The sequence below is a fragment of the Dromiciops gliroides genome, chromosome 4 (genome assembly GCF_019393635.1).
Source record: "Dromiciops gliroides isolate mDroGli1 chromosome 4, mDroGli1.pri, whole genome shotgun sequence".
In the NCBI taxonomy this organism is placed as follows: domain Eukaryota; kingdom Metazoa; phylum Chordata; class Mammalia; order Microbiotheria; family Microbiotheriidae; genus Dromiciops; species Dromiciops gliroides.
Genome location: NC_057864.1, coordinates 133,420,944 through 133,565,122, shown reverse-complemented (window position 1 = coordinate 133,565,122; position 144,179 = coordinate 133,420,944). Strand labels below are relative to the sequence as shown.

The following is a 144,179-nucleotide window of genomic DNA, read 5'->3' as shown; positions in this document are numbered from 1 at the left end:
AGTAAAGAGGGAGTGCATTTCAATCATTGGTGACAACTTGTGCTGAAGATAGAATGGTATAAACAGGAAACCAAATTTAGGACATTTAAAAAATTTATTAATATATTTCTTATTGGGGGGCAGCTAGGTGATGCAGTGGATAAAGCACTGGCCCTGGATTCAGGAGGACCTGAGTTCAAATCCGGTCTCAGACACTTGACACTTACTAGCTGTGTGACCCTGGGCAAGTCACTTAGCCCATATATATATATATATATATATATATATATATATATATATTCCTTATTGAATAGACTGCTTTTCTAACCACTTTTCCCTTTTATTCCTCTTCACAAAACTTTTTCATCTTGATCATAAATCAGATATAAAAAATAGGTTCCCTCTCTTCTCTCTTGTTTGTAGCAAAAAGGAAATTTCAGAAGGTACTACATGTGTACATGATGTCATGATACTGGGGGGAAGAGCAAAGGTTATTCCAGATTCCTAAAGTCTTTTCATGGGGGAAATGCTGAGTGGAGGATTTTTCTAAAGACCTACACTGAGTGGGCCACCTCTAAAACAACCACCCAATCACAAGCTTGTTTTAACTGATAAAGATTTCTAATAATTAAAAGGATTTGAACTATAGGATATTTTGTTTTCTATATCAATATTTGTCACAGAATACCTGGGGGTTTGAAATTTATTGATGAAACCAATAAATGTTGTTCAGTAATTTTCAGTTATGACCAACTCTTTGTAACCCCATTTGGGGTTTTCTTGGCAGAGATACTGGAAGGGTTTGCCATTTCATTCTCCAGCTCATTTTACAGATGAAGAACTGAGGCAAACAGGGTTAGGTGACTTACTCGGAGTCACATAGCTAGTAACTGTCTAAGGCTGGATTTAAGTTCACACCTTCCTGACTCCATGCCCAGCACTCTATCCATTATTAAATACCTACTATATGCCAGACATTGGGCTAAGTGGTGAGGATACAAAAAAAGGCAAGAGATAACCCCTGCCTTCAAGGAAGTTTTGTAAGAAAACAGAAGTCAATATTAAGTCAATTTGCATACCAAAAATTGACTAGAGTTCTGGGGGGCTGGATGAATTACTACTTCAATGAGTCAACAGTGTGCCATGACACCCCAAAAGGTAAGGATAATCTGCATTAAGGAAGGCTTGGTTTCTAGAAATTAAAAGGTTCAAGTACTACTATGTGGTCAGACCACATCTGCAATACTGTCAGTCAGTCAACAAGTATTTATTAAGCACCTACTAGGTGCCATGCACTGTGAGAAGTACTTGGGGAAACAAAGAAAGGTAAAAGACAGCCCCTGCCCTCAAGGAGCTTACAACCTAAGGGGGAGGGGGAGAAGACAACATGCAAACAACTATGTACAAACAAGAGAAGTTGAAGATAATCAAAAGAGGGAAGGTACATTTCTAGTCCCCATAGTTCATGAATAGCTTTGGTAAGTTGGAGAACATCCAAAGAAGGACATCCACTATCCTGTTTGGTGAAGGCTCTTGAGTTCATTTCATATGAGAATCAGTTGAAGGGACTAAGGATATAAAAGTCCAAAGAAAAATCTCAGGGAATACAGGCCTTCAGACATTTAAAAGGTCTGTGGTATGGAAGGATTCATTTTGTCATTTTGTCCTTTTGTTACCAGAGGGCAGAACTAGGAATAATGAGTAGAATTTAGAAAGAGGCCAGTTGATATCAGATTAGATAGCTAGATATTTGGACAATTAGATATGTCCAAAAGTGGAATGGACTGCCTTAAGAGGGAATAGGAAGGGCTTCCCGCTTTGGTATTGGACAGGGGCAATTTATTGCTCTCTCTCTCTCTCTCTCTCTCTCTTTGGTCTGGTTAGAAGAAAAATGAATAACATGCGTAAAGGGTTGCCTCATCCGGCAGTAGATCTCACAGTCCCTCTGGATGAAGGACTGGGCAAACACGTACTAAGGTACTAAGGCTAACCGCATGTCTGCCTTCAAGATACAAGTCCATACACTACTTGAATGCCACACTTTTCTCTCTCTTTCTTCCCAGAATTTTCCATCACCCAATCTAATCATTATACACAATCACAACCTCCAGAGTTTTCCCCCAATAGCCATTGCTGTACATTCTGAGATTTTTGTGTCTCACAAAATGAGTTGCATAGAACTGATGAGAGTTTGAGAAACCCAACTACCCCAAAGCTGACATTACTAAGTATTAAATTCTTGTGATTATTATTTCTTTCAGATATGATGGGGACAAACTCATTGAAGAAATTAAAGAAAATTTTATCATCTGGGAGATAAATGGAAGAAAAGATTTTACCTATAGCATGTCCATGTATCAAGTAAGCATTTTTTTTCATTTGCATGGCATTTAATTATATAGTTTGAGTAGGTCTTTCCCTTTCAACATTTCTGAACAGGGGTGATGTCATCCCTCCTAAACAAAAGCTTGAGGTTAGTAGATCACTTGAGCTCAAGAGTTTTGAGGTCTGGTGAGCAAATCCAATTGGCTGCCTGCACCAAGTTTGGCATCATTGTAGAGAGCCCCTCAGAGCAAGGAGCCATCAGGTTGCATGAGGGGCAAACCAGTCAAATTGAACATAGAGCAGGTCAAAAGTGCTTTGCTAATCAGCACTGGGATAGGGCCTCTGAGTAGCCCTTTTACTTCCATCCTGGATAAGATAGACCCAGTCTTTAAAAAAAAAAATTCTTCTAAGAAAAGTAGAACTAAGCAATTTGAGGGTGAGGAAGGGAACCAGATTTCCCTAAAGCAAAGTTTCTGCTATCAGAAAAAAGCAAAGTTTTTATTAAATTCATCAGTCTGTTAATTAAATCTCCCAGTTCAGAAACAATAGTGAAATCTCTACTCTGCTGTCAGAAACTTTGGGTTCTAGAGTTTTTATTGGAAAAGATTGTTGTGGCCTTTATTTTGACAAACAAGCAAGTGATATGATTCTCTTATGTTAAGTTCCATCTAAATTCTCACCTAAAATGACAGACTTCTAGACTTTCTGTTAAGTTCCACATTGGGTTTTGTGTTTGTTTTGGCACAATATATGACAAATTGTTTCTGCTACCACATTGTCAACATGTCGAGTAGACAGTATCTACTGGATCATGTTTCAAATTTACTCAGATAACAACTGCCAGATTTTGGAAAAGAAGGGATTCAGGCTAGACTATATGAGCTGCTAATGATAAACAAACCCATTGACACTTAATATCTAACAGACTCAGACTATGGAAATAGGATTATCAAGAATACCTATATAATAGAGGTGATACCATAGGAAAATTAGGAGAGAAAGGAATAGTCTACCTCTCAGATCTTTGGAAAGGAAAACAGTTTATGACCAAACAAGAGATAGAGAATATTATAAAATGCAAAATGGATGGTTTTGATTACATTAAATTAAAAAGGTTTTGTACAAACAGAAGCAATGCATCCAAAATTAGAAGGGAGGCAGAAAGCTGGGAAACAATTTTTATGGCCAGTACTTCTTATAAAGGCCTCATTTCTTTTTCTTTTCCTTTTTTTTTTTTTGCAAGGCAATTGGGGTTAAGTGACTTGCCCAGGGTCACACAGCTAGTAAGCGTTAAGTGTTTGAGGCCGGATTTGAACTCAGGTCCTCCTGAATCCAGGGCCATTGCTCTATCCACTGTGCCACCTACCTGCCCCAAAGTCTCATTTCTAAAATATATAGGGAACTAAATCAAATTTCTAAGAATCCAAGTCATTCCCCAATTGAGAAATGGTCAAAGGATATGAACAGGCAGTTTTCTGATGAAGAAATCAAAGCTATCTATTCCCATATGAAAAAATGCTCTAAATCACTAATAATTATAGAGATACAAATTAAAACAACTCTTAGGTACCACCTGACACCTATTATATTGGCTAAAATGACAAAAAAAAAAAGGAAAATAATAAATGTTGGAGAATTTGTGGAAAAATTGGAACACTAATGCATTGTTGGTGGAGCTGTGAACTGATCTAACCATTCTGAAGTGCAATTTGGAATTATGCCCAAAGGGCCATGAAGCTGTGCATACCCTTTGGCCCAGCAATACCACTTTTGGGTCTTTTTCCCAAAGAGATCATGGAAAGGGGAGAAGTACCCACATGTACAAAGATATTTATAGCTGTTCTTTATGTTGTGGCAAGGAATTGGAAGTTGAGGGGATGCCCATCAACTGGGGAATGGCTGGACAAGTTGTGGTATATGAATGTAATGAAATACTATTGTGCTGTAAGAAACGATGAACAGGAGGAGTTCAGAGAAACCTGGAGGGTCTTGCGTGGGCTGATGATGAGTGAGATGAGATGAGCAGAACCAGAAGAACATTGTACACAGTACCATCAACATTGTGTGTTGAACTACTGTGATGGACTATATTCTTCTCACCAATGCAAATGGTACAGAAGGGTTCCAGGGAACTCATGATGGAGGAGGATCTCCAAATCCGGGGGGGGGGGGGGGGGGGAAGAATTGTGGAGTATAGATGCTGAATGAACCATACTATTTCTTTTGTTTTTGGTGCTGTTGTTTTTCTATTTTGAGGTTTTTTCCTCATTGCTCTGATTTTTCTCTTATAACATGACTAATGCAGAAATATGTTTAATGTTATTATATATATAAATATACATATATATATGTGTGGGCGTGTGTGTGTATATATATATCAGATTACCTGCTGTCTAGGGGAGGGGGCAGGGAAGGGAGGGAGGGAGAAAAATCTGAAATTGGAAAGCTTGTATAAACAAAAGTTGAGAACTATCTTTACATGTAATGGAAAAAATAATAAAATACAAAAAAAAGAGAATACCTTATGTTCTTCATATCAATTTTTTCTGATAAGGATTTGGCATCTAAGACATGTAAACAATTAACAGAAATTTATAAGTTCAAAAGCTATTCCCAATAATAGATAAATGATCAAAGGATAGGAACAAACAATTTTCTAAAAAATTTCTGAACATCAACAACCACAAATCACTAATAATAAGAGAAATACACATCAAAACAAGCTTCACATTTTACCTTACAACCTGCAAACCAACAAAGATGACGAAAGAGAGAAAAAGTTAATGTAGGAGGAATTGTGGGAAGATAGGCACACTAATTCATTGTTAGCAAAGCTGTGAATCAGTGTAGCCATTTTGGAAATAAATTTGGAATTATGCAAATAAAATGTCCATACTTTTTGACCTGAAATACCATTTCTGTGTTTATATCCCAAGGAGGTCTTTGAATAGAAGGAAGTCTCTATATGCACCAAAATTTTTATAACAACACTTTTTGTGATTATAAAAAAGAATTAGGTCATTTCTGGGGCAGAGCCAAGATGGTGGAGGAAAGGCAATAAGCTCTCGGAACTCACAACACAATCACTCCAAAAAAATCTCCAAATAATGCCATGGGACAATTCCTGGAGCAGCAGAACTCAAAAAACAATTGGCTGAGATAATTTTCCAGCCAAAGGCAGTTTAGAAGGTTGGCAGGAGGGGGCTACTGTGCCAGGGCAGGAGTAGAACCCAACCCCAAGGTCACACTGACACAGATCCAGTCCCAGGCAGGCCTCACCAGAGAAAGGGACCCCAGAGCCTCTAAATCAGCTGCAGCACCGGTATCTTCTGGAACTAAGCTCACAGTCTGGTGAGAGGGCTGAGCAGTTGGTAGGGGGGAAATTACAGGGGTCTCTGCTGGTACTGAGGTGGAACTTGGGTGTTTTGCTCCTTCTGGGAACCAGGAAGTAAGCTTGAATGTCAGTGACCCAGGTGGGGGAGGGTTGCAGGCTTCTTGGAGCTAACAACCACAGCACACAAAGTTTTGCTGCCTGGTTAATTAGTAAGTTGTCCTGGGGTTATCTACAGACCAGAGAACAGGCTAGGCAAGGGAAGAACCTGCCTCTCCTTAAATCATACAACTTGGGACCCCCCTGAAGCTTAGGACATTATAGCCTGGAAACAGTGCCCCACTTTAAGGAGTTAAAAGTCAAGTAAAGGGGGCAGCTATGTGGTGAAGTGAATAAATCACCGGGCCTGAATTCAGGAGTACCTGAGTTCAAATCTGGCCTCAGACAATTGACACTTACTAGCTGTATGACCCTGAGCAAGTAACTTAATCCTCATTGCCCCCCCCAAAAAAAAAGTGAAGTAAAAGACAAGCAAGATGAGAAGAGAAAGGTGAGGACCATAGAAAGTTTCTTTAGTGACAAGGAAGATTAAGGTACACCCTCAGAAGAGGATAACAACATCAGGGCTCCTACATCCAAAGCTTCCAAGAAAAATATAAATTAGTTTCAGACCATAGAGGTGCTCAGAAAAGACTTTGAATATAAAGTAAGAGAGGTAGAGGAAAAAATGGAAAGAGAAATGAGAATGATACAGGAGGGTCATGAAAAAAAAGTCAACAGCTTGAAAAGCCAAATTGGCCAAATGGAAAATGAGGTACAAAAGTTCTCTGAAGAAAATCATTGCTTAAAAATTAGGATCAAGCAAATAGAAGCTAATAATTTTAATGAGAAAAAATAATTAGAAGTAAATGCCCATCAACTGTAAAATGACTAAACAAATTATGGTAAATAAATATAATGGAATATTACTGTGCTGTAAGAAATTATGACAATGAATACAGAGAAACATGGAAGATCTATATGAACTGATACAAAATAAAGTCAACAGAACTCCAAGAAAACAATACATGCAATGATTACAGCAATGGAAATGGAAATCATGATCACAACAAACATGTAAAAATGAATTTTGCAAGATGATAAAGAGCAAGCATAGCTCAAAAGAAGAGATGTGAAGCAGCTAGTGGCATGGTGGAGAGAATGCTCAACCTAGATCCAGGAAGACCTGAATTCATATCTGGCCTTAGACACTTACTGGTTGTATGACACTGGGTAAACCACTTAAACCTTTGTTTCCTCAAGTGTAAAATGGGTATAATAATAGCATCTACCTCATACATAGGCTCACTGCAAAGATAAAATGAAATAGTCTCTGATCCAACCACTCTGCAGAGCAATTTAGAACTATGTACTAAAAGGGCTATAAAACAGCATAGCCTTTAATCCAGCAATACCACTGCTAAATCTATATCCCAAAGTGATTTTTTTTTTTAATGGAAAAGACCATTTCTCAATTTGGGAAGATTGAAGTATTTTTTAACTTTCTTATTCTGTTTTGTCTGTATAGTCTTTTGCAATGTGGCTAATATAGAAATGTTTTGCATGATTGCGCATGTATAAACTATATTAAATTGCCTTCTCAAGAGAGGGAGAGGAGAGGGAGAAAATATGAAATTCAATTTTTTTATAAAAGCAAATGTTGGGCAGGAGGAAGATGACGAAGGGAACATCTTTGTTTGGTAAGCACCGGAATAAGATGCACACTTTGTGCCATCGCTGTGGCTCTAAGGCATAACATCTTCAGAAGTCAACCTCTGGAAAATGCGGGTATCCTGCCAAACACAAGAGAAAGCATAATTGGAGTGCAAAGGCTAAGTGACGCAACACTACTGGTACTGGTCGAATGAGGGACCTAAAAATTGTCTACCGCCAATTCAGGACTCCGTGAAGGAACAACACCTAAACCCAAGAGAGCAGCTGTTGGAACATCTAGTTCATCTTGAGGAGTCAACTGTTTGTTAAAATAAATGCCCTGAATCAAAAAAAAAAAAAAAAAGCAAATGTTAAAAAATTGTTTACATGTAATCAAGAAAAAAATAAAATGAAAATTAAACATTAAAAAAAATTTCCCCAAAGCTATCTATTCCCATATGAAAAAATGCTCTAAATCTCTAATGATTAGAGAGATGCAAATTAAAACAACTCTGAGGTACCACCTGACACCTATCAGATTGGCTAAAATGACAAAAAAGGAAGATAATAAATGTTGGAGAGGCTGTGGGAAAATTGGAACACTAATGCATTGTTGGTGGAGCTGTGAGCTGATCCAACCATTTGGAATTACAATTTGGAATTATGCCCAAAGGGCAATAAAGCTGTGCATACCCTTTGACCCAGCAATTCCACTTTTAGGTCTTTTGCCCAAAGAAATCATGGAAGGGGGAAAGGGACCCACATGTACAAAAATATTTATAGCTGCTCTTTACGTGGTAGCAAGGAATTGGAAGTTGAGGGGGTGCCCATCAATTGGGGAATGGCTGGACAAGTTGTGGTATATGAATACAATGGAATACTATTGTGCTGTAAGAAATGATGAGCAGGAAGAGTTCAGAGAAACCTGGAGGGTCTTACGTGAGCTGATGATGAGTGAGATGAGCAGAACCAGAAGAACATTGTACACAGTATCATCAACATTGAGTGTTGATCTACTGTGAAGGACTATATTCTTCTCACCAATACAATGGTACAGAAGAGTTCCAGGGAACTCATGATAGAAGAGGATCTCCAAATCCAAGAAAAAAAAAGAAAGAAAGAACTGTGGAGTATAGATGCTGATTGAACCATATTATTTCTTTTGTTTTGGGTGCTGTTGGTTTTTTTTTTCTTTCTATTTTGAGGTTTTGCATCACTGCTCTGATTCTTTCTCTTGTAACAGGATTAATGCAGAAATAGGATTAATGTTATTATGTGTATATATATGTGTGTGTGTGTGTATATATATATATATATGCATATGTATAGAGATATATAGATATAACCTATATCAGATTACCTGCTGTCTAGGGGAGGGGGGAGGGAGGGGTGGGAGGGAGAAAAATCTGAAATTGTAAATCATGTATAAACAAAAGTTGAGAACTATCTTTACATGTAATGGAAAAAATAAAATACCTCATACATAAAAAAAAAAATTCCTCGTCTCAAATATTACCTGGCCATAGATTAAATTCCTTTTGGGGACCCTCTTCCTAAAATAAGCTCAGTTTGGGAACCTTGTGATCTCTTTTTCAAGTTTCCTCAGATCTCAATGTCTCACTTTCCAACAAATCATGTATATTTTCACTACCTTTTATCTCCCTTGTGATACTGCTTCCTTCCCACAAGGACCCATTGCAGCGTCCTTGTTCGGGGGGAGTGGTGGGGGAGCTATCCAGGACTGCTTGTGTTCTAGACACTTTCTCCCTATCAAAGCCAACTAGACCATGAAGTCCTTAAGAGTGAAGGTCATGTCTTTACTTCATTTTATCTTCCATAGCAACTATGGAAGGAGTAATACTTAAACCATTCCTCCCTCCCATGCAGATTCGTCTGTTTTTTTCTTAAAAATGTCTCAGTTTGGGGGCAGCTAGATGGTGCAGTGGATAGAGCATTGGCCCTGGATTCAGGAGTACCTGAGTTCAAATCCAGCCTTAGACACCTAACACTTACTAGCTGTGTGACCCTGGGCAAGTCACTTAACCCCAATTGCCTCACCAAAAAAAAAAGTCTCACTCTGTTCCAATATCAAACCTTAAAATACCAAGGGAATAGCCCAGAAGATCATCTTGAAAGTTCTCAATTAATATTGCTTTATTTATAAACTTATCTGCACGCTATCTCAATACCACTAGGCCTTATTTTCCAAAGTTATAACTAAAAGCAATCTGGTAGCCTAGTACATACTAAAATGTTAAAATAGTAATAGCATCTGGCTCAAAGAGGGACTAACATACATACTCAAGTAGGTATAGTAATATATTTTTGCCCTGAGGCAAGGAAGTGAGATGGGGGGGAGGGGGGGAGAAGAGGGGAAGGAGGGAAGGGCAGATTAGGGAGAGAGCAGTAAAAAGTAAAACACTTTCGAGGAGGGTAAAGATGTTCTGCATAACTGCACATGTATGACATATTGAATTGCTTGATTTCATAGGGAGGGTTGAGGAGGGAGGGAGGAAGAAAAATTTAGAACACAGAATTAGCTCAAAGACCTTAATCTCATCAGAGTGGGCTCAAGGAGGGAATAACATTCACACCCAATTGGGAGGAGTAATCTATTTAACTCTACAGGAAAGTAGGAAGGGAAGAGGATAAGGAGGGAAGGGTGAAAAAAGGGAGTGCAGAGCAGGGGAGGGGACAGGCAGAAGTAAAACACTTTTGAGGAGGAATAGGTTAAAAGAAGATAGAAAATAAGAATAAATATCATGGGAAGGGAATACGATGGAGGGAAATAGTTATGATGATTGATTATAATGGCAAAATGTATGGTACCTACTTTGCTGGGCTATTATGAAGAAAATTCTTTGTCAAGTTTAAGGTACTATATACAGGTTATGATGAAAAGGATACTATCAGAAAAATCTGGAAAGACCTATAAGAACTGAAGTAGAGTGAAATGTACTGTATACAAAATAACAGCAATAGTGTAAGATGATCTGCTGGGAAGCATGTGGTTATTTTCAGCAAGGCAATGATCCAATATAACCCTGAAGGACTTATGAAAATTGCAATCCATCTACAGAGAAGGAACTGATGGTGTCTGAAAACAGATGGAAACACATTTTTTTTAATTTTTTTTTGACAATTCCTTAATTTGAGTTTTGTTTTTTAACTGTTTTCTCTCACAACCTAGCTAAAGTGGGAATGTTTTCCATGACTACTCATGTATAACTTATTTTGAATTGCTTGAGTTCTGGTGGGTGGGGGGTGGGAAGGGAGGGAGGAAGAGAAGTTGGAACGCAAAGTTTTTTAAAAATTGATGTTGGGGCAGCTAGGTGGCACAGTGGATAGAGCACCAGCCCTGGAGTCAGAAGTACCTGAATTCAAATCTGGCCTCAGACACTTAACACTTACTAGCTATGTGACCCTGGGCAAGTCACTTTAAAAAATTGATGTCAAATTTGTTTTTACATATATTTTGGAAAATAAAATTATATTCAACTAAAAAAATAGTTATAGCATCTAGCATTTACATGGTGCTTTGTAACAAAAATTTCTAAGTCCCGATGTTCAACAAAGAAAAAAACAGTCTCAGAGCCAAAGAAAATAGATGTATTAAGAGAGGGATCCTAAGGGGGAAAAGTCCAGGTCCAGTGCTCTAACCACTGTGCCACTAGCTTCTCTAGAATTGGTTACAAGTCTGTCCAAATGTGAGCCTTGATATGCCAAGTGAACCCTCTTCTCTCCACAAAGCTAAATTATAGCTGAAGAATCAAGTCAACCAGCTGTTTGTTTTGTTCACACTATACCAAGCAGCTAGTTTGCTTTTTTTTTCACTGAATTGGCTTTTTTAAATTGGACTGATAAAACTTTCCCCGGTGTTCATCTAAACACAGCTAAAGTCAGAGAATGGCTTTTCCTAGCAATTCGGTCTGTTGGTCAAATTATTTAATATTATTCCTCTTTCCCACTTAATTTTTGGAGGGACAAGTAGAGGAAAATAGCTTCTTTTTTTTTTTTCAAATTTGTGAGTAGAATTAACTCTTGGTGATGATTCTGAAGGCTTTCCTTCCTTCCTCCAGAAATACAGACCACTGTTTAACATTAGCTTGAGAGCAATAATGGAAACATTCTTCCTTACAAATTGTGCAAGTACCATTATTGTGTGGGCTAAGATAATCTTTGATAATCTTTCAGGGAAAATAAATCTTGAATTTTCAAATACTCTTTTTTTAACAGGCTGGTTGTATAAATGAAGCACAGTCATGGGATTCAATGAAGAAAATAAATAAAGACCTCCCGAAAGAGAAAGTCTGGGGCCCTGAAGTAAGAAATATTAGACTTGTGCATTGCTTATTAAGACTGCATTACTTTGGGGGCAGCTAGGTGGCGCAGTGGATAGAGCACCAGCCCTGGAGTCAGGAGTACCTGAGTTCAAATCCAGCCTCAGACACTTAACACTTACTAGCTGTGTGACCCTGGGCAAGTCACTTAACCCCAATTGCCTCACCAAAAAAAAAAAAAAGACTGCATTACTTTGAATTAGAAGATGATAAAATTTCTATGAGCTATAAGTTTGCTAGATAACTAGAAGCATAAATATTTTTAAAGCTAAATATTCTTTAGAATGCTTTGCCATTCCACAGGTTACAGGGACATATTATTATTATTATCATGTTCAGAGACAACATGGCATCATAGATAGAGAGGCAAACTTGGAATAAGGAAGACTCTATGGTCTAGTTATATTGGCCTACACGCTGCTGCCTCACAACCCATCTCCCATCTCTATTCTTTTGTAATAGCTGTCCACCAGGTCTGGAAGGCCTCCTCACTTCCACATCTTAAAATCTTTGTCTTCCTTTAAGAGTCCTTTCCCAGTCTTTTTCCCCTGTCAGGTGCTTGTGCCCTGCTTTCTCAGGCTACCTTCCATCTACTCTGTATGTACCTGTTTCTGTATATGTTCTCTCCCCCATTAGAATGTAAATTCCTTGATGGCAGGACTATATCTACCTGTGGGAGCAGGTAGGTGGCACAATAGATAGAGCACTGGCCCTGAAGTTGGGAGGATCTGAGTTCAAATCTCACCTCAGACACTTACTAGCTGTGTGACCCTGGGCAAGTCACTTAACCCCAATTGCCTTAAACACCTGAGGCCATCTGCAGTTTTCCTGATATATATCTTACCACTGGACAACAATGTGATGGAGAAAATGTTAATAATGCAAATGATACTTTAAAGTTTTTCATCTATGCTTTTCTCCCCCAGAGATATGGTTCTTAAGCATTTACCAGAACACCCCCTGAATGTAGTAAAAGTTTGTTTACCAAAATCAGCAAGTGACCTTGATATTTTTTTTATCTATTTAGAATTATAGACACTGCTTTTCATTTTCCATTGGAAAACCCGGAGACCTATCACAACCATATGAGATTATCAACTTGTCCAATAAAAATGAAATAATCTGGACAAATCACCATGTTGGCTTTTATGTGTTCCGTGTTAAGATCATTGATCCAAACTACAGGTATATGGAAATTTTTGTTACAATAATTTGATATTTAAAAGCCTTATAGCAATAATAATAATGATGGGTTTTAAAAAGCAAACCAAGAAAAGAGTGATTATTTTTCTTTAGTATCAATCAGTTGTCCAAACTGAGAAAGAAAATAGGATCAACAGGGTCAAGCAAATATTTTTTAAGATGAGCAAAACTGTGAATATTTGAAGGCAGAAGAGGAAACTTTGAAAAAAGAAACTAGGTAATAGATGAAACAGGAAAAAAAAATGGGATCCATAGTACAAGTGGAGGGGATTGCTTCAAAGTGGAGAAGGAATAACTCTTTGAGTTCAGAAGTATGAAAAGAAAACTGGGAGTCAGGATAGGGGGAAAAAACCAGTAAAGTGTTCAAATTTTCCATTTAATTGCTATACTTTATTCTACCCTTGAATTTACAGCTATTTTTCCTATTATTACTCATTCCTTACTGAAGTCAGGGACTGTTTTGCATTTTTTTTTTATCTGAATCCCTTCAGGGATTCAGCACATGGTAGGAACCAAATTAATGCTTGTTGGATTGAATTGAAGGTGATGAAATGTAGTTTTGTGGTGGCCCTTAGGTATTCCTCAATAAAGAATTATGCTCTCACACCCAGTCCAATTAGAATTAAAGTGGTCTTTTATTTGGTGCTAGGAAAGTGACCAAGTGGGAAGTCAAAGACTTCAGCCCTTGAGGAGAAGGGCTTAGAAACATTCTCCTCCTGAACAGCTGGAAGGCAAAAGCTTTTATAGAGGATAGATGGAGTGACCACTTGAAAACTGGAAAGTTCCCTTTTGGGGTGGGGAAAGCTTGGATGTTTGTCATATTCCTGACCGTTGAAGGGGATTTTTTTTTAATGAAGGTCCTGACCTTTGGGATTATCTCTGTCTCCTAACTCCATTCAGGTAGTAACCACACCTAATTGATTTACCTGCTATTGTAAGAAACAATTGTCTTACTAAGAACTCCAGAAGCCATTGGTGAAACAAAGAGTATTTATTAAAACCTTCTTTCAAGAGCAGGTGACCTGAATACACATACATTTGACTTGTACATAGCCCTTTATTGCCTACTGCTGGTTGGCAGTTTCCTCTCATTTCCCCATTGGCTGGGTACCACAGGGTTTACAGCCTACCTAAAGCACCTAAGTGACCCATGTAAATCTCTGCCTCTCCCATCCCCCACATTTTAGAATCCCTTGCCCCTTATTTTTGGGGGGAACAGGGCAATGAGAGTTAAGTGACTTGCCCAGGGTCACATAGCTAGTAAGTGTCAAGTGTCTGAGGTCATATTTGAACTCAGGTCTTCCTGAACCCAGGGCCAGTGCTTTATCCACTGTGCCACCTAGCTACCCCCACTTATTTTCTTTATACCTTATTTAGTCTTGGTTCCCCTCTGTAGTAACTTATATGCTGACAATCAAGCCACAAGACCAATTTCAATGGGTCTTAGCTAGTTTAGCCCTAAAAACAGATTGTAAGTGGAACTTCACCCACTATCATGTGGACAGCTAAGAAATGAACTTTTATTCAGATGCAGCATTTCTCTATGGTAGTTTTCCACATTATAGAATTTTTATCTCCCCTTACTTCTTAGGTATGTCTGTCCTGATATCTAGTTAGTCAATACAAATTTTAATAGTCCCTAAATTCCTTGATAAGTCTGTCTTGTTATCTGGTCATCTTTAGTTTTGCTTTTCACAGGAGAAACTTCTGATTTCTCCAAAGCCCCATGTCAATAAGAATACATAAGGGATAATCATACATGTATAACCCATATCTGATTTCTTGCCACCCGAGGGGGGGAGGAGAGGGAGGGAAAGAGGGATAAAAATTAGAAACCAAAACTATAAATAAAAACATTTATTATTTTAAAAAAAGAATATATGAAGGAACATCTATCCCTTCCCGAAATGGCCTCAAATCTTCCCCATGAAGTAGGAGATAAAGTATGAAAATAATGTCCAAATGAGTACAGAAGAAGTGTATGTAATTAAAATATTTAGTCAAGGGGCAGCTAGGTGGCGCAGTGGATAGAGCACCGGCCCTGGAGTCAGGAGGACCTGAGTTCAAATCCGGCCTCAGACACTTAACACTTACTAGCTGTGTGACTCTGGGCAAGTCACTTAATCCCAATTGACCCACCAAAAAAAAAAAATTTAGTCAATCGAATTCACTTTAGATTGGCTCTGGTCTACAATTCTAAAATATGATTATACAAATTGCAGCACTACCACCCCCAAGGCAAAATTCCTTGCCTTATTTTCCTTAAAATGCCTTCTTCAACATAGGGGTCAAACAGTCCTAAGTGGGCTTAACCAGATGAAAAAATAATTGGGAAATATTTAACAAAATAAAGATACAATAGAATATAGATGTCAACGTGTGGTTTTCTAAGTCAATATGCAGCTTACAAGGATCCTGTTGTACAGTTTGGTGGCCCTTATTTCTATTTGAGTTTGATACCACTGTTCCACAGTATGAGAAAATAAATCCCAAAAAAGGAACGCCTCAGTAAGCTCTGAAATCTTGTTGTTGTTGTTGTTCTTAAGAATAACCACCTGAAATTTAGAGAGATGCTCATTTTTTTTAAATTATGCCATAGAATCTTCTTTAATTAAATTCCAAATGACAACATTCAGTTGTTTAGTTGAACAATATTCAACCAAATAATTATTGGTCTCCAACTATGACTCAGATAATTCAATTCAACAAGTATTGCTGAGTTCCTGCTATGTGCTGAATGTTGTAAAATGTCCTTCCTCCTCTCAAGAGGTTTATATTCTTTTTGAAGAAACAAGATATACGGATACAAAATGATTCAATGACCACAAAGATGACATACAAGTAAGATACAAAGTAATAAATGGCACCCACTTTAAATGCAATAGGAATTCAAAGAAAAGAAGAAACCACTGTAGCCTCCTAAATCTCTTTCTCCAACTCTAATCTCTCTTCTGATTTTCCTTCATTCCACATATTTTATGCCCCTAACAATCTAGACTACAGTGATCTCTTTGACATCATGGAAGGTTAGGGGCAGTGTGCCCCCTGCGATCTGGAAAATCTGTGTCAAAATTTTTTGGCCCTCCCTTCATACCAGAGAAGAAGTCTGAATTATTATGGTACTAAAAGATAAGATATCTTGGGGCAGCTAGGTGGTGCAGTAGATAAAGCACCGGCCCCAGATTCAGGAGAACCTGAGTTCAAATCCGGCCTCGGACACTTGATACTTACTAGCTGTGTGACCCTGGGCAAGTCGCTTAACCCTCATTGCCTCGCCAAAAAAAAAAAAAAGATAAGATATGTTGATATTATAAAATGCTATATATTTTTATGCATTTCTGAGTTTCTAAGCTTTTTCTGTGTTATCTGCTGGCCTTCACATGTTGTCTGCAGCTTCCACAAAACTTCCCCAAAATTCCCATTTAATTTTTTATACCAACCAGCAATATATCAAAACTGCCATGAGGAAAGTCATGATGTGGAAGGGACTCTGTCCCTTGAACAGATCCAATACTTTTCTGCTTCTATCTCTTTGCTCATTTTCTTTGCTATCCTTACAATGTCTTCCTACCCTCTCTTCCCCTGTTGAAATTTTACCCATCCTTTAAAGCCTAGTTCAAATGCTGCCTACTTCTTGAAACCTTCTCTGATCCCCACCAGAAGTAATGATCTTCCCCTCACAAGCAAGGGCTCAAGTTTATAGATATAGATAGACATAAACATATATAATAAATACATATATAATATACATATGCATATAATCGTATATGTTTATACATGTGTATGCTGGAGTTGCTTTGTAAGTAGCTACTACATTTATCTCTCATTAATTCTTTCTCCTGTATCTTTAATCTTCTACAAACTCATATTCAGACTTCTCTATCCTAAAAACAAAAAACCCTAAACCGTCCTTCCCTTGAACTGTCATCCTAATTCTCCTCTCCCCTTCATTGTCAAAGTTCTAGAAAGAACAATCAACCCTGAGACCTCCACTGCCTCACCATCCAATAATTCTCCAAATCCTTCTAATACGACTTCCATCTCTACCACTCTACTGAAACATTTTTCTCCAAGCTCCTTAGCAATAAATCCAATTGTCTTATTTCTGTTCTTATCCTCCTTGACATTCCTGCAGCATTTGACAAAGTGGACCATTACTTCCACTTACTATTTTCATGATAGTAGTCTCTCATGGTTTTCTTTTTTTTTTTTCCACCTTTTTTTTTTTTTGCAGGGCAATGAGGGTTAAGTGACTTGCCCAGGGTCACACAGCTAGTAAGTGTCAAGTGTCTGAGGCCGGATTTGAACTCAGGTACTCCTGAATCCAGGGCCAGTGCTGTGCCATCTAGCTGCCCCCTCTCATGGTTTTCTAACTGTTCCTTCTCTTGTTCTTTAATGAATTCTCCATCCTTATCCCTTATATAAGGGGCCCTCCCAAAGTTTTGTCTTTGTCCCTCTTCTCTTTCTATACATTTCCTTGGTGATCTCAAAAGCGTTCATGGTTTTAATTATCAGTTGTGCAGAAAACTTCTAAATTTCTTTCTTCATCCTTAATCTTTCCCCAAAGTTGCATCTGTTCATCTGAGACTAATTACACATAGAACTGCATCTGTCCTAATGTGTCCAAAATGAAATTCATCATCTTAGCAGAAACTCTGATATTTCTCCTAACCCTATCTCCCAGTAACCTAGATGCATTACCTCATAATCATCTTTAACCCTTGCCATATAGCCAATTAGCTGCCAAATCCTACCAATCACTCTCCTGTAATATCTCTTGTGTCTATGCCTTTCTCTCTAAACGTTCTTAATTGCAACCACCTTAGTCCAAGTCCTAATCTCTCCTCACCTTTGAAACCAGAAATTTAATTTCTTACTATGACATTATTAATAATTCTACTATTAATAATGTCTCTGGGCATCTACTATAATAAACTCTACCAGGCAACTTAGATACGATATAGGGAAATTAGGTCATTCTCTGTGCCTTTCTTCCCATAGACAGCTTTTTAAGTGAATTAAACCTCACATTAAATAATTTGGTTGTATTCATAGAGATTACATATAGAAACTAAATTTTAGGGGGCAGCTAGGTGGTATAGTAGATAAAGCACTGGCCCTGGATTCAGGAGGACCTGAGTTCAAATATGACCTCAGACACTTGATACTTACTAGCTGTGTGGCCCTGGGCAAGTCACTTAACCCTCATTGCCCTGCAAAACAAAACAAAAAAAGAAACTGAATTTTAGGCATGTTTTTTCATATTAATTTTAATTTTTTTATTTGTAGTTTCTGTGATCTAACAACCAATTTTGCAATTGAGACATTCGGCGTGATTCCCAGGTAAGAAATCAATGGGAATTAACTGGGGAAATTATTAAAACATACTAGATCTCCTTACTGAATACCAAAAAGGGAAGGATATCTATTTGTGAAAATTCTGCCTTCTCTAATCCCTATTATGAAGAATTTAATTTACTGTATTGCATAATGAAAACTGAACTTAAAAATTAGTATCTATTGAGAAAAAATAAATAATTGTGATTTTTAGGTCTCAGTTAACACATTCTTTTTCTGAATCACAAATGGCTTATTTGGAGGACCAGGTTGGACTAGGAAATGAACTTTACCTTTTTTCCCACTGCCAAGCACTGAAACCCAATGTTTCTCTTCTCTACTTTGGATTCTTCATACTTTTTCCACATGCAGCAGTCTCCCCCTGTACCATGCTGGCATTGCCTGCTGGTAAAATCAAGGAAACACATAGTTCAGGACCTTCCCATGATGCTTTAGCCCAAATTCAAGATCACAGGGTCACAAGAGTCCTAATACCTAAAGTTGTGGTAACTTTGCCTCTTCCTCCCCAGGGCAGGTATTCTTTTAAAAAATAAAAAAATTATATATATATATATATATATATATATATATATATATATATACACACACATACACACACACACACACATATATGTATATATATAAAACCAGACTACTCAGAGCTATGGATTTCACTACAGTTAGCTCTCCTACATCCATACTAATGTTACAGCCCTTCTACACTCAGAAAGTTTGTGAATGTGGAGACAGCATTACATTTCCATGGTCCCAAGAGGGTGCCCTGGATTCATTTTAAGACCTTGTCTGTTAAGGAAGGGTCAGTGACAATGTTACTGCCCAACTGAAGGGAATATTCAAAAATTGGTGTCACAAAAATATCCTTCTACCATAATGTGCAACTGAATAAGATGGGAAATTAATAAGATGGGAAATACTGAGGGATCATTTAGCCATGAAACTATTCGGATGAAATATTTATAATCTTCAAATCAAAGAATTCTTAAATGGTAAAGGACTTTTGAGATCATCTATTTTATATAAACCTCTCACTTTACAAATGAGAAACTGAGGCAAAGAGATGTTCAGTGAATTTTCAAAGGTCATACAGCCATTAACTCATTTAACTGATACTATAATCCCCTTACAGATTACTATGACTTAATGTTGTCATTTTTTGTAGTTTTAAATTTGACATTCCATTAAATTTGGCAGAAACCATGTGCCTGAATTTTAAAGAAGCCACCACAAGATGGGGGTGTTGTTGATTTTGGTAGCCCAAACTAAAGTCCCCTTTGCCCAAGGCAGGTTTTGAATTCAGAGGAATCTACTTTTTTCTAAAGTCAATCCCTAATGAGATAATACAAACTCATTATCAAGATGCAATAACTGAACTTTGAGAGTCATCCTTTTATTAAAAAAAAAAGAAATAAGATTTATATGCAACAGGCACCCTCTTTTGTCTTTTTTCAATGATTCCTTTCAACAACTATTTACTAAATACTGGAAATACAAAGAAGAAAGTTAAACAGTCCCTCTCCTCAAAGAATTTACATTCTGGGGAATGAGGGAATATGGAACAATACCCAACATGGAAATAGAAAAGGAAATAGAAAATGCATAGGGAGAGAGCACTAGCAATTGAAGAGATGGAGATGGACTTTCTATAGGAGGTGGCCCCAGGGAGCAGATCTTTGAGGGAAATGAGGGATCCAGTGAAGTGAAGATGAGGAGAAAGTGTAGACCAGGCATGGATGACATCCTATGCAATCTCATAGAGGGGAGTACAGCAAGAAGAATCTGGCTAAAACAAAGAGCTATGTGCAATTTACCCTGAGAGCTGAGCAGTGTAACTAGTTCCCTTGATGATGGGGTCAGAATCCTTCCTGCCCCCCCCCAAAAAAACTCAACTAGTTAGAATTTTAAGTTGAATATAACAAAATGGAATTTTAAAAAACCTAATGTTGAGTCCTATACAAAATCCACTGTGGATAAGGGAAATATGCCTAGACGGTCATTCAGTGGAAGAAAATTTATGAGGTTTAAATATGCTCAACATCAGTCTTATGGTATAATGTAGCTACCCAATCATTGCAGCATAAAATTGCCCAATGTTATTTTAGGCTAAATTGATAGAAGTACAAAATTCAGAAGAAGGAAGATAATCATCCCTGCACTGAATAAACCATACTTGGATTACTGGGTACAATTCTAGATGCCATATTTTTAGAGGAAAAAGCTAAAGGGCATCTGGGGGAGGACTCAATATAATGGCAAATGATAATGCATATAAGGGACTAGAAAGTGTTAACCTGAAAAAGAGAAGGTATGAAAGTGACTTCCATATAGCTAAAGAACTATGGGAGAGGGAATCAACTCATTCTGATAATTCCAGAATGCAGAACTAGAACCAGTGGGTAGAAGGTTACAAAGGGACATATAAAAAATGAACTTGCTAACAATTAGAGCTAACCAAAAATGGAATGATTGACTTGTGAAGTAGTAAGCTCATCATTGGAATGGTTCAAGCAGAGGCCAGATAACCATTCATGAGGGATGTTATGGAGTAAATTCATGTTTTCAGACCCTATGCAGCTACTCTGATGAAGTGCTTTTTATATCCCAGCTGCATTTAGCCCATGCTGCCAATTTTTAAGGGTAGAGACAGTTCAAAACTCATTGAAACCATTTTCCACAACCATTTGCCCTGCTCCATATGCTCTAAGTGGATGCTCATTACTTAACTATTTGAACCTTGGTAAAGGATAAGACCTTATCTCTAGCTGTCTGAATTTCCTCTTTCTTTTTTTTTCTTCCTTTCTTTCCTTCTTTCTTCCTTCCTTTCTTTACGTCCTTTTCTTTTCTCACTAAGTTTGAAACTGCAGTATCTACTCACAGGTTCAATCCCACTAGTTACTGACATGGGAACATTGACCTGTTCTGTTGCCAACCTGAGCTTGTTTAACCCTGTAAAGAATTAATTGTTATTTGAGGTTTTTATGCCTCAGTGCGCTCTGGCCTGGGGCTCCGAAAACCGCACGGTGCTCCACCCACTGGTTGTAGCCATTGCCAGGGCTCTGGCACCTCACGTCATCACCACTCGAGGACACCTACCTGGGCTTGGCAAAATTATAATGATTAGAAGCCTAGTGAGGGCAGTCATGTGACTGTCAGAGCGGCCATCCCATTGGCTGGGGCTGTGTGGGGTGTTTCTGAGTTTGGGGGAGGAGAATTGGGCATTCTAGGTGGAAGCTGGAAAGCGACAGGCATTCTGCTGCGTATTTTCAGCTGATTCCTGGGCGGTGATATTTTTTCAGGTATTATAATTTCCCTTTCCCCATTTTATTTCCTTTCCCTTGATCCTACTGATCCTGTTTGTGTTTTGTTTTTTTTAAGTTCATTCTTGTTAAAATAAATCTTGTTCTGTTTTGAGAGAGGCTGCCGGTCTCCTTCCTTGCCCCAATATTATGGCAAACCGCTTAGCTAACACTCCCCAATTAAAAATTGGTCCCCACAACCCTCCTTAGACAGCCTGGTTCCTTCCCCATCCCACCCCCATTCCTAGGAGCGTACCATTTTGGTGTTGGACTTAGCGATTACACGCAATTGACTTTAGCCCTACTACTGCATCTCAGAATTCCAGAGCTCACGTGATCCACCAACCTCAGAACCTGATACAAGGGATCAATTTGGTGCTGACTTTTACCTCCTGGCCTGTGTTTGAAACCCCTGGATTAGTGACTCAAGTTCTTCCCACATGATCCAACTTTCCTTTTTCCTGGACTTAGTCATTTCAAGACCAGTCTTCTTGGTGTTATATTATGCTCCTATGGTTTATTTCACTGAATAATGTCCTATTCGATCGTTCAGCTTATAGAAATTTTGTTTAGGCTGGATCTTGATCATGCAAATGGGAGAGGATCTTATACCTTCCACAACTCCTCTCCCCATTACCCTGATGATTAACATGATTGTAACCACATCTAAAGATATTCTCATAAAACTCCAAGTGCCCCCAACACTACAGCACCATATTTGTGATTATAGATCAATAAGCTAAGGCAGCCCACATGTTCCCCTGTTGTCAGGAGATTGGGACATACTGGGACAAAAATACAGAAAGACTCTCCAGTGCTGCTATTCACAACGTAAAAGGAAAGCTCCTTATCTAGCCCTCACTGCTGTGGGAGCAGTTGATAAAGCGAGTAGAACAAGTGCCAAGAATACAAGGTAAACTTCATATACCCAGTGGGTTAAATGCTAGATACAGAAACTACAGACTATAGCAGATGAGCTAGAGCCAACCAGAAGATTCACACCACAGGGGCAGAAGTAGTTCCAAACTTGACCCCTGTCCCACTTCATTACCTATAATATGACTCTCCTATTCCAGTTATTTGAACCTTGATTCTGGACATGGATGGATCTCATCCCTACCTATTCCTGGCCCTGGGTTTCTATACCCCAAAATTATGGTCTACCTCTGGCTTGACCTTCCATCCCAAAGGCTGATGAACCATGAGCATTCTCAGATGACTCTCTCTGCTTCCTTTATGAAGGAAGTTCATTTTATTTAGTGTCTCAAGTCTCTCCTACTTAGTGTTTTCAAGTAATGTGTTGCCTAAATTGGTCCCTCTGGATTCTATCCCTGTTCTATCTTTTGATTTGGAAGAGCAGAATTCCATGACCTATATTCTCTCTAGCTACATAAGAGGGAAAAAAAACCCAAAATACTGGATTTGTACTAAAAAAAAAAGTGCAGTGAATAAAGCACTGGCCCAGGTTCAGGAGGACCTCAGACACTTGACACATACTAGCTGTGTGACCCTGGGCAAGTCACTTAACCTTCATTGCCCCTCAAAAAAAAGTGCATTTAAGTCCCAGATCTCCTACTTAGTACTTTTTTCTAATAAATTAATAAAATATTTATTAAGTGATGGAGATAAAAATAGAAAAGCAAGACTCACTTCTCTCAAAGAGTTCATGATCTAATGTGGGAGATCACAATGGGAGATTTCAGTAGCAAATCATATAGAAAGGTCCTGTGATCCTTAGGTAACAGTGGCAAAGCAGATGGTGAGGTCCCTTCTTTAATGTGGCTTCCACTGATAAAGATCTTTTTTTTTTTCTGATTTTGAATACTCTGACACTTCCAAGGACTTTCTTTCCTCAGCCTCTAGTGGCTGTGGGTGTTGAGAAGGCCAAAGCTGGCTGCATGTCTACATGGATGGTTCCCCTTCCGCCATGATAACTGTGAAAACTGGACTGACAGAGCTGTGGCCTGGGGGGAAGGGGCATGGGGAAAGGGGAAACTACTATTCCCAAGGACCTCAGCTTCAGAGTCCTGAGTTCCCTCCCCTAGATTCTGAGGGTAGGTGGCAAATCCGGCCTCAGACACTTAACACTTACTAGCTGTGTGACCCTGGGCAAGTCACTTAACCCCAATTGCCTCACCAAAAAAAAAAAGTAATCAAGGTGGTAGCAGCTATCTAACTTGTATGGCATAACCCTTGCTTGCTTTAGGCACATAGTAGATGCTTAATAAAGTTTTCTTTAATTAAACTGCCTGAACTGAATTCCATGAATAAAAATACCACATAATTATATTTGGAAGTTTAGCAGACCTTTAGAAATCATCAAGTCCAACCTCCATACCTGAAGTAAGTCCTAGATAGCCCAATGACTCATTCAATAACTAGTTTAAATTTTTTATTATTTATTTTTAACATGCATTTTTTTTTGTTCTGACCTCTGTCCCATCCCCCTTGTAAGCCTTCCCCCAACCCACCCATTATAAAGGCAAGAAAGGTGATATCAAATATACATGTGAAATCACACAAAATATACTTCCATATTAAAAATGTTGTGACAAAAAAAGCAAGAAAAATAAATTTTTAAAATAAATAATGCTTCAACTTGCATTTAGACTCTATCAGCTCTTTCTCTGGAAGTGGATAGCATTTTTCATCATGAATCCTTTGGGATTGTCTTGGACCATTGTATTGCTGAGAATAACTAAGTCATTCACAATTGTTCATTGTGCAATATTGCTGTTACTGTGTATAATGTTCTCCTGCTTCTGCTCAGTTCACTTTGCATCAGGTCAAATAAGTCTTCCCATGTTTTTCTGAAACTGCCCTGTTCACCATTTCTCATAGCAGAGTTGTATTTCATCAAATCATCTACCACAACTTGTTCAGTCAATCCCCAATTGATGGGCATACTCTCAGTTTCCAATTCTTTGCCACCACAAAAAGAACTCCTATAAGTATTTTCATACATATAGGTCCTTTTCCTTTTTCTTTGATCATTTTGGGCTATAGACCTAGTAGTGAAATTACTGGATCAAAGGATATGAACAGTTTTATTTGTTTTTTGTTTGTTTGTTTGTTTTTGTTTTTTTTTTTAGTGAGGCAATTGGGGTTAAGTGACTTGCCCAGGGTCACACAGCTAGTGTTAAGTGTCTGAGGCCGGATTTGAACTCAGGTACTCCTGACTCCAGGGCCGGTGCTCTATCCACTGCGCCACCTAGCTGCCCCTATGAACAGTTTTATAGCCCTTTGTGCATAGTTCCAAAGTGCTCTCCAGAATGGTTGGATCAGTTCACAACTTCACCAACAGTTCATTAGTGTCCCAATTTCCCCACATACCCTCCAACAATTGTCATTTTCCTTTTCTGTCATATTAGCCTTGTTAGTATTTAAAGTTTTTTGCTCCTCCTGCTTTAGGTATCAGCACCATATTTGTGTCATAAAAGGAGGTCTCCTTCTTTGCCTGCTTTTCCAAATAATTTATAGTTTTTGGAATAAATTTTTTTAAATTCTTGGTAGAATTCACATCTGCTTCTGAGTGGGTTTTTGAGGGGAGCCTTATTTATGGCTCATTTAATTTCTTTTTGTAAGATAGGATTATTTAAGTATTCTATTTCCTCTTCTCTCTTTTTTTTTTTTCTGGGTGAGGCAATTGGGGTTAAGTGACTTGCCCAGGGTCACACAGCTAGTAAGTGTCAAATGTCTAAGGCCAGATTAAAACTCGGGTCCTCCTGACTCCAGGGCCAGTGTTATGTTAAGGGCTAAAATTCTAGCTAGTCTGTCTAAAATATCTAATGAGTGGTCGCCAATAAATTATAAGCTTTAGCAAGAGTTAGACTTTTAAGCATTTATTAAGGAGAATAAGAATTTGGTAAAGAGAGAAAGGCCTAGATTCCTATCTATTAAAGGGAGAGCACATTTCTAGCTCCGCTCTCCACCAGAGTCCAAAGGAAAGAGCCCCAGAGTCAGCGCCAGTCTCCTCCTTCCTCCTCCCACTAGTCCACGTCACTTCCTCCCGCCAAAGAAAAGGCTCCTGGTCTTGCCCTCAAAGACCTTCGCTTCATGGGCAGAACTCTTCTACAGTAAGTATCCAGCAGGTGGCATCATTCCAATCGTTACAGTTATATCCACTGCGGCACCTAATATTTCCTCTTCTCTTAACCTCGGCAATTTATAGTTTCATAAATATTTATCCATTTCATTTAGATTTGCCATCTATAGCACTCAAATAGAAATCTTCCAAAATAACATTATTACTGTATTTCTTTAAACATTGATTGTATTGGTTCATTAAATTATAGAATCTTAAGAGTGCCAAGGAACCTCTGCACTACTTAATACTTTTGTAACCCAGAATGAGTCATTTAATCTCTCTGGACCTCAGTTTCCTCATCTATAAAACAAAAAGATTGAACTAGATGATCTATATTTCAGCTCTAAATAGCTTCTGCAGGCAACCAACCTGTCTATCATTTAGTTCCTGGCCTGTTCCTATCTCTCTGCTGCCCTCCAGTGATAGCATGTAGACATAGCCTGCTATATAATTCTGGTGCTGGAAGCAATGGTCCAGGACAAATACCTCCATTGTCTATAGAGTTGGACTAGAGAACCTCTAAGATTTCTTGACACTCTCAACATTCTATAATTTAATGAACCCATACAATCAGTATTTAAAGAAATACAGTAAGGACGGCTAGATGGCGCAGTGGATAGAGCACCGGCCCTGGAGTCAGGGGTACCTGAGTTCAAATCCGGCCTCAGACACTTAACACTTACTAGCTGTGTGACCCTGGGCAAGTCACTTAACCCCAATTGCCTCACTAAAAATAATAATAATAATAATAAAAATAATAATCTTCATAACTGTGAATTATAACTTAATTCTTTCATTTGTTTTCCTCTGATGAAAGCCCACATTTTGTCATATATTTCTCCATTTTAGTAGTCCTGGCCTGGGATTCCATCATTGTGTCTAAGGCCAAACTTGAACTCAGGAAGATGAGCCTTCCTGACTTCTGGCACAGCACCCTATCTACTGCATCACCCGCCTGCCTATTAGCTCCTGTAGCAGTGGCTATTGCCTGATGATTACTCAAGACCAAGTCTATCTTTCCCTTCCTTGTATATTTTAGAATTACCTGTTCCAAAGAGTAATCACCAGCCTTATCTAAACACCTTACCTACACTTCTCTTCCCAGAGAAATCTGTGTTTAAAGCCCCCAACATAGAACAAAAGCTACTTGAGGGAAGGACTGTTTTTGTTTTTTACACACACACACACACACACACACACACACACACACACACACACACACACACACGCACAGCCCTCTACCACAATAGTACTCTGCACAACTCTAATCATTTATAAATGCTAATTAGATTAGTTTAGATCAGAGTGCTACCAGACTTTATCTGACCATTTCCTCCACTCATTTTCTTGCATCAGTAACATTTTAACACATCACAAACAAGATAATCACAATGGGTTTCACATCAGAGAGCTAAGATTCTGAAATTTAAAACAAACAAAACCCTGAGTTAAGATTTACAGAAATAAAGAACCAGCAGAAATAAACTCAGGCATAGTAAGTAATTCGTTGTCATTTTGCTTTTCTATTTCAGTACAGATCCCCTTCTGGTTTTTATCTTCTTGTTGCTTCTGGTATTGTTGATCATTGTTTGCCTGATTGGGAGCTACTTCCGTTATCTAAAGATTTTTCGAAAATTTATTTATGAACCAAGTCTACGATCGAAAAGTAAAAAGAAAGAAAAAAATTAGCAAGACCCCAGAACCATGTAAAGATTGCTTATGTATGTATTTTTAATAAGGGAAGATAAAGGAAAAATATTATCTTGCTCATAGTAAATAAGTGCATTTCAGGACCAAATGTAGCATGTGAAAGATGTTTTCTGAGTTACTCCTAGACTTAAAGTTCTTCCTATTTTTGTGTGATATGTTTCCTTAAATAGCACCTAATTTTAAAAGATTCTGAATATTCACATGCTATATTTCAAATAGAACTGGGCTTGACTAGCATGGTTACTTCTGTGAAACAAATATAGTAAGTTATAAGCAGTTTCATATTCCCTATAGGAATGTGCTGTAAAAAACTGACTAGTCAGATATACCAGTTTGAAGCTTACTTGATAGCGTGTACATTGAGGAAACCTGAAATCTGAACTAGTAGAAATCTGTGAAACTGCTAGGACAAATTCACATTCAAAACGTTTTCTGGAGTAAATTTTGGGGTTGGTCTTGTTTGTTTTTTGTTTGTTTTACATTGAAAGCAGCAGCTATTTCTTTTGTTGATAGTTATGAAGTTTACAATTTTCAAAAACAATTTAAGGAATAGCTGATTATATTAAAAATAAGTCCATTTTAAAACTTGAAATAAAAATTCTGCTTCCTCATTGACTTGAACATTGGATGATAATAAACCCATCTCAGCTGCTGCAAACAATTAGTATTTTCTAGGAGTTTTGGCAAAACTCAAATATTGTTATTTCTTCTGCTTGCATTACTCAGAGAACTACTCGTCTATGTTTGCATTTGACAAGTGATATTTAGAAATATGGAGGAAATTTGTATGAAGCAATTATCTTTCTAATCTTCTTGTTAAATAATTTATGGAAGGTTTTAATGAATTAATAAAATTTCATTTAGTTTAGTTTATGGCCTTCATGGACCTCCTTCTACAAACAGAACCTGCCTGAGCCTTTAATGGGAATACCTTCTACCCCCTGAGTCAACCCTCCATAACCCTTGGATCGCTTTCCTGGCCTCCTTCCTTATGAGGTCACCTTGTGGATCAGACTCCTGAATGATTTCTCTGGGTGTCTTTCTGTCATCTCATTTGATCAATTTGGTCTTTTATTGATAAGCCGTGACCCATGTCTTACTGTTTTTTCCATGGGGGGGGGGGGGGAAAGGAGGGAATTCAAGCCACAAAGGCTCTTGCCACACCAGTGAAATTTTAGTAAAAATGTTCTGCCTCCAACCTTCACTTTGGTTGTACAGCACATGGAGCAGAATCTTTGTTAGCATAGCTTGCCCAGTAATCCCAAAATTCTAGTATGGCTATCTTAATAGAATGAAAGAAACAAAAATTGTGCACACAAAGTCAAGGTATGACTAGAAGTACAAAATGTCTAAAGCTACAAAATGGCTGGGCTATAGCTGACCAGATTGCCTAAGCATGGAGAGCCATCCACCTCCTGCTTTTATTCTCTAGAGATTCATTAGGTCATATAGCCCCTATAGGGACTGGAGTCCTTCTCCAAACTCCTACTCTCAAAAATAAGTCAGATCCCTGAACAAGGTTACTTTTTCCCCCTCAGGATTCTAGAAGTACTGGGGCAGCTAGGTGGCGCAGTGGATAAAGCACTGGCCTTGAAGCCAGGAGGACCTGAGTTCAAATCCAGCCTCGGACACTTGACACTTACTAGCTGTGTGACCCTGCGCAAGTCACTTCACCCTCATTGCCTCACCAAAAAAAGAAAAAAGAAAAGGATTCTAGAAGTACCACGTCGGGATCAGGGTGCTCCTTCTCTAATGCTAGTAGCTTAAGCCCCTCCCTTTTGTAGTATTCTTTCCCCAATATCCATTTCCACAAATTAGCATCCCAGTTCCATTTAACCAGCTAATAACAATTAACTTTAACAAATGGAAGTTTTGGGGGATAATATAGCAAGGACAGAAGTTACAAAGCATTGCCCCCCAATACCTAGGGACATATTCTCTCCTAGACCACTTCAATGTACAGGAAAAGTGGGTTCAAATTTAACTGAGGCGCCATGATGCATTTGGCCCACCAAGTTCCCATCTGAATTCAGCATAACCTGTGGACAGAGTCTTTCCCTTACTTAAAGGGTAAGGCTTTTTGGAGGCAGCAATTAAATCCCCAGATCCCAAAGCTGTGCTGGCATACTGAACTTGGCTGGCCTCCAGGGCTGGGAGTTGACCAGGACTTTGGCTCCCCAACTTCTGTCACTGAGTACTCCAACCTTTCCAAGTTCTTAAGTTCATAGCAATCTCTAATACTCCTTCACCTAAAAGCAGGAATAGAACAGAAACCTATATTATTATTATTATTATATTATTCATAGGCCACCTATCAGCCCTAGGTAGGAGAGGCCTGGGGCTTCTCAGCATATCTCTCACTTGAATGAAACCATGGAGAAAAGTGTAAATGTCCTGGCCAGTTAGCATTCTCAGTTCCAACTCCTCAGTCATTCCCCCCAAAAAGTCTCCTTTTTTCACATAGTTCAGAAACAGAATTACTGCAAATATTCTGATATGGGGAGCAGAGTCCTTCCATTATAAGTCATCATATCTTTCTGGAAGCAAGCATTCTCTCTAGAAGTGAGAATGTGCCCCTAGGTGTTGGGGTAATACTTCGTAATTTCTGTTATTGATCTATCTTCCCAGTAAGTATCCATTTGTTAAAGCTAATTGTTAATTTGTTAAAGCTAACTGTTTAATTGGTTAAACAGAACTGGGACACAAATCACTTGTGATAGATATTGGGGAAAACAAACTATTGTTACAATGGAAATAAAGGTAGACTGAGGCACCAAAGATCCAAGTATGATCAATTTATTATCAATGCTACTAATAGACAATAAATGGAGTCAATGACTCCTCAGTTGTCAAAGACACCTTCCCCCTCCCTCCTCCCCCCCTCCCCCGCCCCTGCCCCAGCCCCCAGTGAGGGAAGGTATAGTGGTTAACCAGATGGCAAAGCAAAATCTTGATCAACATAGGTGTGTCTTCTTCTAATTGGCCAAAAAGTGTTGGGTTTTTTTATTTTAATTTTTTTAAAAACTCTAGGGGGCAGCTAGGTGGCGCAGTAGATAAAGCACCGGCTCTGGATTCAGGAGGACCCGAGTTCAAATCTGGACTCAGACATTCAACACTTACTAGCTGTGTGACCCTGGGCAAGTCACTTAAGCCTCATTGCCCCTCAAAAACAAAAACAGAAGACAAAAAAACTCTGACATCAGTTTGATATTATGATTGTTTAGACCTCCCTTTCTGAAACCTCCTTAATCATAAATAAGATGTGTGATTCAGGTAAGAAGACAAAGGTAAGACAATCCCAATTGGTAGACATTTCAATGAGGAAGTAAGTTAAGTGTCATCTCAGCTCTTCCTTATGATGATATCCTTGGGAAGTGAAATCAGTTCTCAGGTCATGAAAGTAGTCTGCTGGCAATGAGATTTTATTGGTCTAAAGGTAATGGCAGTTGCTACAACAGTTTAGATTGATGAGAATGGCATTTAGGCAAGTTTCTCCAGAACTGAGGGTGGGGGTGGTGGGTGGTGGGTAGAGCAAGAATTGACTTGAGGTTACCTGAATACACTTGGGATTTAGACTCACCAGGGAAGGAAAATTAAGTGTTAACAAATAGAATTTTTAAATCAATTTTAAATTTCACAATGACCTTCCTTTGATTCTTTTTTTTTTTTTTTTTGGTGGGGCAATGGGGGTTAAGTGACTTGCCCAGGGTCACACAGCCAGTAAAGTGTCAAGTGTCTGAGGCCGGATTTGAACTCAGGAACTCCTGAATCCAGGGCCAGTGCTTTATCCACTGCGCCACCTAGCCGCCCTCCTTTGATTCTTAAGAAGCCATGACTGCCATAAATCACTTAACCTTATTAAAATTACAAATCAAAGTATAGTTGTTTTTTTTAATCGCCTATGTCTATCACTCCATGTTGTTGTTGTTCAGTCATTCAGTTATATGCAACTCTTTGTAACCCCACTTGGAGTTTTCTTGGCAAAGACATTTCCTTCTCCAGTTCATTTTACAGATGAAGAACTGAGCTCAGTTTGTCTTTTAGTCCAGCTTTTTTTTTCTTTTATAACTATTGCTTCAACTTTACTAATCATTATAGAGTGAGAGAGGGAAGCTGGGTGGTATAGTGGTTATATAGAGAAAGTCATGGCAGATGAAATGTTAAACTTCACTGAGACTTGTAAATTCTTGAGATGTCGGGATGTTACTGACACTGGTTGTGCCCAATTAGATGGATTCAAATTGGTACTAGTAATTCACAGATGATGAAAAGAAAGGGGGCAAATGACTCATTAGATGACCTGTAACCCCTCTCATTTGCAAGTGGTAGCATCATTTAATTTGCCTGGACAGAAATAGGCATCCACAACACTGTAGCGCTCTGACACATCAGATGACACACCCAGCAGGTATGGGGCCCAGTGGTTTTGGCTTGGTGTAAAATATATCCTAATTGACCATGAAGTCAAATGACAGCATTATTCATTGCCCAATCATAAAAGGATGGTGCTGGGGGTGGCTAGGTGGCACAGTGGATAAAGCACCAGCCCTGGATTCAGGAGTACCTGAGTTAAAATCTGGCCTCAGACACTTGACACTTACTAGCTGTGTGACCCTGGGAAAGTCACTTAACCCCTGTTTCCCTGCAAAAAAAAAAAAATGATGCAGCAGAACTCTGAGTGGTCACCAGTCACTGGGATGAACCTTCCAAGGCAGATTCACTGGAAATTCTTGGTGTAGACTTTGTCACCAGGATGGAAGTCATGTAGCAAAAAGTCTAAAGAACTGGTCTCATCTGCAGTTCCTGCTTTGTGGCATTTTTTTCAGTCTATATGTAGCTCCCAGATGTAAAAGGCAGCAGATGTGTCTCCTCTTAGCAAAGATGTGCTTACTAGGGTTTTGCTTTAAGGAGACGGTAACCAAGCAGCATTTCATAAGGAAAGATATGCAGTTCCCCCCTTGGTCTGTTTTGCTGAGGGAACAAATCAAGGGGAAGGACTTCTGTCCACTTCTGGTGGGTGTCAGAGTATAAACTGGCCAACAAGAGTTTTGGGTTCTTTGTTCATACATTCAATTTGCCAAGAACTTTGAGGTTTACAAGAGATTTGAAACTTGGGAGTTATCCCAAGACACAACTTGAGAAAGTTTAGCAACAAATGCTGGAAATCCTCAATCCACAGAGAAAGTTGATCAGCAATAGCAAGATAAACCTTATAGTGGCTACATGATATGGATGATGTTATGGAAGCAATAAACATGAACTTGTACAGACTTTGAGAGATAGTGGAAGATAGAAGGGTTTGGTGTGCCCTTGAGTGTCCATGAGGTCACAAAGAGTTGGACACAACTGAACAACAGCAAAAGTATCTGAGGGTAAAGTGGTCTATAGAGAATTAGGAATATCAGATGGAATGGCTGAGCTTCCCTCTGAGAGCTTTGGGGCAAGTTGAATCGATATAGGGAGGAGATCCTCTTTGTTAATGGTGGGAATCAATTCTTCAAAATTGTCCTGAAAGGTAGGAAAATCATACCTAAAACTATTATGAACATCTATCAGCAAATGAAATGCTACAGCCTAGGAAATAGGGAGAGAGAGAGAGCCCCCCGGGGAAATATAATGACAAAGGCCATTGGGAAGACAGGAATTGATGGCTTTCAGTTAACATAAGATATCTCAACCTAGCAAATTAACAGGGGCATCAGGCAAAAAATTTTTTTAAAGTGTTCAACAGAGAGTGAGCCAATGTTAACCATCTGAGGGGACAATTTAGGAACAGTCTGCTTTCCCCCAGAGATTCCTACTATCAAGGGAAACCCAGTAGGATTGCAAGATGAATCTGACTTTTTATTTCATTGGGAAAGGGAAGCTCCAGTAGCTGTCAAACAAATGTATCACTAACTTTAAAAGTAACCATTGGTTCCTGGGTGCAGGGAAAGGCAAAGACTGGAATGGGTGGGGCAAGTACTTCAGTACTGGGGCAAACAGAAGAATTTTCTGATGAGTTTTGGTCCCTACCCCTCCCCTACACCTTTATTTCATAGCCTTTCCCTTAGCTTCTCTCTTAGAGTTGAAAAGTTTCATTTTTCTACACTTTGCAATTATATGGCCCTTCTTCTAATAGTAAAAGAATACTAAGGGCAGCTAGGTGACATAGTAGATAGAGCACTGGCCCTGAAGTTGGGAGGACCTGAGTTCAAACCTCACCTCAGACACTTACTAGCTTTGTGACTCTGAGCAAGTCACTTAACCCCAATTATCTTAAACATCCAGGGCCATCTTCAGTCATCCTGATGTATATCCTGTCACTGGACCCAGATGGCTCTGGAGGAAAGAGTGAAGTTGGTGACCTTGCACAGCCCTCACTTAAATCTAATTCACTGCAAGACATGACATCACCCCAATATCATGGTCCTCTTCAAGAATGAAGGACAGGAGGGGCAGCTAGATGGCACAGTGGTTAAAGCACCGGCCCTGGATTCAGGAGTACCTGAGTTCAAATCCGGCCTCAGACACTTGACACTTACTAGCTGTGTGACCCTGGGCAAGTCACTTAACTCCCATTGCCTGCAAAAAAATAAAAAATATTAAAAAGAATGAAGGACAGGGGCAGCTAGGTGGTGCAGTGGATAAAGCACCAGCCCTGGATTCAGGAGGACCTGAGTTCAAATCCGAGCTCAGACACTTGACATTCACTAGCTGTGTGGCCCTGGGCAAGTCACTTAACCCTCATTGCCCCACCAAAAAAAAAAGAATGAAGGACAAACAACAAAAGCATATACTGCCTTGGCTCGTGGTTCCCTGATTGGTTTAAAGGAGCAGGAAATGGAGTTGTTTGAGCCACAGCCAAGAGTACCTGAGGTTCCAGCTATGATTCTTCTTTTCTCTCCCATCATAAATACACTGAGATATTCTTCTAATGCCAAGCCAGGCAACTCTTTTGGAAATAAACCCATATTTCAGGAATAGATTGGCTAACAAAGGCTTAATTAAGGATACTAGCATTCCTTGGAATAACCAGATCCAACCTTGCATACCACTTAGCGCCTTTGCACAGCCTATCATAAAGGGGGTATGGGGTTTCACTCTCTTCTTGAAAGACCTCTTGAAACATTCCAATTATTGGGGCAGGTGGTACAAGCTGCCTTTCCCACAAGTATCACATCTCTCCCCTCCTGTAGCAGAGTATAATGGGCAGAGTTATTAGGATCCCAGTGTGGGCAGCCACACCTGTTGGGACTAGTCTATTTGTCACTTCTGTGATGGAGGGCATAAGGTTTCCATTAGATCCATCACATCTCCTGAAATTGGGCTATAACAGCCACAGGGGCTTCATCAAATTTAGGGATGTCTCTTCTCCATATGGAAAGAGGAACTGAAAGACCAACACTGTCTAATGAAGATTAGATTTCCAATAGTCACATCACAAGTTAGCCTTTTCTGGAGAGGGAAAATGCCTGTGGGCTTTCCCTCAGTTTTTGAGGAGACTAAGTCTCTTTGTATAACAGGAGGAGAAGTCAGGAAAAGGAGTTGTGACAGAAGAGGCAGAAGACAGATCAAGATAAAGAGGGCCCTTTCAGGGTCCATGGGCAGAGTCTCCCAACTGGACAAAGAGTTCATTTGATTTAGGTGAGGTTCTTCAATAGCTACTCTTAATTTCTGTAATATACAAATATCAAAATCACCACATTGGGATGAAAATAAGTTACTGGCCAAATTTCTGGCAGTTTTAGACCAGATTACACATAGTTTAATTGTACGTTTCCTAATCATACCCAGCCATACCAGGAGCTTTTCCTGGTCCCTGAATTTGAGACAAAGTCTGACATCAGTTTGATATTACAGTTGTTTGGTCCTCTTCCCCTGAAACCCCCTTAACTGGAAACAAGATTCTTTGAAATACTTTTAGCCCAACTCATAAGATTTATAATGTGTGTATATTTTTTCATATATAATATGTAAATAACCATCATATATGTGTGTATACATATATGTATATATGTATATACACACACTCATAATATCTTAGAGCTAAAAAGACCATAGAGGTTATGTGGTCTAACCACTCACTTCATGATGAAGAAAGACATGAGGGTAATTAATTTTCCCAAGGAGAACAAGTAGTAAGTGGCATAGCAGAGCTTTTTGACTCAGGTCCTGGGAGTCGAACTTGCTTATTCTTTCCATTGATTGAGTGCCACATTTCCACACTTACTATGCCTTTCTAATCTTGGCTTTTCTGTTCTCAAATGAACCTTGACAGCCAAACTCTTTTGGAAAAGAGAGACCAAATTGGAACAAGGACTCTGCTCTTACTCCTCCTCTTTCATGGCACAAGGCTATAAAGTCTTTCTCCAATCGCAAAAGTCACACTATGCCTCAACTCCTTGCTGCTCTTTTCTCATCAATTTACAAAAAATTTTGTTTCTGCAGCATGAGAAACCGTATTCCATGGAGTACTGCTACATTTATTTCTATATTAGATAGGAATTATATTTTCAAAGATTGCAAGGTAAGGGCTCCTTCCCTTTCTCTTCCATTGCCCTCCCCTATTCTCCCTCAACCCCTAGATAATGTCTACATGATGCGTAGGCAGAGTGCTGGGCTTAGAATCAGACCAAAGTTCTCAATCCTAGCTCAGATATTCTACTAGCTGTGTGACCTTGGGCAAGTTACTTACTCTCTATCTTAGTTTCCACAGCTGTAAAAAGAGAATAGGGGCAGCTAGGTGATTCAGTGGATAAAGCACCTGCCCTGGATTCAGGAGGACCTGAGTTCAAATGTGGCCTCAAATATTTGACACTTACTAGCTGTGTGACCCAAGGCAACTCACTTAACCCTCATTGCCCAGCAAAAAAAATTAAATTAAATTTTTAAAAGAGAGAATAATAATGACACATACTTCCTAGGGTTCTTGTAAGGATCAAAGGAGATAATATTTGTGAAGTATCTGGTAATTGATATATGAATGCTATTATTTTTATTAATCTGGTCTTTTCAATAGCAAGTTAATGCCTTCCTTCTATGGATTCCCACTTACTTTTGTACCATGTGCTTGGCTGAAATGGCATTTGGGCATTGATCCATAGTCTAAATTGCTCACCCCTCCTGCTCTTCTTAAAGAACCACTGTGGGAGAAATGAGTTGAGTTTTGTCTCTTAATTACAACAGGGGAGAAACACACACCCTCACCCAAGGGAGTAAGGAAGCTGTAGTGGTGAATCTGCAGAACAGCTGCTAAGCAATTTAGGGGCTAATGACTTCCTAGGACTCTTAACAGCTGCTAAAGGAGCTTTGCAGGATTTATCAACTAGTTTCATCATTACTTTGCCTTGATTCACCAAGAGAATAAATAATCTCCAGACTACCATTTCTATGTTAGAAGACTGAAGTGGGGTGAAAAATTCTTATTTCTCTCTGAAATTACCATTAAACTCAGGGAATTAATAGGCCCTCACCTATTTCTGTCCCGTTGAACACCACCCACCTGCCCAAAAAAGTACATACAGTTTAGCAACCTCAAGGGAAAAGATACATTTTAATAATATCCTCCTGAAGAACAATATTATAACATAATTATTAATAATGTAGCTCTCTAAAAATACATGCAAGGAATACACACTCAAACATTATTCTGCATTCTTGTTATCACGGATGACGACTTTGTTCTAACACTGAAGATATCTCCCTTTGGAAGGTGAAAATACTTCCATTAACAATACATTTGAATTTATGGGGAATAGCCAAAACAGTTCTTAGGGGGAAAATTTATATCTCTAAATGCTTATATCAGTAAAATAGAGAAAGAGCAGATCAATGATTTGGGGATACAAGTTAAAAAAAAATAGAAAAAATAACAAATTTGAAATCCCCAATTAAATACCAAATTTAAAATCCTAAAAATCAAAAAAGAGATTAATGAAACTGAAAGTAAGAAAACCATTGAACTAATAAATAAAACTAGGAACTGGTTTTATTGGGGGAAAACAATAAACTAGATAAACTATTGGTTAATTCAATACAAAGAGAAAACAAATTACCAGAATCAAAAATGAAAAGGGTGAATTCACCACCAATGAAGATGAAATTAAAGTAATTATTAGGAACTATTTTGCCCAATTATATGCCATTAAATGTGTCTAAGTGAAATGGCTGGATTTTTTTTTTCGGGGCAATGGGGGTTAAGTGACTTGCCCAGGGTCACACAGCTAGTAACTATCAAGTGACTGAGGCCGGATTTGAACTCAGGTATTCCTGAATCAATCCAGGGCCAGTGCTTTATCCATTGTACCACCTAGCTGCCCCATGGATTTTTTTTTTTTTTAACAAAACTATAAATTACCCTAACAGAAGAGGAAATAGTATACTTAACCCTATCTTAGAAAAAGGAATCAAACAAGCCATCAATGAGCTCCCTAAGAAAAATACCCCAGGGCCAGTTGGATTCACACGTGAATTCTATCAAAATAGACAAAAAAGGAGTCCTGTCATATTACTTTTATGACAAAATATGGCTCCGATACCTAAACCAGGAGGAACAAAAAGATAAAAAGGAAACTCTAGATCAATTTCCCTAATGAATATTGATGCAAAAATTTTGAATAAAATACTAACAAGGAAATTACAGCAATATATCACAAAGATCATATATTATTATTTTTTTTTTTTTTTTAGTGAGGCAATTGGGGTTGTGACTTGCCCAGGGTCACACGGCTAGTAAGTGTTAAGTGTCTGAGGCCGGATTTGAACTCAGGTACTCCTGACTCCAGGGCCGGTGCTCTATCCATTGTGCCACCTAGCTGCCCCAAGATCATATATTATGATCAGGTGGGATTCTAGGAATGCAGAGCTGGTTCACTATTAGGAAAATGATCAGCATAATTGACGATATCCATAACAAAAATGACAAAAATCAAATGATTATCTCAATAGATACAGAAAAAGCTTCTGACAAAATACAACACCCATTCCTATTTTTAAGAAACACTAGAAAGCATAGGAATAAATGGAGTTTTCTTTAAAATAATAAGTAGTCAGGGCAGCTAGGTGGCACAGTGGATAAAGCACAAGGCCCTGGATTCAGGAAGACCTGAGTTCAAATTCTGCCTCAGACACTTGACACTTACTAGCTGTGTGACCCTGGGCAAGTCACTTAACCCCAATTGCCTCACCAAAAAAAAATAATAATAATAATAAGTAGTCTACGGGGCAGCTAGGTGGCACAGTGGATAGAGCACCGGCCCTGAAGTCAGGAGTACCTGAGTTCAAATTCGGCCTCAGACACTTAACACTTACTAGCTGTGTGACCATGGGCAAGTCACTTAACCCCAATTGCCTCACTAAAAAAAAAAAAAAAAAAAAAAAAGTAGTCTATATTTAAAACCATCAGTAAGCATTATCTGTAATGGTGATAATCTGGAAGCCTTCCCAATTAAAAAAGAAGGATACCCATTATCACCACTATTATTCAATATTGTACTAGAAATGCCAGCTATAGCAATAAGAGAAGAAAAGGATATTGAAGGAAGTAGAATAGGCAAGGAGGAAACAAAACTATCACTCTTTGCAGATGATATGACAGTATACTTAGAGAATCCTAGAGAATCAACCATAATACTGGTTCTAACATTTAATGATTTTAGCAAAGTTGCAGAATATAAAATAAACTCACATAAATCATCCACATTCTTATACACTCTCAACAAAGTCTAGCAACAAGAGATAGAAAGAGAAATTCCATTTCAAGTAACTAGAGAAAATATCAAATACTTGAGAATCTATCTGCCAAGACAAACCCAGAAACGATATGAACAGAATTCTAGAACACTTTTCATACAAATAAAATCAGATCTAAATGATTGAAAAAATATTAGTTGTTCATGAGTAAGCCATGACAATATAATAAAAATGACAATTCTACCTAAATTAATGTACTTATTCAGTGACATGCCAATCAAACTACCAAAAATTATTTTACAGAGCTAGAAAAAAAAAACAAAATTCATTTGAAAGAACAAATGGTTAAGAATATCAGGGGAGGGCGGCTAGGTGGCGCAGTGGATAAAGCACCGGCCCTGGATTCAGGAGGACCTGAGTTCAAATCTGGCCTCAGACACTTGACACTTACTGGCTGTGTGACCCTGGGCAAGTCACTTAACCCCCATTGCCCCACAAAAACAAAAAACAAACAAAAAAAGTTTTTAATAAATGTTTCTTGACTGACTGACTGACTGACTGACTGTTAAGGTTTTCAAAAATGTTTTATCTCATTGATCCTCATAACAATCCTGTGAAGTAGGTACCATTAGTATCCCCACTTTGCAGATAGCAAATTAAACTTCAAGTAATTTGTCAGGGTCACACAACTCATAAATAGACTAAGATCCAGCAATAGAAGGGACCTCAGGGGCAATTATATCAACCGTTTCATTTTATAGCTGGGGAAACTGAGATACAAAGAGTGATTTATCCAAAGTCACGCAGGAAGTAAGTGCAGCAGAGGGGTTGGTCAGCAGAACTTGATAGGGTACCTTTTCCATTAGACCCAGTCTCCAGGTTCCAACTGTAGGTTAGACTGAATTAAGGCTGAGCTTCTAGAAAATGACTGAGAGACAAGATGATTAAGGTGATGAAGAGTTTGTGTGAGTCCTTTGCAATGGGAAAGAAGGGAGGCTTGTTGGAGAGGGAGTCACTTAAGGGGGGAAAGAGAGGCATAGGATGCCCAGTGATAATTTCAAAAGAGAATTTTTATCAAAAGGGTACCCTAAGGTTCAGAAGAAACTAGGAGAAAGGCTTTTTGGCCATGGCAGGCCCAAATCATCCATAAACTTGCCAAGGGCAGCTAGGTGGCACAGTGCATAAAGTATTAGCTCTGGATTCCGGAGGACCTGAGTTCAAATTTAGCCTCAGACACTTGACACTTACTAGCTGTGTGACCCTGGGCAAGTCACTTAACCCTCATTACCTGAGGGAAAAAAAAATAAATAAATGCTTGTTTCCATAAACTTGCCAAACTGAACCTTAATGATCCCATTGACATGTTCTACCAGACCTGAGGATTGGAGGAGTGGTAAGCATTGAGTAGGTGCTGAAGTACTGGCCAGGAAGCTAACAACTGGGAGACAATTGAATCAGTAAAAGGAATACCTTTATCACTGTCAATTTCTTTAAGAATTCCCCAGGTGGGAAAAATCCTTTCTGATAAGCACTTGGCTACAGCTGTTGCAGTAGTTTTCCTACAAGGGAAAGCTTCTACCCAATAGGAGAGCATGCAAACCATAACTAATACAAACCTATAACTGGAGTGTTTGGGGGGAGGGGAGACTCGCAACCTGGATCAGGGAAACTAGCTCACCCAAAGAATTGGAGGCTCATCACGAATCTTGTAAAATAAGAGATTTATTAGGAAAGAAATATATGGCTGGGAAAAGATCACCTTGGTGACTGTCCCACTAGAGTAGAAGACCTGTCTTTTGTATCTTTACAAAACAAAGGGGAGGGAAGAAAATTACAAAGAACTGGCAGGGAGGGGATTTGTAGGTAAAGGGGCATCAGTCAGATATGCAACACCCACCCATATCTTGTATATCAACTTGAAGACCTTGATATTGCTCATCAGCATACAAGGATCATGCTCTGCCATTTCATTCCTGAGGTGGGAGAGCTGTTTTTCCCTTGACCTTGGAGTTGGGATCTTTAGGTTTCTTGGGGTCCCATTGCACTCCCATAACAGGAGGGTGGAAGCTAAATACATCTGCCAGGCTTGGAAAGGGGTAAAGGAATTTCCGAGGGGGAAATTTAGGGGTTTTCTTATATCATATTTTGGACAGATCTCACATTGTAGATAAATGTTATGTGCGGCTCATCTCAATTTTTCCCACCAATATTTGCAGCCTAAACTAAGCAGTTTGTCAGGACTCCAGTGACTTAAAGAGTGAAGGTATTCCATCATAAGTCAATGGATAAAAAAAATAAAAATAAAACAAATAAAACAAAGGGGCAGCTAGGCGGCACAGTGGATAGAGCACCAGTCCTGGAGTCAGGAGTACCTGAGTTCAAATGCAGCCTCAGACACTTAACACTTACTAGCTGTGTGACCCTGGGCAAGTCACTTAACCCCAACTGCCTCGCTAAAATTTTTTTTTTAATTTTTTAAAAATTAAAAAAAAAAGCCAATGGAAAGAGTTGGGGAGGATTTGGCATCCATTTGGCCCATACCAGAAGACAGAGTTTATCCTTTTTGCACCTTTCCAGTCTTAGCCTGTCTTGGAAGGGATAGGACATGGTCTCTTGGACTATAGCAAGCTCTGCTGGGGTCAATGTTAATTTGGGGCCATGCCCAGCAGATGTAACAGAAGATAGACTAATAGGGAGTGGGGTTTTCCCGAGCGGCTTGCTTGGCATGAAGGTCAGCAAGGGCATTACGTTGGGCATGGAGAGAATCTTTAAAGGAGTGTCCTGGCACCTTAATGACAGCCACTGCTGCTGGCAACAAAAGGGAGTCAAGCAATTTTTGGACTTGTGTCCCATTTTTAATGGGACTGTCAGAGGAAGTCAGGAATTCTTTATATTTCCACAACATACCAAAATCATGTACCACCCCACACATACCAGTTATCCATGTAAACGTTCACTAGTTTTCCATTTGATAATTCACAAGCTCGAGTCAGGGCTTCAAATTCAGCCTCTTGTACTAAGGAAACCAAAGGAAGGGGTCAATGACCTCTTCTGTGGTGGTGATAGCATACCCAGCATCATTTGAGACAAGAACCATCATTGTACCAGAAATAATCTGGGTTTTCTATCTCAGTTTCTTAGAGATCTTCTTGGAGGTTTAAGATAAAGTCAATAATTTTAATACAATCATGATCCTGCATGTGGTCAGAGTTCCTATCCTCTTTGTCAGGAAGGAAAGTGACTGGGTTGAGAGCTACATTAGTTTTGGATAATAGAGAGATCTTTAATCCTGCAAGACAGAGACTATTGATTGATATCAGATGTCCAAAAAACTTAAAACCTGAGAACAAGATACATTATTGTATTTGAGGGAGGAGGTGAGAAAAATGGAATCAGCTTTTGAAAACTGGAGATCCAGGGAGCAAAGGAGAGGGTGAAACCTGAAGGAAACTTAGGGTCAGCAAGGTCTGCTTTTAAAATTTGTGAAAAGTAGGAGGGACCCTCTGAAGCACAACAGTCCAAGTGTACTGCAGGCTCTCCCAGGTAAAGGTAAAGTCAAAAGTCAAAACTGGCAATTCACAGCAAAGGACCCACTGAAAAAAGCACTAGAGAAATCAAAGGTGAAAAGAGTGGAATCATGGGGAATTATATTCAGGAGAGTATAGGGATTAGGGACCACAGGTGTTCTAGGAATCACAGGAACATTTACTGCTCAGGTCTTGGACAAGCAGTCACATGAGCTCACAAGGATCAGAACTAGTGCAGGGAACTAAAAGACCAGGGGATTGGTAGTCCTTAACGAGAAGCCTAATGCCTTTAATTGCCTCTGGAAAGGAAATACAGTGAGACTCCTGGAAGAGGTTTAGAGGGTCCAGTGGAATCTGGATTGGAGAGGCACTAAGAACCTTTCCAATGTCAGAAGAGTTAAGGGGAGGGATGGGACTTCCAGGGGTGGAGAAGAGCAGATTAATACATGGGCTATCAGGGTATGGGGGAGAGCTTTTCAGAAAAAGGGAGAGCTGACTATCATTTTGGGGAGAGAATTAGAGTTCTGTATATTAGCCTAGAAGGTGGGGAGATGCATCTTTTTACATTTATTAGAAATTAAATGTAACAGTAATCATACCTTTCAGAGAAGAAAAAAAATAAACGATACCTCATTTAAGGTTGGCTCTGTAATGATTAGAATGATGCCACCTACTGGAGACTTGCTGTGGGAAAGCTCCACCATGAGGAAAATACCTCAGAGGCATTGTGGCTTTTCCTTGACGTCAGGAAATGACGTTTACTCATGGGTGCTGTCTATCAAGGCTACCAGCCAATCAACTTGAGGAGCCTCCTATTTTTCTGGGAGGAGACAGGAAGGAGGAAAGGGAGCCTGCGGGGAGATCTCTCTTTTTTGGGTTCCTGACTTGATGGTGGTGGTGGCGGCAGAGGACTTCACAGGAAATGTGAGGAAAGATAGGAATGCCAGGCTGTTGGAATTCTGTTCTCAATCTTTTTCTTTCTATTTTCCAATAAACCCTTAAAAACCTAAACTCGTTTTATCAGTGATTTTAGTCAGTTTCCCCCAAAACTGGGGGAACAGATTAGAATCCACATTTAGAATCTTAAATTACACAGCTCTGATAAGTCACACTTGGGATGAAAATTTAGTTTGTCTAAAAATACCATTAATGGTTAGAACAACATTTAAAAGGTAGACGAATGTTATGGAAGTTTGTAATCCTGGCAATGAAATAGAATATTAAGAGGAAAGAAAAAGGTTAAAACAGCATAAATGTTTTAACAAAAACACCAGATAGTAAAACAAATTCCAGTTAAATATCCTATTTTGAAATAAAACTTATTCAAGCATCTATCAATTAAAAGTTATTAAACAGGGTGGTGCAGTGGATAGAGTGGATGGAGCACCAGCCCTGAAGTCAGGAGGACCTGAGTTCAAATTCGGCCTCAGACACAATACTTACTGGCTGTGTGACCCTAGGCAAGTCACTTAACCCCAATTGCCTCACCCCCCAAAAAGATTTTTTAAAAAACCATTAAATATCTAAGCCATCATAATATTTGAATTGCTAGGGGTATAAAAACTTGAAATACTTGTGAAGCTTGAAGAAAGAAACCAGTAAAAGTTTAACAAAGTTAAAGTTGTTTTAAACTACCACACCATTATTAATGCGTGTAATTATTTCAACAGTAACTGCTTAGGAGAGTTATTGAGGAAAACTATGAAAGAGTACCACTGCTAAATGGAAGAAGTTTCTCTGGCATATTAGGGAAACCTCCAGTTTTCAGAATTGTAAAATTTGTTCTTGCTATTAAAACCTAGAAGGCAAGTGTTTTTTCCCAGAGTCACACATTCATTATACCTAGGGAGCATACCAGAGGGGAAAACTGAACCCAGATGTTCCTGGCTTTGTGTTCACTTCTTTGTGAATTCACAGTGATACTGCATTTCTAAACAGTTTCTAGTATTTGACATTCTTTTAACAGTTGCATCTGTAACAATTTATAACCCAAAACAATAATTATCAAATATTCACATTGCAGATTGGTAAACTGCAACTGGTAACTTGTTTTATGATCATGCAATTAGCAAATTTCCAGATCCAAATTTTTTAACACTTTATCTTAATGTAAATCTCAAAATAAACTGCAACTTCAATTTTAAAAAATCCACACATCTTATTAGAAGACATATTTTCCTTAAAATAAGGTGAATAAATTCAATTATAACTGGAACTATTCCCAAATGATAAAATTCTCAATTTATCTAAAGCCCATCTACTAGCATTTCAATATCAGACCATTATTATCAATAAACTCATTTTTACATGGTGATAAACACTGGTAACCAAGAAGCCAAATAGTTCCCCAAATTTAAATAGAACCTGATTAACCTTGATTTGGGGGTTCGTAAAACCTGGATTTAAAATATCTAATATTGGAGATCAATTCTCAATTGAAGTTTTAACAAATTTCTTAAAAACAGGTAAATAAAAACAAGCTATAGTCACTCTCTAACTGCCTCTTTATGTAAAATTACCTTTCTGACAATTCTGCTTTGAGTGGCAGATTGCTGAATGCAAGATAAGGGACTTAGCATGAACATCAAGGGACACAAATACACACACACACACACACACACACACGCAAACTTTTTTTTTTTTTTGGTGTGAGGCAATTGGGGTTAAGTGACTTGCCCAGGGTCACACAGATAGTAAGTGTTAAGTGCCTGAGGCTGGATTTGAACTCAGGTCCTCCTGAATCTAGGGCCAGTGCTCTATCCACTGTGCCACCTAGCTGCCCCACACACATTTTAACACATATGCAGAACATTGTACAAGGACAGACACAAAAACAGTAAACAGTAATGGTAAGATTCTTAAGATAATTTAGCATGAACTGATTAGGTCTTCCTCTATCTACCTATTAATTTGAGTCAGATCAATTGGTCTCTTTTTTCCTTAAAAAAATTAGACTCTGAAGGACAAAAAGTCCTATCAAAAATCCTATTTTCCTCCTCTTTTTTTTTTTGAAGGGAGGAGGATTCAGATTCAGATTCTCATTTAGTTGATTCAAAATGCCATCAAAAAAAAAGGGAGAGAGGGGCAGCTAGGTGGTGCAGTGGATAAAGCACCGTCCCTGAATTTAGGAGTTCCTGAGTTCAAATCTGACCTCAGACACTTGACACTTACTAGCTGTGTGACCCTGGGCAAGTCACTTAACCCCCATTGCCCCGCAAAAAAATAAAAAATTTAATTTAATTTAATTTTTTAAAAAGAGAGAGAAAAAAAAAGTCCTACTCAAGGCCTTTAACTCGTTGGCTGGCAGAATCAAGAGTAAAGTCAAAAAAGGAGACCCCACTGTGGCCATTAGTGTTGTGGGTCAGACTTAAATTCTGCTAATTTTCCAAGTACTTGCAATCATGTAGTACATGATTTGAAAACAAAACCCAGCAGCCATTCTTTCAGGACCTGCCAGAGTGGCCACTTATGGTCCATAAAAGCAACCTGCAGCTATCCCCTTTTTGGGGGTACCTGTCAGAATGGACCCAAGTTACCAAATCATCCATGGACATAACCAGACCCCCGGTCAAAGAGCTTTTAGGAACTCAAGTGAAAAGGACATTAGTTCTGAATTTGAGAGACCCAGGCCAGGTCTCTGAATTTTGAGTCCAGACTGGAACACAAAAGATTCCTGCTGGTGCCAAGCATCCGGAGGTCAAAAAACAGTGGCTGGCTGGACATGGAGTCTTCAAAATCCTGGACAGAGCCCCCATATGTTAACCTGGAAATTAAGGAAACAATCAATATAGGAGAAATAAAGTGTTTAATCAGGGCAACAAAGCAAGAAGCTAGGAATACCCAAAGATGGGAACCAAGGAGAAGGTTTTTATGGGGTAACAGAACAAAGGGAACCAAAAGACTGCTCTGGTACAGAAACTACTAACTACTTAATGTAAATGAACCTTTAACAAAAGAAACTATAGAATTGTTCCTGAGTTAAGTATAGACACTACTTAATTCTAAATAGAAACTACTTAATGAAGGTGGATCCTTTTATATAATAACATAAAGTCCAGAGAGTAAAGTGGGGAATCATTTTGCTTGGGGGACCCGTAAGTCAATCAAGAGTCTGGAATTGATAAAAACTGGTCAGCCCCAGCCTGGGTGGGGAATCAGTCAATTCTCAGTAAATTTGTAGAAATTTTACTAACAGCTGAAATACAGCCACAGGAAATGTGCAGTTCTGGAAAAGTTGGAGGATGTCAGTGTATCAGTATAACTACTTCTAATTTCCATACTGAAGGAGCTATCCCATTTGTAGTAATGATACAGTGCAGTGACCTACGAAATTAGTGTTATGTTTAGTCCATGGAAGAATACAACTCAGGGTACAGTTGTCTTTGGACATGTTCGGAATGCATAACTGTGCTTCCTTTTAGAGGAGTCCAACTTCATTCTATCTGTGATAGTTCCCTAATCTGTCTGTCAGACACAGACACAGACACAGACACAGACACAGACATAGGGAGAAAGTGTGTTGCAGCAACTGAAACTGCTCAGAACTGAAAAGAACAAGGATACTTAGTTTCTGGTGCAGGTTCTGCCACAAATACACTGTGTGTTCTTGGGGAAGTTATTTAACCTCTTAAATAACTCAGTTTTTCCATCTGTTATATAAGAAGGTAAGACTAGATATCATGGGAAGGGTATTGGAAGGAATGATGAATCTGCAATCCAAAGACCTTGCTCTACCTTATACAACCTATGTGACCTTGGATAGGCCACTTCTGAAATCATCTGAAAGCACTGGAGACTACCAAAGCATAGAATGTATTTATCTAAAAGCATGTAAAAAAACAGAGAAGGAGGGACAGCTAGGTGGCACAGTGGATAAAAGCACCAGCCCTGGATTCAGGAGTACCTGAGTTCAAATCTGGCCTCAGACACTTGACACTTACTGGCTGTGTGACCCTGGGCCCACAGAAAAAAACAAAAAAAAAAAAACAAAAAAAAAAAACCACAGAGAAGGAACTAGTGTCTTAGACCAGTATGCAAGGAAGCTTTTGAGGCAAAATGTTTTAGAACAAAAATACATGGATGTTGGAGTTTGAGTATATAAACATAGAAACCACGAAATGTTGACATTCTTGATTTAGCATTTAAAACCCTTTATAACCCACCCCACCACCAATGTTCCAGTCTTCTTACATCTTTTTTTTTTTTGAGAGGCAATGGGGGTTAAGTGACTTGCCCAGGGTCACACAGCTAGCTAGTAAGTGTTAAGTGTCTGAGGGCAGCTTTGAACTCCTGAATCCAGGGCCAGTGCTCTATCCACTGCACCACCTAGCTACCCCTCAAAATGTTGACATTCTTAACACTTATCTACTATTCCTTAATACATTCCTCCTTTAACCTATAAAAATATAAAGTTGTGTCATGTAGAATTGGACCAGTTCTCAGAGCAATCTGATTATTTTCTCTTGTTTAAACAAATAAAATTTGTTTGGTTTATGTAATCTTTATTTGATCTGGTTTGTTGATGGGTGTTTTTTTTCTTGGTCATTTGTTTTCAGAAATTTGACCATGATCAATGAGTCAGTGGATGAATATCTATTCATTAAGAAATACTTCTTCCCAAATGCTTTGGGTACTGTGGAAATAGTCTGGGTTTCTGGTTGGATAGGCCTTTTCATAATGGTCAAATTAGTCCATCACCTGGTATGGTGTTTGTTTTACATGGTGCTCTTATATCTCTCCCAGATATAAGAAATCTGTGTATATCAACTCTTAAGACTTGTTATTTATGCTCAAAATAGTTAAATACTTTTGAACACATTAGGTATAGCAAATACTCTATCTATTTCCATCTAGGGCAAGTGGAAAATGTAGCACGTTTACATCCCCCAAAAGAGAAAAAGACATATTTGTACAAAAATATTTCTAGCAGCTCTTTTTGTGGTGGCTAAGAATTGGAAATCAAAGGAATGCCCATCTATTGGGGAATGGCTAACCAAGCTGTGGTACGTGATGGTGATGGAATATTATTGTGCTATGAGAAATAACAAGCAGGGTGATTTCAGAAAAGCCTGGAAAGACTTCTATGAACTGATGTATAGTGAAGTGAGTGGAACTGTGAATGACTTAACTATTCTCAGTAATACAATGATCCAAGATAATCCCAAAGGACTAATGATGAAGCATAGTATCCACCACCAAAGAAAGAACCAATGTTGATTGAATACATACTGAAGCATGCTATTTTTCACTTCCTTTCATTCTTTTTATTTTCTTATTTTCTTTTTTTTTTAGTTAGGCAATTGGGGTTAAGTGACTTGCCCAGGGTCACACAGCTAGTAAGTGTTAAGTGTCTGAGGCCAAATTTGAACTCAGGTACTCCTAACTCCAGGGCCTGTGCTCTATCCACTGCGCCACCTAGCCGCCCCTCCTTTCATTCTTTTTTCTTTAATTCGTTTTCTTATACAAAATGATTAATATGGTAATATTTTATGTAATTGCCCATGTATAGCCTATATCCTATAGTTTGCCACCTCAGAGAGGAGGTCGGGAAGGCAGGTTAAGGAGGGATAGAATTTGGGACTCAAAACTTTAAATAAAAATGTTTATTATTAAAAAAAAAAGAAAACATACTGCTTTTTTCAGCATTTTCTCTTGATAGAAGGAGGTCGTTTCATGGTTGTCTTTGCATCTCTTTGCACAGGGTCTATTTAGCCCTGTAGTATGTGCTAAGTAAATGCTTTTCTGGTGATTGATTAATTGATCATTCTCCTGGTCCAGATATTCAAAGTTATCATTGAAGACTTCCATCATCATGAATCAATGGGTCTGATTGTTTGAGATGTCAATATCTGCTTTCTCACATCTTTCTAGGATTAGGTATAGTGTAATACAGGAGTCCATGGAGGAGCTCTCATTTCTACCACTCCTTCAATCAACTTTTCATAGAGTTTGATCCAGTAGTTGGATTTGCCTGCAGTTATCTGAGACAGAGAGATTTGTTCAAAGCTCCAAGATTTAATTTCATCATTGGTATTTATTTTGAAGAAAATCTAAAGTTCATGGCCAAGTTTTCTGCTGCTAGAAATCCTACTTCCTCTGTATCTAAGGGCCTTTCTCTTTCTCTTTCTTATTCTATGAGGACTTCCAAGATGCCAGACAATAGCCTGGCCAGCCTGGGGGGCCCTAAGATAAACTCTATTGTTTAGTGTTCTCCAGGCTGTCTTTTTAGTCTTTCTCTCCCTGATACTGGTACCTCCCCTCTCCGTGGAAGTGCTCAGTGACTCCTCACTCATGCCACCATCTCTCTCCACCTACAAATAGTTCTCTCTCCATTATAAAAGCCTCCTGCATCAGATAAATGAATTTACAACAATATGTTAATAGTTGTATTGTGAGGGAGGGGAAAATTTGACCAAACCCTATGGTTTTATCCTTCTAAGAAGCTCCAGGGAAGGTATTCACTCACTTTACTAATGCAGAATTGTCCCTGCTCTGCATCTTCTCATTTCAGAGAGTTGCTGAGATGGTAAATGACTTGCTCAGGGTCACATAGCCAATATATTTCAAAGGCCTTTCTGAATCATAGGCCAGTTCTATGTCCATTACACCACCCCACTAATAACACAATCAATCAGCCTTCACCTAAGATTTTAATTTCAATTAGAGATATCCTAAGTTAGACATCCATCAAAGTCCGAGTGGACAGGGAGAGGGTTGTAGATCAAGGATCACAAAAGTGAAAATGGAATTTATTTTATTTATCATAGAGAAAGAAATATAAAATGTTCCACTCAAGAACAAGGAATATGCGACTACGTAGCACAATAAATAATAACAAATCTACTTGACCTTTATGATGTGGTTTGTTAAGGGAAGGGGAAAAAGAGGTAGAGGAGAAGATGAGAGAAGTGAAATCAGTCAAGGATGGGACAAGTCAGAGAAAAAATGAGAATACTAGATGAAGAAAGGCGTGAGTTGAGGAAGAAAAGGAAAGACGGGGTAAGTGATGGACAAATAGCACAGATAGAGAAACTGAACAGATACATATGGACCCAGAAATTGGCTTTCATGAATTATAGGACCATAGATTTAGGGTTTGAAAGGACCTCAGAGACCATTTAATCCAATTTCTTCTTTTTCTATGAATGAAACTGAGAAACAGCTTAAGTGACTCACAATCAAAAAATCACAGAGGGGGAGGCTAGGTGGTGCAGTGGATAAAGCACCAGCCCTGGATTCAGGAGTACCTGAGTTCAAATCCGGCCTCAGACACTTGACACTGACTGTGTGACCCTGGGCAAGTCACTTAACCCCCATTGCCCTGCCCCCCAAAAAATAGCCATAAGGAATTAGGAGACCTAGGTTCCAATCCTGATATTATGATTTATTAGATAGCTATGTGACCGTGGACAAGTGACTTTACCTCTCTGAGTTAAACTCATGGTGACGATATCAGTTGTACTCATTTCCACAGGATTGAAGGGAAGAGCAAATGTTATGAAGTATGTAAAAGTGCTTTGAAACAAAAAATTCTATACCATTATCAGCTATTATTGTTATAGATATATGCACCTAGGGGAAAATAAGCAGCTAGAAGAAAGTGATGGAGCATTCCAATGAGAATGTTTCCTGGGGGCAGCTAGGTGGCACAGTGGATAAATCACCGGCCCTGGATTTAGAAGGACCTGAGTTCAAATCCGGCCTCAGACACGTGACACTTACTAGCTGTGTGACCCTGGGCAAGTCATTTAACCCTCATTGCCCCACCAAAAATAAAAAGAGAAAGAATGTTTTCTGATGACCTAGTTTGCTTCAGTTTTCTCTGCTAAGGAGAATAATATTTGGACTGGAAAGAATAGAACAGAAATTACTAATAAAATAAGTAGGAAGGTAGTAAGAGAGTGCCTAGCTGTTCTTGATGACCTCAAGTGACCAGGATCATATGAACTATATCCCAGGGTCCCAAAAGAACTGGCCAGTGACTGATCTACTGCAATAGGTGACCTTTGGCAGATAGCATAGAATTTTTTTTTTTAGGGTTGAACAAAAGGATGAAAAATTTATTTTCTTAGCAAGATTTATAAGACTTAGAAGTTGGATTATTTCTTACTTTTAACACTTCATTTGTTGTTAGCCAATCCTATATGCGTTCCTTATCAACCATCCTACATTCCACAGCAGCTCTTCCAAACCTTTTCATCCTTCTTCAAGCCTTCCATCCTCTCAGCTGAGAACCTAGAATTTAAAAAAATGAAACTGACCCCTGTGTAACTATAATGACCAGAGTGGTACATCAGTATACCCATCAACTCATAGGACAGGGGCCCTTGATGAAGGTATTAGTGAGCATCCCCAAGAGTCTTAATTCCATGGCCCAGTATGTGTGAGGGTGGAGTTTGGGGAAGAGATTAGGGAACATAAGGGATGCTTTAAGAATAAGAGATTTGCTGGGGGGGAGGGGGGAGCAGCTAGGTGGTGCAGTGATAGAGCACCGGCCCTGGAGTCAGGAGGACCTGAGTTCAAATCTGGCCTCAGACACTTAACACTTACTAGCTGTGTGACCCTGGGCAAGTCACTTAACCCCAATTGCCTCACTAAAAAAAAAAAAAGAGAGATTTGGGGGGCAGCTAGGTGGCGCAATGAATAAGGCACTGGCCCTGGATTCAGGAGGACCTGAGTTTGAATCCGGCCTCAGACACTTGACACTTACTAGCTGTGTGACCCTGGGCAAGTCACTTAACCCTCATTGCCTCCTCCCCCCCCCAAAAAAAAAGAATAAGAGATTTAATACACCTGGCTGTGTGACCCTGGGCAAGTTGTTTAACCCTCATTGCCTTGCAAAAAAACAAAACAAAACAAAACAAAACAAAACAAAACAAACAAACAAACAAAAAGAATAAGAGATTTGGGGGCAGTTAGGTGGCACAATGGATGGAGCACCGGCCCTGGATTCAAAAGGACCTGAGTTCAAATCCAGCCTCAGATGCTTGACACTTACTAGCTGTGTGACCCTGGGCAAGTCACTTAACCCTCATTGCCTCCTCCCCCCCCCCAAAAAAAGAATAAGAGATTTAATACCATGAAGCTTATTATGGGCCCTTTATGATCTGGCTGTTTTATTTCCAAGTCTTGTTGCCTACCCAGAACAATATCAAGAAGACCAGAGATCTGAGAAGTAAATTCATTTCCCAAGGAGGAAGGGTAATAAAAGAGAAAAAGCAATTATTAAATGCCTACTATGTTCTGGAAACTGTGCTAAGTACTTTTTGTGAATATTATCTCATTTGTTCTTCACAGTAGCCCTGGGAAGGAAGGTGTTTTTATTATCCCCATTTTATAGTTGAGGAAACTTCAGCATAGAGAAGCTAAGTGACTTGCCCAGGGTCACTCAAGTAGTAAGTGAGGCCGGATTTTCACTCAGATCTTCCTGACTCCAGGTTGCATTTTTTCTTTTCTTTTTTTTTTTAATTTATTTATAGCATTCATTTAAAAAATTTTGAGTTCCTATTTCTCTCCCTCCCATCCCTTCTCCACCCATTATAAAGGCAAGAAATGTGATATCAATTATACACGTGAAATCATGCAAAACATATTTCCATGTTAGCCATGTAGCCCCCAAAAAGCAGGGAAAATATACTGAAAAAATTATGCCTCAATCTGCATTCAGAATTCATCAATTATTTCTTTGGAGGTAGAAAGAAATTTTCAGAATTGTCTTGCATCATTATGTTGCTGAGTTGATCATTGTTACAATATTGCCATTATTGTGTATAATGGCATCCTGGTTCTGAAGTTCACTTCACTTTGCTTTAGTTCCTATAAGTCTTCCGAGGTCTTTCTGAAACCATCCTGCTTGTCATTTCTTTTTTTGTTTTGTTTTGTTTTTTTAGTGAGGCAATTGGGGTAAGTGACTTGCCCAGGGTCACACAGCTAGTAAGTGTTAAGTGTCTGAGGCCAGATTTGAACTCAGGTACTCCTGACTCCAGGGCCGGTGCTCTATCCACTGCGCCACCTAGCTGCCCCACTGCTTGTCATTTCTTATAGCACAATAGTATCCCATCACAATCATATACCACAATTTATTCAGCCATTCCCCAATTGATGGGTGTTCTTTTAATTTCTAATTCTTTGCCACCACAAGAGTTGTTATGAATATTTTTGTACATATAGGTCCATTCTTTTTTCTTTAATCTCTTTGAGATACAGACCTAGAATGATATTCCTGGGTCAAAGGGTATGCACCATTTTATAGCCTTTTGGGCATAGTTCCAAATTGCTCTCCAGAATAGTTGGATTAGTTCACGACTCCAACAGAGAACTAGTGTCCCAGTTTTCCCACACCCCACTCCAATATTTGTCATTTTCCTTTTTTGACATATTAGCCAATCTCATAGGTGTGAGGTCATACTTTAGAGGTGTTTTAATTTGCATTTTTTCTAATCAATAGTGATTTAGAGCATTTTTCATATGACTATAGCTTTTATTTTCCTTCTTCTGAAAATTACTTGTTCATACCCTTTCATCATTTATCAAATGGAGGATGACTTATATTCTTATAAATTTGGCTCAGTTCTCTATATATTTGAGAACTGAGGTCTTTATCACAAAAACTTGCTATAAAAATTTTCCCTAGTTTCCTTCTTTCATTCTAATCTTGACTGCATTGGTTTTGTTTGTATAAAATCTTTTTAATATAATGTAATCAAAATTATCCATTTTACACCTCATGATCCTCTCTATCTCTTGTTTTGTCATAAATTCTTCCCTTTCCTATAGATCTGACAGGTACAATTTTCCATGCTCCCCTAATTTGCTTATGATATCATCCTTTATGTATAAACTATTTCTCCATTTTGACCTTATCTTGGTATACATATCTTGGTGTAAGATGTTGGTCTATGCTTAGTTTCTGCCAAATTGCTTTCTAGTTTTTCTAGCAGTTTTTGTTCTTATCCCCAAAACTTGGATCTTTTGGTTTATCAAACACTAGATTACTATGGTCACTTACTACCTACGATAGGGTATTGTGTACCCAACCTATTCCACTGATCCACTACTCTATTCCTTAGCCAATACCAGATGATTTTGATGATTACCACGTTGTAATATAGTTTGAGGTCTAGTGCTGCTAGGCCATCTTCCTTCATATATTTTTTCATTGATTTCCTTGATATTCTTAGCCTTTTGTTCATCCAGATGAATTGTGTTATTATTTTTTCTAGCTCTATAAAATAATTCTTTGGTAGTTTGATTGGTATGGCACTGAATAAATAAATTAATTTGGGTAGACCTGTTATTTTTATTATATTGGCTCAGTCTACCCATGAGCAATTAATATTTTTCCAGTTATTTAGATTTGCTTTATTTGTGTGAAAAGTACTTTGTGATTGTGTTCATATAGTTCCTGGGTTTGTCTTGGCAGGTAGACTCCCTTGTATTTTATGTTGTCTATAGTTACTTTAAATGGAATTTCTATTTCTATCTCTTGCTAGTGGACTTTATTGGTAGTATATAGAAATGCCGATGATTTATATGGGTTTATTTTATAATCTGCAACTTTGCTAAAGTTGTAAATTGTTTCAACTAGTTTTTTAGTTTATTCTTTCAAATTTTCTGAGTAAACCATTGTAACGATCGGAATGATGCCATCTGCTGGAGACTTACTGTAGCAAAGCTCAGCCATGAGGAGAAGGAGTCTGAGGGCAAGACATCTGGCTCTTTGGCGTCAGGAAGTGACATTTGCTTGTGGGAGGAAGAGAGGGCGAGGCTGGTGCTCTCGCTCTCTTTCATGTGGACTCTGGTGGAGAGCAGAGCTAAAGATGTGCTCTCCCTTTGATAGATAGATGAATCTAGGCCTTTCTCTCTCTTCACCAAATTCTTCTCCTTAATAAATGCTTAAAATTCTAACTCTTGCTAAAGCTTATAATTTATTGGGGACAACTCATTAGATATTTTAGACAGTATAGCTAGAATTTTAGCCCCTTACACCATCATATGATCTACAAAGAATGATAATTTTGTTTCCTTGTCACCTAGTATAATTCCTTAATTTTTTCTTCTTTTTACCATAGCTAGGATTTCTAGTATGATATTGAATAATAGTGGTGATAATGTCATCCTTTCTGCACCCCTGATCCTATTGGACAAACTTTTATTTTATCCTCATTACAGATTATGCTTGCTGATAGCTTTAGATGGATACTACCCATCATTTTAAGGAAAACTCTTTCATTCCTATTCTTTATAGTGTTTTTAAAAGGAATGAGCATTATATAGTTCTCCATCTATTGAGCTAATCATATGATTTTTGTTGGTTTTATTACTGAGATGATCAATTATGCTGATAGTTTTCCTAATATTTAACCAGCTCTGCATTCCTGATATAAATCCCATCTGTTTATAATGTATGATCTTTGTGATGTATTGCTGTAATCTCTGTACTAGTATTTTTTGTAAAATTTTTTGTAAATTTTTTTTACATCAATATTCATTTAGGGAAAGTGGTCTGTGGTTTTCCTTCTCTGTTTTTGCTGTCCCTGGTTTAGATTTCAGCACCATATTTGTGTCATAAAAGGAATTTGAAAGGGCTTCTTCTTTGCCTATTTTTCCAAATAGTTTATAAAGTATCAAAACTAAGTGTTCTTTAAATGTTTGGTAGAATTCACTTGTGAATCCATCTGGTCCTGAGGATTTTTTTCCTTAGGGAGCTCATTGATGGTTTGTTCAATTTCTTTGTCTAAAATGAGATTATTTAAAGATTCTATTTCCTCTTCTGTTAATCTGGGCAGTTTATATTTTTGTAACTATCCATCCATTTCACTTATATTATTAGATTTATTGGCATATTATTATGTATATATATGTATTGTGTACTATATTGTATATATATCATATATATATGTGCATATACTATTTACATATGTGAATATGTCTCTAAGTCATAATGGAATTGTGAAAGAACATTCTTAGTTCCCTATCTTCTAAAGCCAGGCTACTCCAGATGTCAACATTATAATTGTCTGGTGGCCTGAGAATAATCCATTTCTGTACTTTTCTAGAGCACAAAGGGAGCACCCATGCTCTGTGTCCTTGGATATTGCCCGGGGGCTTGGCATCATGGGACTGTGCCTAACCTGCTTTTCAGGGGCCTATTCCCCTGTTCCCTTTTTTTTCTTCATTTTTCTAAGTCTACAGCTTATCACACACCTTTTCATTTGCCTTTAAACAGTACCCAGATATCCACACTATTGTGACGTCAATGAAAATTCCTTCCAACAGAGGGAGATTTGAGGCCAGCTGAGTAATTAGAGTCAAGTCTACTGTGTCTGTGGCCAAAAAAAAAAAAAGGCTTGGCAACATCCTAGTACCTACAAACAATGCTGCATTTTGATTACCCTGAGCGACACTTCTCAGTTAGAAAGGGGCCTTTCCTCAGAGTACCACCTGCTAGAAAGTCAGTGTCCTCAAAGGCTTCAGAAGTACATAGCTCAATAGTGTTGGTGAAGAAACAGGAGAATGAGAGAGAGAGAAAAGGAGGCAGCCTGGATAGAGAGGAAAGGCAGGTCTCCTGGGGAAATGTAAAATGAGATCAGGGAGGGATTGATGGTGCTTTTTATTAACTGAGCTCCTGACATTCAGTACCAGTGAATAGCCTTTCAAGGAAAAAGCAGGCCTCCACCAGCAGTGCTGAGAGGCATAGGGATCATTTGTTGTTGTCTGCTGTTGTTTTAAAGTAGGTCCACATACCTTTCACCTGATAGGGTTCAGGCACCAAGACTACTTACTTGCTCTTTTCTTTCCTCTTTCTTTTCACTTTGCTCTGAAACTGAGCAGTCAGGGGGCACCGTTAATCGTAATCTGCAGACGTTGGCCTAAGCAAAAGACACATACACACAGAGTAAGCATTAATTGTAGACATTGAGAGCATTACAGAAGTATAAAATGCATAATGTCGATTATTTTAAATTAAATTTCTTCAAATATAAATAAAACCCATGTAGCCAAGAATAGAGGGAATGCAGAAAATGGGGGGGGGGGACAATCTCTCAGATAGGATGTTATTACGTCGGAATATTGCTGTGGTATAGGACAAAGCTTCTTAAATTGTGGATCGTGACCCCATATGGGGTCATGTAACTGAATGTGGGGAGTCACCAAAAACAATTGGCAACAGCAAAATGTTTTACATTTTATATACCTATATAACCAGGGTTGTGTAAAATTTTTTCAGGTGAAAAATGGTTGTGAGTGGCCCTGGATTCAGGAGGACCTGAGTTCAAATCCAGTCTCAGACACTTGATACTTACTAGCTGTGTGACCCTGGGCAAGTCACTTAATCCTCATTGCCCCGCAGAAAAAACAAAACAAAACAAAGTATACAGAAGAGAATAAAAGAAAACCAACAAGGAAGCAAAGAATAGCCGGATAGATTTGTAAACAATATATAGTATTTTTATAGAGTTTTTCTTGAAATGTAAATATATTGTTTTATATTTAATCCTCTCCTATGTTTTGCTGTATGAATGGCAACTTTTTTTCTTTTCTCATTTTGTATTTGTTTAAAATTCTAAAAATTTTACCAAAAAAGTTGTAGACATGATCAGAGTACAGATCATAGTGACCTAGGATAACAGATGAACTTTAAAGTTGGAAGAGATTTTAGAGTCCACAGATAATAGAGTTGGAAGGAACCCTGGTGTCATGTAATCCGGCCAATATATAAACAGAAATCTCTACAAGACCTCCAGTGATGGGGAACCTATAACCTCTTGAGGCATCCCATTCTACTTTTGGACAGGTTGAATGGATAGGGAGATTTTTCTCAGTCATCAAACATTATGTGCCTACTGTATGTCAGCAACATAGTCAGACCTGGGCTTTAAACATTATTTTGGCAGTTGTGCAGATGTACTGAAGGAGAGGCAGGGAGTGATTTGGGGAAGAGAGACATATTAAGAGACCCCTAGTCCAGGTAAGAAACAACAAATGACTGAACTAGGGTGGTGGCCATGTTGGGGAGAATGGGATGCCTATAAGAAATCAGAATAGATTCTACCTGTGGAGGTAGAATTGTCAAAAATGAATTGGATGTGGGGGATGTGATAGAGAATGAAGAGCTGAGGGGAAATTAAACCAATTTGACAGAGAGAACTGTGGAACCTGTGACAGAAATAGAAAAGTTCAGAAGAAAGGAGAGTTTTAAAGGAAGAAGTAAAAAAAAATCTATTTTAGATATGTTGAGTTGAGGTTCCTGTAACACATCCAGTTCAAAATGTCCAAAAGACAATTGTTAACAAAGAGCTCAGGCGAGAGACCACTCCTGGATCTTGGCATCATCAGCATGGCAATAACTGAACCCATGGGAACTGAGGATATCACATAGAGAGTGGGTGTGAAGAAAAGAGGGCCCAGGGAAGTAGGGCTTGGAGGGTGATTCAGCAAAGGAGGCTGAAGACTGGCTAGATAAATAGAACTAAGAGTAGGTTAGAGGTGGGGCAGCTAGGTGGCCCAGTGGATAGAGCACTGGCCCTAGATTCAGAAGGACCTGAGTTCAAATCCGGCCTCAGACACTTGACACTTACTAGCTGTGTGACCCTGGGCAAGTCACTTAACCCTAATTGCCTCACCAAAAAAAAAAGTAGGTTAGGGGTTATGATTGCATCTTAATTAATATGGAGTTCAGTGTGTGTGTGTGTGTGTGTGTGTGTGTGTGTGTGTGTGTATACATGTGTGTATATGTGTGTGTGTGTGTGTGTATATGATATATGTGGAAAATCACCCACTCTTAGAGATGCAGAGTGGAGCTTTTGGTTTCAATGGGAAAAGGTATGAAGCAGGGCCACAAAATTCAAAGATGACATAGTAACCAGGAAGAAATCAGGAACTGAAATCTACCTTGGTACAACTCTCACCCACTGCTCATAGTTCTGCCTTCTGGGGCTAAGCAAAAAAAAGTCTCATCTCTCTCCCAAATGATAGGCTTTCAATTACATGAAAATAGCTGTCATTTCCCCCCTAAATCTTCTCTAGGGTCAGTTTCCTCCCTACAAAATGGAGATAATACTCATGGTAGAAAATAGCACCTTCCTCAGTGTTGCAACATAAAAGGTGCTTTCTGAACCTGAAAGCATTAGAGAAAAGTTAGCTGTTATCATCATCGTCCCTGTGGCTGCTGCCTAACATCACTGCCCCTTAGGTTGTGACCAAGTCCACCTCACAAACACAGGTGATTGCCTAGAGTATAGGTAACAAGGGTTCTACATTTGGGGCTGCATACAGGCTCCATCACCTGAAGAACAACTGAACTGTATGAGCTGGATTTACAGCTTCAACCAGATGCAACTGAACCACAGTACACCTGTGTCCTGGTCTCTACACTGAGGAGAGACCAGAAGACTGAGAGTATTCACCATGTTCCACAGATCAAATGGACAATTGAACACACTCTCCTTATTTTCTGTAGAATTATAGTACCTGGAAAGAAATCTGTAGACTTTTTTGAACTTCCAGATTCTGAGGCCCTGGAACAATACTAAAGCTGTGAAAGCTTATTTCAAGAATTATCATTCAAAAAAAGGAAACCAATTCAGGGATCTATTGCTTTCCTCTTGCCTAATTAAAACTAGCAGGGCAGCACAATGGTACAGTGGATAGAGTGCCTGGCCTGAAGTCAGGAAAACTCGTCTTCAAATCTGGCCTCAGACACTTATTAGCCATGTGACCCTGGGAAAGTCACTTAACCCTGTTTGCCTCAGTTTCCTCATCTGTAAAATGAGCAGGAGAAGGAAATAGAAAACCACTCAAGTATTTTTGCCAAGAAAACCCCAAATGGGATCACAAAGAGTCAGACATGACTGAACAATATGAAATATCATCTAATCCAGGCCATTTTGGAGGGAATTTACTCTTCTGACTCCCAACAATTCTGGTCCATCCAACGCATTCCTGGGATCTTTACAAATACTAAAGCATAGACAAATACAATTTATTGGGTTCCCCCTCCCACCTAGGTAGTCAAACTCTTTGGCTAGGTCTGGTACTAAACAAGACTTGCCTAGGCTCTCTTTGGTATAGTACCATCATCCTTCCCCTACCCTTCTTTCCTCTCTACCTCTTAACCTCTACCCTAAAAGATCCCATTACCCTATCCTCTCAAGGGCACAGCACTCATTCTTTTACTAACACCCTGGACACTCTCCTATACACTCATCTACTTTCTATTCCATACTATTTTCCAGCTGCCACACCCTCTTCTTACCAACTCTCCCAGACCCAAATGAAATTAGCCTGTCCTTATCTCCTCTTTTCTAGAGTGTCATCATAAGGGGAAACTGGATAATTTAGTATCTAATTCATCTTCATGAGAATGAGATAGAGTATTGACTACCACTTCCAGGTAATGTGTATTATACCCTAAACAAAATCCCTATTTTGATGTCAAAACAAAGTAAGATTTTCATGGAAGGAATTTGGACCAAGTATATGGGGATAACACCATCACAGATGGCCAGTGGGAGAAATGCTTTGCAACTGTAACAAGCCAGTAACAATAAATTATAGTTATATAGCCCTTTAAGGGTCAACAAGACCATGTGACTTGCCCAAGGTCACACAGCTAACCAGTAAGTGCCTGAGGATGGATTTTAACTATGATCTTCCTGACTCCAAGCCTGGCTTCTCTGCCACCTACCTGCTTCCTAACTCACCCAAGCTAAAAGCGCAGTAGTCGCTCACAGGATGGACCCCATTATGATCTACACAAGAAGCTTTTGACCTGTTCCACTTTCCTAACCTGGACTTGTTCACCCTCCTTTAGTAGCCTTCTGGCTCTCTGCTCTACAGGGTTTACCACATTGACACCCAATCAGCTTCAGCCCTACTATAGCTCAGAACTCCCAAACTCATGGTAAGAGTGCACCTTTAACAAGGCATTTCAAAAGGAATGTCTTTTGTTTAACCAAGTGTCCTAATTTTCTTCTTTGAAGAAAAAAAATGTGATACTATTTGTAGTGGCTAAGAACTGGAAATCAAAGGGATGCTCATCAATTAGGGAATGGCTAAATGAGCTGTGGTATATGATTGTAATGGAATGTTATTGTGCTGAAAGAAATGACAAGCAGGATTATTTCAGAAAAAAACTAGAAAGACTTACACGAACAGAACCAGGAGAACATTGTACACAGCAATGAACAACTGTAAATGACTTAGCTCTTCTCAGTAATACAAAGATCCAAGACAATCCCAAAGGACTAATAATGAAGCATACTATCTGCCTCCAGAGAAAGAACTGGTATTAATTGAATACAGACTGAAGTCTACTATTTTTCACTTTCTTTTTTTCATTGTTTTCTTTTATTCGAGTCTTATACAAAATGACAAATGGAAGTGTTTTAGATAATTACACATATATAACCTATAACTGTTTAGCATTTCAGAGAGTGGGGATAGAATTTAGAACTCAAAACTTTAAATAAAATTTTTTTAAAATTTTAATGTTGAAAATTGTTTTAAGGGACAGCTAGGTGGCGCAGTAGATAGAGCACCGGCCCTGGAGTCAGGAGTACCTGAGTTCAAATCCGGCCTCAGACACTTAACACTTACTAGCTGTGTGACCCTGGGCAAGTCACTTAACCCCAATTGCCTCACTAAAAAAAAAATGTTTTAACATATAATTTGGGAAAAAATAAAATATTATTTAATAAAAGAAAAATGTAATAATGATATTCCTCTGAGCAGGAATGAAACAACATGGTATAGTAGAAAGAAGACTTCACTGTGGACCAACCTCACCACTTAGTAACTGTGATCTTTAGCAAGTTACTTAACTTTTTTTCAGTCTCAGTTTCCTCATCTATCATGCATTGCTTCCCACAGAGTTACTGTGGGGACAAAATGAGCAAATCCCTGAAAGTGTTTTGTTATATTAAATTATATTAAAATTCTGAGTTCCTTAAAATATCTATAGAACTATAGGAAAAATACAAAAAGGATCCCATCCCTCAGTTGAAGGCTGGCACATGATAGCCACACATACAGATAGATAAGAATTTCCCTATGGAAAAGTTTCCTACAAAGTAAAAACAGGTCCAAGTGAAAGTCTTTTCTTCCTGAGCGTTTTATGACCCTAATTACCACAGTCTCCAAGAACACACAGGAGAATAATCTCCTGGTCTTCCCGGCGGGGGGGGGGGGGGGGGGGGGGGGGGGGGGGGGGGGGGGCCCGAGCGGGGGCAGGCCGAGCGGAGCCGGGCAGGGGCGAGGCGAGCGGGGGCGGGGTGAGCCGAGCTGTGCCGCGTGGGGGCGGGGCGAGCCGAGCGGGGGCGGGGCGAGCGGAACCGGGCCATGCCGCACCGGGGCGGGCCTAGCCGTGCCGAGCGGGGGCGGGGCGAGCGGAACCGGGCCGTGCCGCGCCGGGGCGGGCCGTGCCACGCTGGGGCGGGCCGTGCCGCGCCGGGGCGGGCCGAGCTGAACCGGGCCGTGCCGCGCCGGGGCGGGGCGAGCCGAGCCGGGCCGGGCCGAGCTGAACCGGGCGTGCCGCGCCGGGGCGGGGCGAGCCGAGCCGTGCCGCGCTGGGGCGGGCCGTGCCGCGCCGGGGCGGGGCGAGCCGAGCCGTGCCGCGCCGGGGCGGGCCGTGCCGAGCGGGGGCGGGGCGAGCGGAACCGGGACTTGCCGCGCCGGGGCGGGCCGAGCCGAGCCGTGCCGCGCCGGGGCGGGGCGAGCCGAGCCGTGCAGCGCTGGGGCGGGCCGTGCCGCGCCGGGGCGGGGCGAGCCGAGCCGTGCCGCGCCGGGGCGGGGCGAGCCGAGGCGTTCCGCGCTGGGGCGGGCCGTGCCGCGCCGGGGCGGGGCGAGCCGAGCCGTGCCGCGCCGGGGCGGGCCGTGCCGAGCGGGGGGCGGGGCGAGCCGAGCCGGGCCGAGCCGGGCCGAGCCGTGCCGCGCCGGGGCGAGCCGTGCCGTGCCGGGGCGGGGCGAGCCGAGCCGTGCCGCGCTGGGGCGGGCCGTGCCGCGCCGGGGCGGGGCGAGCCGAGCCGTGCCGCGCTGGGGCGGGCCGTGCCGCGCCGGGGCGGGGCGAGCCTAGCCGTGCCGAGCGGGGGGCGGGGCGAGCCGAGCCGGGCCGGGCCGGGGCGGGGCGAGCCGAGCCGTGCCGCGCTGGGGCGGGCCGTGCCGCGCCGGGGCGGGGCGAGCCGAGCCGTGCCGTGCGGGGGCGGGGCGAGCCGAGCCGTGCCGCGCCGGGGCGGGGCGAGCCGAGCCGTGCCGCGCTGGGGCGGGCCGTGCCGCGCCGGGGCGGGGCGAGCCTAGCCGGGCCGGGCCGGGGCGGGGCGAGGCGAGCGGGGGTGGGCCAAGCGGAACCGGGCCGTGCCGCGCCGGGGCGGGCCGTGCCGAGCGGGGGCGGGGCGAGCCGAGCCGGGCCGAGCCGTGCCGCGCCGGGGCGAGCCGTGCCGCGCCGGGGCGGGGCGAGCCGAGCCGTGCCGGGGCGGGGCGAGCCGAGCCGGGCCGAGCGGGGGCGGGGCGAGCCGAGCCGGGCCGGGCCGTGCCGCGCCGGGGCGGGGCGGGCCGAGCCGCGCCGGGGCGGGGCGGGGCGAGCCGAGCCGTGCCGCGCCGGGGCGGGCCGTGCCGAGCGGGGGCGGGGCGAGCCGAGCCGGGCCGAGCCGGGCCGAGCCGTGCCGGGGCGGGGCGAGCCGAGCCGTGCCGCGCTGGGGCGGGCCGTGCCGCGCCGGGGCGGGGCGAGCCGAGCCGTGCCGTGCGGGGGCGGGGCGAGCCGAGCCGTGCCGCGCCGGGGCGGGGCGAGCCGAGCCGTGCCGCGCTGGGGCGGGCCGTGCCGCGCCGGGGCGGGGCGAGCCGAGCCGTGCCGCGCTGGGGCGGGCCGTGCCGCGCCGGGGCGGGGCGAGCCGAGCCGCGCCGGGGCGGGGCGAGCCGAGCCGTGCCGAGCGGGGGCGGGGCGAGCCGAGCCGGGCCGGGCCGTGCCGCGCCGGGGCGGGGCGGGCCGAGCCGTGCCGCGCTGGGGCGGGCCGTGCCGCACCGGGGCGGGCCGAGGCGAGCGGGGGGTGGGCCGTGCCGAGCGGGGGCGGGGCGAGCCGAGCCGGGCCGAGCCGGGCCGAGCCGTGCCGCGCCGGGGCGAGCCGTGCCGCGCCGGGGCGGGGCGAGCCGAGCCGTGCCGCGCTGGGGCGGGCCGTGCCGCGCCGGGGCGGGGCGAGCCGAGCCGTGCCGCGCTGGGGCGGGCCGTGCCGCGCCGGGGCGGGGCGAGCCGAGCCGCGCCGGGGCGGGGCGAGCCGAGCCGTGCCGAGCGGGGGCGGGGCGAGCCGAGCCGTGCCGCGCCGGGGCGGGCCGAGGCGAGCGGGGGTGGGCCAAGCGGAACCGGGCCGTGCCGCGCCGGGGCGGGCCGAGGCGAGCGGGGGCGGGCCGAGCGGAAACGGGCCGTGCCGCGCCGGGGCGGGCCGTGCCGCGCCAGGGCGGGGCGAGCCGAGCCGTGCCGCGCCGGGGCGGGCCGTGCCGAGCGGGGGCGGGGCGAGCCGAGCCGTGCCGCGCCGGGGCGGGGCGAGCCCAGCCGTGCCGCGCTGGGGCGGGCCGTGCCGCGCCGGGGCGGGGCGAGCCGAGCCGCGCCGGGGCGGGGCGAGCCGAGCCGTGCCGAGCGGGGGCGGGGCGAGCCGAGCCGGGCCGGGCCGTGCCGCGCCGGGGCGGGGCAGGCCGAGCCGCGCCGGGGCGGGGCAGGCCGAGCCGCGCCGGGGCGGGCCGAGGCGAGCGGGGGCGGGCCGAGCGGAACCGGGCCGTGCCGCGCCGGGGCGGGCCGAGCCTAGCCGTGCCGCGCCGGGGCGGGGCGAGCCGAGCCGGGCCGGGCCGTGCCGCGCCGGGGCGGGCCGAGCTGAGCGGGGGCGGGCCGTGCCGAGCGGGGGCGGGGCGAGCGGAACCGGGCCTTGCCGCGCCGGGGCGGGCCGAGCCGAGCCGTGCCGCGCCGGGGCGGGGCGAGCCGAGCGGAGCTGGGCCGAGCCCGGGTGGGGTGGGGGCGGGGCGGGCCGAGCGGAGCTGTGCCGGGGCGGCTGAGCGGGGACTGGGCGAGCAAACTGGGCTGAGCCGAGCCCTGCCCCGCCCCGCCGGGAAGGCCAGGGGATTATTGTCCTGTGTGTTCTTGGAGACTGTGGTAATTAGGGTCATAAAATGCTCAGGAAGACTTTCACTTGGACCTGTTTTTACGTTGTAGGAAACTTTCCTATAGGGAAATTCTTATCTATCTGTACGTGCGGCTATTATGTACCAGCCTTCAACTGAGGGATGGGATCCTTTTTGTATTTTTCCTATGGTTCGGCTCAGCTCCACATTTAGGCACATTGCTCCCTGGAAGGGTCTGTCCAGAAGGAAACTGGCTTCATTTGTCTTTTTTTTTTCTAGTTCTTTATCAATCCCAACCTCACTGGACTACATAGCAGCAGAATTCTGAGATAGCTTATAGTGGGGCATTGTATGGGCCCTGCTGCAACCCCCTCCCCAAGATACCTAGGGTGAATAACAATATAACCAAGGAAGGAAAAGGAAACAAGGTTACAGAATAGAGGCAGGGAAGGGTCAGAAAAGCAAGGTTGTAAAAGGAAAAATAGACATTTCTCAAGACACAGAGACATCATCTTGACTATTATTATCCATGCAACCCTCAGGCTGACATAATCTGTCTGCCTATTGCAACTGGTATTGGGTCCAATATTTCATCATGTATCCTGCCCTGTATTTGAAAACTATATCCTTACCAGCCCCACCCCTTTCCCTCTTCCCTCCTCCTCTTCCTCCTTCTTCTTCTCTCTCTACATATACACACACTTATATATACACATATATCTGTATACATACACACATATATTATATGTATACACACATATGTACATATGTATGTATCTATATTTGCATGTATATGTAATACACATACAATCCCTTTATTTATATTGGGTAAGTAATTTTCATCACCTCAGTACCTGGGATTAGGATGACTTCCTAATTATCCTGGCATATACTTTGCTGGTTGAATTGCTAATAGATATCTTTGGGTGGAAATAAAGTTTCTCTAGGATAGTCAAGTGCCTGTATTGGGCAAAATAGCTCCAAACAATTGCTTTCATTTCCTCTTCATTCGTGACTAATTCATTGTTTAAAAAATTATGATATTGGTAAATTGGTTTCCTTCTTTCTTTTTTTAAAAATAAAATGATTTATTTTGTTGGGATTTCCGCCCTGCCCCCCTAAAACCAGCTCCTGGTTTTATTTCTTAGTTCAATGGTTTTCTTACTTTCTACTTTATTAATCTCTTCTTTGATTTTCAAAATTTCTCATTTGCTGTTTAATTAGGGATTTTTCATTTGTTCTTTTTCTAATTTCTTTAGTTGCATGCCCAATTCATTGACCTGTTCTTGCTCTATTTAATTGATATAAATATGTAGAGATATAAACTTTCCCCTAAGTACTGATATGGTTGCTTCCCATAAACTATGTTGTGTTGTCTCATTGTTGTCATTCTCTTTAATGAAATTATTGATTGTTTCTATTTGTTCTTTGACCCATTCATTCTTTTTTTTTTTTTTTTGGTTTTTGTCATTGGTGGTTTATTTAACACAAATAAAAATATGCAAATTTTAACTCATTTTCTTCACTCCTCAATCTAGCGTTTGGATTGGTAATCTTGATGGCTAGCTGAGCTGCTCTCTCAACTATGACTTTCCGATTCTTCGAGGAAACATTGTGAGCAATTTCAGCACAGTAAGATTTGTTGCACATCAGCAGCACTTCTAGCTCTTTGACATTGTGCACCAGAAACTTCCTGAATCCACTAGGTAACATGTGTTTTGTCTTCTTATTGCTTCCATAACCAATATTGGGCATCAAGATCTGGCCCTTGAATCGTCTTCGCACTCTGTTGTCAATGCCTCTTGGTTTACACCAGTTTCTCTTGATCTTGACATATCGGTCTGACTGGTGACGAATGAACTTCTTGGTCCTCTTCTTGACGATTTTGGGCTTCACGAGCGGTCTGAGGGCAGGCATGGTGCTGGTGAAGAGAGAGCTGCCCCTCCTCGGGATGCGCCGAGGAAAAGAGAGAGCCCATTCATTCTTTAGAATTAGATTATTTCATTTCCAATTTGCTTTTCATCTTTTTCAATGGCCCTTTATTAAATGTAGTTTTTATTACATTATGGTCCAAAAGGGATGCATTTGATATTTCTGCACTTATTTGTGAGGTTTTTATGCCCTAATACATGGTCAATTTTTGTAAAGGTGCCATGTACAGCCATGTATATTCCTTTCTATTTACATTCGTTCTTCTCCAAAGGTATACCATATCTAACTTTTCTAAAAATTCTATTCATTTCTTTAACTTCTTTCTTATTTATATTACATTTAGATTTACCTAGTTCTGAGAGGGGAGAATTGAAGTCCCCCCTAATATAGTTTTCCTCTTATAATTCACTTAACTTTTCCTTTATATATTGGATGCTATGCCATGTGGTGTATATACATTTAATATTTGTATCATTTCGGGGCAGCTAGGTGGCTCAGTGGATAGAGCACCGGCCCTGGAGTCAGGAGGACCTGAGTTCTGTTAAGGGCTAAAATTCTAGCTAGTCTGTCTAAAATATCTAATGAGTGGTCGCCAATAAATTATAAGCTTTAGCAAGAGTTAGACTTTTAAGCATTTATTAAGGAGAATAAGAATTTGGTAAAGAGAGAGAGAAAGGCCTAGATTCCTATCTATTAAAGGGAGAGCACATTTCTAGCTCCCTTCTCCGCCAGCGTCCCCAGGAAAAGAACGCGAGACTGAGCGCCAGTCTCTTCCTTCCTCCTCCCACTAGCCCGCGTCACTTCCTGACTCCTGGTCTTGCCCTCAAAGACCTTCCCTTCATGGGCAGAACTCCTCTACAGTAAGTATCCAGCAGGTGGCGTTATTCCAATTGTTACAGTTCAAATCCGGCCTCAGTCACTTAACACTTACTAGCTGTGTAACCCTGGGAAAGTCACTTAACCCCAATTGCCTCACTAAAAAAAAAAAAAAATATTTGTATCATTTCATTGTGGTGCCTTATAATGTAGTTTCCATGCTTATCTGTTTTAATTAGGTCTATTTTTACTTTTGCTATGTCTGAGGTCATGATTGCTACCCCTGACTTTTTTTTACCTCAGCTGAAGCATAATAAATTCTTCTCCAGCCCCTTATTTTTGGTCTGTGTGTGTCTCTCTGTTTAAAATGTGTTGCTTGTACAGAACATATTGTTGGGTTCTGATTTCTAGACTCTTTTTCTTTGTTTTGTTTTGTTTTGCAGGACCTTCTCTTCTATCAGCACCCCACTTTCTCTTACTTCCTTCCCCTCCTACTTCTGTGTAGGGTAAGGTAGATTTCTATATCCAACCAAATGTATATGTTATTCCCTCATTGAGCCAATTCCAATAAGAGTAAGGTTCAAGCATTGCTGCCACCACCACTACCCTTTCCAGCTTCTCCTCCATTGTAAAGTTCTTCCTTTCATGTCTCTTCTATATGAGATGATTTTCTCCATTCTTTCTTTTTCTTACCCTTCCTCCTCAATGCATCACTCTTTCCTACCTCTTCATTTTTTAGATCATCCAATCATAGTCAACTCATACCCATGCCCCCTGACCTTCTAATTCCCCTAATAATAATAAAGTTCTTAGGAGTTATGAGTATCCTCTTCTGATATAAGAATGTAAATAGTTTAACCTTACTGAGTTTCTTTTGATTTTTCTTTCATGTTTACCTTTTTATGCTTCTCTTGAGTTTTGTATTTCAAAGTCAAATTTTCTATTCAGCTTTGGTCTTTTAATCAGAAATACTTGAAAGTCCTCTATTTCATTAAAAATTCTTTTTTCCCTTGAAGGATTCTACTTAGTTTTGCTGGGTAGGTTATTCTTGGTTATAATCATAGCTCCTTTACTTCCTCCATGGGGGTGATCCTTTCTTAGATCTGTGAAGTTTACAGGATGAGGTATTCACATAAATGTTGGTTCTCCCAAGCCACTACACTAAACTCAAGGTTGGCCAAAGCCGGTGATATCCACATTAGCAGGTCAGTGTGTGGTTTTCTGTTCATACCTGAAATCAAGTTGTGTACATAGTCTCAAGACTTTTTAGTGATAGCCCACTTCAAGGCTAAGAACTCTGACTTTCATATGATACATTAGGTTTCACTGATAGTTAGGCCCTATTGGCAAATGCTTAGTGGCCATTGTTCTGATACAAAACTGTTTGAAAGGTGTCTAGGTTGGCCTCAATATGTAACACAGATGGCTTATATGGTCGTTCAGAAGACCTATTTGGTTTTATGGATCTAGCCTACTCACCCCGTTGCTCCTGGCTATTACCATTTGCTTTTCCTGGAATTTTTCCATTCTAGAATCTTCTGTGCCCAGAAACTTCCTTGCTGGAAACTTTTACAGCAATGGTCTCCTAGTCCATCTCTGTTACTTCCCAATCTGTAACATCTGTGATGGAAAATAAGCAGATCCACAAAAGGGAGATGCTATACCATCTCAAAAAACCCCATGACCTAGCCTATTTCTTATTGGACCATCTGTGTGGGTTGTCCTAGTGTGCAAAATTATGGTATGTCACTCTCTGCCCTAATCTCTGATAGCCCCAGTGTTGGGGATGTCAGGCTCCAGCATGGAGGAGTTGGTATGCTGCCTTGGTGGATAAAATGGTGTGAAGTCAAAAATTGTTCAACTTATAATAAAAGAAACTGAGGCAAAGCTCTGAGCCAATAGCACTTAAGGGGTCCATGGCCTCCTCTAATTAAATGGACCTCAGATCTTTCTCATGATCTGAAATGTCCCCTTCCCCTAGGACCTTAGTTTTATAGTACTTGATACTCAAATGACGCAGAAGAGGCCATGGACTCCTGTATTAGACTATACCTAATCCTAGAAAGATGCGAGAAAGCAGATATTGATAGATATTGACATCTCAAACAATTAAACCAATTGATTCAACTTATTGGTTGATAGATCTTGGCCTTGATCCTCCAGGAGGGTCTACACAAAATACAGAATCCCACTGGCTGAGAAAAGAGCCAATTAGCCAACCCTGACAGATCTATCTTGACCTTTCAGGAGTTCCTATCAAGCCAGTGAACAGGCACACGTGTTGAGCTGATAAACAAATGCCAAAACACCTACAAGGGCTGATGGCCCAGTAGATAGGCAGGTCACAGGCTGCAAAACAGGACCACTTGTTGGCCAAGTGCTCCTGACCCTCTTCCCATGGTGGGCAATAGAAGGATGATGAAGGACAGAAGAGCAACAAAAATAACTGAGCGTATTTCCATGTCATTGAGTCACCTCTACCACACTGGGCTTGGTCATCATAACGAGGCAAAAATAAGGATGGAGGCCTTCTAGTTAGCTTCCTATTATTAAGCAAGTAAATTTATAATTTGCAGTTCATAACTCTGGGGTCTAATATACAGAACTTGTAATCATTACCCCTAAAGAATTGAATCAAACTGATTTAACTGATTGGAATAAAATAGGGGTCCAATTAGTCATCTATCACAATAGAAAGTTAGCTTTTTGCCACACCCATTAGGATGAACCACTAAAAAACAGAATCGAGGGAAGCTAGATGGCGCAGTGGATAAAGCACTGGCCTTGGATTCAGGAGGACCTGAGTTCAAATCCAGCCTCAGACACTTGACACTTACTAGCTGTGTGACCCTGGGCAAGTCACTTAACCCTCATTGCCTTGCAAAAAAAACCCCAAAAACAAAAACAAAAACAGAATTGAGGAATAGTAAGTAAGGCAGAGGAACATCTTTGCAGGACCCCCTTTATCCCAAGCTACTGCTCAAAGACCATTGCACTTCAGGTAGCAACCATTTTGGTTGTATCCTTTCCTTATTGCTCCTTCCTCTCCATTCTGTGCTCCCTCCCCTGTGGGTACCCCTTTAAGACTTAATGTCTTTGTTGTTTGAATAAAAATATAACAAATAAAGGTTTTTGGCTTCTAGTATAATTTGGCCAGCTTGACTTTCTTTTAAAGTAATAAACATTTTTATTTATAGTTTTCAGTTCCAATTTTTATTCCTCTTTCCCTCCCTCCCCTCTTCCCTCCCTGAAGGAGTAAGCAGATATGGACTAAACATGTACAATTATATAAAGCATTACCATATTAGTCATTTTGTACAAGAAAACTTGAATAAAAGGAAAAAAATGAAAGTGAAAATTAGCATGCTTCAGTCTGCGTTACATCAATATCAGTTCTTTCTTTGGAGGTGGAGATTATGTTTCATCAATAGTCCTTTGGAATTGTCTTGGATCATTGTATTGTTGAGAAGAGTTAAATCATTCACAGTTCTTCATCAAACAATATTGCTGTCTCTGTGCACAACATTCTCTTAGTTCTTCAGCCTGACTTTTGCAAAAAGCTCCTAAGTCTTAAAAACTACTGCATAGGACCACAACAGTTTCCTGGATTAGCAAAAGAACATGGGAAGCTACTCAGAAAGTCCTAAATCCAGCATCACATTTCCCAACCAACTAGGTTGATTTCTGATTTACAAATCCAGCAATCAAGATAAGTCTCTACAATGTTAGAGGACCAAGCCAGATTACCCTTTTCTGCCCTTCTGCTTATGATTTTTTAAAGCTCCATATCCACAAGATAGTTGATAGTTACAATGATAAAAGAGTTCTTCACAAATATTGAATAACTACCAAACTCCAGAAACGTCTTCAGGTCTCAATAACTCTTTAAATGTGACCAGATGGCAAGTGCTTTTAACTTCTGGGGACAGAGGCTCTGCAGAACTATACTGGTCTTGACAGCTTTAGCAAAACTAACCATTTCCTCCTGCTCTTCTAACATCTTCCCAAATACAAGGAGATCATCTTGATAAACCATTTACCCAACTCTTCTCAAGTGAACTCTAGTTGACTCAGGGGTGAGAGTGGGGAGTTGAGGGCTGAGAGGGAAAGGGTCTTTGAACTTGCTTGCAGGAAGTAGGACAAAGGAGAGGAGATATGCTTGAGTCCTTTAAGGCAATTTACTTCTTAAGTGGATGACTCAATTCCCTACACACCAAGCCTCTTTTCTTCTAATACCAGCATTATTAGCTCATTGTTTGCTCAAGGAATTCCATGAATGGTCCAGATTCTTTTTTTTTTTTAAGTGAGGCAATTGGGGTTAAGTGACTTGCCCAGGGTCACACAGCTAGTAAGTGTTAAGTGTCTGAGGCCGGATTTGAACTCAGGTACTCCTGACTCCAGGGCCAGTGCTCTATCCACTGCGCCACCTAGCTGCCCCCAGATTCATTTTTTAATCTCTGATTTTTAGGGAATTTAAGAATAATCTTTGGGGGGAGCTAGGTGGCGCAGTGGATAAAGCACCAGCCCTGGATTCAGGAGTACCTGAGTTCAAATCCAGCTCGGACACTTGACACTAGCTGTGTGACCCTGGGCAAGTCACTTAACCCTCATTGCCCCACAAAAAAATAAATAAATAAAAATTTTAAAAAGAATAATCTTTTAAGAAAGAAAAAAAATCTTGTGATTCAAGCCCCCAACCAGACATCCTGAGGAATAGCATCCTCCTTCCCTCAAATCTCTCTCTGTCTTTCTCTCTTTGTCTGTTTCTGTCTCTGTCACTCCACTCTCCATCTCCATCGCCATCTCTTTCTTTTTGTTCTCTTTGTCTCTCTTTATCTCTGTGTGATCCTGTCTTTCTCTGTCTCTGTTCTCTCTCATGAGATTTGGGGGAGAGGAAGGATAAAGCAAATAAGGCCAATTCACCACAAGAAAATGAGGAACAGAAAACAGAAACGATGGTGGTTCAAGAGAAACTATTACTCTTTTCTTTATAGAGCATAGCAGAAGGGAGTAAAAGTTGTAACTGTCATTCTGATAAATGCTTCTCCCTATAGATTCAGGAAGACAGTGTATTTTTTTTAACTTTAATCTATCAAAAATTTATGAAGAAGACATGGGGAAAGAAGATGAAGAAAAACTTCTTTATTCTTAGAACTCCTATTTTATGGAGAAACATCATAAGGAAAATTTTATGAAGACTGAGTCTGGAATGACTAGTAAGAGTGAAGGCTTATGAGAAGCCCAAGAGTTTTGTCATGGCTAGAAAGAAGCTGGATAACGAGGGATAGTTCTTGATAGAACTGTTTTAGTCTTAATGCAAAAAGGATGCCAAGTATTCCTGTTGTCACCATAAAACTGGATCTTAGATATTCCTCTATTAAAGAATTACTTGCATGCACAATCCAATCAGTGTCAAAAATAAAAGCTCTTCTTTTTATTTGGCACAAGGGGATATAACCAGGAGAAGTCGTCTAAATTTCAACTCCTGGGAAGGATCAGATTTATGGCTTGTTCCTCAATCAGCCAGAGGAAAGACAATGCTTTTATGGGAGAATTGGGGGAGAGGGACTTGAAACTGAATAGTTACAGATGTTGGGGAGTGGGAGTGTTTGAAACAGTTGGAGCCATGAGGTTATCATCACTACCTGGTCCTAGTCACATAATAAGAACATCTGGGCTCTAGTTAGACTCCTGCTATAAATTTCAAGGCACTTAATTTCTGGTTACCCTTGACACCTCTGCTTCACTATCTGGTTGACTAACTGCTTTGCTTTTCCAAGGAAAGAATACCCTCTAACTGACCCCAGCAAGTTGGTCAACCATATTATTTCTTGCAGTCAGAGTGTCCTCACAATTAGAGTGTCCTCTAACTGGACCAGGCCTACTAGGGCTGCCACTACACTGCGAAGAGGGTTTACTTATTCTTTTTCTTTCCAGACCTTTATTTTTTTCCCAATTACATATAAAGAGAGTTTTCAACATTCACTTTTTGTTTTGTTTTGTTTTGTTTTGTTGTTGTTGGGTTTTTTTGTGAGGCAATTGGGGTTAAGTGACTTGCCCAGGGTCACACAGCTAGTAAGTTTCAAGTGTCTGAGGTTGTAGCATTCACTTTTGTAAGATTTTGATTTCAAAAAATTTTTCCCAACCTCCCTTTCCTCCCCCCTCCTGAAGCCAAACAGGAATCTGATATAGGTTATACATTAAAATCATATTAAACATATTTCCACTTTAGTCATGTTGTAAGAGAAGAATCAGAACTAAAGAAAAAAAAACAAAAAAGAAACAGTAAGGTGAGAAATGGGTAGTTGTCTCCTTTCAATGTGGATATAACAGTCAGTCATACTCCCCCTGACCTGTTTGTAGGACAAAGGTCTCAGATCCTCTCCACCCCCTCAGGTTAGCAAGGTCACATGGTTCAAGGAGCCCTGGTCTCAACAAGGTCCACTCCAGAGTTGTGTCCATATAAGGAAGTATAAGGTCCACTCCTGAGTCATGCCCATACAAGGAAGAGGGGTGGGAATACTGCGTTCCGATTAGCTAGTTTTTGCAGGTAGATTGTAACCCCACCAGTGATGAAAAAGGGGAAGGTCCATTCGAGTTAGGGACTAGGGTATAAAACAGGGCCTGAGAGCCCCCTTTTTGGGCACCCACTAGCTGCACACTAGGGTGCCTCCTTCTCATGAGAAGAAAATAAAGCCTTTGTCACTTCGCTGCCGAGTTCCTGAGAATTATTGAGAAGAGGGTGGATTTTTCCCTCACAATTAACAACAAAAACAAAAGCAAGAACAAAAGTGAAAATAGTATGTACTTCAATCAGCATTCAGAATCCATAGTTCTTTTTCTGTATGTGGAGAGCATTTTGATTGTGAGTCCTTTGGCAATACCTTGGATCATTTTATTGCTGAAAAGAGCTAAGTCTATCATAGCTGATCATCACACAATATTTTTGATATGGTGTACAATGGAACTTCCTGGGCAGAGGCAAGATGGTGGAGGACAGGCGGTGACTCCTCGGAGCTCTCCCCCAAATCCCTCCAAATCCCTTCAAATAATGCCATGAGACAATACCTGGAGCAGCAGAACCCACAAAAGGATGGGGTGAGATTATTTTTCAGGAAAAGACAGTTTAGAAGGTGGCAGGAGGGGTTTGCTGTGCTGGGGCAGGAGTGGAACCCAACCCCGAGGTTGAGCCAACACAGATCCAGCCCCAGGGAGGCTGTGCCAGAGAAAGAGACCTCTGGAGCCTCTGAAGTGGCTGCAGCACCAGTGTCTTCTGGAGTAACTAGAGAGGGCTGAATGGTTGGCCAGGGGGAGATTACAGAGGTCTCTGCTGGTGCTGAGGTGGAATTCAGTTGTTTTACCACTGCTGGGAACCAGGAAGAAGCCTTGAGTAGCAGTGGCCCAGGTGGGAGAGGGGCACAGGCTCACTGGAACTATCAACCCAGCAAAACAAAAATTTTGTTTTCTGATTGAAGAGCAAGTAGGCCAGGGATTATTTTCAGACCAGAGTGCAGGACAGGTGAGTGAAGAACTTGCTCCTCCTTAAACTATATCACTTGAAACCCCCTGAAGCTTGGGACAGTGTGCCCTGGAAGCAGTGCCCCACTTTAAGAAGGAGTTAAAAGCCATGTAAAAGACAGGCAAGATGAGCAGACAGAGAAAGATGTGGCCCATAGAAAGTTTCTTTATTGACAAAGAAGATTTAGGTACACCCTCAGAAGAGGATAGCAACATTAGGGCTCCTAGATCCAAAGCTTCCAAGAAAAATATGAATTGGTCTCAAGCCAAAGAGGCACTCAAAAAGGACTTTAAAGATAAAGTAAGAAAGGTAGAGGAAAAAATGAGAGTGATGCAGGAAAGTCATGAGAAAAAAGTTAACAGCTTGAAAAGTCAAATGGAAAAGCTCTCTGTAGAAAATAATTGCCTAAGAATTAGGATTGAACAAATGGAAGCTAGTGACTTTATGAGAAAGCAAAACACAATAAAGCAAATCCAAATGAATAAAAAAATAGAGGGCATGTGAAATATCTTCTTCAAAAAACAACTGACATGGAAAATAGATCCAGGAGAGATAATTTGAAAATTATTGAACTACCTGAAAACCATGATCAAAACAAGAGCTTAGACATCATCTTCCAAGAGATTTTTTTTTTTTTTTAGTGAGGCAATTGGGGTTAAGCAACTTGCCCAGGGTCACACAGCTAGTAAGTATTAAGTGTCTGAGGTCAGATTTGAACTCAGGTACTCCTGAATCCAGGGCCGGTGCTCTATCCACTGCACCATCTAGCTGCCCCCTTCCAAGAGATTTTCAGGAAAAATTGCCCTGATATCCTAGAAACAGAAGGTAAAATAGAAATTGAAATAATTTACCCATCACCTCCTGAAAGAGATCCCAAAATGAAAACTTCCAGGATATTATAGCCAAATTCCAGAGCTCCCAGGTCAAGGAAAAAATATTACAAGCAGCCAGAAAGAAACAATTCAAGTGCTGTGGAGCCACAGTCAGGGTAGCACAAAATCTAGCAGCTTCTACATTAAAGGCTTGTAGGGCATGGAATATGATATTCCATGAGGGCAAAGGAATTAGGATTACAGCCAAGAATCACCTACCCAACAAAACTGAGTATAATCTTTAGTGGGGAAAATGGGACTTCAATGAAAAAAAGGACTTTCAAGTATTCATGATGAAAAGATCTGAACTGAAAAGAAAATTTGACTTTCAAATACAAGACCCTAGAGAAGCATAAAAAGGTAAACAGGAAAAAGAAATCATGAGGGGTGTTAAAAGGTTAAACTGTTTACATTCCTACATGGGAAGATGATACATCTAACTCATAAGAAATTTCTCAGTATTGGGGCAGATCATAGAAATAAATTTAGACAGAGGGCAGAGGTAGGAATTAATTATGAAGGGATGATATCTGTAAAGCATTTATTTTTGTTTATCTTTTTTTGTGGGGTGGCTGGAGTTGGGTGACATGTTTGGGGTTGCGCAGTGGGTTAGTGTCTTGTGTCTGAAGCAGGATTTGGGCTTGGGTCCTCCTGGGTCCAGGGTGGGTGCTTTTTCCAGTGTGTCACCTAGCTGCCCCATGATGACATCTTTAGGGTAAAATTGAAGGGTGAGAGGATTTCACTGGTGGAGGGGGAAGGGGAGAGGTAAAATGGGGGTGAAATCCCACATAAAAGAAACAGGAAAGGGCTTATGGAGGGGGGAGAGATGGGGAGGATCAGAGCAGTGAATGAGCCTTTTACCTATCAGAATTGGCTCAAAGACCTTAATTTCATCTGAGTTGGCTCAAGGAGGGATTAACATGCACACTCAGGGAGGGAGGGGTGAAAAAAGGGAGGGCAGATTGGGGGAGGAGGTAGTCAGAAGCAAAACACTTTTGAGGAGGGATAGGGTGAAATTAGATAACAATGTAAATATCTTAAGGGAGGGAATAGGATAGAGGGAAACAGTTAATAATAGTAACTGAAAAAAATTTGAAGCAGAGGCAAGAGTAATGTATGATGATGATGATGAAGATTGATTGATAGATGGATTGATGATGCTTGGATGAAAATGAGAATTTATTGAGGAGGATTTATTGATGAGGAGGACAGATTGATGATGATGAGAATTAATTGATGAATATGAGGTTCGAGTGATAGTGATGAAGGTTGATGATTGATGATTGATGATGATTGATGATAAAATGTATGGTTCTTGGGGCGGCTAGGTGGTGCAGTGGATAGAGCAACGGCCCTGGAGTCAGGGGTACCTGGGTTCAAATCCGACCTTAGACACCTAACACTTACTAGCTGTGTGACTCTGGGCAAGTCACTTAACCCCAATTGCCTCACTTAAAAAAACAAAACAAAACAAAAACAAAATGTATGGTTCTTTTCTGGGCTACTGTGAAGAAAATTCTTTGTCAGGTATAAGGTACTATACTATATAAATGTTATCTATTACTTTTGTTGCATGAATCAACCTCATGGGTTTATTATAAGGAAATCTCTCTTTAAATTACTATATAAATGTAGTTTACTATAAAAAAATGATGAGGATAGTTTCCACAAAACAGAAGGTACCATCACAAATATGCAAGGGAAGTACAAGTATCCACCAAGGCATCCGTCTAGGCCAGAGGAAAGAGAAGCGGGAAGCAAGGAGAAAATGGAGTAAGGTGAAGGGAGGTAGGGAAGACTAGCACGCTCGAGCACACAGACACAGACACAGACACACAGACACACAGACACACACACACACACACACAGATATGTAGTTGCATTGTATTTTAGATGTTCACTATTCACACACAAAAAAGGAGATTTATAACCACTAGGGTTTGGTTGTATCTTTGCTTTGACTTGAGGGTTGTGGGGGTGGAGATGGGGGTAGGGGTTTAGTTTCTTGCTTTAAGTTTGGGGAACACCTGTATTTCTATTACACCTGCTAGTTGCAGGCTTCCTGGCAACACTTTTCCCAGTATCTCCCCTAGAGTGGGGCAATGAACAAAGACTTCAAGAACCAGCATGCAACACTGCAGTAAGGTGTGGTCATCTATTAAGATGCAAAGGCTCTGTTTGCTCTGGAGTGAAGAGGGTGGGGGTAGGTGGAGTAGTAGTAGTAATAGTAGTAGCTGTCGTGGAGATTTGGTAGGCTGGGGGGAGGCGGGGAAAAGACGTCAGCACTGTATGCTGGGAGGTGTAGTCTTGGGGGGCGGGGGCTCAGGGACCCGCGCTGCATGCCGGGAAATGTAGTCTCCCCTACCGAGCCCCTCCCTGAAGGTGGAGGGAGGACGGCGTTGATGCGGCCACCATTTTAGGCCTCGAAGGGGCCACGGCCCGAAAGCCAAGGCCGGCTCCACTTCGGCGCCGGGCGGGCCCCGCCTTCGAGGGGAACGCCTGGCGGCCGCCCCTCATCAAAGCTCCGCCTCCCCCCACGTGGCCGCCTCGGGGAGGAGGAGCTGCCCCCTTCAGAGGAGCGGGACCTGGCCGGGCTGCCCCGGTCGCCTCTTCTGCTGCTTGCTTGGGAGAGGCTCCGTCTCCGCCCGTCCTGTGGCGCTCCCCGGGCCCCCGATGCTGTCGCGGTCCTGCCTCTGAACGTCTCGCCTGCCCCTGGTGCCGTTCCCCGAAGCGCCGGCGGGGGGAGCAGCGGCCTTCGTCGGGGCTGGTCGGGAGAGAGAGCCGGGGCGGGGGGCGGGACGGCCCCCACGTTCCGGCGAGACGCGGCGGCCGCGGGAAGGAGGATGGGGGCGAATCAGCTGGTGGTCCTCAACGTGTACGACATGGTAAGTGCTGGCTCCTGCCGCCCCTCCCCCCCCCACCGCGGCGCGGGCGCGAACCTGGGGATCCCTTCCTTCCCCGCACCCCGGCCCGCCGGGGATTCCCTACCCCCTACCCCGCCATACCCTGGCTGCTTGATCCCGGCCCTGCCTCGACCCCCAGGCCGGGCCGCGTCCCTGGCCCCCGGCCGGCGCGAGCTCCCCCAACCCCCATCCGGTCCGTGAGGGAGCTCGGACACTCGGGCGCCAAACTCTCCCAGCCTTACCCCACTCTCTTCCCCTACCTCCGGCCTCTCCTACTGCCCTCTCAGCCCGCCCCCACGCTCACAAATCCTTCCCAATTTCTCCAGGTCCCAGGTGTGGCTATGCATTTTCCCAGCCTCTCCTCCGAGGCGATTAGCAAACAGCCCCAGAGAGTGAGTGACCACCTAACCTCCCCCCCCCCCCCCCCCCGCCGCACACCCACCCCTGCTTGTTTGGAATGAGCGGGGACGAAAATTGCCGGGGAAATTTATCCCAGCTCAGTTACTTAGAAGCAGTGGGCAATGTGCCTCCTCTAAGATTGGGCATAATATAACAGCTATGCAACAGGTGGATGAGGAGAGAGCCTGGAGAGGAATTGTTTGCATCCTTGCACTTTGGGGAACTCAGAGCGTATAAAATCGAGTGCCAAGGCCTGTTCTGACATATTCATCGAGGTTACTGTTGGGTTAGGTGGTTGTTTATCCAAAGAATTATGAAGGAACAAACTTAGTGAAGTAACCAAGTACAATTTAAACTTTTCCTGTAAGTAGATTGCAAGTCAAACAATAGGCCCTTTAGTTTTAAGTAAAGAAAAAGTAAATGCTGTGTAAAAAGATGTCATTTCACCTCTGACCTCACGAAGACTCTGGATCAGCATTTCTTATCTTTGATTTAACTGCAGCTTCAAATTTATTGTGAACAGCTTTGAGAGAATGGTTTATCTCATGCTTTTGGACGGGTATGGTGGGGAAGAGCTCTTTGAGGAGACTATTCATGACTGAAAGATAATGAAGTGAAGGTGTAATCTATCAATAGTGGTGATTTGCCTGGGGTTCAGGGACTCACATTAGGACATGCAGATGCCCCCTGTCCCTGTGATTTGGCATAAACTAATAACAAAGTGAGATAAAGACAGAGACTGAGGGCCACAAGGAAAGACCACAGGGGTGAGCCAAAACTAGAGGGCCACAAGGAAATGCAGGCTTGCCATGACACATCAGTAAGGTCTATGAAACACTGGGGTATCCTGAATCACTAGTTGGGAAATACCTTCCAAGATGTCAACTTTCTTTGTATGCTTGGTTGTCATATATTTTTCAAGACCCACACCCTCTCAACTACTTTTTAAAGCCCTTAAAACTGTGTCTAGATTGTTTTCATTCATTTTCTACGATAGGTAGAATCTTTGTATGGTTTTTCTCCTCTCAACTCATAAAGACTGACTGTAATCCAGATTTATCTGTTTTTCATCCCATTAATCCTAGGGAGAGTAAGAATACATACTAGCAGTTGCCCTAAGGCCCAGGACCTAAAAGAAATTACATAAGAGCAAGTAAACATTCTTATAAAGATGGGAGATACGTTCCTCTATGTTTCTTTAGGCTATAGAAGCTAATGTGCAGCAGAGAATCTGATTCTCATAAATATGGAAAAGATTGGTGAAAATTTTCAAACTGGCAAAAATGTCTGATCTTGAATGTGAACTACTAACAGTCTTAATCTTCAGGAGATAGTTCCAGACATAAAGTGGCTACAGGGATACAGGTTTCCTAGAGCACATTTGAAACAGGTCAGATTTGTAACTTGTTTTATTGTCTTCTCTATAATATGACTCCCACCTTTACTTTGTTATGGTTTTAATCTGTAGAAGGAGAAGCATTTTAATCAGATGGCCAGTATTCAACTTTAAATTGTTTTAGCCTTCCTAAGAGCTACTTTTATTTTTATTTGAAAGTCAGGACTTCTTTTAAGTTTATGAATTTTCCATACTGGGGTAAGGCATCATTTTATGGTTTGGTTTTCTTTTTTGCTCATTTTCTTGGTCTTTATCTTTCCTCCAACCCAGGTCACCCCAAGAAATTTTGGTTCTTTAAGTTCTTTAAGTTTTAAAGTTTTAAGTTTAAGTTTTAAAATAACAATTTGGCTTCTTTTGTTTTCAGCCCATCCTTAGTTCAGTTCTGTTATCTCCTATTCCTTTGTGCCAGTGTAGACTAGCTGTCATTTTCACAGTGTGTATGTGAAAGCAGATCTTTAGTTTTCAGTTATTGTTGACAAGGACCTGTTGCCATTTTCAGCCATCTTTTTTGTTTTTTCAAGACTTCCATTTGCCTTGTTTTCATTTATTGCATTCTTATTGGCCTCCTGCCTATTTACTTCTTCCCTTAAAGAATTGGTGTAATCCTCAAGGATTACCTAGACATCTGATGATTACCTAGACAATGCTGATACTGTGGTACTGATATGCTATTACTTTAGTGATTAAATCCTCCAAATTTAGTCAAAAGACTTGAGTTCAAGCTTTGCCACTTGCTAGCTATGAACCTAGTTAAAATTAACTTACCTCTGATTATATTTCGGTACAATAATACTTAGGTTAATTATGTGCAGGCTTATTGAAATGATCAAATGTGAATGTATATTCTAAAATTCTAATTTAACAAATGGAAACTGTTATCTTCCTGTTTGTGTAGCACTTGAGGGAGATTCCGTCCTCCATAAAGTATGTTCTTGAGTTATTTTTCTATGTATGGCAATGCAAATTCAATAAACGTTTGATACCAACCATATGTATGGTACACCGACACTCTGAGGATACAAAGATAGAAAGCCCTCAAGAAACTTGTAATCCAGTGAGGTAATCTTATCGATTACACAAATTTATATTCTTTTTTATAATAATCACATAGGAGCTGGCCCAATGAGAGGTTTATGAGAGATCTGCAGAAAACCGTATGGAAGAGGCAGCATCCTTAGAGATGTGGAAGGAATCCTGTGTCTGGCTTGGAGCCACATTGATCCTGCCTGAATGTCAAATTTTCAGAGGAAGCATTTACACCTCAGAAATCAGCAGAGGCTACAAATCAGGGCTTGATTTATTTTGTTGATTTTCTGAATTTAAGAAAATATTAATAATGCAGATTAAAGTTAAATTGTGCTGTAAGGGGCAGCTAGGTGGCGCAGTGGATAGAGCACCAGCCCTGGAGTCAGGAGTACCTGAGTTCAAATCAGACACTTAACACTTACTTACTAGCTGTGTGACCCTGGGCAAGTCACTTAACCCCAATTGCCTCACTTGAAAAAAAAAAGTGTGCTGTGGGTACATTTTTTTTCTGGAGAGACAGTTTAAATATTTACCAGCACACCCCTTCCGATCAGGGAGGCAGGAAAGGGCAGGAACAATATGTGAAGGATAATTGGGGAGGGGGAAGGGAGTAAAAAAAAGAGCATAGTAAGTTGGAGCCACATTTTGGTAGGATTAAATGTGCCTCGCTCAGAATAAAATGCCAACTAATTATTCTTTTTTTTTTTTTTTAATGTGGAACGATTCACGAATTTGCGTGTCATCCTTACGCAGGAGCCATGCTAATCTTCTCTGTATCGTTCCAATTTTAGTATATGTGCTGCCGAAGCGAGCACCCAACTAATTATTCTAACAAGGACCTGTCCTGCAGTCAGAAAGACCTAGTTTCATGTGCTTTGTCCAACACATCTTCTTAACCTCTCTGTGGCCCCCTAGTTTTAGACACTTTCTTCAACACATTTTGTTAACCTCTCTGTAGCCCCCTACAATTTTATAGAGATCAGTTGCTGTCAGCATCTATGGAAGGAGTTTCCAAAATAGAGTTTAAGTTCCTACTATGTGAATGTTTCCCACAGCACCTGAATCGTGTGTTCCCCAAAATATGTGTGCATACATGGGTGTGCATTATTTGTGTGTGTGTGTGTGTGTGTGTGTGTGTGTGTGTGTGTATCTTCTGGACAATGGATACTAATGAAAGTAGCCACCAAAGTGATTTTTTTCTGAAAGCCCTGTTCTAATCATATTAGTAAACTTCAAAGGCTCTTTATTACCTATAGGATCAAATATGAACTCCTTAGTGTGAAAGTAAAAGCAGCCAGACGACTCAAGTTTGAGGTGTTGGTGAGACATCCAGGTAGATGTATTCCTACTTATTTGAGCAGAATACAGAACAAAACAAGTGATTTTTAAGATTAGGGTTTCATCTTCAATTCCATGGAAAGAGGGGCAGCTGGGTGGCAGAGTGGATAGAGTGCATGGCCTGGAGTCACACTTACTAGCTGTCACCATAAACAAGTCACTTAACCCTGTTTGTCTCAGTTTCCTCATCTGTAAAATGAGGTGAAGGAAATGGCATTCTAGTATCTTTACCAAGAAAACTCCAAATGGGGTCACCAAGAGTCAGATGCAACTGAAAAACAGATGGACAACAACTATGAGGAAAGTGTTGAATTTGGAATCAGAGCACCTGGCTCTGACACCTTTGTGACCTTGAACCCTTAAATTAACTTCTCTGGCTTTCAGTTTCCTTATTCTTCAGATGAGGGACTGGTCCAGAAGGCCTCAGAGGTTATATTTCCCACTCTAAGTCTGATTCAATATCAGTCTTTCTCAATAGTCTTCTTGTATATCTTGTATGTTAGACAGTCATACCTGCAATACAAGTTGGGGAGGATTGGTCTTATTGTTTTCCTGGCTGGAAGGTAGGCTTTTTAGATTATTTTTGGCCACTTAATCCAGTATCAGGCAGTAGTGGATCAACATTTCCACAAGTGTACCAACAACAAAATTTCACTTACCCAGGCTAACTCTATAAATCTTTTTGTACAGATAGAACTTTTTTTTTTTTTTCAGGGCAATGAGGGTTAAGTGACTTGCCCAGGGTCACACAGCTAATAAGTGTCAAGTGTCTGAGGCTGCGTTTGAACTCAGGTCCTCCTGAATCCAGGGCCGGTGCTTTACTTAGCTGCCCCCCCAGGCTAACTCTAAATTGCCCTTATCCTAATCTCCAACAAAACCTAAAATAAGCTATGAATCGACAATGTTCTTTCCCTAGGGACTCTTTGGAGGTAGGAGAGGAGCTTTGCTTGTACTAAGACCATTACTTCTGGTATATGTCTAAGTTCCACCATTGTTGGAAATATGGGTGTTCTGTGTCTGTTTCCCAGAGATTTGATGGTAATCTTATTAGGAAAGGTTCTGTTTGGTCCACTGGTTCCTGTTCCACCTAGCACCTCGGTTCTCTTTAAATGACTGAGAACATATTTCCCAGTTATTTCTCAGTATCTGTATTCTTGCATCCAAATGTTACCTATTTATTAGAGTTGTGAATTCAAATGTGTAAGGATTACATGGACTGACTGCAAAAATGACCAAGGAAAGAATGTAGCATAAGAAATGTCAATCTCCCCCTTCTTATACATTGTTTTCCTATAGTTGTATAGGATAATAGGCTCATCAGCTTAGAACTGGAAGGAATCTTAGCCCTAGGCCAGCCCTCACATTTTACAGGTGAGAAAAACTGAGGCCCAGAGGTCACACCACAAATAGTAATAGAGTCAGAATTTGAATCCCCATCTTCTCCAAAGCCCGTGCTCTTTTCCTTGTGCCATGCTTCTTTTCAAGTATGACTAGGAAAACATTTTTCTTTTTAATTTGACATGGCAGGTTTCTATAGATCTTAAACATCTATGGAATCATCATCATTATGAACCATTATTTCATATGTGCCGAGGACTGTGCTAAATTCTGGGGATGCACAGAAAGGCAGTGATGTGCTTCTTGCTCTCAAGGAGCTCATTCTGATGGTGACAATGACAAGATAACATACTTATTGGAAAGTGATCTTGGAAGGTAGTGAAAGGAGGGAGGGGGGAGACCAAGGAAGAGGGAGAGGCCTCTTGCAAAAGTGGGATTGGAGCCTAATTTAAAAGATCCTGGGAGGTAGAGATGAGGAGGGGGAGAACACTCCAGATTTGGGGGGCAACTCTTAGAAAGGCACCAAGTCAGGAAATGGAGTGTAGTGTGCAAAGAACAGCAAAACAGCTAGTATCTCTGGATCAGAGTAAGAAAGAAGCCTGGAAAGGCTGAAAGGATTATCTGTCCGAACTTGGAAGCAATAGGGAACCATCCAAGTTGATTGAGTTGGGAGGATTACATGGTCAAACCTTAAGGAAGATCACTTTGGCAGCCTGAATAGAGGGGTGAGGAAGAGACTTGAGGCAGGAAGGAAGACAGACTAACGGGCTTTGCAGTACTTTGAGCATAAAGTGATAATAGCCTGCACCGGGGCAGCAGAAGATACTATTGTGAAGGCACCAGGACTGGATATGACGTATAGTATAAGTGTGAGTGACCGGGAGGGATGGGTTATGAAGCATTGTACTAAGCACTGGGATTACAAATCGAAAAAAGCAGACATAGCCTCTGCCCATTAGAAGGGTGTCTTAATCTTGGGTTAGAGCCCCAGAACTCTGGCAAGGCCACCAGCCACCCTCTGGAGGAAATGGCCTGATAGTCAAGAGTGAATCATGGGGGGCAGCTAGGTGGTGCAGTGGATAAAGCACTGGTCCTGGATTCAGGAGGACCTGAGTTCAAATCCGACCTCAGACACTTGACACTAGCTGTGTGACCCTGGACAAGTCACTTAACCCTCATTGCTCCGCAAAAAAAAAGAAAAGTGAATCGTGGCTGGGCCTTTTTCTTTTTTTTTTCTTTTTCTTTTTTTTTTAGTGAGGCAATTGGGGTTAAGTGACTTGCCCAGGGTCACACAGCTAGTAAGTGTTAAGTGTCTGAGGCTGTATTTGAACCCAGGTACTCCTGACTCCAGGGCTGGTGCTTTATCCACTGTGCCACCTAGCTGCCCCCTGCTGGGGGCACTTTTTAGATTTGATTGTAGAGATCAAATGAGATCATCTATGTAAAGCATTTTCCAAATCTAAAGCCACATATAAATATCAACTATAATAATATTCTTTTGATGACCTGGGATTTCATCAGAGCAGGGGAGCATTTGGCAAGGAATATTCTACCACTGCATATCTGCACCTACCCTGCTATTTATATTTTTAGAAAATTGTCTGGAGCACTTGTAGGTGAAGTGACTTGAACCCAGGCCTTCCTGATTCTGACACCAGTTCTACCCATTGTGCCCCACTGACTCTTCTCATTACTCCATTTAGGGTTTTCTTGACAAAGATACTGGAGTAGTTTGCTATTTCCTTCTCTAGCTCATTTTACAGGTGAGGAAAGAGAAGCAAATAGGGTTAAGTTACTTGCCCAGGGTCACACAGCTACTAAGTGTCTGAGGCCCGATTTGAACTCAGGAAGATGAGTCTTCTAGGTCTGGCACTCTATACACTGAGCCACCTAACTGCCTGGTACTCCTCTTATAGCTATTATTAATTGTCATTATTACTCATTTCATAAATTGTTTTAATTTATACTTATGTTTATTTGGGACATTTTTCCCTTGTGGCTGTTAAGAGTTTATATATATTTTTGGAAAACTATTCTTAGCTTTCACCATTAGTTTATTGGAGAATCAGTCTTTTTTTTTTTAAGCTTTTAAGCATTTATTAAAGTAGATCAGGGATTAGGAAAGAGAGAGAAAGCTGCCTTCACCTAGCTATCCAAGAGAGAACACATGAAGTTCAGAAAGATAGGAAACCTGTCTACCCTCACCTGCTTCTTCTGCCACCATGAGCTTGTTCCAGCTTCCAAAGAAGCAGTTTCTCCGAGAATCAGTCTTAAATGTATACATTTGTCAATGCCTTAAAAACCTATTTTTGTCTTTTATAATTTTTTCACGTTTGCTTACAAATTTTTCCCATGTCTAATTGTGAGTTATCTTGATTTTTTTAATGGTGTGATTTTTTTTTTCTCTTAACTAAAGAGCATTTTTTGTATTCTCTACTAAGCCTTTGAGTTTTGAAGACAACTAAATTCTGGAAAACCCTCACACAGAAGGGTAAGTACAGTGAACATTATGAAGCAGATATGAACAGCAGGAAGAATTGTAACCAAGTGCTAACTGATTGAAGAGAAATTTTCAGCTACTTCTTAGTAAAAAAGAAAAAAAGTAGGGAGGAACAGGGGCTTCAGATTGAACAAGACAAAAATCTCCTAATACTTTGGGGACGAGGCAGTGAAGGTTAAGTGACTTGCCCAGGGTCACACAGCTAATAAGTGTCAAGTATCTGAGGTCATATTTGAACTCAGGTCCTCCTGAATTTAGGGCTGGTGCTTTATCCACTGCACCACCTAGCTGCCCCCCTCTCCTAATACAATACAAAGCTTCCACTACGGAATGCTGTACACACCTGTTTTCCAAGCCTTCCCCCCAAGGCTGCCACTTGGATTATTTGTCAGCTTGTTGGGCCTGCAGATGGAGAAGCACATGGATCTTCTCTTTGATGCAGTCTTTGTTGTAGGGTTGATATGTCTGAGTGTCCATTCGGTTACAAAAGGCAGCTAAGATCTGCCAGATCATCAATGAAATCAAACAGCTGACTGATGTCATATGTGATGGAGGGACTGTTGGGATTCATTCTCTTCAGATGTTCTCCATACATTTTACAAATTCCTTCCATACATTCATTCACTGATTCATAATCAGCATAAGTTCGGCCTTCTGGCATCTTGGTAGGTTGTACCAACAAAATGGTATGAGACATTATGCCGAGCTCTACTGCTGTCACTGCCACAACCACTGCACACGAGCTGAGTAATGGTGTAATTTTTAAAGATAATTAGCCTATTTATCCATTTCAAATTAATTGGGTATAAGGTGTGGTTATCTAAATCAGGTTTTTGAAAAACTGCTTTCCAGTTTCCCCAACCATTCTTTTGAAATAGACTCCCTTTTCAAGTAGTTTATATTCTTGAATTTCTTAAAACACTAGATTATTGATTGTATTTGTTTTTTGTTTTGCTTACCTAGTTTATTGAACTAGTCAACATTTTTTATTCAATACCAAATAGTTTTAATAACTAACTCTTATATCTCCTGCCTCTGACACAGTCTGACCTTCTAACACAGGATTATCATTTAGCTCTCAGTGCTCTGGGCTGCTCTCTAAGATCCTTAAGTTTCAGAGAAGATGCAGACCTGCTTTGGTGGAAAAAATAGCCTAATCTAGAAGTTTCCTATACCTATACCCTAATACTAGTGCCTTTCTGTATCTCAGTCCATTGTTACTCTTGACCTTTAATCCTCCAAATGAGTTTTGTTTTGTCTGATTTAATGAAGTAAAGTATCCTTTGTTGATTTCATGGGCACTCACTAAATCTATAAAGTCTAATTTTGTTATTTTTACTATATTGGTGCAGCCCAGCTATGAATATTGGAAATTTTTCCAATTATTTAGATCACTTATTAATATAAAAATTATTTTGTAGTGGCACTAATCAAAATCCTATGTGTTGGGGTAAGTTAATTCTCAGATATTCAATACGTTTTACTCTTAAATGGAATTTTACTTTAACCCCTTCCCATGGAGTTTTATTAGTCATTTGCAGCAAGGCTGCTGATTTTTGTGGATTTTGTGTTGCTTGCATTAGTTAAGCTATATTAATTGTTTTATTTTTTCATTAATTCTTTAGGGTGCCTTATTTAAGCAAACTATCCTGTCATCTACAGATTTGCCTCCTCTTTGCCTATATGTATTCCCTCACTTTCTTGTTTTATAGCTAGTATTTCTAGCACTCTCAATAATAAATAATAGTTCTTAAACATTTTTCTGTGTCATTGGGACCTCTTTTGGCAGTCTGGAGAAGCTTATATGGACCTCTTCTCAAAATAATGTTATAAGTAGGATTACAAAAGACATCAATTATATCGATATACAGTTATCAGAGTATTTTTTTAAACAAGTTTACAGATCCCAGGTTAAAAATCCCTGGTTTTGATCTTACTGAGGAAATCCAACATTGTTTCTCTGCTACAAATAATACTAGATCTTAATTTTAGATACCTTTTATCATATTGGAAAAAAGTCCTTTTATTCCTGTTATTTGGCGTTTTTAACATCCTTTTCTCAAAGACTTTCTGTAATCTTACTAATATTTAATTGTGTCAGTGTTCAGTAGTGACATTGGTATATTGTTTTCTTTCTCTGCTCTGTCTCTCCCTGGTATTGGTTTCAGGATCATTTTTGTCTCATAGAAGGATTGGGTAAGGTGGTTTTTTCCCCTCTATTTTTGTAAATAGTATATGTAGCATAGGAACTATTTGTCCTGTGTTTGTTAGAATTCAATTACAATCCATCAGACCAGCATTTTCCCTTGGGAGTTAATTTATGACTTGTTTAATTTATCTCTGTGAAATAGTTATTTGTAAATATTATATTTGTATGCTGGTTTGTTTGGTATATTATTGGATGTAATAACTTCTGATGTTTTCTTTCCTTTTCATTGTGATTTCCCCCTTTTCATTTTTTATTTTTAGTAATTTGGTTTTCTTCTGTTTATAAAAATCACTGGTTTATTTTGTTTTGGTTTTTTTTTTTAGATCATTTTTTTTAAAGATCATTTTTTTCCTGTCCTCGGTCTTTTTTGTTTTTCATATTTTCACATTTTTTACTGTTGTGTTTATTTTGTGATTAATCTAAGAGTTTTTTAGTTGCATGCTTGAATGGTTGATATTTTATTCCTTGTGAATATTTGTTCAAAGATATAAAATTTCCTAAAGATTACTTTAGGTACATGCCACAACTTTTGATATGTTGTCTTATTTTCATTTTATTTTTATGGTGGTTTTTTTCCTTTGGCCCAATTATTTAGGACAGCATTATTTAGTCACTGTCTGTTGTTCATATTTCCTTCACTGATTACAATTTTTCTTTCATAGTGGATTGTAACTGATGTAAATGGTAAAATTCATCTGCAATGTTGAAAAATCAGTGTACTCCTTAAGAGTTATTAATCACCAAAAATCTGTTATGACTAGTTTTTCTCACATTCTTTTTTCTTGTTTATCTTTCTCTTAGATTTTTCTGTCTGAAAGAAGCACAATGAAATCATCTATGAGTATTTTCTAGATTGACATGAATTCATTTAGCTTTCCCTTCAGTATTTAGTTGCTATATTGTAACCTCACACACATATACATCTATCATTAGTTAATAACAGCAAGCATTACATTGCAATTTTTTTATTTCCCAGTGATGTTCAATGTGAATTTCTTTATTATATTTCATTCTTCAGTAAGTATGGATTAATAGGACCAAGTTTAGATCATCTTCCATCCTTACTGAGTCTGTTAGATCATCTGGTACTAAAGAAAATGGGTAATAGGTAATAAATAGATAATAAAGAAAAGACACAAATAGTAGGACATCTATCAACAAAACCCAGAAATTCATAGAGCATTTAGTGGCTATTGCTCTGAAATTATGGAATGGTATAGATGCTTTGCAGGCCATTGTTAAAATGCTTATTACACATCGTGCTTTTCAATACACTGAAACCTTTTTTTAGGATCTGATTTTTAGGAAAATATTTCTAATAGTGCTTGATCCATTCTATGCTGATATTTCCTAAAGGGCACATTAATCTGTCCCGTCCCCGTCCCCCCCACTCCCCTTATTACTTTATTTTTTTATGTGTGTTTTCTTTTTCTTTTTTTTAATGGAACCTATATATATCTTTTTTTTTTTTTACTGTTCTTGTTAAGTTTTATTTTCTCAAATTACATGTAAACAAATTTTGACATCAAATTTTTTTAAAACTTTGTGTTCCAAATTCTCTTCCTCCCTTCCTCCCCAGACACAAGACACCCACCCACTGTGCAACCCCAAGCATGTCACCCAACTCCAACCACCCCACAAAGAAGATAAAAAATAAATGCTTTACAGATATTATCCCTTTGTAATCAATTCCCACCTCTGTCTAAATTTATTTCTATCATCTACCCTAATACTGAGAAATTTCTTATGAGTTAGATGTATCATCTTCCCACATAGGAATGTAAATAGTTTAACCTTTTAACATCCCTCTTAATTTTTTATTCTTGTTTACCTTTTTATGCTTTTCTAGGGTCTTGTATGTGAAAGTCAAATTTTCTTTTCAGTTCAGGTCTTTTCATCATGAATACTTGAAAGTCCTCTTTTTCATTGAAGTCCCTATTTTTTTCCCCTGAAAGATTATAATGTTTTGTTGGGTAGGTGATTCTTGGCTGTAACCCCAATTCCTTTGCCCTCTGGAATATCATATTACATGCCCTCCAAGCCTTTAATGTAGAGGCTGCTAGGTTTTGGTTTGTTTTTTGGTTTTGTTTTTTTGCAGGGCAACGGTGGTTAAGTGACTTGCCATGGGGCACACAGTAGATTTTGTTTTATCCTGACTGTGGCTCCACAGTATTTGAATTGTTTCTTTCTAGCTGCTTACAATATTTTCTCCTTGGCCTGGGAGCTCTGGAATTTGGCTATAATATCCTGGAAGTTTTCATTTTGGGATCTCTTTCAGGAGGTGATAGGTAGATTCTTTCAATTTCTATTTTACCTTCTGTGTCTAGAATATAAGAGCAATTTTCCCTGACAATTTCTTGGAGGATGATGTCTAAGCTCTTGTTTTGATCATGGTTTTCAGGTAGTCCAGTAATTTTCAAATTATCTCTCCTGGATCTATTTTCAAGGTCAGCTGTTTTTTGAAGAAGATATTTCACATTGCCCTCTTTTTTTTTTTTTTATTCATTTGGATTTGCTTTATTGTATCTTGTTTTCTCTTAAAGTCGTTAGCTTCTATTTGTTTAATCCTAATTTTTAAGTAATGATTTTCTTCAGAGAGCTTTTGTACCTCCTTTTCCATTTGGCCAATTTGGCTTTTCAAGCTTTTGACTTTTTTTTCATGACCCTCCTGCATCACTCTCATTTCTCTTTCCATTTTTTCTTCTACCTCTCTTACTTTATCTTCAAAGTCCTTTTTGAGTGCTTCTATGGCCTGAGACCAATTCATATTTTTCTTGGGAGCTTTGGGTGTAGGAGCCCTGACATTCCTCTTCTGAGGGTGTACCTCAATCTTCCTTGTCACTAAAGAACCTTTCTATAGGCCACATCTTTCTCTGTCTGCTTATTTTGCCTGTCTTTTACTTAACTTTTAACTCCTTAAAGTGAGGCACTGTTTCCAGGCTGCACTGTCCAAGCTTCAGGGGGTCCCTGGTGGTACAGTTTAAGGAGGGGCAGGTTCTTCACTTGCCCGGCCTGTTCTCTGGTCTGTAGATAATCCCAGGCCAACTTGCTAATTAACCAGGCAGCAAAACTTTGTGTGCTGTGGTTGTTAGCTCCAAGGAGCCTGCACCCCTCCCCCACTTGGGCCACTGCTACTCAAGCCTACTTCTTGGTTCCCAGCAGGGGTGAAACATCCAAGTTCCACCTCAGCAATAGCAGAGACTCCTATAATCCTACCAACCACTCAACCCTCTCTCCGGACTGTGAGCTTAGTTCCAGAAGACACTGGTGCTGAAGCTGATTGGGGTTGGGGGGGGGGGTTGGCTCATTCTCTGATGAGGCCTGCCTGGGATTGGATCTGTGTCAGCATGACTGTGTGGTTGGCCTTCACTCCCACCCCAGCACAGTAGCCACCTCCTACTGAACTTCTAAGCCCTCTTTTGGCTGGAATACGATCTCAGCCTGTTGTTTTGTAAGTTCTGTTGCTCCAGAAATTGTCATGTGGCATTATTTGGAAGGTTTTTGGAGCAATTGTGTTATGAGTTCCAAGAGCTTACTGCCTTTCCTCTGACATCTTGGCTCTGCCCCGAAAATGAACCTATATATTTGGCTGTGTTTTCTAAATTATTGTTTCATTTGCATATATATACGTGTGTGTGTGTGTGTGTGTGTGTGTGTGTATAATGGCTACTGCATCCAGTTTGGCAGTAAGCACTTATTATTAATTAATATTAAATATTAGTAAAGTATTGACTGCATAGCATTTAACACAAGCAGAGAGAGAGCACATGGCCTCAAGCAGAGTTCAGAAGCATTGCATTGCCTATCCTGTCCTAAGAGGGAGAGCATTCACCAACCAACAGCCTTTCTGAGCCAAGAGTGCAATCCAAGATGACAACAACCACCTTATATTTATTTTGCATTTTATGTATGTACCTGTGTTCTCCAGTAAGAATATAAGCTCCTTGAGTCTAGAACTGTATCGTTTTTTGGTTTTGCCCCAGTATGATGTGTGTCATAATGTCTCAAATGAGATAATATAGTGTCTGGCACACAGTAGGTGCATAACACGTTTATTCCCTTCCCTTAAACTTTATACAGCAGATTCTTATCATAGGATCAGAGATTTGGTGCTGTAAATACTCAGAGGTCATGGTGATCAACCCTATTTTTTTCCGCTGTGAGGAAAACAGACTCATCTGAGGTTGAGTGTCTTGCCCAAGGCCCCACAACTAGTGTCTGAAGTAGGATTCAAATCTAGGTCTTCCTGACTCCAAAGTCCAACATTCTATTCTATTTAATATACCATACAGCTTTAGTACATTTTTGTTAATTAATTGACCTCAAGTGTAAGCTTTAGCAATGTATTACTTCAGTGTTCAAAGTAGCATATTAACAAAAACGCCTACTATTGAATGTACCAAGCACTATACTAGGCACTGGGATGCAAAGTAAAAAAATGAAACAATCCTTGCCCATACAGAGGCCCTCTTTTACTGGTAGGGCTGCTGCATAAATGGATAAATGTACAAATGGAAAGAACATGGGGGGATCTGATCATGTGACTCACATGGAATCGGTTTTCCAGTGGCTTCTTGCCTCTAGGATTAAGTATAAATTCCTTTGTTTAACTCTTGTGACCTTTCATGTCCGGGCCCTGACCTCTTTCCGATATAGTTGTACATCAATCTGCCAGCCTGGCTGCCTAGCTTGTTCTCTATACACAGTAGCATTTTCCATCTTTGTGCCTTTGCACTTGGCTATCAGCTCTCCACCTAAGGTGCACCTTCCCCATGCAGCTTTAGCACCATTTTCTGCATAAAGCCTTCCTGATCTTCCTCCATGCCTCAACTGTTGATCCTCTCTTCCAACACACTTTGTGTTCAAATGACTTTCTATTTATTCACTTTATAGTTATGCTGTATATAGTCATGTGTGCTTGTTGCCTCTCCCTTTAGAGCATGAACTCCCTGTAAATAGGGATAGTGGGTTTTGTTCTCTCATATTTCTTCATCCATATCCTGCTGGATCTTTGTAATTTTGTTTTATTCACTTATATAATTGTGTTGGGGTTTTTTTTTAACATCATTGTAGTTATGTATATTTTATTGGCTCTGCTTACTCACGCAGTCAGTTCATATAGATCTTTCTATGCATTTCTGTGTTCATCACACTTTACAACATAAGTATTAGTCCATGTCATTCATAGTATCACAGTTTATTTAGCCATTCCTCAATTAATATCTATCTGTTTCCAGTTCTTTGCTGTCACAAAGTGCTGCTATAAATATTTTGTTGTATGTGAGGACTTACTTCTTAATGGCTTTCTTTGAGTATAAGCCCAGTAATGGAGTCTCCTGTTCAAAGGGTACTTTTAGTTACTTTATTGGCATAATTCCAAATTGCTTTCCAAAATGGTTGTACAATTTCGCAGCTCCACCAACCATGTATTAGTATGCTTATCATTCCACAACCCTCCAGTGTTGAGTATTGTCAATTTTTTTGGTAATTTTTGCCAATTTGCAGGGTATGAGGTGAAACTTCAGGGTTGCTTTTGTTTTCCTTTCTCTTATTAGTGGTTTTGAGCATATTTCATGTGGTCTGACATACTTTGAAGTTTTTCTTTCGAGAACTGTTTCCTCATATCCTTTGACCACTTATCTTTTGGGGAATGGCTATTATGTTTTATATAATACATATTTAATATGCTTGTGCTAATATATTTATGTATGTATTATTTATATAACTTTGGACACCAAACCATTATCAGAAATTCGCTACAAATATTTTCTCCCATTTGATGATTTCCCTTCTCTAAGATACATTAATGTCTGTACAGAAGCTTTTCAGTTTCAAATAATTAGTTATTTATTTCTTCTTTTGTAATTGCCTCTAGCTCTTTAGTTAAGAATTTCCTCCTCATAGCTGTGAGAGGTATGTGATCTGCTTCTCCTAATTTTTTTATATCTTTAATTATAAGGTTGAGTATCCATTTAGAATATATTGTGTAATAGGGTGTATGGTGTTTGATCTAAGCCTTTGATCTAATTTCTGCCAGACCATTTTCAGTTTTACCAGTAGTTCTTACCAAATAGTTTTTTTCCTAGGTGTAATTTATGTTTCCCATTTTATCAGACACTGGTTGGCTTACTGAGTTCTCTTTGTTGCTTATTTTTCCTTGTCTAGTCTGTTCCATCGATCTTTCTCTGTTTTTAAATCAGTACCAGGTGGTTTTGATGATTGCTGTTTTATAATACAGTTGAGGTCTGGAAGTACTATTCTCCCTCTGTTCCTACTTCTTGTCATCATTTTTCTTGGCATTCTGACTTTCTTCCCAAATCAATTTTGTTATTATTTTATCAAGTTCTAAATAGTTAACCCCCTGATAATTTGATTGATACAGCATTAAAAGTATAAATTAATTTTGGTAATATTGTCATTTTTATTATATTGGCATGGCCCAGCCATGACCACTGAATATTCCTCCAGCTTTTTAGGTTCTTTAATTCTTCTTCTTCTTCTTTTTTTTAAAAATTAGGCTCTTTGGGGCAGCTAGATGGCGCAGTGGATAGAGCACCGGCCCTGGAGTCAGGAGTACCTGAGTTCAAATCCGGCCTCAAACACTTAACACTTACTAGCTGTGTGACCCTGGGCAAGTCACTTAACCCCAATTGCCTCACTAAAAAAAACAAAAACAAAAATTAGGCTCTTTAATTCTTAAGGAATAGTTTGGTCATTGATTTATACAAGTTTTTCATGTACTTTGATAGTTTGCTCCCCAGATATTTTATACATTTTGTAGTGATTTGGAATAGGATTTCCCTTTTTATTGTTATGTTTTGTTATTAAAGGGCTGTTGATTTTTGAGGGTTTGATCTGCAGTCTGCAACTAATTGTTTTATTTAGTTTCTTTGCTCATTGCCTAGGACTTTGCAAGTATACTATCATATCAGCAAAATGGGATTGTTTTATCTCCATTTTACCTTTCTTAATGCCTTTGATTTCTTTCTCTTATTGTTGTTGCTAGCATTACCAAAACTATGTCAAATAATAGTGGGAAGAGATAATTAGGGATTGTTTTGGTTTGGTTTTGTACTTGTATTTCATACACCTAATACAGTGCCTGGCACATAGTAGATGCTTAATATCTGCTTGTTGATCGGTTGCTGTTGGGTCCCAACAACAATTAGGTCTTTCTGCCTCTGACTTTCTGTTTGCTGAGATATGCCATTTTAATTCTTTCCCTGGAAGCTAGCTAGATAGAAGTAAGCTACCAACAGTATGTTAGGGTGGACATCACTGTGAGGGGATGGCTTTCTTCCTGTCCTTCTCTACTTTCTTGTATCAGAATCCTCATGGAAGAATTGATTTGTGATGATAATTCTATTATATCTATTTGCATGATTTAAAAAATTAAAAATTAAATAATTTTTATACTTTATTTTTCTCATGTAATTCCACATTTCTTTTCATTGAAAAACATAGGTACAAAGAGTTTAAGTGCTATATATATTTGAAAAGCTTTTTGTTGACTTTTTCCCCTTAAAACTTCAGAAACTGGGGCAGCTAGATGGCGCAGTGGATAGAGCACTGGCCCTGGAGACAGGAGTACCTGAGTTCAAATCCGGCCTCAGATACTTAACACTTACTAGCTGTGTGACCCTGGGCAAGTCACTTAACCCCAATTGCCTCACTAAAAACAAACAAACCTTCAGAAACTTAATAGAATCCTGGAATCTCAGTTGGAAGGGACCATAGAGATCTATCTAATCCAAGTTCATCATTGTTCTGATGAGGAAACAGACTTAGAGAGTCTGTTAAGGTGACTTGCCCAAGGTCTCAAAAGGGCACAGGGTAAAGATTTGCACTTGTATCCTTCAGGAGATAGTGGAGGATAGAAGGGTCTGTCATGTCCGTGGGATCCCAAAGAGTCAGGACAGGAATGAACAACAACCACCACCTATGACCCCATAATGCAGTGGTTTTTCCACTGTACAACTGGCAAGAGTTTAATCCAACATACAGGGAATTGATCAGATCTATGAGAATAAGAGCCATTATCCAATGGATAAAGGATATGAACAGTTCTTTTTTTTTAATGGGGCAATGGGGGTTAAGTGACTTGCCCAGGGCCGGTGCTTTATCCACTGGGCCACCTAGCCGCCCCCCCTTGAACAGTTCTTAAGGGAAGGAATTCAGGATATCAAAAGCCATATTTTAAAAAATGCTTTGAATCAGTAGTACTAAGACTAATCAAATTAAAACAACTGAGATTGGCAAGGATGACAAAGAGGGAAAATTATTATTGCAGGGCAAGTGGGAGGACAAGCACACTAATGCACTGTTGCCAGAGCTGTGAAGTATTCCAACCATTTTGGAATGCAATTTGGAACCGTGCCCAAAATGTTACTAAACTTCATACCCTTTGACCCAAAAGTACAACTACTAGGAATAGGCATGAGCTTCCTCTTCCCCAACCCCACCCTCACCCCTGGCCAAGAACCCATGTATACAAAAATATTTACAGCAGCATTTTTTGTTGGAGCAAAGAACTAGAAATAAAATGAGTCCCCAGAAGTAGGAAACTAGCTGGACAAATTATAGTATATGAATGTGATGTTATGTGCCGCAAGAAGTGAAGAAAGGGTCAGATTTATGTATGTACTAACACAGAGGTAAGCACAGCCAAAACTGTTTCAACAGTGGCCACTAAAGGAAAAACCTCTTGGGAAGATTTTAAGAACAACAAACAATGAAGTGACTACTTAGAACTCGGTAAGGCTGATGATGGAAAATACCTCTTAATGCAGAAGTGAGGGACCGTATAGATTTACAATATACATTTTCAGACAGTCATTACAACACATTTGTTTTCTTTGACTCATCTTACAAGGGAGAGCTTTTATTTAGGAGGGATAGAGGAGGTTGTGATAGTGATGCAAAAAGAAAAGACTGTAAAATAAATAATACACAGAAGGCAGCAGAACAAAGTTTAGAAGGGGACAGAGAAGCAAAGCAACACTGGTGATAACCACATTAAGTTTAATATATTTTTTAAAACCAAGTTGCATGTAATATATACACACACACACACACACTTTTGGGGGCAGCTAGGTGGCGCAGTGGATAAAGCACAGGCCCTGGATTCAGGAGTACCGGAGTTCAAATCTGGCCTCAGACACTTGACACTTACTGGCTGTGTGACCCTGGGCAAGTCACTTAACCCCCCCATATCCCCACAAAAAAAAATATATGTGTGTGTGTGTATGTATGTGTATATATATGTGTGTGTGTGTGTGTGTGTGTGTGTGTGTGTGTGTGTGTGTGTGTGTGTATATGTGTGTGTGTGTGTGTGTGTGTGTATATACAGTTTCATGTACAACCCCCATTTTATGAGTTTTGTATATGGAAGTGTTCATATCAATGATTATCTTGTTTATAATAAAATATTGCTAAATTGTTGAGAAGGCTTCTAAACATTAATAGCTTTTCAGAGAGGTGGAAAATCTTAAGAGGCTTGAGAGTGAGTATTGGTGTGGAATTGTGATATATGGTTCATTGGCCAATAATAATTTAAAAGGGCTGTCTGATGAGGAGTCTTGTAAAGAATTTAAAATGTTATCCCAGCAGCTGTTCCTAAAATAACCTGTTAATATATTTTTGCGTCATCATTTGACTTACTAACCATTATAAGAAATAGTCCTTGCTTGCACTGAATCAAGCATTAATTTGTAGTACTGTAACTACATAAATGCTGCAAGGCTCAAAAATAAAATAAGTATCTCTAAATTCTCACCTCACCTGAGTAAGAGGCAAAATAACATTCTTGATGTTGCTAATTACGTGTCCTAGGGTAGTAAGAGTGTGTGTGTGTGTGTGTGTGTGTGTTTTAGTTGTCTAGATTTCTGGGATTCCAAACCACTCTCTGAAAAATTTGATACAAAGATTTCTTTTTCCTCACAAACTTCCCTTCTTATCCTAGATGTGTTAATTTTCATGTGTGCAGAAGCTTTTCAATTTCATCTGATCAAGGTTGTCAATTTTGTTTTATGATTGCTTCTATACCTGATTAAAATGCATCTCCCCATAGCTATGAAAAGCATATTAATTTATTCTTTTCTAATTTTTATGCTATGATCTTTCATATTAAGGTCATATATCTATTTTGAATTTATTGTCGAATATTGCATGTGGTAACTGGTTTAACTTTAATTTCTGCCAAACTCCTTTCCAATTTTCCTAACAGTTTTTATTAGAGTTCTTTCCTAAGTAATTTATGTTTGGGAGTTTATCAGGCCCTGTTACTGAGTTCCTGATTCTCCCTTGTGTAGTATTTTTCCCTTTGATATACTTCTTTTTTAACCAGTAGAAAAAAGCTTTGATGGTTGCTGCTTTATTAACATATTTTGAGATCTATAATAGAATTTGAGGCAATTAAGCACTGGACCTAGAGTCAGGAAAACCTGAGTTCAAAATCAGCCTTAGATACTTACTTAGTTGTTTTGTGATCCTGGCCAAGTCACTTAACCTCTTTCTGCCTCAATTTCCTAAACGAAAATGAGGATTATAATAGCACCTACCTCCCAGGTTGTTGTGAAGATCATACGAGATATTTAGAAAGTGCTTAGCACAGAGCTTGGCACATTGGAGGCCCTTAATAAATGCTTGCTCCCTTCTCCCTCCCCTATTTTCCCTTTATTACTGACTTTTAAAAAAATGTTTTTCCTTGTTATTCTAGTGTGGTTTTTTTTCCCCATAAATATATTTTGTTATTTTATCAAGTGCAGAATAAATTTCTCTTAGAGGAGCCCATTCCAAACAAGTCAATCTCTTTTAGAACCTAGTACTACATAAGAGGATGGTGAAGGATGAGGCATGGAACTATAACCCAAAGAAATCCTATCAAGAGATAGGATTTTGTCAGTGAAAGGATCAAAGGTGCCAAGAGTTCCTAAAAAAGCATTTCTTCCTCACCTCAATGAATTGATTCCCTAATTCTTAGCTTTCTCTCCCTTCCCAGATTGGTGTGGGGGGGGGGGGTATTCACTCCTATAAACTCCTTAAGGGCAAGGGCTATTGCATATTTCTGACATACAGTAAATGTTTAATAAATGTTGGTTGAACTGTTGGAGTTGTGAAAAGAGCCAACTGTTCTAGAGAGCAATTTGGAACTATGCCCAAAGGGCTATAGAACTGTGCATACCCTTTGATCCAGCAATACCACTGCTAGGTTTATAACCCAGAGACATCCCCAAAAAGAGAAAAAGACCTATTTGTAAAAAAAAATATTTATAGCAGCCCTTTTTTTGGTGGCTAAGAATTGGAAATCAAAGGAATGCTCGTCTATTGGAGAATGGCTAAACAAACTGGTATATGATGGTGATGGAATATTATTGTGCTATAAGAAATGACAAGCAGAATGATTTCAGAAAGGCCTGGAAAGACTTGTATGAAGTGATGTCTAGTGAAGTGAGCAGAACCAAGAGAACATTGTGCACAGAGACAGAAATACTGTTGATGAAGAACTGTGAATGCTTTGATTATTCTCAACAATACAATGATCCAAGACAGTCCCAAAAGACTATTGATGAAACATAGCATCCACCTTCAAAGAAAGAACAGATATTGATGGAACAGACTGAAGCATGCTATTTTTTCTTTTAATCAAGTTTTCTTGTACAAAATGACAAATATGGTAATGTTTTACATAATCATACATGTGTAACCCATATCTGATTGTTTGCCACTTCATGGAGGGAGGGAAGGAGGGATAAAAATTGGAACCCAAAACTATAAATAAAGATGGGGGGGGTTTAATGTCGATGGCAGCTAGGTGGCGCAGTGGATAAAGCACCGGCCCTGTATTCGGGAGCATCTGAGTTCAAATCCAGCCTCAGACACCTGACACTTATTAGCTGTGTGACCCTGGACAAGTCACTTAACCCTCATTGCCTGTCCTCCCCCACCCCACCCCCAAAATGCCCATTGACTAACTAGTATTTTGTGCACCTTGCATACTTGTTGGGTTGGTTGGGATTCCTTGCTGGCTAAGAATTTGCATTGGATTTTTTTTTAATTAGCAAGTATTTAACTTCTCTATCTCAGATCTCCACCTCAACCAGCACTTAAAAGAAGAAAAACAGAACCCTCGTAATTTTTACATTGTCAAGCAAAACAAATTTTTGCACCCTGAGTCTGTAACCTTTCTGTTAAGAAATGTATGGTACACATTATTAGATCTTTTTCCCAAAGAGATCATAAAAAAGGGAAAAGGACCCACATGTACAAAAATATTTATAGCTGCTCTTTTTGTGGTGGCAAGGAATTGGAAATTGAGGGGTTGCCCATCAATTGGGGAATAGCTGAAAAAGTTGTGGTATATGAATGTAATGGAATGCTGTTGTGCTGTAAGAAACGATGAGCAGGCAGATTTCAGAGAAACCTGGAGGGACTTACGTGAACTGATGCTGAGTGAGATGATCAGAACCAGGAGAACATTGTACACAGTATCAACAGCATTGTGTGCTGATCAACCGTGATAGACTTGACCCTCCTCAGCAATACAGTGGTCCAAGATAGTTCCAGAGGACTCATGATGGAAAATGCTCTCCACATCCAGAAAAAAAGAACTGTGGCATCTAGATGCAGATTGAACCATACTATTTCTTTTGTTTTGTTTTGTGTTGTTTTGCTGGGCAATGAGGTTTAAGTGACTTGCCCAGGGTCACACAGCTAGTAAGTGTCAAGTGTCTGGGGCCAGATTTGAACTCAGTTCCTCCTGAATCCAGGGCTGGTGCTTTATCCATTGCACCACCTAGCTGCCCCTGAACCATACTATTTCTATTTTTGTTTTTGTTTTTGTTTTTGTTTTTTGAGGTTTTTCCTTTTTCTCTGATTCTTCTTTCACAGCATGACTAATGCAGAAATATGTTTACTGTGATTGTACATAGATAACCTATATCAGATTGCTTGCTGTCTTGGGGGGAGGGGGGAAGAAGAGGAGGGAGGGAGAAAAATTTGAAACTAGAAATCTTATAAAAACAAATGTTGAAAACTATCTCTACATGTTACTGGAAAATAATAAAATACTTTTATGGGGAAAAAAAGAAATGTATGGTATACCTCATCTTTGGTCCTCTGAAATTGTAGTTGGCCATTTCATTGATCAGATTTCTTAGGTTCCAATGTTATTGGAAAAGACATAACAATGTTGGTGTTATTGGATATGTTATTCTTCTGGTTCTTCTTACTTCACTTTCCATCATTTCATACAAATTGTTTTAGGTTTTGGTGAAACAGTCAGTTTCATCATTTTTTAGCACACAATATCCATTGCATTTAGCCAATCATTGGTAGCCTTGGAGGAAGTAGTTTTATTACATGTGGGGTCAGAAACCAAATTAGAAGAGAGAGAGAGAAGTTATGGTTGATAAGAATATGGAAAAAACAAGTATGGCAAATTTGTTCTGTTTTAGCAGTGTCAAGGTCAAGTGAAGGGTTTTTAAGAATGAGATAAACCTGAGTCTGTAGGTGTCCAGAAAATGCCTGTCGATAAGAAGAGATTGAAAATGAGAGAGACAGAATGACTGATTGGGCAAGCTCCTGGAGGGAATGGAAAGGAATGCCTAGATAGTTGGATGATCTGGGCAAATGCCCACCTTCTATTCAGGAATGTAAAGGACAGGAGGACTAGTAAAGCCACAGAGGGGCTTTGAGATATGAAGTAGGGAGAGAAGAAACTCATAACAGGTAGCCTCAGTTACTTTACTTGGTAAAGTTAAAGTAGGAGATAGACCCATCTGGGCACAGAAAAGAAGAGAGGAAAGAGTTAGAAAAAGGAAGAATACAAATTTTGCTGTGCATTTCAGGGGCCAGTTGATAGAAGATTTTCTATATGTATGTATATTTAGTAGTATGTGACTTTCAGCTGTGTTCAGCAATAGGAGGTGGGAAGTAAGTGGAGAATAGTAGTAGAGGTAAATAGAGGGTCTTCCAGGATTGAGAATTGGCAGGGTGTGTACAGCAACGGAAGCCTTGGCATATTGGTTGGGGATTTAAAAGTAGAGGACTGTTAAATTCTTCAGCTATTCAAGGCACGTGAAAGCTAGGCTAGGGGAATGGTATTGGAGTGTTAGAACAGAAGAGAATAAAGGTGTAAGGGGGGGGGCAAATTTTAACAATACTATGTAAAATCTAATGAGTGGTTGCCAATAATTTAGAAGCTTTAGCAAGAGTTTAGACTTTTAAACATTTATTAAAGAGAATAAGAATTTAGTGAAGAGAGAAAGAGGCCTAGATTCATATATCAAGGGGAGAGTGCATTTTAGCTCCACTCTCCACAAGAGTCCAGACGAAAGAGCAAGAGCCACACCTCCTTCATCCCACAAGCCTCCTGTGAAACTGGCAACATCCCATCCACATGCACACACATCTCCAAGCTAATTGGCTGGTAGCCTTGACAGCACCCACGAGCAAAGTCACTTCCTCTGACGCCAAGGACCTGACCGCATGGCTTGCCCTCAGACACCTTCTCCTCATGGTGGAGCTTTCCTACAGGAGCTCTCCAGCAGGTGGCATCATTCCAATTGTTACAAAGGGAAGGAAGGGTGTGGTGAGGACAGAGAATGGGTTTGGGAGTAAAGCAGAGGAAGAAATAGGGTAGCAGATTATGACCAGAGTTCATGGTCAAATAGTTATAGTTGATGATTAAATCTAATGTCTGTGGTGATGAGTCATGGAATGACACTGTAGGTCAAAGAAAATTGAGATGGGTGAACTGGGACAGGACCATAGTATTTTGAGCAGACATCAACTTGTATATTGAAGTCTTTAAAATATTGGTGTAGGGGTGGGGAGAAGAAAAAAGATTGGGGACCAACTATTTAACTTTAGGGGCAGGACACTGACCTGAAGGCCCAGATGTTATAGTAACAAGGATTTATAACAGGGTTTTGGAAGAGGTGATATATAGGAAGATGGAGTAAACCTCAAAGGAGTGTTTGCTAAATTATGTCAGCAGAGGGAGGATCTCAAATTGGCAGTGAGGAGAGCAGGATTCAGCTTCGGTCTTCATCCTAGTCCTGGGGAGTCTTACAGAAGGAACAATGAAACTGGAAAAGGGTGGCCCAAGAATAGTGTGAAATGGTCTAGGATGAAGTGGATTTGTTAACAGTAGAGTCAAGAAATCCAGAGGACACAATGAGAAAACAGGAGGATATGGACCATGAGAATGGGAACGATAGGAGGAAGGAAAGTATGGGGAAAGGATTTTTCACCTCAGCAAACAGCATTTCTGTATTTGTATAGATAATTTATTCTATGATGATTAAGCCTCATGTATTATAAGATATCTTAACGCTTCCAGTGAGCAATAATGGATGAGATTGGTTACATTTCAAAATTTAATGAGGCATAACTGGTATCTTGCCCCAGTTCTGCCCATATTATACCTTACCCAGTGAAAAAAGTTTAGTAAGATCTGATTGCTAAAAATAAAACATACCCCTTTTAGTATGTATGCTTAGTATTTAATAATATAATATATATTTATGTCTTCTTGAACTACAGATTCACAACATGTCAGAGATCATATGCCAAAACATTGAGGCTTACGTTTTGTCTTGAAATTGTCATCTTGTGGTCCAGATTCAGATAATACAAAATGTTACCAAAAAGAATATTTTTATTTTTATGCCCTCTTGGAATTCATTGTGATGAAATTTTCTATTTATCTATCAAGTGCCCACCTTCATGTGGTGTCCATGCTGTAACTGTATAAAAGTAGCTACCAACATATTCCTTGTCCCATTAAAATATTTGATTTCTAAAATGTGACTTTTATCGATCAAAAAAATCAAACTACTTAAAATATGCATCATGTAAATTCTCAATAACATACTAGACCCCCATGGTGAGTGGCTACTTAAAGTCTTCAGCATTGTCCTTCCACCAAATGTATGTGACACTGTAGCACTATTTACTATAAAAGATCATTTATAATAAGGTAGGTATCCTTCTATGTAGGCTGTAGTTACTTGCAGGCAAAGAGAGGTCCTTATTTTAGTATAATGATTTGCTGTCTCTTGTATGTGAAGATGATCATCAATATACAGTACTAACAAATTCTTTTTTTTGAGGGGCAGTGGGGGTTAAGTGACTTGCTCAGGGTCACACAGCTGGTAAGGTGTCAAGTGTCTGAGGCCGGATTTGAACTCAGGTACTCCTGAATCCAGGGCTGGTGCTTTTATCCACTGTGCCACCTAGCTGCCCCCCAGTACTAACATTTTAATTTATATTGGTGGGGATTTTTTACATGTAAAAAATCTCCTGATTTCAGTCTGTATTATCAGTTACCTACTGACAATCTCCACCAGGATGTCCCATGAGCATCTCAAAGAACATACCCAAACCAGCATAATACATTTCCCACAAAACCACTCCCCCTCCAGACTTCTGCATTTCTATTCACATGACGGCATCATGCTTCCAGTTACTCAGGTTCACCACCTTACAGTCATACTTAACTCTTCCTTGTCCCTCAACTCCCACACCCCATCCCGTATCCAACCAGTTGCCAGTTCTACCTCTTTAGAGTAGTGTCTTTAGTTCCTGTTCCTCTTTTTCCAGTCACACACCTTATCACCACTCATCTCAACTATTGCAGTGAACTCCTAAATCAGTTTTCCCTCACCAGTCAAATATGGGAAGATCCCCTTTGCTCTGCAATCCATATCAGATCTAACTTCCTAAAAGACATCTCTATGACACCCTCTTATTCAGAAATCTTCAGTGGTTTCCTGGCGCCTGTATGTTAAACTACAAAAGCCTCAGTTTGGCATGTAAAGCCCTAAGCAGACTGACTTGCACTTACCTTTCCAGTTTTATTACTGCACTCTCTAGTCAATGGGCTAGCTATTCCTCATTAATGACATTGCATCTCCTGTGTACTTTTCCATAAGTGGCCCCTCTATGTCTCAGAGGTACTCATTGCTCACCTCTTCTTCACAGAAAAGCTACATGGCATAACTCAGGTGCCACCTCCTCAGTAAGGCATTTCCTTGTACTCTCCCTCTTGAAATTACTTTTTATTTCATTGTTGTTGGGGGACTTTATATTTACTTATGTTTGTACATGAATGTATTCACATACACATGCACAGTAAAATTCTAACCCCTGAGGATAGGGATTGTTTTGTTTTTGCCTTTGTATCCTTAGCACTTGCAGTTTTCTCTCACAGGTATTCACTTAATATGTTCAATTGAATTGAATTCATGTATACCATATCCTTTGAACAATAATCCAAATAAACATTAAACCTACTGTCTTTTTTAATCTTTGGATTATGTTGCACTTCATAAAAGTGATTTATTTTACTCATTTAACAATACTGATTGTACAAAAATGGGGTGTTTATGTTGTCATTCATGCATATGCAAATGTACCTTCCCATATCACCCCTTTTCCCCCAGTGGAAATGCTTGAATGTTTTTACTTAAGTAAGAAAACTATGGCAGTAGAGTACCTTCTTTAATCAGTATGTTAACATATGTAAGCAGAGTTAATAATATGTATTTGAAAATGAATATGATATTAAATCAAACTAGAATACATTTTAAGCACTACTTACTGAAGAGGGCTGATTGGATTATGTTTTCATGTAAGCTTTTGCCTTTCTGAATTATTCACATATAGCCTGATAATTGTTCTGTGAAACCAAAATGTCTTTCCAGAATGACCATGAGGCAGATAATATAGATTAAACTAAACACCCCACAGAAACATGTCTCTGCCCCAGAGGGTTTGAGTTGAGTGGATTGTTGTCTTGCCATTGTTGTGGTAGTTTTCTTTGGTCTGAGGAATGGTATTTTGTGGTAATATCTGATTTGTTTAGTATTGTGCTTGGTATGTATTAGTGAATCTTTGAGGGAAACCAAGCTATAAACCAGCTTCTGAATGGCTGCCTCAAAGCACTTTGGAAAATAGAATTTTTATTTTTTCTTTCTTTTCCCTGGGTTATTGGTTGTATATTGTTGGGACTTAATTTACTTGGACGTATAAAGACTAAAGTGCACATATTAATAGTTTCTGCCCTGGCAACAGCCCTCTTCTAAGCTTTTATCTGTCTGTTTGCTAAGCCTTCCAAATAGCAATGTTGAGGCAATCTAGCTGGCCTTGGAGTCAGGAGAATTGGATTCAGATCCTGCCTCAAGCAAATGCCAATTATGTGACCTTGGGTAATTTACTTAACCTCTCAGTGAGCTAGGCAAATCTCTCAGGACTGTTAAAGATGACTTAATTATTGATCATGGTATCCATACCAGGAGTTAGTTCCTACAGAAACAGACCCCAACAGTGATAACAGCAAAAGATCTCATTGTCGGGGCAGCTAGGTGGCACAGTGGAGAAAGCACCAGCCCTGGATTCAGGAGGACCCGAGTTCAAATCCAGCCTCAGACACCAGTAAACTGTGTGATCCTGGGCAAGTCACTTAACTTTCATTGCCTGCCGCCCCCCCTCCCAAAAAAACCCTCAGTGTCTTTTTCTCAGTGCATGCTTCAAAGATCTTTAATTATGTGGGAATCAAGGCCAATACTTAATAAACTTTTTTTTTTAAGATAATGAGAACAGTTAAAAACAGTTTGAGAAACAGAGTCACTAACAGTCATTGGAAGATGACTATAGTAGTATGAATTGATGGTTTCAACAAGAACAATTAATGGTATCAGGTCACTATCACTATGGAATTTTGCAGCTTGAGATCATAAGAGACATTTAGTTCTAGTGTCTGCTACTTACTTTTTTTAAAACCCTATCTGAACTTTGTAGCATAGAGAGCTTCCATCTTATCTCTGTCGTTAGGTCATTATTAATATCCTGACCTTGAATTAAGCTGGTGAAGTCTGAAGGCAGCCAGTTCAATTTGGGAAGATTGAGCCACCGAGACTCATGGTCTAATAATAATATTCAGGAGTCATTGAACAGGCAGCCCTAAAAAGGAATTAAGTTTATAGTTAGAGGACATGTCTCTGTGATTGCTTTTCCCTGGGAACATTTTATTTTTCCCCTTCATATTTTTTGGTCATAGGTTTTTTAGGGAAAGTGGAATAATTGATTGTTCAAAAAAGATGATACTGAAGAGATACACAATTCTATCTTTCTGACAATCAGACTTCTAAAAATTCTTAAGTAGTATGCTATAATTAGTATATTAAGGTGACACTGACCCCGTCAGAGAGAACATGTAATTTGAGTTGTTTTCCAGTTTGTGTTGATTACACAAAGCCAGTCACTCTTGTCCATTCGTGGTATCAGCAACACATTTGCAGAGATAGCTAGCTAGAGTTTGGAATGCAAATTTTAATTATAAAAAACCCAATTAAAGAGTTTGGCTGGAGAAGGTTTGGAAACCAAAGCCACCCTTTAGGTTTTGGTGCTGCTACTACTTTAAGGTTCTTTTTACTTAACTTGAGTACCAGGTAGCAAAATGTAACAGGTGTTTTTAGATAACCTGCTGACTTTATTTTGCTTCTAGATCTGCCATAATGCCAGTCCTCTGGAAATAAAAACAATCTTCTGCCATCTTTCTTAACTTACACCAAATAGGTTGGGGTTTTTTTCATAATATATTTATATATAGTTTGGGGTTTTGTGGGGAATAAAGAAGGTGGTTCCTTGTATTTCTTATTTGCAGAGTGCATTACTGCAGTCTATCTGGCAGGGAGATTATCTTTGAGAGATGTGAGATATTTATAGAACAGCTTAGGTCTGTGCTTGCAAATTAGGACAGTGTGCTCCTGTAAGTTAGTGGGACTTGACTGGTCTTATACTTTATATTCATAGCTTTCTGATAGAGATAATCTAATGAACATTACTTTAATTCCCCCCCAAAAAAAAAAACCTTGCTTTTAAATATTGGGGCCTTTCTGGGAAATATGAAAAGCAGAGAATTAATGAGTATATTATTCTAGCAATGGGCTACATTAGCATGATAATTTAAATTTCTTAATTGCACAGAGTAATGATTGTGACCATTTTGAAATAGACAATTTTTGTAGACTTGGGCCTATTTTTAATACTTCCCAGGGGGATAGGCTAGCAGTAGCCTGGAAGTCCTATTCCTAACAACTTAAACTTTGTTTCTTGTAGCCTTAAGAAAAAGTCAATTGATTCCATCCAACTTTCCATCTCTAGGATGGAGGTAACACTACCCACTTGCAAAGCTATTAAGTATTCATTTTTTATTCTAGTATACCTCAGCAATCCTTTAGAAACATTATAAGGGCCTAGTTATACAGGACAAATTCCATTGCAGTAAGTTCCAATTAGCTAGCATTTGTATAGCACTTGAAAGTTTGCAAAACATTTTACAAATATTATTTTATCCTCACAACAACCCTGGGAAATAGGTGCTCTGATCCTTATTTTCCAGATGAAGAAACTGAGGCAGGATAAATGACTTGCCCAGAGTCACACATCTAATTAAGCATCTGAGGCCAGATTTAAACTCATGTTCATGACCCCCAAATTCAGTGCTCAATCCACCATACTACCCAGCCTCTTTTTTTAAAAAATTAATAAAGTATTTTATTTTTTTTTCCTGTTAAATGTAAAGATAGTTCTCAACTTTTGTTTATACAAGCTTTCCAATTTCAGATTTTTCTCCCTCCCTCCCCCCTCCCCTAGACAGCAGGTAATCTGATAGGTTATATATATACATAACATTAAACATATTTCTGCATTAGTCATGTTATAAGAGAAAAATCAGAGCAATGAGGAAAAACCTCAAAATAGAAAAACATCAGCACCAAAAACAAAAGAAATAATATGGTTCATTCAGCATCTATACTCCACAGTTCTTTTTTTTTTCCCCCTGGATTTGGAGATCCTCTTCTATCATGAGTTCCCTGGAAATCTTCTGTACCATTGCATTGGTGAGAAGAATATAGTATACCCCTGCCTCCCCCAATCTGCCCTCCCTTTTTATCACCCCCCTCTCTTTTCTTTTACCCTTTTCCCCCTTGCTTTTGTCCTCCCTTCTATCAGTCCCTTTCCCTTCCCCTTTTGCTTCCCTAAAGAATGAGCTAAATTTCTTAATCCCAGTGAACGTATATGTTATTCCCTCTTTGAATCAAATCTAATGAGAGTAGGGTTGAAACAATGTTCGTTCACCCCTCCTTTCTTTCCCTCTATTGTAATAGGGGTTTTTTTCACCTCTTCATATGCTATAATTTACCCCATCCCACCTCCCCTTTCCTTTCCTCCCCATAGACTCCCTTTTTAACCCCTTAATTTTCTTTGTATCATCACATCAAAGACAATTTATATTTGTACCCTCTGTGTAAAGTCCTCTCTGCCCAAATACATTTACAGTTCTTAAGAGTTATGAGTATTATCTTCCCGTGTAGGGATATAAACAGTTTAGCCTAATTGAGTAACCTTTTTTTTTCCCCCCTATGTTTACCTTTTGAAACTTCTCTTGAGTCTTGTATGTTAAGATCGAATTTTCTATTCAGTCTTTTCATCAGGAAAGATTGAAAGTCTCCAATGTCATTAAATGTCCATCTTTTCCCCTGAAAGAGAATGCACATTTTTGCTGGGTAATAGATTCTTGGCTGCAATCCAAGCTCCTTTGCCTTCCAAAATATCATATTCCAAGCCTTGCAGTCCTTTAATGTTGAAGCTGTCAGGTCCTGAGCAATCCTGACTGTGGCTCCATGATATTTAAATTGCTTCTTTCTGGCTGCTTGGAGTATTTTCTCCTTCACCTGATAATTCTGGAATTTGGCTACAATATTCCTTGGAGTTTTCCTTTTGGGGTCTCTTTCAGGAGGTGATCAGTGGATTCTTTCAATGATGATTTTATCCTCTGATTCTATTATATCAGGGCAGTTCTCCCTAATAATTTCCTGGAATATGGTGTCTAGATTCTTTTTCTGGTCATGGCTTTCAGGCAACCCAATGATTCTTAGATTGTCTCCTGGATCTGTTTTCCAGATCAGTTGTCTTTCCAATGAGGTATTTCACATTTTCTTCAATTTTTTCATTCTTTCGAGTCTGCTTGACTGATTCCTGGTGTCTCATGGATTCCTTATCTTCCAGCTGTCCAATTTTAATTTTTAAGGTATTGTTTTCTTCAGTGAAATTATGCACTTTTTTTTCCATTTGGCCAGATGAATTTTTTAAGGAATTGTTTTCTGCAGTCAATCTTTGTGCTTCCTTTTCCAAGCTGCTGATTCTTTTTTCATAGTTTTCTTGTTTTGCTTTTATTTCTCTCCCCATTTTTTCTTCTACCTCTCTCAATTGATTTTTAAAATCCTTTTTGAGCTCTTCCAGGAAGGCTTTTTGTTCTTGAGACCAATTCACCTTTCCTCGTGAGGCTTCACATGTAGGCAATTTGAGGGTATTGTCCTCATCTGAATTTGTGTTGGCTTCTTCCCTATTGATACAGAAGCTCTCAATGGAGAGGGCTCTTTTTTGCTTCTTACTCATTATTACAGCTTATTCATTTATTTTTTAAGTCGAGGTCTGCTCTGGGGGCACCAGGGTCCCTGTTTTGGGCTTTTTATATAGGTGCTGTGTGACCAGCTTTTTACTCTGAGGCCTTTATAGTGTGTGCAGTTTGCCCCCCTGTACTTCCTGTCTGAGCGTGCTCTGTCAGTGTGCCTGGTCGCGCCTGTCTTGTTCGTGGCCCTACAGCTGTCAACTTGCCCTCTCGGCTGGTGCAGGTAGGTTTTTCCACTGTCCTTCTTGGCCACCAGATTTTTGAGCTAGGTTCCAGGGGCCTCAGTTGTTGGGCTGTGGCCCACAGCTCCTGCTGTCTTGCCCCGACCCCCTCGGGGCTGGGTTGCTGCCCTGCGCTGGGCCTCCCTTTTGCCCGAGTCAGACCAATCTTTTCCTGAAGTCTTCTAAATTATCTCTGGTTGGAAGACTATGTCTCTCTGTCTCTTTGCAGGTTCTGTAGTTTCAGAATCTGTCCAGAGGCTTGATTTAATGTTCTTTTTGAGGGAACAGAAGGAGAGCTCTGGCTGCTCACTGATTCCTCTGTGCCATCTTGGCTCCACCTCACTACCCAGCTTCTTGAAGCCTTGAATTTAAGGAATTTTTTAGGCCCGAGTATGTGACTTTCAGTGGCAGCACCTAGTAGTAATTTATATAGGCACATTCTGTTGAGTAACTAACATCTAGGAGCATGAGAGAAATTCTTGTGATCCAAGAGTTAGAAAATGCTATCATGAAAATCGTAAAGGGCCATCAGAGTATTACCCATCTTAGAATTCTTGGTATGCTAGCACCCTAAAACCCTCTTCTTGACCAGTATTCATTGTTGGGGGGGTTCCCCCCTATGGGAACAGATTTCTTGATCTTATGTTGAAAACACCAGCTTTACTTCATAGAAATGTAGTTTGTAACCAGATTTGGTGGAATTTATCTGTTCCATAAAAGATAATCCTATGTTGGAAATGTGTTTCATGCTTAAAATGAGTAGGCAGTCATATATGTGTGTGTGTGTATATATATATATATGTATGTATATGTGTATATCTATATATGTATATATAGATATATGAGTAGGCAGTCATACATATATATCAGAATTCATACTGCATTTTTGTTTTTTAAATCTTACATCCCTTTAATTTTAAAAAAATGTTAAAAGCTTTTGTATATGGATCATTATCCCATTATTTGTTTGTGGGTTTGAATACTCTTGGGCTTTGGATGGAAACAGCATCGGAAAGGAGAGTTTTATGAGGGCAAGCACGTCCTTCTATATTATGTAATAAGCTGGCAAGAGTTAAATCTTTTCTCTTCTATTCTCTGGCCCCACTAGCGAAATCCACCACCTCACCTGGTGGCAGAGAGAATTGTTTTTCAAGTTTTGTTCAATTAGAATCAGGGATTCTGTGAGATTACCCATCTAAAATATTTCATGTTAAATTATGTATCTATAAACATTACATAAGGCAATTTTTCATTTAGAAATCATTTCTCCCATTTTGCTCCCAAATTTTCCTGATGCCCTTCCTTTATCACTTGAGTATCCAATACCCCTCCCTCCATCTCCCAAGATCAGGATTTATGAGTTCTATAAGTATATTTCAAGCCCCAAATTGTTGATTGTTCATAGTAGGTTCTCCCCTAGAGTATCTACTTCCATGGTATAGCTCACACTGAAATAATCCTGCCTAGATCGAGAGATAAATACTTAGAATCTTGCCCTACTTCACTGTGTCCTTAAGTTCCCTGTGCCACCAAGCTCCTTAATTTCCCTGGGCCTCAGTTTTCTAATCCATGCAGTCAGATAAAATGTCTCCTTATCTTCCAGTTTTATGTGAGAAGTAAATGAAATTGTGACATAAAATCTGAATGATTAAGCTGCAATGGGGGTTCAAAATACAGTCACTGTATTATCAAATAGTATTGAAGTACCTCAACTAGGAACAGATAGTCATACCCTAGATTCTATCATTCATAACTGTCACTTCAAAAATTTTGAACTCAGAAATTAACTTTTCCCCATTACACAATCTCATGTGTCTTGTTCTTTATCTCTCCATCTGCCTCATTCCTCCTATACTTTAACTTCGTCTCAGTCCTAACCATTCTCTATCCATTCCTATTTTCCCATCATCCCTACCTGGCCTTACTTTATTGTCTTCATTGTGAAACCTGTTCAAATATATATCAACTATATGTGATTCTTTTTAGTCCTTTGTCCTACTACCATTCACACCATTATGATTTTCAAATCTGGATCCCATCCGCCATCCATTTTCCTTCCTATTCCCATGCCACTAAAGCAGCTGGAGGAAAGCTCACCACCATGCCACTACAAATTCATGTTATCTGATTCCAACCAGCCTTTACTACTATACAGTAAAACCTTTATCTTTAAACTTCTTTGATAGGCTCTCTATCCCACTTCCTTCAGCGGTTGTTCCAAAGCTTTTCTTCCCCTCCAGCCCTTAACACCTCCCAAGATCCCCTCTCAGCAGATGCCCTACCTCCCACCCTCCTAAGAAAATAGAGACCATCAGTCGGACATCTCTTCTTTTCTATGTCATACCATAACACTCTTCTGAATTTTTACCCATCCTCTCCTTCTTGTCTGAGGAAGAGGAAGCCTTTGCCAAGACCCTCAATCCCATCCCCTCCTGTCTCTTCTAGGAATTTGCCTTCTGGATAATTCCATCTTTGTCATTTTTGGTGTCCCTATCTACTTATTCTTTTCCTATTGCCTATAGGTGGCTCAGCTGTACCCTATCCTGTTTTTGTTTTTTTTTAATCACCTCACCCTACCATCCCCTCAAGTTATAGTGGTATCTGAGTTGAACTTTAATGGAGAGAAAATATTTTAGGTATTGGGTGGGAACAGGATAAGACCAAAAACACAGAGGTAGGAAAATCCAGGACATATCTGAGGGATAAAAGTCCAGTTTGGCCCAAGAATAGAGTATATGAAGGATTGTAATATAGAAAGTCTGAAATGTTAGAGTAATATCAGATTGTGTTGGACGCTGAGAGCTGGGTAAATGAATTTATCCCAGCAGGTACGGTGGTCCATACCTGCAATCTCACCTACCATGGGGGTTTAGGTAGGTGGATCTCTTGACCTCAAGAGCTGAGCTGCAGTAGGCTATGCCAATTTGGTGTCTTCACTAAGTTTGGCATTAATATGGTGAGACTCTGGGAGAGGAGGTCATCAGGTTACAAGCAGCAAATTGATCAAGTTCAGAACAGGTCAAAATCCACATGAAGATCAGCAATGGAATTGAGCCCATGTGTAGCCTCTACATTTCCAGCATGAGCTAGATAGGAACCCCATACAAAAAATATTTATTTGTCATTGGGATTAATAAGTACTGCTATTGATGGGGAAGAAAGACTGCTACATTTGCTTTTAGCTACATATGGCATGAAATCTAATCAATTTAAATGACAGCTTGAAAAATTAGATACCTTTAATAAACAAACTTTGTTTTGCCTTGTAAGTGAATGAGGCTACAGTTGTAGTTAAAGATGTCACTTAATTACAAGTGTATATGTTGTTGAAACGTATTCACAAAAGATTTATTACCTTTGCAAATCTATTGGTAACAGTGCTATGTCTCAATATAATTGATGTATTTTTTTTAAAGAGGGAATTATATTGGGCTCCACACTGCTAAAGAAAGCTCAGTCAATATTGGTGGGAAACAAAGTTCTATAACTACTAGTTTAAAATTTGGGCTCTCATGCAATTTGTGCACATTCACAGAAAATTGTTTGGAGAAATAGAAGTGAGGAACTACAAAATTTTTTGCACTGTTCTAAGTGATCAAATTTATTTCTGAAAGCTCTTTGAATAATTGTGATAATTTAGGATCAGAGCATAAGTCATTTATTTTGTAACACACTTGTTTTCTTGTGCCAAAGTACTTCAAAGGGTCTTTGAGCTTTTCTAAGTGATAAGAGCAAAAATGAAGCAAATTCACTTTAATTCAACAAGATTTCCCCAAAAACTGGTTAAAGTAGTTGTTAGCTTTTTTTTTTTTTTTAGTGAGGCAATTGGGGTTAAGTGACTTGCCCAGGGTCACACAGCTAGCAAGTGTCAAGTGTCTGAGGCCGGATTTGAACTCAGGTACTCCTGAATCCAGGGCCGGTGCTTTAACCACTGCGCCATCTAGCTGCCCCGGTTGTTAGCTTTTAAAAACTGAGTACTTGGGGCAGTTAGATGGCACAGTGGATAAGGCACCGGCCCTGGATTCAGGAGTACTTGAGTTCAAATCCGTCCTCAGACACTTGACACTTGCTAGCTGTGTGACCCTGGGCAAGTCACTTAACCCCAACTGCCTCACCTAAAACAAAACAAAACAAACAAAAAAAAAAAACCTGAGTACTTGTCAATGAATATGATCAGGCAGTTTTCAGACAGATCAAAGCTATCTGTAATCATAAAAAAAGTTCTAAATCACTATTGATTTGAGAAATGCAAATTAAAACAACTGAGGTTCTTCTTCACACCTAACAGATTGGCTAATATGACAGAAAGGGAAAATGATAAATGTTGGAGGGGATATGGAAAAACTGGGACACTGACGCACTGTTAAGAATTTTGAACTCAGGGGCAGCTGGCCTTGGATTCAGGAGGACCTGAGTTCAAATCCAGCCTCAGCCACTTGACACTTACTAGCTGTGTGACCTTGGGCAAGTCACTTAACCCTCATTGCCCCCACCAAAAAAAAAAAAGAATTTTGAACTGATCCAATCATTCTGGAAAGCAATTTGGAAATGTGTTCAAAGGGCTATAAAACTGCATACCCTTTGGTCCAGCAATACCACTGCTAGCTTTAAATCCCAAAGAGATCAAAAAAAGGGGGAAAGAACCTATGTGTACAAAAATGTTTATAGCAGCTTTTTTTGTGGTAGCTAAGAATCGGAAATTAAGGGAATGCCCATCAATTAGGGAATGACTTGAACAAGTTGTAGTATATGATTGTGATAGAATATTATTGCTCTATTAGAAATGATGAGCAGGATGCTTTCAGAAAAACCTGGAAAGACTTACATGAACTGATGCAGAGTAAAGTGACTAGAACGAGGAGAACATTATATACAGTAACAGCAAAGTTGTAAGATGAACAACTATGAATGACTTCACTATTCTCAGCAGTACAATGGTCCAAGACAGTCCCAGAGGACTCAAGATGAAAAATGCTGTCTGCCTCCAGAAAAGAAACTAATGGTGTCTGAAAAAAAAACAAAGCATACTATTTTTCTCTTTCTTGTTTAGTTTGAGTTTTCTTACACAAAATTACTAATGTGGAAATGTTTTACAAGATTGTACCTGTGTAACCTATATCAGACTGCCATCTCAGAGAAGGGAGGGAGGGAAGATTACAATTAGGAGCTCAAAACTTTAAAATAAATTTTTTAAATGTCAGAAATTGTTTTTACATGTAATTAGGTTTTTTCCCTATATTTTTTGTTTGTTTGGTTTTTTTGCAGGGCAATGAGGGCTAAGTGACTTGCCCAGGGTCACGTAGCTAGTAAGTATCATGTGTCTGAGGTTGGATTTGAACTCTGGTTCTCCTGACTCCAGGGCCAGTGTTTTATCTGCTCTGCCCCTGTAATTAGGTTTTTTTTAAAAACTTTTAAATTCAGTATTCAGAGTCCATGCAGAGTCCTCATTCATATTACAATCCAGAAAGATATATTGACTAATGAAAAACTAGAGCTATAGGCATTTATTTTTTTTAATTTAATATGTTGCAATTAAGTGGAAGGATTTAATAAGCACCTGATTAGTCTCCTAAAGTAATTATAATTTTAAAGATCTAGGTATTTCAAAATTTTTAATCCTTTTAATAAGTTTACATATGTTAATTGTTTTCATAAAATTGTATTGTTGTTGGTTTTACTTGAATAAAATATTGTGTGAAATTGTTTTATTAAAAATACAGTGTTGGCATTTTTTCTTAAAATGTATGTATGTATATAAAAATTACCCCACACCCAAAAAATTGTAAGCTTGGAATGCAGGTTCAAGCTGACAATGAACATATTCTTTCATAGGTACAAGTAACATTGGTTATAACTCTCCAATGATTTGTTTGGTTTTTTTTTCCTTAAAAAGTGAGACATCCCTGCATAAGTAAGAAAAGCATTGGAATGTTAAGGTATACTGAGGTTATTGTAGTTCTTTAAATCTTGTTGTAATTGAATATTCTCTTTATAGGATTCTGGTAACAACAAAAACTTTTTGCATAGAATTCTCCCTCCTTTATCGTTGGAACTGCCTTTTTCTAGTTTTACCAGCTAATCACCAAATTCAGGTCCCTTTCTCAGCCCTCATTCTGTTTTATCTCTGCAGCCTTTAATATATAGATTATCCCTCTTCTCCAGAGTCTCCTTTTGGCTTCTATGAAACTACTTGATTCAGATCCTTGTCTTACCTCTCTAACCCACTCTTGTCACTTTCACAGTTTCCAATTAGCCACCAAGCCCCACATACTCTTTACAGTAATCTGTCATGTCCATTCTTTTACATTCCTATAGCCAATTCCTTAATGTATGCTCTTATTTCATGTAAGAATCCTAACTCATCTTGCCTATAGTTCTCTTTTTTAATCCATCTTATACATAGTTGCTAAACTGATCTAAAAACTCACTTTGGTCATCTCATTCCCTTGCTTGGTGGTTTCTCAGTGTACAAAATAAAGCACCTTGCAAGCTGCTTTGAAGCATACTTCCAGTTTTCAGACCCAAACTGGTCTATTTAATGTCCCCCAAATATATTCTTATTGCCTCTATCTCTGTACCTTTGCTCACATAATTCTATACATACCCCTTATCTAGAATGTTTCCTTAGAATAGTAATGTCTTTCAAACTTCAAATTTGCAAAAATGACAGCAGGTATCATAAGTGAGATTAGTTATTGATCTATACTCTTCCCAAGATTTAGTATGAATTGTAGTAGTAGCCTCACTATTCTTACATTGTCAACAAACATCAACAACAAGCATATTTATTAAGCACTTACCATGTGCCAGGCATTGTGCACATTTTATAAATGTCCAATGTTAACTCACCGTGTGTTGTATCTGCCCGATATTTGCTCAAAAGTCTCTTCTATTTAAAATAGTAATTTTCCCTCAACACTAACATTTTATCTAAGTAATGCTTTTTTCTCCAGTGTTCAACTATATTAAAATTTAGCTAAATGGTAGTTTTTGAAGAGAAACAAGAAAGTGGGATGATTAATCTGTAGACTAGTACAGTAAGAAATGAATGGCAAACTTTAGTTCTAGTTTTACTTATCAGCAATATTACAGCAATCAGTTCTGAGATCAGAAATACCATTTCTAATAGACAGGAAAAACAGTATTAATTGAGCAATTATAAATACTAAAAACTCAAAGTAAACCTCTGAGTCCTGTGAGAAATAAATATAAATTATTTTTGTTTGCTCAAACTCAAATTATCTTACATGATAATTTTGTGCCCTTTTGTCTCATTCTGATGTATTCTTTTGCTACGTGGAAAGGGCTTAGCATGACTTTATAAATAAGTGTCTTTTGCTAATGAAGCATTGAGTTGCATTTGATCAGAAATTAAATGATTATGATGGGATTTTTTTTCCCTCTTCAGTACTGGATGAATGAATACACCTCATCCATTGGAATTGGAGTTTTCCATTCAGGAATAGAAGTGTATGGTAGAGGTATGTATATAGTATCTTTAAATCTACTTCATAAACATATGTGATTCTTAAGGAACTTCTTTATTAGTTGAGATTTGGGGTGCATCCTTATTAAACGTTTATTGTTCTAGCTTCTATGTTTCAAAAAATGAACCAAAAAAACCCTCAGCATTCATTCCCCAAGCTTGTTAATTAACCTTTCCAGCAAGCCTTAGTTCTTGTGGGGGAGGTGGGGTGTGATCACCTAAGCAATATAATTGTGGTAGAACATCCATTCCTTTAGCTAAAGTTTTCTGTTGCCATCTTTTCAAAAGTCAACCTGTCATTTCATCAGTGTGGGGGGAATTGCTGGTGTGCATATTTCCCCCACCAGTAAAGCTAGTTTGTAACTTAAATGATCTTAGCTGTCTGGGGCATTGAGAAATTGAGTCACACAGTTAGTATGTGTTAGAAATAGGACTTGAACCTTGGTCTTCCTGATCATTTATCCATCATGCCATGCTACCTCTCTGTTAAGTATGTATCAGATTAATAAGAGGTAAAGTCAATGAGAATGGACAAAAAATTGTGATGAGGATTTAAAAGAGTAACTGAAAAATTATATTTTCACACCATATAACCAATGATTTTGAATATAAATATCACTAAGCAGATTTAGTTGATTGCATTGTTCAGTGTTAAGTGTATTATTTAAATGTCATATGCCTCTTAATTGAAAGTTATATTTGGTTTTGAATTGTAACTTTATGATGTATACTTCACTTTTGGTACTTCTGCCTTTGACTTCAGATGGGATTATTGCATTCATTCAATGACTGCATGTAAGGTACAAAATACAAGTACAAAATAGGCTCATTTGCTTATGTATTAACATCATTATTCAAGACTCACTTTTATATCTATCTCATTATTCCTCATCACTATTCATTAATCCCTGTTCTAGGTTTTAGGGTTGAAGTGTAGTTTATTGAAGACCATCCTTTAAGATCCTTTTTACTTAATAGACTGCCTCCCTCATGCAATCCTCAAATGTGAGGTTTTCACAAAACTATTGCCTTTAGACATAACTGATGGTGATTTTGAAGTCTACCAGTGACTTTGATTTGATTTGGCTTTTGTCAAGATTGTGCTTATTAGTGAGGTCTCCTTCATTCTGAAAAGGAAGGAAGGCAGAGGTACTTAATTATTGCTACTTTTGATGTAATGATTTTGGAATGTTTTGGGTTTACCCCCAAAAAGACTATGTAAATTTATTAAACTTATAGTCTGTTGTGTTCCTTAGAGGTAAATAGTGCTGAAAAGAATGCTTTTCAGTAAATACTAAATTTACTACCTCTGCTTTCTGTTTCTTCACTATCTAGTGAGAATTTAAGCCTCCAAACATTTTACTGTCTGCCCTCTTTGTTACCTAGCAGTGTTTGTGGGAGTGAATTGTTGAACTTAAAATTTTCAGCACCAAACCACATTTTAATGACAGAATCCTTATCCAAAGAGAAATCGAAAAACCAAAGGAGAACCTTAAACTCATGTCCCTGGAAAAGGGAGCACAGAGTATAGTAAGAACTAAAAGTTAATTTAGCAACAGCTTGGTTCAGTGGAAAGAGCATTGGATTTTGGAGTCAAAGGACGACCTCTATTCATATTGCCATTTATTACCTGTGTGACTTTGAGTAAGTCTTTCCCTTTTAAGGACTCAGTTTCCTCAGCTGTTATCTTGGAGAGATTGGATGAAGTTATATCTAAGGTCCAGGCTAGATCCAAATCTCTGATTCTGTGTATTGTTTTGCTATTTATCGTTCATTGTTCTATGAGATTTTTAAAACATTAGCCTGACGTTGTCAATTAAAAGTTACTTTGGAAATCAAATATTGTACACAAGGTCACACTGTAATATCTAAGAGAAATCCTAGGAGTGAAGCTGGAATTTCATTAGGTCTTCCTTGTATGGAACTCTTCTCTCCGTTATCATGCTGGATAAAAGTTCTTTGAGTCTGAAAGAATACTTTGACTGAGCTATAGAAATGCCTATCAACTGACAGTGTCTGGGCCATAAACATGAGTAACTATAATCCTTTAATGGGGGGGGGGGGACTTAGTGTTAATTAAAATAGCTACATTCACCGTTGGGTATTCATTCAACTCAGTCTTCCATGTCTAGAACAATTAATAACAAGTTCGTTTGAACTTTCATTTTCATATTTTCCAATCTTCTGCATCAAATCTTCTGTACATTTAGTAATCAAATACAAGTTAGTAGTAAAGAAGGTTCGGCATCCTGGTTGACTTAATTTTAATTTTGTGAAAAATACTAAAAATCATGAGTTTTCTCTTTTCAGAATTTGCTTATGGTGGTCATCCTTACCCCTTTTCTGGAATATTTGAAATTTCCCCAGGAAATGCTTCTGAACTAGGAGAAACATTTAAATTTAAGTAAGTAGGGAGGATAATTTTATTACATTGTCATACATAGCTGCCAGAGCTTATCTTATCTGCAAACAATATGGAACACGTCTCTATAAGCTTAGTTATTTCTAGTGCTTCTCTAATACTGTTTTAACCTGTTTGAACGTTTTATAAATTAAACTGGTTGAAAAATGATTGTATAGAGATGAAATTGAGCCAGTGATTAAAAGAATTCAGCCTTGTTGTTTAGTACTTTTATTTAGCTTTTAAACATTACTCTGATATTAAATGAGTAGTTTTCATGTGACCTTTGGTACTTTTCTGAAGGCTAAAGGATATCAAATGTGATTTGTTTTATAGTTATTTCCCACCTTAACTGTTTTTTGGTCAGCATTTTCAGTATGAGTTACCAAACTTTTCCCTTTTTCCTAGTGAAAGAGAAACAATACAGGAATTTAGCATAATTAGACGTATTAAAATCCATTAGTAAGATATTTGTATTAAGTGACTATAATAAAATGAAATTTGGTATGTGTATACTTTTTTACCTAATCTATTTTAGGAGCTTTGAAAACCTGAGTAATTATTTCTCAGCTTCTAAATAAGATTTACATTTAAGTTAAAGCTCAGCATATTATATTCAAACAGTAAAATGATTAAACCAATGGTAATGAAACTTGGTGAAATGAAGGTTCAAAGCAATAAAATAAAAGTGTAGGGTGTTAGATTTTTTTAGTTCTTTTGCACTGTGCCCAAATACCAATGTGAGCTATCTTGATCCTCTCTGGCATTCTAATGCTGTTCTAAATTCATAGCCTGGAATAATTCTGTTCTCAGCTAGACAACTTCATAGCAGCTAAATTCCCCTTTGATACCCAAATGGATCTGTTTTAATTCAGATTCTGCTTTCCAGAGGATATGTTGAGGTAATAGTGTAATTCTTTTTCATAAGGTCTACTTCGAATTTTTCAATATCTTATTTAGTTTAGCAGTTGCATGTCTTTTGCCAGAATAATTGTAAATAAATTAAATACATTACTGCAAAGATAATATAATCAAACTCCTAATGGCAATGGTAAATAATCAAGATTTTGTTTGGTTTTTTATTTATTATATCTACCACCTGTATAAATCTGGTGCCTAATAATAGAACACTTATTAAAATAGCTGGAGAGTAATGTCAAGTAGGGTTCATCAGAAATATTTGGTTTCTTTACTTAGCATAGATATCACTTGAATGGATCTGGGACTCTTAGCAATAGAATGGCTATTGAGATAAGGGAAAAAATATTTATTTTGCATTTGTACAAGTTAGGATTAATGTACCTTGAGTTCGTGTATTTTAAATCCGAATCTAAGATAATTAGAATGGGGAATAAATTTTATTTTTCTGGTTGTCTTTTATTAAGGGTTCCTTTTCTATTATTGATCAAAGTATTCTAAGACTACCAGATTATAAATACCTAAATACTATGTACTTATATTTTTTCCTTTTGTTTTAGAGAAGCTGTTGTTTTGGGAAGCACTGACTTCCTAGAAAATGATTTAGAAAAGATTGTAGAAGAATTGGGGAAAGAGTACAGAGGCAATGCTTATCATTTGATGCATAAAAACTGCAATCACTTTTCTTCAGCTTTATCAGAGGTAAATGAAATTGTATCCAAAAGGGCTTCCAAATAGACAATGCTATTTAGTATTTGTTTCTTGTGTCATGAATTCCATCTTACTTTGCTGTTTTATTTTTCTGATCTGCTTATTTTATGTAAAAGGCAATACGGTAACAGAATTTTTCTGATCTGCTTATTTTATGTAAAAGGCAATGCAGTAACAGAATTTTTGTGATTTGCTTACGGTCACACATGAAATTAATAGCAGACCAGAGATTAGAGCAAGGCCTCCTAAATCAGTCCAGTGCCAGCAGTCTCTGCTGTGCTGCCACCCCCAGGCTGGTCTTTGTATTCTGCCAGAACAATGAAATCTCCCTGATCAATAAATGTTTATTAAATACCTATTTTGTGCAAATTTATGCCTGCCCTTGTCTAACCTTCCAATGCCATTGTAATCCAGGATGCAAAAAATTATGCTGGGCTTGTCTCCCAACAGGAATCCGCCTTTCATCCCACATTGTATGCTCTCTCTCCAGGCTTTCCCCACAGCTGGCGGCATTGTTAAAAAAAATGCTCCCTAAAATAAGCTACATTGCACAGAAGGGGAGAAGTAGTTGTTGGGAGCCTGATTCATAATAATTAGCACAAACAAATTCTTGCAGGACTGAACTATTTAATCACAGTTTAATGGGAGGCACTTGATGGTAGAGTGGAAAGTGTGCTGGATTTGAAGTCAGTAAATGTGTTGAAATTTGAATTCCAGGCTCCACTTCTAAATGCCATTGTGACCTTGGGCAAATAACTGACCTCTCCCAGCCTCAGTTCCTCATCTATATAAAAAGAGAGGATTAGATGGCCTCTGACCTTTCCAAGTCTAAATCTGCTAAATCCACTACTGTTACCTCTAGAGCACTTTTGATGCCTCTTTCATAGCTCTACTTAGTCACTTTTTTTCTCTGTAAAGATATTTGTCACCTTGCTGTTGCTTGCATCTAAGATACTTTTGAAATTTTCTTTTAAAATGTTATTCATTGCTTCACTGCTGACGGGAAGAATCATTGCTCATTGTATTCTTGCACTCTATCCATAGTCTTCTAGGGATATTGAAATAATGACTCTTGCTACACCCACATGGAACCCATATGGTTCATATAATTTAGCTGAATCATCATTTAGTGATCTCACCTTCAGATTCTTAGTCATATAGTTCACTGTTCCTTGATTAGCACCAGATCTAAAATTATCTGTTCTAGAGGCTCAGTGTGGCATGCTGCTCTTTGATCTTTTGTGTTTTTGAAGAGAGAATAATTTCTCACATTTAACATTTTACATATGAGGAAACTAAGGCTTTGAAAGTTAAGTGATTTGCCTATGATCGCATAGCTAATAAGTATCTGAGGTAGGGCTTGAACCTAAGTCACTTGATGGCCAAGTCCAGCCCTTTATGCACTATTCCAGATTGTAATCTCAAGTAGACATCTAATTGGAAGGATGTTGTATAATTATATAACACTGACAGTTATTGTGTTGTAGGTCACCATGGGTTCTCCTCTCATACAAGGGGATATATATGTGCAGTGACATCTTAGATATCATCCATGCATTCAGAATTCATATGCCTTAGTAATTAACATTTTATCTGTGAAATCAAAAACTGGAAAAAGGGGCTTTAGAAAGAATTTAGCCCAACATCAACATCTGTGTGACAAATGTGGACACCTAAGAACCAAAACAGCTGAACAACTTGCTCTAGGTCATAAAGGGCCAGAGCCAAAATCCAAGGCTTCTGACTCTTGGTCGCATTGCTCTTTCTAATGACACCATGCTGCTCCCCATGTGTTGAGGGTCTACTATAGTCTAAACCTGGGCCCCAGTAACCACATCAGCATTTTCAAAGGGATAGAGCCCAAGAGGCAGCTTGATTTTTTTTTTCTCCCCCCCCCCCCCCCCCCGCCCCCACTGTGCTCTACATGTGACCACATCTGGCCAAGATTTGAACTTCACTCAGTCTTTAAATCCTAAACTTAGCATACACCTGGTGTGACAAGTTTGTTTTGTTTTGTTTTGTTTTTTTGTTTTTGCGGGGCACTAGGGGTTAAGTGACTTGCCCAGGGTCACACAGCTAGTGTCAAGTGTCTGAGGCTGGATTTGAACTCAGGTCCTCCTGAATCAGGCCTGGTGCTTTATCCATTGTGCCACCTAGCTGCCCCAACAAGTATTTTCATATAGGTAGTAGAATAGAAAAAAGATTCTGTATGAAATTGCAAATATTTATTACGTACAATTTGATTTTTTAAAACATTTTTTTTGTTTTTGTTTTTTGTTTTTTGTTTTTGGCGGGGCAATGGGGATTAAGTGACTTGCCCAAGGTCACACAGCCAGTAAGTGTCAAGCGTCTGAGGCCAGATTTGAACTCAGGAACTCCTGAATCCAGGGCCAGTGCTTTATCTACTGCGCCACCTAGCCGCCCCCTTTTTAAAACATTAATAAATTAAACATGTCACTTTCAAAGCTGTTTTACTTGTTTGTAATGCTGGTTTCCCTTTGTTTGTTTTTGTTTCCTATGCATTTTTTTTTAATGCTTCAGTGATCCTCTTTTTTCTTAAGTTCTCAAGGTTTATTTAGTCTTTTGTCTCCAGCTATTGTGATCTGGACTGACTTTGAGTCTTGTTGGGATAATCTTGCTGCATTCTATTCATGTCATCCTTTTTATTTTCATCACCCAATATCAGAGATTAGCTTAGATGCTCTTTGTGATAGCATTAGCTCTCCATAACTTTAATCTTACTTTTATTATTAATTATTTGTCATTAGATAAGAATGTTCTCCTTTTCTAAGAAATGCATTAACATTTTTCTAATTTTTTTTTTTAACTAAGTTGCAAGTGTGTTTGAAATAAAGTTCCAAGACATCAGGGTCACCATTTTGCTGGTATTCATTAGAGGTGGCCAGTTTTTTCAGTGGCTTCATTAGACTGCTTCCCTACCAGCTGGTTAACTCTCAGAAGAACATTTCATTGGAGCCACCCAACTCCATGTCCTCCGTTTTCCACCATGGCTTTCCTATTGTCTTTGCCCCTCTAGCACTGCCTCTGGGTTGGAAATAATTAATAATTTACATCTGATGGTATTTAACCAGAGCACTTTCCTAACAGCTGCTCTGGGAAGTACCTGAGGTCATGTGGCCCAGAGCACAGGTTTCCACAGGCAGGACTAGATCTTCTGGCCATGAAGCTTTTGTCAATCTCCTTGCCCCTATCTGCACTGGGCCTTCCTGTGATTCTGGTTACAGTCTGCATGGCCACCGCACCTCTCACCCTTCATCCTTCTTGATGCCAGTCCTATTCCAGTTTGTTCTGTGAATAACTGTCCACTTTAAACTTGTTTCTTTTCCTCCTAAATAAATAAACCTTAAGAATTTAAGAACTCTGTTCTCCCCTACCCCTAGAAATCTTTTTGTATATTTTGTATTTAATTTTCTATGTTTGTGTTGTTTCCCCAGAATTAAATGTAAGCTCCTTGAGGGAAAAACTCTTTTGTTTTGGTCTTTATTTTCCCAGTGCCTAGCCCAGAGCCTGGTGCATAGTAGTTGCTTAATATATGCTTCTTGAATTGACTTCTGGGTCAGTGTTCTCACTACTTTGTCATTCTGTCTTTCCTGTTTAAAATGGACATGGTAACCATTCTGAAACGTCAGCCAATCAGCAAGTATTAAGTGCCTTCGGTATACCAGGCACTGCGCTAGCTGGGTGACGGGATACAAGTCGTGATAACTAACATTTACATAGGTTACACAGATAGATGCTCCTGTTTGGTTCCCACAGCAACCCCATTTTACAGGAGCTAAGAAAGTGACTCCCCGAAAGTCACTCAGTCCCTGAGGCAGGATTTGAACTCTGGTCTTCCTGTCACCATTACACCTCCAGACTACCCACAGAAAACAGAACAGTCCTTTCCCAGAGGTGGCTTACATTCTAATAGACACATGTGTCTGTAATTGATGTACATATGTATGTGTGCATGAGTAATCACAAATAGATACAGAGTAGATAACAATAGCATTTATAAAGCATTTTCATGTTATTTCATTTGATCCATACAACACCCCAGTGAGAGAGAAGCTATTCTCTTTATTTTACAGATGGGAAAAATGAGGCTGGGAGAAGTTAGATGACTTGCTCAGGGTCACACAACCAGTAAGTGACTGAGGCAGGATTGAAACTCAGGCCATCCTGACTCCAAGTCCAGCACTCTGCACTGCAGCCCCTAGTTCTCCCCAAGGTACTTTACAAGACAGGACTCTAGCTCCTGGGAGAATCTGGAAAGGCTTCGTGCTGAAGATGGTGCTTGAGCTGCATCTTAAAAAGAAAGGGGATTTCAAGGCAGAAATAAAGAGAGAGGACACATAAGGACTGTGGTATGGAGATGACAGATTCTGAAAATACTCCTTAAAGATTGTCTTGTCTATAATTCACTGGTCATTACCTTACAGAATGAAGCCAAGCAGTCTAAATGTGTTGGATGTAGTACATAAGGATTTTAACAAAATGTAGACTGGCTAAGAAGGCTTGTGAAGCGCATAGTACAGTGAATTTTTTCCTTCATCCATTAATGAGAATTTTAGTTATGTGACTCATGAAGTTTTCAGGTATAAAATCATCATTGGGTTATAATTTATTCTTTTGGGGAATAAGCCCAGGCAGAAATTTCTGTTCTCTCTTCTCCCCAGTTCATCCCGAGATTTTGTGGACAGACAAAGGGATCTTGATGTCCTTACTGACATCCCATTCCATTCAACCGGCCCACTGAGCCTCTGCATACCTAAGGATTGCTGAGAATGTACTCTGAGTCTTTGGCACACACTTAGAGCATGGAGAAGATCTTTCCTCCCTTTCAGGCAGCTGTTCCTCACAAGGCTTGCTTCTCACCCCTGCTGCTTTAGAAGGGAAGGGGCAGAGAAGAAAGGTAGAAGAGGAGCATGCTCAACTATCTGAGATCCAGTATAGTAACTCATTCCCACTTTTGTGGGACCAAGGCAGAAGAAAGGTCAAGAGACTTAGTAGGGAAGCAGGTTCTCAGCCAATGAGATTCCCCTATCGCCTAGTTTCCATGCTCCAAAGGGGACTGTAAAACAGAAATAAACTAGTAATTAATACTTCTGTCTGACCCTTGTGGAAATGAGTCAGACAGCTAAGTCTGTAGCCCAAGAAGAGATTTTTATCCTAGACTCCAGTGCTTTGATAAACCTCATGTATCATTTTCTTAGACCTTGCAATAAAAGTGAAGGAAGGGAGGAAAGGACATTTGTAGAATAAATGAATGGGCATTTATTAAACACTTAGCATATAGCAAAATTTAGGAATATCAGTAGAAAAATCAAGATTGCCTCAGACCTAAAGGAGCTCATACTCTGGGATTCAAGGTGGTTGACAAGGCTTGCTAGCCCATAGGGTGCCTCATTGGACAGGGCAGTGAGATTCTGCATCAGGAGGCCAAGTGATAGGGCCCAGGCTCTGAGGAGGTCAGAGAAGGAAGGTGCTAAGGCAGGGACCAAGGACAGACTGGCTCCCCTTGGAAGGAGGGTGCCTGGGAACACACAAGGAGCTATAGGGTATACTGGAACTTATCCAAGCAGTAGAAGCCTGAGGCTCCCATTTGTCATCTATTAGCCTGATGTCTTACTTTTCGATGTCTTACAACTTTCTAGATGCTTCACAGTATAAGGTGAAAATCAGGGAGACAGCCAAAGGTCCATGATATTACTTGAGTATTATAGATTTGGAAAGTTGAGAAAGTCAGGAGTGGCATTTGCTATAAAGTCGCAGGCCGCTGAACTCATTGGGCAGATAGCTTCTGACAAAGGACACTTGGGATGTGGCCTGGGAAGGACTTTGTGTGTACTGCTCTTCCGACATCCCTCAGCACTAGACAGGATGAACCTTATCTTCCATGTAACACCAAACCTGCCTTTTTCCCCCCCCTCCTGTAGATTCTTTGTGGGAAAGAGATTCCTCGATGGGTCAATCGACTCGCCTACTTCAGCTCCTGTATACCATTCCTCCAAAGCTGCCTTCCCAAGGAATGGCTTACTCCTGCAGCTCTTCAGTCTAGTGTCAGCCAGGAGCTCCAGGATGAGCTGGAGGAAGCTGAGGATGCAGCTGCGGCAGCCGTCGTGTCGAGTGCGTCAGCAATGTCCAGACCTGGGCGCCACACTAAACTATAAATTTCTCCAAAGTAACCCATTCAGAACTTTGTTTGGCAGTTGAATTTCACTAGAGAGCAGCAAGAAGAGAGCAAACTTCTTTTTGGACATTCCTTTTGTATGCAACAATAGCTCTTCCCCAAACCCCTAGTTTTTTCAGCTCAGGATTATATTTGTAATTTAAAAGAATCACCTGACAAGAGGGAGGACTTTATGTGAAGCCGTCCTCTGGTTTTTTTACCCACTTGTAAATTTGGATTTACTTCTGTTTTATACAAGATCTGTTGAGTTATGTTTACAGTATTTTATATTGCTGTTTACAAATCTTGCATGGACTCCTGCCACCATGAAAGAAGAAAACCTTAATGTCTTCATAAATTAGGCGGGTAAACTTTCTACACTTCCAACTGCTGCCAGAGCTGCGGCATAAACAGCAGAATACCAAGTACATGAACAGGTACTTACACGGTTATGGTCACCATCACCTGCTTAAGAATTGTGGTTTAAAAAAAAAAAAAAGAATCAGAATAGAAGGAACCCAAGAGAGCTGGGCTTGAGACAAGAGTACCTGTCAGTCAGGGGGCCTGGTCTGGTGCAAGGAAGGTGGGGGCAGGAAGAACAATTCCTGAGGAGTGCTTTCAGCTCTCCATTTCCCCCTGCCCGGTTCCCAAGATAACACATCTGCCAGGTTTCCAACAGCAGCTGGCTCTACTGCCCTTACTTTCTACCTGGTCACACTGTGCGCCAGGAAAGAGCTGTGTGTGTTTGGGACCTTGTCCAGTGTTCAAAGCTCCTCATTTTTCTTACAGATTGATTGATGATCTTGCCAGTAACTGCACATATGTGATGAAAGCTCAATTTTATTGTAATGCATAGTCATTACTTAAACTGCAAAAGTGGTGGGGTTATTTTTTTTTTCCTTGAACCTACTCATTTGAAATCTTGCCCACTTCATATTGTGCTTAAACGGAAGGTTGGGGAATGTCTTGAGGGATGTCCTGAATGCCAGCAGTTTTAGTTTGCAATCCAGATTCTTACAACTATTAAGGCTGTTAATTTATTGGGTTTACATGGTCCAGAGCAGTAAAGTACCTGTTGGACTTCAGTTAGTTTCAGGCTTTGTATACCATATCAGAAAGACATGTGGTGACATGGAGCAACTTAGATGTCGCTCAGCTTTGTCCAGCCCCTCTCATGGCTGTGTGCTGCCTTTGGTGGGTTAGGAGGGATTTACAATGCACAACCATTTCATCTCACTAGTAAATGACCATCGCACTCTCAGACATTTTTTTGTTGACAGCATATTAATGTTTCCATTAGCTACATTTATTTTTTTCAGCAACATTCAAGACTTTTTTTTTTGTCATTTTATAATCTCTAAAGTGTCTATTTATGTAAATCCATCCACTTAAGAACCAAATTGTGACAACAGATAATAAGCACATGGTGTCAGAAAATGTGTAACCTCCTAAAGGCCCCTGTGCCCAGGCATCTGTAGTCCCAGTTTGGCCCTCCTCTGTAAAAATCATTCTTTTTACGTGTAATATTAACTTTTTCTGCCTTAACAATGAATTCCTGCAATAAAATTGAATGAAATTTATAAACAATTCAAGGCAGTGACTTAAACTTCATAAGGATTGTTGGTTTTTAAGTGGTTTACCTATATTTAAGATGCTGCCCTGTGTTCAATATGTGGAGCATACATATCTTTCAGTAAACTGCAGTTTTCACTTTTCCACATTCTTACTTTGATTGTTTTTATTACTTTACATAAAACCTTGTTATGGGGAGAGATTACCCATTGGTTTTAAGGCTAAGCCTTAGGGAAAGGAAAAGCACATAACTTAATTTGTGCTTTCAAGGGTTCAATTTCCCTGAAAGAAAACCCTTGTTAGAAACTACTCTCCCTTCCAGAGTGGTAGGGGCCCTCAGTTTATAAAGGGTTCTGTACAAATGCAATAAAAAGAGATAGGGACAGACACTACCTGATTTCCAAGAAACTTTTCTGAGACTGAAAATATGACTTAAAATAAGATACTAATGAAGCCACACTATTGACATTATTTGTGAAAGTAGAAAAATTCCTGTAACCAGAACCTCAATCATTTATTAGTAGTTTGTTTTGCAATTATGTATTTTGTTAAATCCATTTAGATAGTCATAGTTTAATTTCAGCTGCTGACTAATCTAAAGGAGTAGTAATCAGACAGTTTCCTGGTAAATAGCCAGAAAGGCCCATCTGTGCTTATTCAGGCTCCAATCAACAATAAAAAACATACGGTGTGCTTTTTAAAAAAAAAAAAATTTAAATTTGATTTACTGTCATCTGTGGCATTTAGAGATTAAATTTATTCTTGAAGGCCCTAGTAAAAATGAAGAATGGTCTTAGCTTATTATCAGTACATAGGATGAGAATATAAAATTTTGTGCAAGAGAAATAGTTTACAACCTGTTAATACCTGTTATTTACTGCCTTGGGTCAGTAAATAAATGTTAGGACTTCAAAAAAGTTATGACTTGGGTCGGGTCATTCTCTTCAGATCACAGTTGACCTTGCTCTTCGTAATATTCATCCTGGCCTTTAAAAGGGATAAACTAGTATGTTTGTCCTTTGCCACTTAATCTCTCAAAAATCTTGTTTTAAAATTGAATAGTTCAAGGATGTATTTGGCAAGGACAACAATGACTTACTTGGCATTTAGGAAAACAAACTAATCACTTGTTAAAGGTAGGTGTGAGTTTTATTAATAACTCATGTCACAAGTATAGTATTCAGGTGATGTTAATGTATTGCTTTTACCATTTGTTTTAAATGTATTGATTTCTATAAAACCTCTGAAAATGCCATCTGCTTGGGAAGGTTTGTTCCTTGTGGAATCTTAGAAGGTGATGGTGCTGTATCTTTGTGGCCATGTGCCCTCAACTCGGACTCCACTTGATGCCTAAAAACCTGCCATCTGTTGCTCTGATTCATAGTAACAGTGCAGGTTGCCCTTCACCAGCATTTTTAGAGAACAGGGAATTAAGGTTTTAGTTCATTGACAACATCGTGTGTGCAAAAAGGCTTCATACTCCCAAGGGAGTTAAAAAGACTCTATCCATGGCTTCTTTCTGTCATAAAATGGGTCGAAACATATTCACTGTTGCAAGGTTCTAATCTGCTTGCATTCTTTTTCCCGTTTGTTGGGTTTCTCTAAAATACTTTTGTACCTTTAATACACTCTGTATTTTCTTTAAACGACGATTAGTTATCTTTATTTGAACAATGTGGATTCTGTTTGGTGAGCCTCTTTTATCTCCTACCCCTGCCCCCCAGAGGCTTCCCAACATCCTGTTGTGCTCCATTTTCTTTAGGTTGGTTTTATTGTGCAGCTAGATTCTTGACACAGATGTTTAATCAGAATCGGTGCACATTCATTTTCACTGTTTTCCAGGGTGTTAAAGTGGTTGAAGAATCTTCACATACCTAAAAGAAATTTTGTGAACTTGAATACAAGTTTACTGTCACTCATAGTATTTATATAAAAATAATGCTGAGAATCTTGACTTTTGCTACCTTAACATGGCAGTAAGCTATCATGTTACATCAATTTATTAAAAATAATACTTTTATAAGAAATGTTTTATAGTGTTTTCTGGCCTCTGAGAAACGTTAATAGTTGCGAGGGTGAGGGGTGGTGTCATGTTGAAGGGGGAGTTTTATTTGCTTGAATTTCTAAATATAATTGATAAATAATTGGTTAAAACTCCAATATCAGGGGCAGCTAGATGGCGCAGTGGATAGAGCACTGGCCCTGGAGTCAGGAGTACCTGAGTTCGGATCCGTCCTCAGACACTTAACACTTACTGGCTGTGTGACCCTGGGCAAGTCACTTAACCCCAATTGCCTAACCAAAAAAAAAACCAAACTCCAATATCATTAGCTCTCCTTGAATGTTCCTTGTTATCTGATGAAAGACTCTTGTGGCATGGGGATCAGGTTGGCAGGGGAGGCCACCAGGCATCTGAGAAAGCCAGTGATGACTGCAACCACATCCATGGTCTTTTCTGCTCTCCCTCCCAGTTTAACAGAGAAAAGCCTTGCTGGGCTCAGCTGGTGACCTTTTGTGCTACAGAGGTTTTTGACCTCCTTGAAAAAAACAGCATTTCCTTTGCTCTTCTTCCTTCCCTCGTGATTTTTCCCTCAGACTATTTTTCATTCATACATCTAACCAACAGCTTTCAATAGTGAGAGAAGCTCTTAAGTTGTGTTAGGGCTAAAATTCTTGCTATACTGTCTAAAATATCTAATGAGTGGTTGCCAATAAATTATAAGCTTTAGCAAGAGTTAGACTTTTAAGCATTTATTAAAGAGAATAAGAATTTGGTAAAGAGAGAGAAAAAGGCCTAGATTCTTCTATCTATTAAAGGGAGAGAGCGTTCCTAGCTCCCTTCTCCACCAGAGTCCACACGAAAGAGAGCGAGTCAGAGCTCCAGCCTCCCCCTTCTCCCACAAGCAAACGTCACTTCCTGACACCAAAGAAAAGACACATGGTCTTGTCCTCAGAGACCTTCTCCTCATGGTGGAGCTTTCCTAGAGTAAGTCTCCAGCAGGTGGCGTCATTCCAATCGTTACAGTTGCTTTAAAATAAGTGTGCTCTTAATATGTCATTGCTCAGCACCATCCTACAGGATGAGAGTTATTTGACTCAATTGCTTTGAAAGGAATTCTCTTGTCTTGAAACTTTAGCTTCAGGATACTTAGAAGCTGCACAAGCAGCTTGAATAAGATTGACAAATGTTTATTAAGCTCCACTGACCAGATATAAGGAGGAAAGAACCAGGAATATTGAAAGATGTCCTCCTGAAGGAGGTAGCATTTCTGTAGGTTGGGTTATACAAGGCTGTAAAGAGCCTTAAATATCACAAAGAGGAAATTGAGCTTGATTCATCAGGCAGCAAATGACCCCATCTATACTGTGGCAGCAGTGCGATGGATGGGTAAGAGAGGGGCAGGCAAAGTACACGAGATGACATGTAAGGAAGCTGTTTCTGTCCTGTAGTAGTAATACAGTGAGTAGTGATGGGGGCCTGTACTGAGCTGGGAATAGAGGAAGGGAATGGATTCGAGAGAGCATTTGAGGTAGCATCAACAAGACCTAAAACTGGAGAGGTGAGGGAGTGGGAAGCAGGGACAATCCAATTCTGGACTTTGGAACCTAGGTGAATATTGTTACCACAAAGATGTTGAAGTCCGAAGGCACAGATTTAGAGGAAAAGATAATGAATTCAGCTCCAGTTATGGGTTTAAGTTGCTGGTGGGATATTCAAGTGGAGGCACCCTGTAAGAAGTTAAAGGTGTGCTTGTGGAACTCAAAAGAGAGATTAGGCATGGAGAGAGATTTGGGCATCATAGATGTAAATGATTAAATAAATAAAACCAGCATTTATTAAGCACTTAAAATGTACTGTAGTAGAAGCTATACAAGTGAATAAAATAGACAAGGGAATAGTATAAAAAAGAAAAGATAAGGGGGCAGCTAGGTGGCACAGTGGATAAAGCACCAGCCCTGGATTCAGGAGTACCTGAGTTCAGATCTGGCCTCAGACATTTCATACTTACTAGCTGTGTGACCCTGGGCAAGTCACTTAACCCCCATTGTCCTGCCAAAAAAAAAAAAGATAGTCAAAGACAGACCCTAGGGAAACACCTGTTTTAAGTGTTCAGGGAGGAAGATAAGGAGCCAAACAAGGAGACAGACCACAGGAAATAAGAGAAGGGAAAGATTGTTGTGTCTCAAGCCAAATGGAAAGAGAAATGCCTCAGAGGGACTCCTCCACAGTCACAAGCTGGAAAAAACAAGATTAAGGAAGCTAAGAATTAATTTGGCAATTAGGTCATTAGAGCAGTTTGAGTAATGAAGAGGAGCAAATGGCAGATTGCAAGGGATTGAGGAGAGAGTCAGTAATAAGGAAGTGGAGACATCAAGTATACATCTTGAGAAATGGGACGACCAAATGGACCAGCAAGGCAACAGAAATTCACCAATGTAGAGCAATATTGAATGCTTGGATTTTTATACAGAAAGGAATCTCATTCTCTGAAAGAAAGTCTTTCCTTAGGACAACTACCTTTCCTAAATAGTGGGTGATTAATTATACCAGTCAGTGCCCGAAAGGAGGGCAAATAGAGTGTGCATCTCCAATCTGGATTTTGTCATTTGTTCTCAGTGACAGAGCTTTGTGTCTCCCTTTAATAAATTCTTGTTAAGCTTTTTTTTTTTTTTTGGCTATTAACGAAGCTTTTTAAAAGCATGTATCCCATTAAAATGTTATTCGTCATAACTGATGGAGTTTATATTTGGACCTGAACTGTAACTTTTTCTGGTACGTGTTTCACTTCTAATATTTTTGCCTTCGTGACCTTCAGGTGGGATTATTGCAGTTTATTTAGGATTACCCAGGGTTATCCATGAAGGATACAACATTTTGTTGGTACAGAAGAGTCCCATTAGCTTTGATGTGTCTCAGCATGGAGTTATCATGGACTCACGTTTCTTTTTGTTTTTGTTTTTGTTTTTAGTGAGGCAATGGGGGTTAAGTGACTTGCCCAGGGTCACACAGCTAGTAAGTGTTAAATGTCTGAGGTCAGATTTGAACTCTGGTACTCATAAATCCAGGGCCAGTGCTTTATCCACTGCGCCACCTAGCCTCCCCAACTCACATTTCTATTATCCGTTCTTCATGCAAAGTCCTTTGTTTATATGCATTATCTATCATTCCTATTAAACCATTTTGTGTTCAGGATGTTAAATGTAATCCCCAAGCCCTCCTTTAAATTCCTCTTTACTTAAAAGAGGTCCTCCCCCTTGGAATCTTCCCAAAATGGGAGGCTTTTCCAAAAAGTACCAATGGCTTTAAACTTAGCTACTTGTGGTTCAGTAGTCTACTGGTGACTTTGATTTGATTTGGCTTTTGTCCGAGTTGTGGTCATTCATGAATTCCATTTCACTCTGAAAAGGAGTGCAGGGATGCTTGATTATTGATGCCCTTGATGTGATCGTGAAAGCTTTTTATTTCTTGTTCAAAAAATACCTAAACTTTATTTTGTTTCTTAGAGCAAATCAGTTCTGAAAAGACTGTTTCTTCAGTTAGAGTCTAGATATGCCCATGGAAGTTCCCTTAATCAAGAAGAATCTGAGCCTCCAGAAATTTTTTATATGACCAGCTTATTTGTTACTAGAAATATTTGTGGAATGGAATTGTTGAATGTAAAATTTTCAGGCATGCAATCACATTTTTAAAAGAGTTTGAGAAAACACAGTTCATGTTTAAATATTTCTTACTATTTGGTGGGGGGGGCAACTCAGAAGATCCCAAACTCCTATAAAACTGCATTATAAAACTGACTAGTTTCCTTCATATTTGGAGTCAGAAGAAATGGGCTCCTATCAGCTCTGCCACTTACTTATCTGTGTGACCTTGAGCAAATCACTTTAATTCTCTGACCTTCAGTTTCCATATCTGTAAGCTTCAGTCTTCGATGAGATGGCAGGTCAGTACCAAAAAAAATCTCTGTAAGGTATTAGGTTAAGAATAAAATAATTCACTTGTATAACATCTTAAGGTTTACAAAGCATAAAGGTAGGTTGTGCAGTTATCCCTGTTTGTAAAATAAAGAAACTGAGGCTGTGGAAGATTAAATAATTTGTATATCATCAAACAAAATGTCTGAAGATGACAACCCAGGACTCCTGACTCCAAGCCTAGTGCTCCAACCATCTACTATACTGCCACTAGCTCATTCAAATCAGTGAGTACTTACTGAATGCCTCTTCTGTATAAAGCAGCTTGGTATAAGCACAGGGGATACAAAAATAAAAATGAAAAACTGGCTCTAACCTAAAGGAACTTATAGTGTACATACCTTAGTTACTAGTGGAACAAGCCACAAGTACAGTCCTTCAAGGAGTTTATAACATAGGGACACCAGACAGATTAGAGAAAAATATATTAAGGATACAAAAGTGTTTAAAAATATAAAAAGTTATTTAAGTATTAGTTTGAAACAAGAGATGAGGAGCATAAGTGGCTGGCACAAATAGGTGCTTAATCAGTTTGTTTTGAACTGTCACAGGGCAATATGTGATTGTCAGATGAATGAATGATGCCACTTTTTAAGAACTCCACACGGGCAGCTAGGTGGCACAGTGGATAAAGCACCGGCCCTGGATTCAGGAGGACCTGAGTTCAAATCTGGCCTCAGACACTTGACACTTACTAGCTGTGTGACCCTGGGCAAGTCACTTAACCCTCATTGCCCCTCGAATGAATGAAGGGGGGGGGGAAGCTCGCCACATTGCCAAGCACTGTACTCAATCAAATGAGACTCTTAGCACTGTGGCACATAGTAGGCACTATGTAAATAAATACTTATTCCCTTCCCTGTACCAAGGACATTCTGATGAGAGAGGCACAACAGCTAGGGGAATAGCAGGGCCAGGGGAGAGAGTTTTGTTTGGACTCCAAAGAATGAGGATGAGTACAACAGCAGGGCAGCCCACTGACAGCTTTATGCTGATTTAATTACTGTTGGAAGAAGTGAGGACCAGAATGAAAACACTGGGTAAAGTCTCTACTGACTGGCTTGTAGCTTTGCCACTCAGTTCTGGAAACAATAAAATCAACTCTGCCATTTTTCTTTCTAGAAAAGGTCTGTCAGTCTCTTCCCCCAAACCCTGTAACATTTGATCAGTATCCCTGCCTGGCCAACACATGGGACCTGGGACCATCTCATTTTAGTATATGTACCCACAGTACTTAGTATAGTTCAGGATAGTCATTAAACATTTATTAAGCACCTACTATGCACCAAGCACTGCTAAGCTTGGAATATAAAACAAGACAAAAGACAGCCCCTCCCATCGGAGCTCACAGTCCAATGGAGGAGACATAAAAGAGGGAAGGTACTAGCATTAAGAGGATTTGAGAAAGACTTCGTATAGTAGATAGAATTTTAGTTGGAACTTAAAGGCAGCATCAATGTCTGTCTGTCCTTTTTCATTCCTTCCTTCCAGGAACTGCAGAACCAAGTGATTTAGATCCTTTCCAGGCTCGGTTTTGGGTGATTCAGGCTGAAGGGTACAGAACTGCAAAAACTGTTACTGCTAGGCATTTGTGGGAGAACTCTCTCCAGCCTGGAGAAGTTGTCCAGGAAAGATGACTGAGTTATGCCCACTACTTTTTACGTGCCTTGCAGCACCCTGGTTAGAGCGAGGCTTATGCATTAAGTGCCGTACAACTGTGAGCTGTTGTTCCTGTGCACCATGGTTAATCTATGCGGTGCTCTCATGATGCCTAGATTGACAGCAGGCCTTCACCTTCATAGGTGTCTGTTCTTGATTGCTGTGCCCAAAGATGGTTCTTTGTGTCAGAGAGCAGTTTGGTATAAGTGCTGCACAACTCACTGGTGATCCAGTCTGCCCTCTTCCTGCTCTCGAGTTCTGGACGAAGCTGCGTCAAGACTCCTTCCAAACTCATGTAGTACATCGGAGTCGGACCTCGGGTTCATGTCCAGGCTCTGCAGCATAGACCTCAGAAAAGTCACTCTCAGAGTCATCTAAGGTGACAGTCCTCCAGACTATGGCAGGCTCTACTGTGCTTGAGAGGCATGGAAAAGGCCAGTGTTTGGCCGAAGTTCTAAATTAGCAGAGAGCTCAGCTCTTAGCCAAAAACAGGAGGGCAGCTGTGCCTGATCCTTGCTCCCTTTGTCCTAATGATTTTCGAAAGGTACTTACTATGTTCACTTAAACCTAGGGGTTTCAGTAGACGTGAAAAGGACTTCTTCGGGCTTTGGTAAGGAATTGAATATCCTCTTTCCTGTTTCCTGACTCCTGAGAGTTGAAATCTCCAAACATTGTTCTGTGTCCAACTTGGTTGTGACTGGCAGTATTTTGTGGGATTGAACTGTTGAAGTTAACAGGATTGGTCATAAAAAAGAACCTTTGATTTTAATTTGCACAGGGGACTCCCAGGTGAGAAAACTCAATCTGCCGACACAGGTCCATGTCTTCTCTACCACTTAGTCTCTGAGAGGAGCAGTTCTTAAATTTTTTCATGTCATAGATCCCTTTGGTGGTCTGACAAAGTCTATGTCTTCCTAAGAATGTTTTTTAAATGTGTAAAATACATAGGATTACAAAGAAAATCAAGGTCACTGACTCCCTGAAATCTGTCTGTAGACTTCGGACCCCAGTTTAAGAGGGAAGGCACTAGGGGCAGCTAGATGGTGCAGTGGTAAAGCACCGGCCCTGGATTCAGGAGTACCTGAGTTCAAGTCTGGCCTCAGACACTTGATACTTACTAGCTGTGTGACCCTGGGCAAGTCACTTAACCCTCATTGCCCTGGAGGAAAAAAAAAAAAAAAAAGAGGGAAGGCACTGCACTTAGCTCCTTCCAAATAGCATCTCGTTTGATCCTCATAACTATAGTGGGTGGTAGGTACTCATTATCTTTATTTTACATTTGAGGAAACTGAGGCAGACAGGTTATGTGACATGCCTAGGGTCACACAACTAATTAGTGTCTGGGACTGGATTTCAATACCGGTCTTCCTGACCCCACAGTCAGTGTTGTATCCAGTATGTCACCTGTCTTAGAAAGTTGCTTTCTCACTGAGAAGCACCTTGCCCGGGGTCACATAGCCAATAGGTTTCAGAGACAAGACAAAGCCAGGTCTTCCTGGTTTTGAGGCTGGCTCTCTTAAAACCAAATGCAGGGGCAGCTTAGGTGGTGCAGTGGATAGAGCACTAGCCCTGGATTCAGGAGGACCTGAGTTCAAATCCAGCCTCAGACACTTAACACTTACTAGCTGTGTGACCCTGGGCAAGTCACTTAACGCCAATTGCTCCACCAAAAAAGAAACAAAAATAAATAAATGAAATTTTTTTTAAATGCAAGTCTGAAGAAAATTGGAGAGGTTAGAAGAGGACCCCAAATATTTCTTGCTGCTTTGGGGGAAGCACCTCAAAGGGCTGCAAACCACTCCACAGGTCATCTTGCAACAGCATAGTGGCCTTGGGGAACCAGAGGACTTGGGTGCTGGTTCCACCTGTGTGACCTTGACTGAGTCACTTTTCTGGGCCTATTTCCTCATCTGTAAACAGAGGGAGTTGGACGAGAGTACCTGCAAGGTCCCTTTAAGCTCTATCAATTATTCTGTGAATATGTGTGATTTCTGAGGACAGCCTCGCTAAGTTTGGAAAGGCCCATCATCATAGCAGCTGGCTGATCTTCTCCCCCCCCCCCCTCAATTCATAAAGTTAAACTGCTAAAGCATTGTGTAGGGAGGGTGGAGAAATCACTGTGCTTTAGTGGATAGGACATGTATACTAATAAAGTCACACATTCTTTAACTTAAAGTTCTTAACCTCACTGAATTAAAAAAAACAAATGGGATAATACAATAATATAATGATGAAGTACAATGTAAATTAGATTTATTAACTTTATTCAGGCCTGGGTGAGTTGAGAGTCAGACTTTACTGCTTTCTCTTCCCTTTTTCATCTAAACCCCAGTCCAAGGTATCAGAGCCACTAGTGAGAATTGTAAAATACCAGTCATCTTACAGAGCCCTCAGAGTAAACATTAGCTAATTCTGTGGGGTTCACCGGGAAGCCCTATGGGCTTCATTTCCTCTTCATTTCCCAGGTCTGAGCTCCCCATCCCTGCCTGCCTCTAACTCTTGTACTTGTTAGAGAAAACCCCTCTAAAATGTCCACCTTGCACTATCCATTTTGGGTACCTAACTCCATCCACAACCCCAAAAGACTGCCCTGTGTCCATCTTCCCTGGTATGAATCTCTCCCCCATTCAGTCAAGCTTGCATGCTTCACTACCTGCTCCTGTCCCATAATGGGTTTTGTCTGGTGGTGTTCTGCGTCCCAGCCAGACCAGTTTTCTTGTCAGAAGCCTCAGCCTCACCCAGCTGTGACTAATGATCTCGGCAATCACACCTACCTCACCTTCCTCCCAAACCTGAGCTGAGGGAACACAGAACACTAAGGCTGGCTGCAGAACCAAGTGCCCCATGGCAGGACATGCTCTCCTCCCCAATACCAAGGCTATGACTAAGGACCCCGCCTCCAACCAGGTAGAAATTGGGCATTTCCCCTGGCAACATAAATGGCAGATATGGGAGATTGCCTCCCTTTTCCTGTTATTGTCCTTTGGGATCCCAAATCTTCAATCCCACTTGGGATTTTCTTGGCAAAGATATTGGAATGGTTTGCCATTTCCTTCTCCTACTCATTTGGGTTTTTTTGTTTGTTTTTTTTTTAGTGAGGCAATTGGGGTTAAGTGACTTGCCCAGGGTCACACAGCTAGTAAGTGTTAAGTGTCTGAGGCCGGATTTGAACTCAGGTCCTCCTGACTCCAGGGCCAGTGCTCTATCCACTGCGCCACCTAGCTGCCCCTCTCCTACTCATTTGATGAGAAATCTAAGGCAGACAGAGTTGAGTGACTTGCCTAGGGTCACACAGCTAGTGTCTGAGGCTAGATTTGAACTCCAGAACTTCCTGACTTGAGGCCCAGCTCTCTATCCACTGCACCACCCCGCTGCCCTCCCAAATCTTACCAAACTTGTATTTAGACAATAGGGAACTCTTCCCAACCTGAGGCAGCCCATTTTTTCCTTAGTTGAAAATCCTCCTCTCAGCAACTCGGATTCATTGTTCCTCATTCTGTCCTTGGTGACTAATCAGAACAAATCTTAACACTTAGTTTTATTAAGACTTTGTTAGTTACTCAGGTGTATAGTGAAACAGATCCCATTTCACAAGCTATCCCTGTCTCCTCCAGAATACAGTAGGCTGGGAATCTGATCCACCTTTATAAAGGGGAGGAGTGAGTATGATGGTATAGTTTAGAAATGGCTAAAACAGTTCACCTATCAGAGCCCGAGGCCCCAGTGGGACTGAGTGAGGGGGGATGCCCAGAGTACAGAGTGTATGTTTAGCAGTGTGGCAGAGAGTGGGCAAAATTGTAAGTTACAGAAAATGGTAGCCATTGTGGTGATGAGGCAATGGACCAGTGTTTACTTGTTTTAAAGTACTAGCATCAGAACCAAATTAGGCAAATTCATGGTTCTTTCTGAGTTCTCAAGCAGCATGTCATCCTAAGAATGTCCACCTGGGGTCATTACACAAGTCACAAGCCTTCCAGAATCTCCTGCTTTGATAGGTTCTACCATCCCCCAGAGACCCATGGGCAGACTCTAGACTAGGCCAATGCCGGTCCACAGACTGTGCTAAAAGCTGGCCTTGCCGCGTGCTTTTGCTTTTTCTAGAAGCCCACCTTTTAGGCTGAGCTCTATGTACAGGTTAGCAGTGCTATTCTATTAACAGAATAGAAACCTAAACCTAGGAAGTCAACCAGAAACTTTCAAGGGGGAACTAGATTTTCTGAGGAGTTTCCTTCCTCTCGGTGGGGAAAAAAAAAAGTTTTGTGAAACTGATTTTAGAATGATTGATAAAAGATTTATAATAATCGGGAAGAGCTTGCATTTTCCCCAGAGGGATTCAGGGAAGGCTTCAAGGAAGAAGTGGTACTTGATTTGGCTGTTGAAGAAAAGGGGGGATTTCAGTAGGCCAAGATGAAGAGGAACAGAGATCATAGTGGGCATGAGGATCAACCTAAGCAAAGACATGGAAATTAGAAACAAGAATGGAGGGGTGGGGGCAGCTAGGTGGCGCAGTGGATAAAGCACCAGCCCTGGATTCAGGGGGACCTGAGTTCAAATTTGGCCTTAGACACTTGACACTTAATAGCTGTGTGACCCTGGGCAAGTCACTTAACCCTCATTGCCCCACCCCCCCAAAAAAAGTCCAGTTTGACTGTATTGGGGAGTATGTGAAGGGGGGAGTAGTTTGAGCTAATGCTAGAGAAGCAGATCAGAACCAGAT

General features: G+C 40.0%; 3 protein-coding genes, 1 non-coding gene and 2 pseudogenes across 6 annotated transcripts in view; 3 read left to right on the top strand and 3 right to left on the bottom strand.

Moving 5' to 3' along the window:
* Positions 1 to 27,297, top strand: part of CATSPERE (catsper channel auxiliary subunit epsilon) — a 177,328-nt gene extending 150,031 nt beyond the window's left edge. The window contains exons 17-21 of the mRNA XM_044003183.1: positions 2,241 to 2,340; positions 11,564 to 11,650; positions 12,695 to 12,852; positions 18,160 to 18,213; positions 27,141 to 27,297. Coding sequence (XP_043859118.1) covers positions 2,241 to 2,340; positions 11,564 to 11,650; positions 12,695 to 12,852; positions 18,160 to 18,213; positions 27,141 to 27,297 — 556 coding nt within the window. The remainder of the gene's footprint in view (positions 1 to 2,240; positions 2,341 to 11,563; positions 11,651 to 12,694; positions 12,853 to 18,159; positions 18,214 to 27,140) is intronic.
* On the top strand, positions 7,350 to 7,691 carry LOC122725824 (annotated as a pseudogene).
* A 39,764-nt stretch (positions 27,298 to 67,061) lies between the features above and the next one.
* On the bottom strand, positions 67,062 to 67,550 carry LOC122755728 (60S ribosomal protein L32-like). The gene has a single exon (XM_044004516.1). The coding sequence runs from the start codon at positions 67,533 to 67,535 to the stop codon at positions 67,101 to 67,103; it is 435 nt and encodes a 144-aa protein (XP_043860451.1). The 5' UTR covers positions 67,536 to 67,550; the 3' UTR covers positions 67,062 to 67,100.
* An 11,649-nt stretch (positions 67,551 to 79,199) lies between these two features.
* On the top strand, positions 79,200 to 131,842 carry DESI2 (desumoylating isopeptidase 2). Of its 3 annotated transcripts, XM_043963278.1 has the most exons (7): positions 79,200 to 79,642; positions 87,599 to 87,648; positions 89,826 to 89,853; positions 119,976 to 120,048; positions 122,364 to 122,457; positions 123,933 to 124,074; positions 130,026 to 131,842. In XM_043963278.1, exons 4-7 carry the CDS (start codon positions 119,982 to 119,984, stop codon positions 130,257 to 130,259), a joined length of 537 nt encoding a protein of 178 aa, XP_043819213.1. In that variant the 5' UTR covers positions 79,200 to 79,642; positions 87,599 to 87,648; positions 89,826 to 89,853; positions 119,976 to 119,981; the 3' UTR covers positions 130,260 to 131,842. The 3 variants fall into 3 exon arrangements, with proteins under 3 accessions (XP_043819213.1, XP_043819214.1, XP_043819212.1); XM_043963279.1 differs by lacking the exon at positions 89,826 to 89,853; XM_043963277.1 differs by lacking the exons at positions 87,599 to 87,648; positions 89,826 to 89,853 and having other exon boundaries at positions 79,263 to 79,642.
* On the bottom strand, positions 83,190 to 83,296 carry LOC122726900. The gene has a single exon (XR_006352892.1). It is a non-coding gene; the product is annotated as a U6 spliceosomal RNA (small nuclear RNA).
* Positions 88,039 to 88,354, bottom strand: LOC122725920 (annotated as a pseudogene).
* Positions 131,843 to 144,179: the final 12,337 nt, after the last annotated feature.

Excerpts from the sequence above, each read along its gene's own strand:
- LOC122755728 (XM_044004516.1), bottom strand. The coding sequence starts at position 67,535 with ATGCCTGCCCTCAGACCGCTCGTGAAGCCCAAAATCGTCAAGAAGAGG.
- DESI2 (XM_043963277.1), top strand. The coding sequence starts at position 79,601 with ATGGGGGCGAATCAGCTGGTGGTCCTCAACGTGTACGACATG. Across the intron at positions 120,049-122,363 it reads AATAGAAGTGTATGGTAGAG|AATTTGCTTATGGTGGTCAT; the intron begins GTATGTATATAG and ends TTCTCTTTTCAG. Across the intron at positions 122,458-123,932 it reads GGAGAAACATTTAAATTTAA|AGAAGCTGTTGTTTTGGGAA; the intron begins GTAAGTAGGGAG and ends CTTTTGTTTTAG.